Raw genomic sequence first — 144,179 nt, forward strand, 5'->3', positions numbered from 1 at the left:
TATTTGGTGTACTTCTTTCTTTTAACTGTTAGAGTTACAGTATGCAAAAAAGTTAAAATAAGTCAAAATAACATGGGTTATTGGGTGAAGAGAAATCTGTTGGAAATTTTACTTTGATCAAGTCATTCATTTTCATTTTGCCAATTTTTGAAATTAATTCTCAGTTTTTCTTAATCCACCATTATGTATAGAAAATGAATTGAATAAAATATTGTTTGAAACGTATTTGGATAGCTACTGTAACAAATCATTTTTTCAACGAAATAAATTTCATCAATGACGATACATGTACTGTCTGCAAACAAGAAGTCGAGAGCAATGAACACTTATTTTATGCTTGTACAGTTACTGACGATTTTGGAAAATATTTATTTTATGGATTAGAAATTATATTGCAATATGATTTGCATACTGATGTCTTTCCTGGAAATGACAAGCTGGTGATATGATTGCAAAATATAACATTTACTGCAATTCTATTTTTTTTAAACTTTCACAAGATACGAAGTTGTGATTTTATGCTATAAAAAATGGAAAATTATTTAGCAATGTTACATAATAAAACGTTTACCTTTACGAATAAATTAACCATTTTGAACTTGAACAGCTTGTAGAATACTACTGTGAACCATTTATCGATATTGGGTGAGTAATTTTATGTATCACTTCACAGTCCGAGTAACGCCCTACTTCTGTTGATACTTATTAAATCACATGTATATATGTTTTTGTGTGTGTGCGTGTGTGTGTGTGTGAGAGAGAGAAAGTTCATACGAACTATCTAATTGCATTTTTAACTTATATTTGTTAATATAGATTGTGCAAACGAGGAGTCAAATAATTATACATAACTTCCATAACACTTTGTCAGGTGGTGTTAAGAGAAATTCGTGATATCCTGTGAGACAATTTTCAATAAAAAATGAATAACCAAAAAACAGACCCTCACCGTTAATAACGTAAGCTTTGCAAGTCCGTTTTATATTTCGAAGTTAAACGTTGCAATATGTTTTGGGCTTTACTTAGGTACTTATGGGAAGTGAATTACTTTTATTTATTTTTTAAATGGGCTACATTTTGAAACTGTTGTTCCTTTGATTAATCGATCGTCTAAGAAAATTTAATAATACCCTTCTTAAATATTTTGGCTACCTTTTGCAGCATTTTCAGCTAATGGGATCGAACAATCTTTATTTCACAGTAGCTTATTATTGGAAGATAGAAAATAATTTCCTAATATAAGAATCGCGTCAAAAGTACAAAATAATTTTGAAAATTATGTTCCATTCTCAAAAAATTATTTCTACAGTGGGTAATAATTTTATTTTATTTTGTTTTTATTTCTCACAGATTCCTTTTAGCAAGAGAAAGGTATGTAGCCTGAGGTGGACTACGTTTCATAGCTAACTTAGCAGACTTATTGCTGCAATATCACCCGACCTAGTCTTCAAATAATCTTTCTGGTATTGAGCCCTCCTCCCCACCTCCATCAAAGAACAAAAATTTTTGAATATTAATTATAATGCGATTTAATTGCGTTAAATAAGTCTCCATTTTAATCATGTTAATGCTGATACAAGAAACATCGTACATCAATGGAGCAAGAATCTGTATTATGACATAGCAAGGATCCGTATTATGACCTAACAAAGATTCTTATTATGACATAGCAAGGATCTGTATTATGACATAGCAAGGATCCGTATTATGACCTAACAAAGATTCTTATTATGACATAGCAAGGATCTGTATTATGACATAGCAAGGATCCGTATTATGACATAGCAAGGATCTGCATTATGACATAGCAAGGATCCGTATTATGACCTAACAAAGATTCTTATTATGACATAGCAAGGATCTGTATTATGACATAGCAAGGATCTGTATTATGACCTAACAAAGATTCTTATTATGACATAGCAAGGATCTGTATTATGACATAGCAAGGATCCGTATTATGACCTAACAAAGATTCTTATTATGACATAGCAAGGATCTGTATTATGACATAGCAAGGATCCCTATTATGACCTAACAAAGATTCTTGTTATGACATAGCAAGGATCTGTATTATGACATAGCAAGGATCTGTATTATGACATAGCAAGGATCCGTATTATGACCTAACAAAGATTCTTATTATGACATAGCAAGGATCTGTATTATGACATAGCAAGGATCCGTATTACGACATAGCAAGGATCTGTATTATGACATAGCAAGGATCCGTATTATGACCTATCAAAGATTCTTATTATGACATAGCAAGATCTGTATTATGACATAGCAAGGATCCGTATTATGACATAGCAAGGATCTGTATTATGACATAGCAAGGATCCGTATTATGACCTAACAAAGCTTCTTATTATGAGATAGCAAGGATCTGTATTATGACATAACAAGGATCCGTATTATGACCTAACAAAGATTCTTATTATGACATAGCAAGGATCTGTATTATGACATAGCAAGGATCCGTATTATTACCTAACAAAGATTCTTATTATGACATAGCAAGGATCTGTATTATGACATAACAAGGATCCGTATTATGACATAGCAAGGATCTGTATTATGACATAGCAAGGATCCGTATTATGACCTAACAAAGATTCTTATTATGAGATAGCAAGGATCTGTATTATGACATAACAAGGATCCGTATTATGACATAGCAAGGATCTGTATTATGACATAGCAAGGATCCGTATTATGACATAGCAAGGATCCGTATTATGGCATAGCAAGGATCCGTATTATGACATAGCAAGGATCCTTATTATGACATAGCAAAGATCCCTATTATGACATAGCAAATAACCCTGTTATGACATAAACGGGTAGTGTTTGATTAGAAGATAGGTGAATAATTGACATCGATCTCCTGCTGCTATCATTAGGTTGATTTGGATGTAATCAGCGAATACAAAAAGGCATCAGACTATTGAATTAAATTTTCTGGGTGTTTATTTTAACCTTACTCTGAAGATTATTGTGTAACGTCACAAAATGGCTGACTCTACAACTGTAGGTCTGTTTATCATCTGCTTTCCTTTTTCCGTTCACACTAAAGACAATATAACAGGTTTGCTATTTAAATTGATATCACCCATACTTTATTTATACACCCAGGTATTTCTTTCCGTTAACCCGAACCTCATCCTGTATGATGGCTCATTTGTTATTAGGCTCACAAAGACTTGACTGTGTCCACAAAGCGTCCTAATTGTTTAACTTAACTGAAGCTAGGTTGTTAGAATTGTTACAAGCTAAAACCAGAATATTAAAAACAGGTTGTTATAGATCAAAATATATGTGTCAATTAGACTGTGACCATGATAGACTGTGAAAAGATGGCTTGATGACCTTTGCCGTGTTGAACAGATCCCGACACAACTAGTATCGACCATCATACAAGATGTATATGACAATGAATAGCTCCCAAGTGTGCAGGCGTGGCGGAAATGTCATACGGAGGCAAGCTATTTCAGCACTCTCACTTCCGTTCAACGATTCTATTCGTTCTGACTACTAACGCAACGCTAAGGTAATTGATATTGCCTTTATAATGATACATCGCTAAATGTGGTAAAAGACGTGTTGCAATCGCCTTCAAAACTCTCTAATGAGATAAGTTAACGCTGTAGAAAATGCCATCTGTGTATTTAGCAAAAGTTTCCAAATATGCGAAACGTGTACATTTCTGTACGTATATGGCAGGAATGAATATTGATATTTCAAGGATCAAACAACCATTTCAAATTTCTATGATCAGTACTCTCTTGATGGGTAAGGTTTATTGCACCGGGGATTTAAAAGTAGTCTCTGAAACTGGTATGTCCAGGGATTATAACGAATGGAGTATTTCACGAGTTCTTAAGAAATAAAAATCTAGTCAGTGTTGTCCAGTTAACAATATGCACTGGTTCCCGTTACACGTTCGTTATAGCGAAAACGATGATTTTTAATTTTCTACTTTAGAATCCATGCATCAGTAGCTTATGTAGTGTGCATATTGCACGAGATTGCTTTGAGCACGTGTTATAAAACAATATTCCTGTATTTACTTCCCTTTGTATAGTTACATACGTGACAAACTTCAGGCGATATATAACTAAGAAAACAACAACACAACATAGATTAGTATAAATTAGATTCTGTTTCATTGAAAAGAACTATCATACTGAATTTTACCATTGCTTGAAATCATTGAATATAGATTGCATTTTTAACGATTTTGATTGATTGTACGAATCCATTGTTATTGTAGTCAAGTGATATCAAGTTCCTAATATCCAGACAATGTTCACACCAACACCGTTTTCTTCAAATTATCATAAGGAAGCGCATATGCTTTGAAGACATCATGTGTATGTTCGGATGTAGGGAAGACCAAGGGATAGCAGATATAATTCTTAATAAGAACATACAGTTATGAGGGTTCGAGTCACAGGCTTGGTCTATGTAGGTATGTGAGAATTCTTGCAAATAGCTTCCCATGTGTCGGTGGTCTTACCGGCATATCGCGTATTCTTCCTCTACCAGTTATACTTGCCGCCATGTATAGCCGATAGTATCCTGAGAAACCCTAAACGATAATAACAGCAATAAAGTTACGAAGAGAGAGTTTAGAAACCTTCACAAATTACATGGAGGACATATATGAACAGATGGAAAAAACACTCAAATGTGATGATGGACATTTGGAACGTCATCAATAGTAAGAGAGGTTAAATAAAAATATTTGTCAGGACATACTCTTTGAAGAGGTTTGTGTGCTTGGAGTGTCGATTGCAAATGGCTCTGACACATATTGCGAGGACGTTCACACACTAAGTGCTCTATTAACTGATATGTTATACGCTTTAATAAAGCTGGTATTCAGTCTCGATCATCAGGATGGTGTAGGTGATGCCTTTCAGTATCATTCGATCTGGAGTAGAAGTCATTAAAGGTTAACAGAAATAGAAAGTATCCACCCGTGATCAAATCTATAATTTGAATTGTATCCATGGCAGCAATTAGCTCATTAAGTATCTGGCAATATTATTTAATCTAGATTTTTGATAAATCATACGTATCTGGAGATTGCATAGAAAAGGGTTAGTGATACCATTGTACACTGGAGACAGAAACCTTAAAACTGTCTTAAATATTACAGGCCTTTTATTATGTTGTGGGTTTTTTTCTTCAGAAAATAAATATTTATTTATTTTTTCCAGGCAATAAATATTCATTTTCGTTAGGTCACTTGGTTCTCAAATAAGACTCCTAACATTTCTAATTCAGTGGATCATGATTAAATGTAGTGTTTAGGCTGCACGGCAGTGATTTTCTCACTGATGCAATCGGTAAAATATAACGTAAACATGTGTTCGCATGTTTATACACAAAAGGTCTTCGATACCGTGAGGTACAAAAGGGTTATTGATAAAGTTCCTCATGCTGGGGATGACGGATAAATCGCAACCTATATCTGGATAGGTATACATATATACGGAGCAAAATCTTTGTAAATGGGCACTTTTCTGATTGGTTCATAATTGGCCAATATGCAATACAAAGAGTCATTTGTCAGCTTTATGGCATACAAAATATATTAATGACTTTCTATTCCAGTTAGAAAATTGTGTAATTGGAACAAAGATTGGACCCATAGCCGTTGGAAATCCAACCGGAGTTAATGATACTTCACTACGTTCTACTTATCCAGACAATCTGCAAGACCTGATGATATCGCATACGTATACAGCTGTTTTAGTCAGTGTCGTGATAGTATCCGGTTGCTGATTGTATAAATAAAAAACCGAACACGGCAAAGTTTACGTCACATCATCCAATAGTCGAAGGATCAAAACGAAAGAGAAAATTTTATTATCATAATTTGTTAGATATTGGTATAAAACTGAATAGATTGAATGCCAAATCAACGGAAGAAAACTTATGGATTCTTTCGTAACAGATTACAGGGCAAAATCCGGGGGGGGGGGAGGGATGCGGACGCCCCAGCTAAAATAACGTACACACACTCACACACACACACACAAACGTACAGTCACGTGAAGTTTGATCACCGTTTTATTCTTCCGCTCATGTATTGGGTATTACACACACGTTGTTTAAATGGACAGGTAAACTTTACTTTGGTGCCCATTCGAGGAAAATCAGAGCTAATTTGAAATTTTGGACTCTCCCACTACCTGCAACACTTGACCTGATCCGGCCCAGGATTATGTGTGATGCATAATAACGTATATACAGCATGTACGTTTAACGTTGGGCTATTTCACTTCGTTTTGCTCATTTGCTAACGAAACAACGCGTTAATTTCATATATATATATATATATATATATATATATATATATATATATATATATATATATATATATATATATATATATATATATATATATGTGTGTGTGTGTGTGTGTGTGTGTGTGTGTGTGTGTGTGTGTAACTTTCGAGTTGCCGCAGTATTTTGCTAATTATCGACATCATTCTGATTTTCTACATAAACAAGCTTGGAAAAAATTATTAGGCTGAAAATTGCTGGTTTTGAAACAATACTGGAAAGTGTGACTGTCTAATCGACTCCAATGAAACTGATTTTGCCAGGTTCTCTTCGATACATGAACCCTTTAGACCTATCTTGGTTGGGCAACAAGCTAAAACAAGACAGACATTTCCTGCACACTTATCTACCGTCTATACTCGCATACGAGTTCAACTGCAAAATGCACAGACCCAGTTAGGCAGTCGCATGATGCGCCGACAAATCTGGGTCTGTGCAGTTTATTAGGATTAATCAGCAGAACAAACAATACAGACCCTGATCTGGGGGAGCATTTATTCTGCGACAGATTATGATCTATATTGGGTGAGTTAGGCTCCACTTATAGGACAGTCTAGACGGTGTAGACTTTTATTGATCAAACACTTCTCGATATGTGTATTAGATGGGAAATGTTTATATAGTCTAGCTAGGTAATGTGTTTGTTACACGTAAAATTTGATAAACTCTTTTGAGGATTTCTCGACTGAAAGCTAAACCTATCTATTACATCGCCTAATTTAGAAAACGAAATGCAACCATAGTACCTTCTCGTTAAAAAGTCATCAAAGGTGTGAGAAACCTTAACTTTGTTCATGCGATATGCAGCATAGTGTTTTGTACAATTTGTAGCTATTTTCAACAAAACAAAATTATTTGTAACATGTACATCAATAATGGCTAACATATAAGTATCTTGAGACCTATAATTATATATTACAGCATTTAAATATGTCATTATATCCTGTTTCACATTTATTTACATTATTTGTATGATTATTATTATTATTATTATTAATTTGATTTTCGGCTCAGCTTGGCTTTTTTCCAATGAGGGTAGGCTGTATCTTTGCTGAAGGGACGAAACCATTCTTTATTGATAAATAATATTTGTGTATGATTGAATTATCTGTTGATAAAAGCATAAACTAATTTGAAAAATGTGCATATTATAGAGAACACTGATAAAACATATTTAATTAAGTGATTTTCATTCCTAAAATGATTTGCTTACGACAATGACGATACGTAGTACGATAATACAACATTACTTCACACTGGAATAGACCAGGCCGTGAAATGCATAAATGCGTATATACTGCACCTTACAGTACTTATAGTATTTTACTTTAATGTCTCTATGAGCATGTCAAGCACTATAATCCTAGAAGTATATATTGTTGACTTACACTTCCGGCTTGACCATTAAGTATGACACATTCTTTTGCATCTCTTGAATTGTTCATTATTATGGCAAAGCGAAGATAGTTATGTACAACTACATCTTTCGATAATTAATCTTTTTTTATTTATTTTGCCTAAGTCATTCATTTTTTTGTATGTAGAAATGTTTGCTTTTATTTCTTTTACCGTATGACTTTTTCCCGATTGTAATCAGGTTTATTAATTGTACTTAAACTCATAATACGTATTACACCGTGTAATCATCTACGAAAAGACATAAAGATGATAATGATGATGATCATCGTCATGTTCAAATCTATATACGACGTTTGTCCGAGAATATTGAACATGCCATTAATGAAACCTTTTGCTGTGTTCCATTATGGAATTTTACGATAATGAATGGCAATAAAGGAGAGAGTTATGAATTTAAACCAACTTTCGGCTACGATTCTAAAACTTCACTGATTCCGACGAAATAAATGAAACACCGCCACCGGCTAACTACAGCGTTGTTTTACATAGTCTCATACAACCGACTTGTAAGGCGGGTTATCTTTCCCAGTAAAACCATACTTCCGCGTCCGTAGTTGCTCTCTTTGTTGATTTCAATTTCTCATAAACTAATTATACGTGTGTTCTCTTCATTACATTCATATAGTTGTATATCTATTTGAATTAAAACCCATAATATTATAATATATTGCCCATAGTAAATTTCATAAGAGGATCGATCGAACATCTAGTAATAATTTTGTTAAACTAAACAACCATAGTCATACTAATATGTACATAACATGACTGAAGGGCAGCAACTACAGAGAGCCGTTAGTAATTGATGTACACGTATGAAGGCGTACATGATAACTAGTACCAGAGCAATGGTAATATTAATACAAAGTTTACGAATTTATAGTCATATTTGTATTTACAACAAAACTTATATCTCTCTGAATAAACAAAAATGCAAGCAACTAATCAAAAAGATCTGAACCCATAACAAAATTTTGGTTTGTGTAATTTTTAAAGAATACTTTTTACATGGAATAGAACAACTTGTTCTACAAATTACATACATACATACATGCATACATACATACATACATACATACATACATACATACATACAGGCATGTCCTACCTGAGAAAAACGATGACGCCTAACTTTGGGAGGTCGTTGCTGATTATTGACCATGAGTCCTGTACAAGCTGTATTTGTTGCGGATTGAGACAAGCGCTTAGCTGACGCTGTTCTCGTGGAAAATGACACGTGGCGGCAAAGCGATTCCCCATTAACGACTGAATATAGTTGCCAAGACCGATTACGAACGAAAATATCCTTCTTTATCGCTTTTAGAGTAATTTGCTTGTGATTTTAGTAGAATATTATTATTTTATGATAGATGTGTTGGTCCTTGAAACGTGTTTCACAAAACAGTACATAAAACACACAATCTCTTTCAAAATGTCAACGGTTAAATAGCTTTTCTTTCTAATCATATTCCATGTAAATAAATATTTCACGTACATTCAATCACAAAACCCGAAGACATCGCTCTTCGCTAAGACTGACTTTCTAATGTTTCTCACTTAGCTTTTATTTATAGCCCAATTTCTAAGCATCATATATTGGATTTTCCAAGCACAGAATAATCCAACTCACGTGAATACACGATCCAATCGCAACCGTACCCTGCAATGAATGACTTAATATTGGGAGGCAAAACACATGGATCACGTGTTTACATTCACAGTGCGTGGGTTCCAATGCTTTCAATAATGCTGTTGAAGCTAATATAATAGGTGTTATTAGACTGGTATAGGCACATTGCTAGTTCAACGCTGACAAAAGAAATCTACATTAACACGTTATCATATAAAAAGTATTTGTTTTGAAAAATTGCGGAAATAGAGTTACTCGTCGATAAGGTGAGAAGTTTCGGATCAAAGGCCTAATGAATAAAATCACACTATCATATTATAATTGAAGTATTACCCGACATCCAGACATTTCATGTTGTAACTTTCACTAATCAGCTTGCATCTTTATATGCAGTATTAGCAGGCTTCAATATTTCGTTTACCAATGATTCAAGCAAATAGTACTTGTTCTAATTTGGAAGCTCAGAATGTGCCAATAGATTTGTATCTCGATCATAAGTGAGCTTGTCAAAAACTATATACTCTTCAATGCATCTGTCAATCACCTTGTGTAGTTAATGAATATTCATACTTTTTTTCTATACTCATAATAATTTTTCAGTGTTCCAGTTAGGGTCCTCATTATCCATTATGTACTTAACCTGTCTTCGTGATTTTCCCTGTTGCTGGATAATACGTATAGTACTGCTTAGGAGTTTTACAGCTTTAATTGCTTTTATATTAGAAGTATTAAGCTTTGTAAAATTCAACTCATAATTTCCAATTCTGAAGATGCTGATATGCCTGTAGTGGTTCTCTAATCTCTAATGTACTAATTTGCCAATGTCCTGAATTGTAATGATGTGCCAACAGTCTTTTGTTCCATCACAGTAATATAATCCAAGGTTTATTTGTTTGAATTCACTGTCAATCACAGTTATTGTCTCTTTCCCAGAATATAATAGAGCACTTTCAAAGAGAAAATATTAGCTGTTAATTATTTATTTACAGAATAAAACGTCAATGATTCTGATCAGGTAGACAATGTACTAGATTATGGACAATGTCAGCTACAAGATATGATACAATTTTACCTAATCTATAGTGTAAAATAAATTTTAAAAAAAGCTAACAAACTGTGCAAATAAATAGATAAAACACTCAGGAGCACAGTTCAACTATAAGGATTAACCAATAATTACAAAGACAATTTACTTAGCTACTCAGACTATCTGCTGATTATGGGGAGAAATATTAAATGATGTTTGAATCTTTCATCCAGACAAGGCAGTGGAAAGGATTTTTGGGCCCTAGGAAATGTTTTCCAGTAGTTCTCTAATAATTACAAATTGAAACGCGGTGTACCCCCTGACCGTTGTAGGCCCCCGGAATGTTGTCCTAGTTGTCACACCTTGTTTGAGGCCCTGCATCCAACACATAAGAACAGATGTTGATGGCAGAAATATTGTTTAGAAATAATGATTCATGAAAATAGAATAGTTTTGGTAAATATATATCGTCATAATTATAATAACCGTGACCATTTAAGAATCTGAGACAAGGTGTTGTTAGTTCCAACAATTCATCTATTGTCATTTACTATGACTGGAATTACGTTCCGGACATACCAGTTGATAGATATAACATTATTCATGATAGGAATTTCATGACCCGAACAGAAATGAAGGATGTAAAGAATAAAATCGATTTTAAAGATCCATTATGAATAGTAAATCCATATGCTAACTTATTTACTTGAAGTCAAAACAATCATTTGAAACACAGTAAACTTTGCTATTTTCTGATCTTTGAGGACATGTTTTCATGCTGCACATAATCATATATTGTTCCAGGGTACAAAACAGACCATTCTACTATAATCTTAACATAATCTTTATCTACACAGAATTATTAGAAAGGTAATGTAAATGCTGTTACGGCATAAGGAATAAAATGACTCGATTCACAATGTATTTTAAGTATTTTTGAAGAGTGTAACAGAGTGAATTTCATAGAAATTGTTATTGAAACACATTTATAAGTCAAGCTTATCGCGGTCAGCGTGACGCGTAACAAATAACATTGAGGTATGGGCTAGGCTCGCAATAAATCGCTAGACTCCAGTGTTTAACCTTCCTCGTTGGGGGTGTAATTAACTTTTAATTAGATTCCGCTGAGTAACGATCAGACAAATATGTTAACTTGAGTTTAAGTAACAGTAAACGACAAAAGAAATTAAGATTAATTCTCAGTTTTGTTTAATCCACCATCATATATAGAAAATGAATTGAATAAAATATTGTTTGAAATTTATTTGGAGAGGTAAATGTGAAAAAATACAATGAGATTTTTTATAGCCTCATTTACAGATGGTGTCATAGACATTGTTCACGTTCATTCTTTTTTATCCAATACAAGAAGATCACATGATTAAACGAATTATTGCAACTGAAAAAGGACTTTGCTTGGCTACAAAATGTACCAAAGATGGAAATTAAATTGCCTTTCAGTTTAAACTGATGCACTTAGCTATTGTAACAAATCAGTTTTTCAAAGAAAACAATTTCATCAATGACGATACATGTACTGTCTGCAAACAAGAAGTCGAAAGCAATGAACACTTATTTTATGGTTGTACAGTTACTGACGATTTTGGAAAATATTTATTTTATGGATTTGAAATTATATAGTAATATAATTTGCATATTGATGTCTTTCCTGGATATGGCAAGCTGGTGATATGATTGCCTAATACAACATTTACAACATTTTTAACTTGAACAGCTTGTAGAATACTACCGTGTATCTATACTGGGTGCGTAATTTTATACATCACTTCACAGAATGAGTAACGCCCTACTTCTGTTGATACTTATTAAGTGTTATGCATATGTTTCTTGTGTGTTTGTGTGTGTATGAGAGAGAGAGAGAGAGAGAGAGAGAGAGAGAGAGAGAGAGTTTGCACAAAATATCTAATTGCATTTCTTAACATATATTTGTGTGAGCGGGCAAATTTATGTCCATCTATGAAAAACACCTAAATTTGAGACCAGAGAACAATTAATTAGATTTATGGAGATAGGCGCTTGTTAAATCGCTATACTGCAAGAATTTCTAAATGTGTGGTCGGGTACGGTAGTGAGGCTAATTACACTTTTGTTTATATAGCAGCCAGACGGGCTATTAGGGACACGGTTAAACTTCGATTTCATAGTAGAACTGTCAAAAATTGAAAATTCCCATAAACCGTTAGTCGCAACGTAGAAGGTCCAATTTTTCCCATATTTGGAGCCTGTTTCTAAAAGGCTGTAAATACACTTAATCCTGATTGGTTACGCTAAATAAGAGGCGTGTTTCCCACACTAAATTTTCTACTTTTAAATATCGCCACATCGGAAATCTAATTAGTCCAAGCTTTGCTGGAAGAGTAAACGTGAGTGGACTCCGAGAGGAATTTGAAAGATATTCTCTCTCATAAAACACTTGTCCAAGGGACCGAATGTCTGAAAGTTCAACGGTCACAGTTTTTGGCGGCAGTAGAGAAAAACGTTGAAAACACAGGTATGTGCGTCAAAATTTCCTGAAATTCGTTTATGACAATATAATGATTTGCTTGAATTATTCGCAAATATGTACATGACTTTAGTTTGTTTAAATTCGTAAATCAATTATCTTGATATGAGTATAACTGTGTTGAGTTTATATATATATATATATATATATATATATATATATATATATATATATATATATATATATATATATATATATATATATATATATATATATATATATATATATATATATATATATGAATTCGTACAATAATCTTCTTTATATAAGACTGTCGAATTGTTCGAATTTGTCGCCTTGTTTGTATTGGAATTGGGTATTCTAAGAATTCATGCATAACCTTTATTGATATGAGTTACGGGAATCCATTTGAATTCACCGATCTTAAATGATTTCACGTATGATAAAGACTTGAATGTGTGTATTCTCTGAAATAGCGTAATTACGACTTGTAAGGAATTTCATTCGCTCATTTGTGTAATTGAGACGAGAGTGGAACCGTTATAGCCATTAGGAAGTACATTAATTTTATGAAACTGATTGTTTTGGTCTGCCATGCTTGGCCCGACTAGATAGCCTTTGGTATCTGTTTGAATCCATTAGTAAGAACTGATAACGAGATTGGAGGAATGATCTATTCCCAGTAGGATAGCCGACGGAAAATTTAGGTCGCTTTTTGTTTAGTTTAAAAGGGGAAAATAACTCTTCCGACGTATCATCAGATGTACCTACTCGCTGACGCAATCAGTTAACTGTGTATCTACATGTTTACATAACCACCTACCCACACAATGAAAGAGGACCGAAGGGAGGCGAAGCAGTAGAAAGGTTGGAGAGGAGAAATAAAAAGGAAGAAAAGAAGGAGCGAAAAGACAGAGAATAGCTACAGTGAAATTGGAGGGAACCAGAGCTAAGCAGGTTATGCAATTGTACAAGGCAACGACTTCGATTGTTCACTTGATCGTATGATGACTAATTCTATCAGTAAAACAGATCGGCTATTTTTATAAATATATTTGTGGTTTTAAAATTCGGTGAAAGATTTATTCCAAAGAAGTGCATCTTCCTAATGTATTGTATTATCTCCAGTGTTTATGTAATTGATTAAAGTTTTATTCTTTTCGTACGGGGGCACGTGTCATTTCTGTTCATTATATCTGCTCAGATCTCTATTTACTCCACCTATAAGTTTACTTGATCCGGGCATTAACACCGAGGGCGATCATCTCCTAGATAACGAGAACCGAATAACGCGGACACCTTGAAAGAAGGTACAATCCACCAATCAACCCACACCCCTTGCAAGTGAGGGGCGTACCGTTACAATTTGTTAATAGAGATTGTGCAAACGAGGAGTCAGGATTGCTAAATAATTATACATAACTTCCATAACAATTTGTCAGGTGGTGTTAAGAGGAATTCTTAATATCCTGACAGTCAATTTTCAATTAAAAAAATAATAACAAAATAACTGACGTTCACCGTTAATAACGTAATCCTTGCAAGTCCGTTTTATATTTCGAAGTAAAACGTTGCAGTACTTTTTGGGCTTTACTTAGGTACTTATGGGAGTGAATTACTTTTATTTTGAAAAAATGGGCTACATTTTGAAACTGTTGTTCCTTCGATTAATCGATCGTCTAACAAAATTTAATATATTCTTCTTAAATATTTGGACTACCTTTTGCAACGTTTTCAGCGAATGGTGTCGGGCAATCTTTATTTCCCAGTAGCTTATTATTGAAGATAGAAAATAATTATTCCTAATATATAAATCGCGTCAAATACACAAAATAATTTTAAAAATTATGTTCCATTTTCAAAAAATATTTCTTAACTTAGAAACAATTTGAATTTATTTTGTTTTTATTTCTCACAGATTCCTTTTAGCAAGAGAAAGGTATATAACCTGAGGTGGACTATTTTTCATAGCTAACTTAGCAGACATACTGCTGAAATATCACCTGACCTAATCTTAAAATAAACGTTCTGGTATTGAGCCCTCCTCCCCACCCCCATCAAAATACAAGAATTTTGGAATATTAACTATAATGCGATTTAACTGCGTTAAATTGGTCTCCATTTTGACATTGTTAGTGCTGATACAAGAAACATCGTACATCAATGGAGCAAAGATCCTTATGATGACATAGCAAGGATCCGTATTATGACCTAACAAACATCCCTATTATGACCTAACAAAGATCCCTATTATGAACTAGCAAAGATCCTTATTATGACATAGCAAGGATCCGTATTATGACCTAAAAAAGATCCCTATTATGACCTAACAAAGATCCCTATTATGAACTAACAAAGATCGTTATTGTGACATAGCTAAGATCCGTATTATGACCTAACAAAGATCCGTATTATGACCTAACAAAAATCCCTATTATGACATAGCAAGGATCCGTATTATGACCTAACAAAGATCCTTATTATGACATAGCAAGGATCCGTATCATGACCTAACAAAGATCCGTATTATGACCTAACAAAGATCCCTATTATGAACTAACAAAGATCCGTATTATGACATAGCAAGGATCCGTATTATGATCTAACAAAGATCCTTATTATGACCTAACAAAGATCCCTATTATGACCTAACAAAGATCCCTATTATGAACTAGCAAAGATCCCTATTATGAACTAGCAAGGATCCGTATTATGACCTAACAAAGATCCCTATTATGAACTAACCAAGATCCGTATTATGACATAGCAAGGATCCGTATTATGACCTAACAAAGATCCTTATTATGACCTAACAAAGATCCCTATTATGACCTAACAAAGATCCCTATTATGAACTAGCAAAGATCCTTATTATGACATAGCAAGGATCCGTATTGTGACCTAAGAAAGATCCCTATTATGAACTAACAAAGATCGTTATTATCACATAGCAAAGATCCGTATTATGACCTAACAAAGATCCCTATTATGACCTAACAAAGATCCCTATTATGACATAGCAAGGATCCCTATTATGACATAGCAAGGATCCCTATTATGACCTAACAAAGATCCCTATGATGACCTAACAAAGATCCTTATTATGACCTAACAAAGATCCCTATTATGACATAGCAAGGATCCGTATTATGACCTAACAAAGATCCGTAGTATGACCTAACAAAGATCCCTATTATGACCTAAGAAAGATCCCTATTATGACATAGCAATGATCCGTATTATGACATAGCAAGGATCCGTATTATGACCTAACAAAGATCCTTATTATGAACTAACAAAGATCCTTATTATGACATAGCAAAGATCCGTATTATGACCTAACAAAGATCCGTATTATGACCTAACAAAGATCCCTATTATGACCTAACAAAGATCCCTATTATGACATAGCAAGGATCCGTATTATGACCTAACAAAGATCCGTATTACGACCTAACAAAGATCCCTATTATGACCTAACAAAGATCCCTATTATGACATAGCAAGGATCCCTATTATGACATAGCAAGGATCCGTATTATGACCTAACAAAAATCCCTATTATGACCTAACAAAGATCCCTATTATGACCTAACAAAGATCCTTATTATGACCTAACAAAGATTCATATTATGACATAGCAAGGATCCGTAATATGACCTTCAAAGATCCCTATTATGACCTAACAAAGATCCCTATTATGACATAGCAAGGATCCGTATTATGACAGCAAGGATCCGTATTATGACCTAACAAAGATCCCTATTATGAACTAACAAAGATCCTTGTTATGACATAGCAAGGATCCGTATTATGACCTAACAAAGATTCTTATTATGACCTAACAAAGATTCCTAGTATGACATAACAAAGATCCCCATTATAACATAACAAAGATCCCCATTATGACATAGCAAAGAACCCTGTTAAACAAAAAGGGGTAGTGTTTGATTAGAAGATAGGTGAATAATTGACATCGATCTCCTGCTGCTATCATTAGGTCTTTTTTATTTATTTTATGTAATCAGCGAATACAAAAAGGCATCAGACTATTGAATTAAATTGTCTGGGTGTGTATTTTAACCTTACTCTGAAAATTATTGTGTAACGTTATAAAATGGCTGATTCTACAACTGTAGATCTGTTTATCATCTGCTTTCCTTTTTCCGTTCACACTAAAGACAATATAACAGGTTTGCTGTTTAAATTTATATCACCCATACTTTATTTATACACCCAGGTATTTCTTTCCGTTAACCCGAACCTCATCCTGTATGATGGCTCATTTGTTATTAGACTCACAAAGACTTGACTGTGTCCACAAAGTGTCCTAATTGTTTAACTTAACTGAAGCTAGGTTGCTCGAATTGTTACAAGCTAAAACCAGAATATTAAAAACAGGTTTTTATAGGTCAGAATGTATGTGTCAATTAGACTGTGACCATGATAGACTGTAACAAGAATGCCTTGAGGACCTTTGCAATGTTGAACAGATCCCGACACAAATAGTATCGACCATCATACAAGATGTATATGACAAGGAATAGCCCCCAAGTGTGCAGGTGTGTCGGAAATGTCATACGGAGGTTGAAACGCACGCTTTAATACATAACAATACTGTATAGTTTGAACTAATTGGCAAATTTAGATGTTTTAAACAACATCCGAATATTATATTGAAGTTTCGCCATAAAATGAAAATACCTTTAATTACATATTAAGTTTTTGTAACAAAGTTTTAGCAGTCTTTGAAATATTTTTTGAAGAAAAGTCTTTGCTATGTGCAATTATTTGCTTTTTCACTCGCTCTAGAAACGTATTCTTACGAGTCTTAAGAATTATTCCTTTAGCAAAAATATAATTGTTTCATTTAGCACAGTTATTTTAAAAGTATTATAATCAGTCCCACGCTTCACCGCTATCCATCCCAGTCAAATCAATTTCATTGTAATTATGTTGATGTGCGTTATCCATTCAATTACCATAGTTTTTAGTCTAAAGAAGAGCTGTCATCAAACTGGAAGTAAAGTACTGATGCAGGATATTGAGATGCCATTCATGTCCGAAATTCTAATGTTTATTATACACTCTCACTTTTAAAGACGATCGTTATATGACGTTGATGATGTAAACAGAGGTCTGATGAAAGAATTATTGTTTTTCGTTAATCGGACAAAAAGGCATAATTACTGATAGAGATGCATAATTATTGCAAAGATTAACTATTTACTTCGGTAATCGTGTTCTTAAGAATTACAGTTTTAGGTATTGATAACGGTGATTGTTATAATGTTTTCCCTTGTTTAATCTTCAAATTGCCATGTTTTATTTTCAGGACGCTTTTCGAAGATGAAATGGAGATTATGCTATTGTCTGTCCAGACGTGCGTGTGCTTGAGTAACACCGCGCAATCTTTACAACACTGAGATAGAGACTTCAAACTTGAGAACATGTTAAAGCGTTTGGATCCATTTCGTGGAAAGGATAGTGATTATTGTGAAATATATGGGTATAATCTAGATTTAATACGATTTGTAGTTTTTACCAATTTACTTTTCACTCAAAATAATATACGTTTTCCAAAGAATGGGAATGTCAAGCTTTTTGGCGTTTCTCGTTCGTTTACTGGCTTATACTATTTTACAATACATTTTTAAAGAACAAACTGGTTCCAATATGTCTAAATGTATAGGGGCTGTTGTGTTTTTAATTAAACGCTCCTGGTTAAAGAAAATGGGTTCTTTAATATTATTCAAATGCCTAGGGTCACGTTGTTTATTTTGGGCAGCGTTGCTAAACTGGTGGTATATGAGAGGACGTCAATCAGATCATGTTTAATTAACATCAAATCCCAGGATAATAACTAATTTGTACGTTATATTACATTCATTAATTCCACGTGAAAAAGGACCTTTGACGATGATGTCTTCATTACATAGACTACAAATCATAAGTAGGACAGAAAGTTAGTAGCAATATAAAGGCGGGCTAGGAAATCTCTGGGTGAAATATCGAACGTATTTTTCAGCACACATGATAAAGTTACTGCTGTCGGAATCTCAGAAGGTTCGAACTGATAGAATCCTCTAGGTCTCAAATGGTTCGAACAACTGGAATCAACTAGGTCTCAATTGGTACCAACAGATGAAATCAACTAGGTCCCAGTTGGTTTCAACAGATGAAATCAAATAGGTCTCAAATGGTTCCAACAAATGGAATCAACTATGTGTCAATTGGTTTCCAACAGATGGAATCAACTAGGTGTCAATTGGTTTCCAACAGATGGAATCAGCTAGGTGTCAATTAGTTTCCAACATATGGAATCAACTAGGTGTCAATTGGTACCAACAGATGGAATCAACTAGGTCTCAAATGGTTCCAACAGATGGAATCAACTAGGTCTCAGTTGGTTTCCAACAGATGGAATCAACTAGGTGTCAATTGGTTTCCAACAAATGGAATCAACTAGGTTTTTAAGCGTAGAAAGGAAGCGTTTGCTGTATGAATAAATGAATTAGAAGGACCGCCTCAAAGAATTTATTGCGTTTTTTTAAAAAAATCCATCAGTTAAATCTTCTTTCTTTAAACGAGGTGTATGTTAACAAGGTGAAGAAAGCTAGTTTCGTTTCTAAACATCTTTACGTCACTGACTGAGTTTTCCTATTAGAAAACCGAAAGTAATTTCTGTAAAACTCTCTATTTGATATTCCTCGATGGACAGATACAGCGTAAAAAGTGCAAATTTTTATGACAATCAAAGGGAACTCAGTCACTAAGTGAAGTATACTATGCATAATTGAAACATGTCAAAAGCACTATGATATCTATTTGAAAGCATTATGATATCTATTCAAAAGCATTATGATATCTATTCAAAAGCATTATGATATCTACTCGAAAGCATTTGCGTAAGTTCCGTTAAAAAATTTTTTTTTTAACGAGTTCTTGACTTTTAAATGCAACTGAACATGGTTCAGAAGTGGGTTCTTCAGCTTACTAACGAATGATTGTTTTCTGCTATTTCGAACTATATCAATAAATAAAAATCAACTTCAAAGAGAATAAGTGAGTAGACACTAAGCGAGATATAAACGCTAGTGCTAGGTATGACAACATAAAAACATAAGACTAGTAAATGGAACATTGGATGTCGTAACTGGTAAACACTTAACGAATAAGAAGTTTGATAAAATTGATTAAAAACAAATCAAGCAAGCAAAGGATATCTTGACAAATGATAGATTAGCTAAAATATCAATGTCGTTTTCAGATGCAGTAATGCATGGAGAACATCTCTGATGTCATTTTTATTTCCGTTGATAACATAAATAAATTCCAGAAAGAGTTGAAAGATGACTAGATATGTTTGGATCACCAGTTTGAGCACTCAGTGTTTAACAACATTAAATGCAATAATTGTAAAATTAAAACGAGCTAGTTCTGGCCAACCAATACATAATTACCACTGAAATGTCAGTCAGCAAAAGTGCTACTTCAGATATTCGTAAGTTAAAACATAATTGAAACTACTTGAAAATAACCTGAAAGTAACTTAAAAATAAGTTGAGGGTAAGTTGAAAATAACGTGAACATAACTCTAATAATTAAGAAAACTTGAATTTCGTTGGCAAAATCAAACAGGTATATAAAAAAAGACGCGGGAGGCAACGAGAGTAAAACTAAGGAAACTTTAAAGTTTTCAAAAATCACCGAAGAAGATAACTTTACAAAAGAACAAAAATATTGTATGCTGAACTTGGAAAACAATTTGGAAAAGGTTTATTCGATTGTATAAAATGCAAGAGCAGAAACATTTAGCATAATACGGATAATGAGAGGAAGACACCACCAGGCTTAACTTTGATGGTGCTAAAATCGATTAATCAGCAAGAAACCGCCAAGCTCGACTTTGATGGTGATAAAAACCAATAATAAGCAAGAAGCCGCCAAGCTCGACTTTGATGGTGCTAAAATCGACTAATAGCCAAGAAACCGCCAAGCTCGAATGTGATGTTGCTAAAGTCGACTAATAAGCAAGAAGCCGCCAAGCTCGACTTTGATAGTGCTAAAATCGACTAATAAGCAAGAAAACACCAAGCTCGACTTTGATGGTGCTAAACTCGGTGCTACATGTCTGCGGCATCATACCCCAGTGATATACATCACTATAAAAATCCAAAACACATACACACACCATCTGTACTGATTCTAGATATAGAAAGCAACTGCTTGAATCAACTGTCATTGTAGGAGTTACTGATAATCCAAATGCATCAACATCATCTTTCTTGGTCATGTTATCATCTTGCAAAGTGTCACATTCATCTGCCACGGATGTATCTAAAGCATCATGATGTTTTGACAGATCTTCTTGCAAAGAACTTAAAAATTTGTCAATAGACGATGTCCCCGAAACAGAAATAATCGAGATATCATCCTGATCCACAGAATATTGTTCATTAATGATGTTTCTAAAGCATTATTACTCTCAGTTTCATAACTGTTTTCCACGGAATTCCCCAATTCATCAATGTCAAAGTCTGTCTCACTGTCCATTTCCATGGAATTGCCCAATTCATCAATGTCAAAGTCTGTCTCACTGGCCATTTCAGTATAACATGGCAATTCATTTGATGATTTACTTTAAGCAGCTTAAAAGTAATACTTAGATTATTTAATAGTCATTTCTTTACTTTTACTGCTATGTATAAACAATTATAAGACAAAGCATTCTAACTACATGAAGCACTTCTAGTATAGCTAATCTATAATGGGATTTTCTCCAGACATGATATTGTCTACATTAAGTCTAAAACTAGACTAAACTGTAAATGGGATCCCATTCACCTAACAGTTGCTGTCATTTAGTCTGATACTCCCACACATCAACTCTCAGACAGGTTTTATTTTAGTCCAACAAAATACCCCTTGTGTTTTGCCATGTCAGACAAAATCTCTGCTCTGCCACTTCCTGTAAGGGCTATGAACAGCTGTTAACTCTGAGCTTTTCACGCAAGAGATTCTTCCTTCTGTTGGAAGTAATGATGAAATGAAATATGGTTACCAAACCTGAATTTTCTCTTTTATGCAAACATGCTTTTTTCCGGTATGCCTTCCTTCATTCTTGAAACACACTTGCTGTGTATGTTCGTTGTTTATGTAGTCCTTAATTTGCTGTGTATGTTCGTTGTTTATGTAGTCCTTAATTTTCTGTTTACATTAGTAACTGTACGTAGTCTGATTCCAGCTATCTGCTAAGATCGTGGTATAAGATCTTCACCCGTAACTGTCACGTATTTTTGTACCATTTATCTTTTTATTTATTGATAATTTATCTTTTATTTATACTTTTCAGTCTTCTTTACATCTTTAATTTTCATCTTTATCTGATAGGACTAAATGTCTTCTTTTTATATGGAAGTTTGAATATTTACTTATTAGGAAGTTGTACCTTAACAATTATTACTACCAAAAAAAGATTGATTCTCTATGGTGGGTCTACATGCTTTTTAATAAGTATACCATTTTTAAATAATATACATAGACATATTTTTTTAAAAAATTTTAATCAGAAAATATTCTTGATTATACTTCACTGAGGAAGATATAGAAAAATTTCTTCTCTCTCTCTCTCTCTCTCTCTCTCTCTCTCTCTCTCTCTCTCTCTCATATTTAATGATATATTTCAGACGCATTGGATTTTCATACCCTCCTGCTGGCCAGCTAATAACTTGTTATCACTACCAACCAGCCCCCAACTTGGTAGCCTAGCCCGCCTTCCTGTTGGGCAAATTAGCATTCTCCATATCTTTATCTATAAACAAACCAATATACGTACTCCATTCCATGAAATTAATGATCTTAATAGTATCCTTATGCAGTAGGGATAAAACAGAGATTATGAAAGTCGATTAACTATATAAACCGTTTTGTTCTAGTTGTTGATGTTTTGGGGTTTAATGCCATTTCACAGGCAAAGTTAGCCTGTTCATGTCGGCCAGTATAACTGCTGGTACAAGAGCATAGGAAAGCCCCGGTAAGAACCACCAACTCACCGGAAACTACTTGTAGCTTTCTCACATTTCCATAGTGGTCGTGTTCAAGACTAAAACCAATATGGACAGAAGTGAGATTGCAGTGATTTGTAAAGGCGACTGCTTTAGACCGCTCACTGACTGGGTACAGTCACTGGAACACAACATTGTAATAATAACTCATTGTATTACTGGATACAAAATAAACACCTTAGAAGTGTCTACAACTCTACATAATAGAGTCCTTGCACATTATTAGCTCCCTTTAGCACTCTGCAATAATAATGAGTGAAAATAGTCAATAGCTGCTGAGAAGGCAAGCTACTTACGGTTATGCTGTATATGAGTTGACATATGGTAAAGTCATCAAGAAAGTGATAATTATTCTAGTATGTATACTATTATACTTTTACAAGAGAAATACAAAACTGCATACTATAAAAATAATTTTCAGTTAAGTTTTCAACACTAATAAAAAATATCATTTTGGGATAAGATATTTGATTTACGTGTATATGTAATCAAATCTTATGTACATGCGGTAACTCGAAGATACCAAATGTATAAATACATTGTTAATATTTCTTGTTGTCTTATTTATTTACTTATAGTACATGCAGAAAATGTGTTTGAGAACATCTCTCTCTCTCACTATATATATATATATATATATATATATATATATATATATATATATATATATATATATATATATATGAATTATTACCATCAAAATTAAGTTGGCTAAGGGCAAGTAACAGGAGAAATTTCATTTATTTTTACTTTACGGTTTTGTTGTAAATGTATTTTATACAAACAGCTTTTGAAAATGTTATTTATGTTAGGGTCATTAACAGATAACTGTTTTAAGTTCAGTGAGTGAAAGTAATGAGGTTAACAGAATTATTAAATGTTCACATTTACTTATTTTGTACAAAAGATAATGTTTGTGTCATGCAAGGAAACATTAAGATTGCAGACCCGAAACGTATATCAGTTTTGGCCCTTACAATGGTACATATATCAATGCTTTAGAAAGAAGATAACCATGGTCATTTAATAAATTGAACTTGCCAACGTCACTGACTTCTTAGCATAAATAAATACAGAGTAAAAACATGTTTTAGTGATGAAAGTAGCTCTATGTTTTTTTCCGATAAATTGGACTTAAGTTTTAAGTCAGTGAATACCATATTTCCAAGATTATAATATTTTATCAAACTAATGAACTCCATTTATTTTTGGCATTTTAGCTGAACTCCATTTGAGACTTCGTTAATATTGCCAAGCTAAAAAATAACCATGCATTATTAAATTTCATAAATGTTTCTTTTTTTCCTCACAAATAATATTGCCCAATTTCTCATAAAAATGTGCATATTGTAGACAAGAAGTTTTTGACTGCAAATAAAGTTTATAATAATATTACGTATTGGTCCAACAATATTTTTTGCTTGTTTGAGTTTTTCTCTTTTTCCCACAACATAAATGTATCTGGGGTAATTTGACATTTGGCATACAATCTGTACTTTTTTCATTTGTCCTGTTAGATTTTCTATATACAGAATGATAATCACACATTTGCATATAAGAATTGACATATTTCAATATGAGATCATTCCAACCTGAGGCATGAATCCACTATGACTTATGATTTGACTGTTTGGGAAATTTATAAAATCCACAAGTGTTATTAGTTGTATTCTTTTGGTGGTTACACCCGTCACTGCAAAATGATGGTGACCACCCCTTTTATTCAACCCAAAAAAGATATAAATTCCATAGTTTGGAGTTGACCTTTTTACCGATGTGTTTAGTAAGAGCGATTTGACTGTCCCCCCACCCCACCCGCAATTGCTTGTCTCACAAAAGCTGATACAATAACATAGGATCTCGAGGCAATGTGAACGAAGTATATTGTTGTTTAAAAACTCTGTTGCACACAAGTAAATGATATAATATGTCTACTACTAAAATTACTACTACGACTACTACTACTACTACTACTACTACTAATAATAATAATAATAATAATAATAATAATAATGATATTGTTTTTAATCTTTCTTTGCAAAACAGTTAAAGCCAGCAAGGCAACACATTTATTTAAGAATACATTATATGAAAATGATCTTAAAATAATTTTACAAAAATATTCATTTTAACTAATCGTGCTAAAATATTTTCTTCTGTAAAGTAGTATTTCCGAAAGGTAAACAAATGTGTAAATAAAATTGAACAAAATTCTCTAAAAGGCAATAACACTTTTTATGCTGACAATTTTGGTAAGAAATTCAAGACAAGATCATTTCTTATTTTTTACAGCTGAATACTGAAACCATCTCTGATATTCTACAACAATAACAAGATTTTCAATGTAACTGCTGGGGTGGACATATTGAAAGACAGATTAGCATCATTATCATTTCGGACCAACAATACGTCATGAGAAGTATTCTGTTGGAAATCCCACTTTGATATGACTTTCTATCTTCAAGATGACTGCCATGGTGGCCATACTGGGTATCATGTTGGCATCATTTCCAGTTTGAACGAATATGACATAATAAGAGGTCTTGTGGCGAAAGTACAATAGAGATAACAAGATTTTCAGGATGGTCATTCTGCTGACCATATGGGAAGTGAGATTGGCATAATTTTCATTTTACAACGGACTAGACTTCATAGCCTTTCAGTGAAAACCCTATGCTCATGTGACCATTCATTCAGGAGAAGTGATATGATTTTCAAGATTGCCACTGTAGTCAACCCGAATCAACTATACATCATAAGAAGTCTTCTGGTAAAACTCCCTTGGCAATATGTCTTTACATTCAGAAGAAGTAGCAATAACAGGATTTTTAAGATACTACTGTGGCAGCCATATTGGACATCAGATCAGTACCCTTTTTTCGGACCAACTGGACATCATAAGAACACTTTTAGTGGATATTTCGTGCTGATAGGATCATCCATTCAGGAGAAGTGGCAATACCAAGATTTCAAAACGGCCATTCTGGATGCCATATTGGATGTCCATCCAGCACCATTTCTTTTGAGGATAAACTAGAACATGGGGTGATTGTTTGAGGTCGGGGTCGGGATCGGGGTCGAGGTCGGTACCGTACGAGTAAGAGCTAATGTCTGCTTGTTATTATCAGATACCATCTCATACAGTTTCTTTAGTCGAACAAAAAACATTACTTACGTATTAAAGACAATAAATTGAAGGTTAATATTCACTTGTGAATGTTACCAAAAACGTAGGCAAATAATACAATGTACAGATTAATATTGACATGAACAAAATACCTAAAACTTCTGATTGGAAAGGGTTTAAATTCTTAATGACTGAAGATACAATATAAATTAAATTGGTTGCAATAACTTACTCAATTTATAAAGTATTTATTTTAGATCCCGATACGTGCGAACTATTGTGACAACATTTTGTATCATTGTTAAACTCTGATCGTAGCATTTTCAGCATTTGGAATATTTCATCCACTGGCACTGGATTAATTGTTGAACTATTCGATATGGAGACAGAAAATAAAAGCAAGTGATATCTGGAGACACGAGAATGTGAAAAGAAAATGAGAGCCTATGTTGATAAAGTCAGAAAGACCAATGATTTTTATATAACAAACTCTAAGAAAAAGAGTGATACGCAAGACAGGATGAGTTACCTAACATTAGTTTTAATGAAACTGTTCCGTGTCGATCAAACCAGATGAAACAAGTATTTATAACCTTCAGTCAGATTCAAAATGAATGAACATGTTGATCACTGTAACTATAAGAGGGATAAATACATTCATGTTTTGTTTTATTAAATGAATACCAGAAATATATTAATCCAAACAGACAATCGAAACCACCTGTACCATACTGATAACTGTAATGTTCATGTACCAAACACAGGTAAATTTAATAACACCCTATAGGTATACATTTCTAGACTAGTACCTAACATGCCGGATACTGTTGGTATCTCAGTGATGATGAAAGTAAAAGAAGATGCTGGTAATGCTGAGACAAATATAAAAAAATTGCAGAGGCTTACCCAAGGATATTAAAAGGGATTACGGCTGTATCCATCTCTCAGGCTACAATGTATTTGTTCATTTAAGAAACAACGAAAGACTGAACAATCAAGAAACAAAACAAGCATGTAGTGAATGATGTTAGAAAGTTAAGACTAGAATTGCACCTCCTTAAGGTAGTGTTTAGCAAAATGTATAATTCATCAAGATTTTTATATCATCACGGAACATAGTTCACTTTATCCATATGCTGTACTACATAATATCCTGCTTCCAATTAAACTGTTCCAGTATCGGCAGGTATTAAAAGAAGCTAACAAAGATAACAAACTGGAAAGTATTTACATTAAAAAAAATTAATATGTCATATTCACCAGAAAAAACTCAAAGAATTGATAATAAATGACTTTCATTCTTCTGTTATATACAACCATCGTCATGGATTATGGATATTGGATATACGTGTACTGGTACCCGGCTATTGTCTTTGTTTTGTTTTTTTTAATTTTATATTTTTTATTTTGCTGCCCGTTTTTTTTTTTTTCTTCTTTCTAATACGTGTTGCTATATTCTCTGGTACCGTGAATCCGTGTTCGGAAAAAACAACAACTGAAAACTAGATTGTTTGCGGTTAAATAATCGATGACGGTCAATGGCTCAGTATATACAGTACTAATAACATATCTCCTGTCACTGATGCGTATCATGGCTCAGTATATACAGTACTAATAATATATCTCCCTGTCACTGATGCGTATCATGACTCAGTATATACAGTACTAATAACATATCTCCCTGTCACTGATGCGTATCATGGCTCAGTATATACAGTACTAACAGTATATCTCCCTGTCACTGATGCGTATCATGACTCAGAATATACAGTACTAATAACATATCTCCTTGTCACAATACAAGAAGAAGAAAACGCCGAGTGTGCTACGCGACATTTTGACGGACTTCATGTATATCAAACAAATGGATCGGACTTCTTTACCTAAACCGAAGAGAGAAAGTCACACGTGTGTTCAGATTTCTGAATCTTCAACGTCTGCATCCTCACACATCATTCCTGACGTGCCGATACCAGCAGCACTACAAAAACATCAAAAGCGGTAACAGGAGGTGGAATAGAACATGGTCCTGGAAAGGGGTTGAGACAGGTCAATCTGATGGTGTCAAGCATATAAATTATTTTGTGATTGAAAATATTCAGCTGTCTTTTCTGGGCCCACCTATATCTCTTAGAAAAAGGATACTAATCTACGATTGCTGAATCAACTTAAAACTTAAATCTGTTCCCCATGATTCGATAGTGTGTGTGTGTGTGTGTGTGTGTGTGTGTGTTTAAGAATCTTATTCATTTCTAATAAATCACAAATCCTTTCGTTTTAGGTGTATTCTCTTTGAAAAAATGTCATAATAAAAATTTCATCACACAGACAAAAGTCAATATTCTTATTTTTTCTGTATTTTTTCACCCTTTAAAAAATCTTTACTCGTATTAGTTCTTTCTTTCCTGCTTTGGAAGACCTCTTCTTCTCTTCCTCATCGTGATTTTTCTGATTTTTCTTGTACACTCTGAAGACCGGTGTCATGTTTCTTTAGAAAGATAATATGCATATTTACTGTTGTCTATTTTCTTTCTTGTCTTTCATATACTTTGGCGTTGTGGACACTCTGTAGTCCAGTATCCTTCTCGTGACAGATATTGAACGTATTTTGGTATTTATCTCGAGAGTAGTCCGCAGTCTTATCTGAAATATACTTTCGAATAATTCTCTGTAAATCTGTGACGAGATGGGCGATCTGTTTTGCCTCTTCTGTCTTTTTCTTCTCCGCAGTCTTAGTGTAAGAAGTTCTCTCTATGTAGGGAGCGAGTGTGTAAAACTAAGTCAAATCAAATTTTGGAATCCAGATACTTTCCTGAGAAGAAACAAGAAGTCTACAGACCACCACGACGTTCGGTGTCGCCTTATACGCTAATTGAAGTGTTAGCAAAAGCGCGAGCCTAAACCAAAACCTCAACATACGTCACAAAACCAAGTGAGTCCAGATACACCAAGAAAGAAAATCGTTCGGGAGCTCCGTAGCGTTATTTTCACATACGAGAGAAGCAAAAGGTGACTTTCAGAAAATTTAGAAAGACGGCTGACCCCTACATGATCTAATTTAAAGATTTCAAGGTTGAGTGTCACTAGGGAAATCAGCAGGTTTCATCTGAGATTTTTTTAAAAATAATTCCTTTTTAGGGACATTAAAACGATAGCGTCAAGATAAAGAGTACAATTTTTGACACTCTCTCCATCGAAAAAGACAGCTTGAAACACGTGTCTGGATCGAGTTTCGTGCACCTGTAAAAGGAACACCATCCAATGTCATCGACAAACCTCGATATGTCCAACAATCCAATGACGTTTTAAACATAACCAATGGAAAATAGAATTTTCACATGATCGACATGTGAACCGGGCGTTGTACAAAAAGTGGCGAAACAACACCCTCGGGTCGTGGGGTTTATTTTCCGTCAAGTATACGAGATAATAGAAAAACCAAAGAAAACAAAACCTACAACGAAACAGAACAAATACTTCATATACGATACTAAAATAGAACGGAACAAATACATAAATATACAATACTACAAACGATGCAAGTACGCTACACAACCCGCACGCCATTATTTCAATACAGCGATACGATAACATAAATTACAACTTACCAGACACGAAGACCCGAAACATTCGCCACCATTGGCCTAGACAAAATGAATAAGATGTCGTTCGTCTAGAGACGACACGACGAGCGCCTAGGGCTTTTATCAGGTGCAGGCGCTCGACGTTATCGTCTTTTTCATCCATTGATCGATCACCACTCACTCACGCGCTCTCCCATGACAAAGATGTACCTGGGTCACATACTCCCTCTCAAAGTGTATTTATCTCCTGACATTTAACAACTTTATAAATGTACAGGAACAAATAATCAATCAGTGCTATACATCGTGTTTTCAGAAATTAATAAAAACATTAATACATGACAGGTATTCAAATATGATATCTAGATTTACAAGCAAACATTTAAAAAAAGATATTTGAAAGTTCATTCTCTTTCGTTTTAAAATAAAAACTATACAAAAACGGTTTTCTGTCACTGCTTATTCCCTTTATCTTGTTCTTCCGTAGTGCTACTAGCGTGACTGACCTAGTAGGTCAGCTCCAGCAGGATTCAAACCCACCCGATTCTCCCCGGAAGACCATTACCCCTACATTCATCCATCATTCTCAAGTAATATTGACTCATTAAATGGAGGACAAGGAAACAATAAACGGAGCTACAGAGCTTGATAAGCTCACGTGCCTGGCGAAGAATTAAATACATAAAACTACTGAAATTGAAAACTACAGTTACTTATATAATAATGTGAAATTGTCCCTTTATATTTATTTTTTCTGTTAGATTGACAATAAATGGGATATTCAACATTACTAAGGGGGCGCTCACCAATTAATATGTACTTTAGAGAGAGTGACGTATGTAAGGTGAAGTAGTTTGCATTTAAAACATGCACAATGGAGAGAATGTTGGCATACCTATATGCTACAGTAATGTAATGTGGATGATGTTTCTTTGAATATTGTACTTTTGGAAATTTTACATGATTTAAGAGCACTGCTAACTAAAATGACCGCTCCCTTGTGTTAAAAAATCAGCCTGAATTAGTCTAAAGTACACTATACATAGCAGCTGTTAAAATAGGGAAAATGAATTTTGCCAGACAAGACAATACCAGCTTCTGAAAGTGCAATGAATGAAGTACCAAATATGTAAAATGTAAAAAATGTTATCGGCTCTTTTTTATACAATTTACCTCTGAAGTTCAGGAAGTGAAAATGACCAAGTAGAGCTAGCACTTTTTTGAAAGGTTCACATCTGAAGTAAGGCCAAGCTGTATATTCTATAACCCATAGTACACCCATCAATCATACATCAAAATAAAGGGAATTAAAGGTTCTTTTAATTATACCTAAGATATACAAGGTCTTTTTTAAACAGCCAGTATAACCAGTGAGGAAAGCCGGGGAAATTCTTTTTCTTTAAAATTTTAACCTATGGAAAATGCGAAATTGTATAGAGAGACCTTAAATAAAAACAAAGATCCGGATGGATCACAGTAACTCACACGTAGTAGATCGTCTGTGAATACACCCACTGACCCAGCCGGTCGGGTGGTTTTCGGTCACTGGTTGAACGCCCTACCGATTGCTGGCCTGAGTCTTCCTGCGAGACCTATAGCGCTGGTGGGCTCTAGACTAACCTCAGGGAATGACGCTCTGTGTTTCCGAATACGGTCGGGTTTCGAACTGACCTATTGGTAGACACCTGAGGCATGTGAGAGAGTAGAAAAATGGTTTGATTCATTTAACCTCATATTGCCTAGATCCAGTATTTTGAAAGGTTACGCCTTCAAGAGGCTGGCTAATATGAGGGTTGATAATAGATGGAGATCCACTGTCAGGGGCGGTCCGTGTGGAGTGTTCAAGGGGTCAAACAATCTGTGTGGTGTAACATACATGTCAGTATCTGAATCAGAACTCAGAGATTCAGAACTCGACTCTGAAGGGGTAACTTTTTGTACAATCGGATTCTTTCGAACCGGTTTCATGTGGGCAGGATCGCAAGGAAGATAGTAAAAGGGTAAAAGCAGATTACGATGCAATGTGCGTACAGATTTCGGACTGCGACCCTTCTTACCTTGTACACTGGCATATATAAATTGGGGATTGATATCAACTGTTATACGTCATTGGTCCACTTATCGGCTAAATTTTGTTTCCCCTTTAGTCCAACATTGCGCACTAGGACGCGGTGCCCTACTTCAAGTTTGGACTCTGAGTTTCTTATCATACTGGACCTTGTTCTTAGCATGGCTATTGTTAGACCTCCTCGCGAATCGGAGGCGGTCTTTAATTTTTTAGTGCCCAGATACTAAACAATCTGAAACAATGTACGAATTTGAATCATGTTTTTGCTCTTCCTCCAGTGTCCCTAGCATTTTTAAGAGCGTTCCATTGAAACTTTCGCAGGCACCATTTCCCTGTTGTCGAAATGGATAGGAGCGAGACTTCTGTGTGTTCGCTAATTTGCATAGCTCATGTATAACCCTACTCTCGAAACTACGTCCCTGATCACTGTGAAGCCTTTCCGGGAAACCCTAATATCGAAAAATTGCTCCTAAAGGGCTTTAGCGTTAGTCTGGGCCGTTTGATTGAGTCAAGGAGTGGCCTGTGCATACCTGGTGAAATGATCGATTATCACCAAGATACTCTCAAACCCTCCATTAGACCACGCTAGTGACAAAACGTCTATGCAGACGAGCTCCATAAAGGGAGTAGTGTGAATTGAGGTTAATTTAGCCATTGCCCTAACCGGAGTCTTTCTGTATACACACCGTTAGCAAAACTCCACCTTGCGATTAACGTCCTTCTCCAGACCGGGTCAATAAAACCTTTGCCAGTGTGTCTTCTCCTTGCTTTGATGACCTACATCCTTACAGATACCTTTCAGGTCCAGGCTCCGGTTTGTCTCTGGGATCACAAGCTATCTGACTGATTGACCATCAAGAGAAGTGGTTCTGTAGAGAGCGCCGTTTTCAACTACAAGGCGGTTCCATTCACAGAGAAACTTTTGCACCGACAAATTTTCTCTCCGGAGATCCTCCTCAATGGGACGTTAACCCTTACTCTTGAGGTCAAAAACGTTAGCTGTTGTTCTATTGGTTTACTGTTGCCTGTCCTTTAATGTTGTAACAACGTTCAAATGAGAACACCTCATCGGCCGAATGAAGTGCTGAATCATCCGAAACACTCTCAATCAAGGGAACAGAGACGGTGGCTGCAGAGCAAATGCTTTCCACCAGGTCGGGGTACATTTGTGGTAAACACGAGAGGGTGTTGGCGTCAAAGTTATTATTTCCAGCTCTATATCTGATGGAGAAATCTTAGTTTGCTAGAGCTGCAACCCATCTATGCCCTGTAGCGTCAAGCTTTGCCGTCGAAAGGACGTATGTCAACGGGTTGCTGTCCGTGACCACCTCGAAGGAGGAACCTACGAGAAAGTCATGGAATTTATCCGTCACGGCCCATTTTAGCGCCGAAAGCTCGAGTTTATGGGCTGGATATCGTTGTTCTCTGGGTCTCAATCCGTGACTCGCGTAAGCAATGACCATTTATACACCATCTTGCTCTTGATATAGGACTGCGCATAAACCAGAGCTGCTATCATCAGTATGCACAATAAATGGTTTAGCATACACAAACCAAAACTCATGCGGTACGCCTCATTCAAACCTAACGAGAAGGATGTATACTGCTTGTGTTCTTCCTCCATCTCGACTTTCAAATATCTGATCTTAGGTCCACCTTGGAGAAGAACATTGCCCCTCTCAATATATCAACGGTATCATCAAACTACGGAAGTATGCAGTCGTCCTTCCGGATCTTTGCATTGTTGGTCCTATAGTCAATGCAGAAATGTATGCTGTTATCTCGTTTCCAGACCAACACAACATTACATGACTAAGGACTTTCAGATTCCCTGATTGCACCAGCATCTAGCATTCCCTTAATGCGCTGACGCACCTCCTTATACATCCCCAGGGGTATTCTACTGTATGGTTGTTGGAAAGATTTATCATCACTGAGTATTATCTTATGCTTGATAAGGTCAGTTGTTCCCAAGTATGTTGGCCCATTCTAAAACACGCAATCCCATTTGCCCAATACTTGTTTGAATCTATCCAGTTGCTCTGGGGTCAGATATTCAATGTCGATCTTAACCTTCAGATATTCCAGAGTAGATCGTAAACTGTTCTCTGACCTACTGAGGGAAACAAAGCAGAAGCTAAGTGGTCAACCACTTGGACTTCACTTATGAGATATATATCAGACTTGGGTCTTTTTTAGTTTAACCTGAATTTTGGAATTGGAACCCTGTTGATAAACCCTGATCACACTTGGACAAACGGTAAAATGTTCAGAGTTTCCTAAGTTCTCTGTAATCGCTTCTCTTATATGAGCATCAACATTGCGGGCAATGCCGTTGATAGTAATGTTAAATACTGTGCAATGTTGATAGTAATGTTAAATACTGTGCAATGTTGATAGTAATGTTAAATACGGTACAATGTTGATAGTACGCACATTCGTAGATCTGACTGTAATGACTCACACTCAATGCTATCAATAGCAATTTTCCATGCAGCTGGAATTATGTACGTAGGAGGATTATCAAGCATGTAATCCCTCCACAAAGAATGACATTTTTTCCTAGTACTACAGGACAGGTACGGTTGGACTCCGTATACCAGGGGTCTCAAACTCAAACCACCCTGAGGGCCGCATGAGGGGATTTTCAATGGCCCAAGGGCCGCACCACCTTTGCTATCTCTCATGACACCTTGTGACGCCAATCGTTTTGCGGGCCACAGGATACGGCTTGGCGGGCCGCGTGTTTGAGATCCCTACTCTACAGTCTTATAGCGAAACTTACTCTTACTGAATCTTCGTTGCACTGACTAGCATTGGTAAAGAAACTTCTTTGTTTGCATAATGCTGATTTAAGTTGCATAACTTTATCCTCTCTAATTTTGCCCGCGTAAGCGTCATATTTCTCACGGTGCATTGTTTCGTAGTGCCGACGCACGTTATACTCCTTCGGAACAGCTATCGTTTGTTGACAAACGACACATTGAATTTTATCGCTGACCTCAGTGACAAAATATAAATCCTCCCATTTGACTTGAAAAACTCTCTTTTCGTCTGCGAGTTTTCTTTTTTTCGAAACAGAAGACATTTATACGGGCTTTTATGTTTATAAAAATGCAGCAAAATCAACTTTATAATTCAACATCAACTCGATTACTAAAAAACAGGAACCGGAAGTCCGCATTAAGGGCGACAATTAATAGAAAGACTACGAATAAATAAGTCAAAGTTTCTTATGGTTAAAATGGCGCTAACGTTAAAGTTCAAAAGGCGGCGAAAAGTAAAAAAAATAAACGAATAGTCAATTTTTTTGAAAATCCCAAAATGCGTCGCGGGCCGCACAATATGCCCTTGCGGGCCGCGTGTTTGAGATCCCTTCCGTATACGGTACCACTAAAATAAATTTATATGTATATTTGTTTAGTAATTTGAGATAGGAGTAATAATTTATATTGTGTGTTTTTATAGTGTTTTTCACTACACAGTGTGAAGTACTAATATTTAGCCCTGAAAGGCTTACTGATGATTCATATCAATGTGAAACAATAAAAAAGTTTGCAATTAGAGTTTCTTGATCTACGATTGTTAGGTGAACAGAGAAACATATTTGTAGCATTCGCGCGTTGCAGAACCTTTCATTTCACAACGATTGCTGTCCTGAGGTCCAAGGACATAGGGGAAAATAAATAGCATCATGCTAAACTCGTGTAAGTGCCTAATTCGCTTATCAGTGAGAGCGCTTGCATGTAACACTACCATCGCCATAGTAAAACACAGACGGCAATGCGTTACACTCCGTTATCGCCCATGGTTACCTGCGCTGAGGTCGACTCGTTTCTCATGAATGCATAAATCTGCTTAACTGTCAGCGCGAACAGAATTATCTCTCAATCGTGAACCAACATGACATTTCAGGATGTTTAAATGAGCCAATTAGAGTTTCGTTTCCAAACACACGCACTTGTCGATGGATAAAACTGATATTATTATTGATGTGCTGCAGATTCTTCGTTTGTGTTGATAATTTATTTGTGTACTCGTGAAAAATGAAGTTTCTTAGAACAAACTGCCACAAAGGAGCATAGCGGATTGTCGCTTGTGGCTTGCGACGATACAACATTATCAATAACAAAAATGTTGTAATAATAAGTACGTATGATCTTGTAAGATGACAGGGAATACGCCTTTTAATGTCAAGTGTCATCACAACCACACAACGTCAGCACAACAATCAAAGGTCTACATGATATGTTTATTTTATATTTTCTTCTATTTTCTACTGTCAGCAGCATTTAATGTTTCTAATGAAATACGGTCAAGTGATGCATTATGACAACAGACGTGAGATGGAGGTCTACTGGGTCAGAATTACCACAGCTATGAATCTGAGGTCTGCTGGGTCAGAATTACCACAGGTATGAGTTCGAGGTCCACTGCTGGTCAGAATTACCACAGGTATGAGTTTGAGGTCCACTGCTGGTCAGAATTACCACAGCTATGAGTTTGAGGTCTACTGTGTCAGAATTACTACAGCTATGAGTTTGAGGTCCACTGCTGGTCAGAATTACCAAGGCTATGATTTTAGAATATATTGCTAGACAGAATTACCACTGCCAGGAGGGTGAAGTTTACTGTTGTTAGCATGAATTACCACCTCTATGAGTTCGATGTCTACCGATGGTCAGGATTACCATAACTGTCATTTTAGAGTATATTGCTGCTCAGAACTAACCATCCACTGAGCGCACTAAGGAGCAAGATGACACTAATCTTTACCATCCAGATATGCTGAGTTATACACTATAAAGTGTCAGAATTAGTTCATGACGCTATAACAAGCTGTACGTACACTGCCTGGGAAATAATTAATAATTCTTGTTATGCCTGTAATATAATTATTAATTATTGTTAGGCCTGGAATATAATTAACAATTCTTATAAGGCATGAGATATAATTAATAATTCTTGTAAGGCATGGAATATAGTTAATAATTCTTAAAAGGCCTGGGATATAATTAGGAATTATTTTAAGGCCTGGGATATAATTAATAATTCTTATAAGGCCTGGGATATAATTAATAATTCTTGTAAGGCATGGAATACAATTAATGATTCTTATAAGGCCTGTGAGATAATTAATAATTTATGTAAGGCGTGGAAGTGTAATAATGTTTGGACAGCCGGGCATATAATTAATAATTCTTGTAAAGCCTGAGATGAACAATTGACCATCCGTAAGCTTTGATTGACAGCTGCTATTGGCCAGTGTGGCGTGTCAGGGTTTTGTAATGCCATCACTGTGGTAGGTTTGGGGTGGGGTGCTTCCAATATTTTATTTAAATTATTACAGAAGTCCCACCCATGCTTGACTTTGGTTTGAAGTTAAAATAGTGAAAGACAGATGTAAGGCTCCGAGCCCCCAGTCAACAATGCCGACGGTTAAATGACTGAATATAAAAAAGTGAAATTCAACGTATAACAATGTAATGACAATTCAATAGTCAAATGATTAAAATTTCCCAAGTACTCTCCTTCCGCTCGACCCTGTGATAGCCTATTGCAGTATTTGATTTGTAGTGTGAGATAGCTTACCACCTGTCCTTGTATTATACTCATTTGTATGTTCTCTCATATTCCTCCTATTCTTTCTCTTCCTCTCGACTTTCTCCAAATTCCTTCTTCTCTCGACTTCTCTATAATCTTCCTCCTTATCCACTCTATCCTCCTCGACTCCTTTCCTCCTCCACCTCGACAATCTCCCCCGACTAGACTTGTCCACTCCGATTGCTCTGCTAGTCTCACTTACGTCTCCCCGCTTAGAGACTCGGAACTTAACTGAACCAGAAGTTCTGTCCCCAAAAAAGCTTCCTGTGAAAACACAAGGACGGTACAATATTTTCCTTAGCCCTCTCATTTCACACTACACCCAGCCTATCATCAGATAATGGCTATTAAATTTCTTCGGTCACGCATTCATTCACATTGAAATACTCATACGTTCTTGTATGGTAAAACAACGTCATAATAAAAGCACGGTATCAATTACTTCTCATACAATCATCAATAAATTGCGTCACATCAGTACATATTCCAAATCCCATTATACTAAACAATATCACAACAATCAGACGCATTTCTTTACATTACAACTCATACAAAGTACACACACATATTCAACCAATTTCCAAATTCACAATTCAAACATGTATAAAATGAAACATATCACATGAATAAATGCAATAGGTCACTACGAAGTAACTTAATATAATAGCGAATTACAAAATTAATTCTGACCAGAAGCTAGCAATCTACACAATTCTCTACATAATACTCAACCTCATTTATCAAATACGCATGTAAATTAAACACTACAAAGGTAATTCTACGTACAAAACGATCCTAGTAATTAAGTATACATACTACACATGATTACAATTACAATGCCGTAATATTCTGCAAAATTCGAGCAAATAACGTACTGACCTTTATGAACCACTGTCTTTCCTTAGAATCTCCTCTATAAGTTTTGCCGCCAAATTATGAGTGGCTCTCTAAGAGTAACCGTATATTGCTCAGCAATCTTCCTAGGCGAAACTAAATTTTCGCTTGCTAGATAAGTTATAATTCGGATCGAAATTGTTATCACACCTTCTATTTCAATTCCGACTGGATGTCGTTTTGATCCGATCCAATCAAACTTAGCAGACAATGTCCTGCTCGCTGTCTGTCCACGTGGGGGACGGATTTAGAACACGCACAGTTCCTCGAGGTTCCTCTGATCTTAGGACAAAGCTGTAACATTTAAGTGGGAAGTCGTTCGATCTAAGATGTCGGGTCTTATCTCTGGTCACTGTAACCTTGCGTAAGAGATTAACTCTAGTCTGTGGCAATGTTATGACATAAAAACATGGCTTGTAATAATACATTAGTTTATACACGACTAACGAACTGGGGCTGAGCGAACGTGACAGCCAGTCAAATTGGGAAACCCACACATGGTTACACCCTACACCATTACCTTACACTAGCTTCGCTCTATCGGTTGTCTAACTCAACAAACTTATCGACCGTTTTATTTTGTATTGTGCTACTCATCAGTGTAAACGTTTTTTTTATATGACAGTGATATTTAAAAATAGTAAGGAGGTGTAGTTATGGTTTGTGTGACAGCAATGATCGATATCCTGAATGATTAAAACAAAGTGTGAAGTTTGTGCTTTTTTCGAAGCCGAAAACAAATTTACAGAAATGGATTAAACTTTACGAGAGGTACAATTAAACCTAAAGAGAATCAACTCAAATAAATACGTTTGTACTAAGGTAAATACTGTTGACTTGCAGTTTATAAATATCATTTTTAAGCATTATTATTTTGTCAAACACAACCCCTTTGCCGAATAACCGAACAGAACACTGATGGATTAGCTACTGTAAAAGCTATCCATGCATTTATCAGCTTCGCCTGCCTTGTGTAATAATGATGCCCGAACATTTTACAACCTAATCGTGTCCTCATGACTTTAAATGAAAGACAAATATATCAAAAACAAAACAAAGCCGCCGCACAGTTTTATAAATAAATAACAAACAGATATCTATACATCTGTATTTTTAAAACATAAATTATATGTTCGCCGGCTAAAATGATGTATAAATTGAAGATCCGTTTTCTAATTCATAGTGCATTGCTACATGTTACGATAGGATATCCCAGTGTATTGCTATACATCTCATGAAAGATCCTCCAGAATGTTGCTAGTTTAAGTTGTCTAGTTTCAGTTGTCTAGTTTCAGCTGTCAGTGACTTTCAAGGTGTTTCATACCATAAATTAACTTGCAGTACAAATCGTTACTAAGGCAGTCACAGGGTTAGCCTCTTGACATTCTGATATCGATTTACACTTGGGCTCTATATGCTATAAATTAATTATTTCTTTTACGTATGTACACGTAAACTAAACACGTTCTTTCCAAATAAAGTAATGTTTTACATTGTTAGACGGTTCCTTCATGAAAGACCTGTTAGCATGTAGATCAATAGTCTGCACACGTTTTCGTTGTATTGTGATACAATGCACCGTAAGATTTATATATGTCACCGCAAAAAGCGAAGTTCATTCAGTTCTGTGTCGGTGTAAAATTGCTTCCAGTTAATTTGACTTTGCTCTACTGATTGACTGTGATCAAGCTCGGATTCCAATATCTTCAATTTACGACGATATATACGGGTGGCCTTGGTTGGATAATTAACAATTCCCTGATAACTTCTATTAACTTCCTGAAGAAAAATAAACGGAAGATCGATGTATGTCTAAATACACGTAAGAATTAAATGACTTTATGTGGTTTTCGTTTTGTGTCCGAAGTCGGTTAATTAATTGTCTCTCCTAGTCTGTACTGCATCGAATGATGTGGGAAAATGTGGGCATAATGACACACAAAATTAAAGCAGTTTATTAAACAAAAGAAAATCAACATAGCACTATGAGATTTGTCAACGACAAAAAATAAAGGAAGAGAGAAGGGTGGATAGCGAGAGACAACAATCAAAGAAAGACATGCAGACAGACACATAGGATAAGTCTGCTATATACTGTATTTTAGATCTGAACTGTGCTACAATTTACTACACATAATTCAACATCCGGAAAAGGTCACATCGTGGTCATAAACGTCGTTGTAGCCATTGTAATCGTCATCGTCATTATCATCGTCAAGAACTACACAATGAACAATAACTATAGAGTAATAGTCGAAGTAATATTGATTAATTCCACAAATATTATATGTGGCTGATTATTGCACTAAATGCTTGTAAAGGGCTATTCCCCGCAATCTTTGGTCTTCAGGACTTGAATTGTTATCCCGACTGTCAATGTGTTGTATTTTGTAGCAGGTCTGGCTATAGTCCAATGCCCTGATTTTGTCAGTAGTGTAGAAATGGATACAAAGTAACAATGTAACAATTTCAAGTTGCATCGGACTATCCTTATCTGTGCTACTGTTGTTCGATAGTTCGTGGGGTACAACCTCCTGTAAACCAAACTACTAATGGTACGAGAGATCATGATCTGTTTCCAGATCTTATTAAACTGTCCAATCAGGTCGGTAGTTTGACTTTATCAGATCTTTACGACATGCATGAGAGACTGTTTCGGAAACTCTCTCTCTCTCTCTCTCGTACTCAAGTTTCACCTTTTTCTTCGAGGTCTTCAAGCTGCTGTTGTTCTTCTTTAAACGATGACAGCATTTTATCACCACCGGCTCGTGTCCTCTGCCTCAATAAAGCTATCTCAAAAATAGAATGTTTGCTCAATTCAATACACTGTTGTCAAAATACATTTAGTTTCATTCTATATTTCCTTTTTTATAACAAAAAAAAAACAAACCTGATATATACGATAATCCCAATCAATATACCATTTAACAAACTATAACATCCTTCAATCACCGAAGAATTTAAATTATATGAACCGACGCACACATCAATAAATGGAAAGAACTAGTTTTTAATCAATTCAACGTCATCCTCGGTCTTTCTACCATTTTCAAATAATTTTATTTGCTTCGTCATCACTGCATATAAATTTGCCGAAGATTAACTTAATATCTGCAAAATGACACACGCTTAGGAAGAAATTAGTGTGTTGTTTACACGTATGTTTTTGTGTCGTTTAAGAATTATACTTATCGTAGCGGTAGTAGAGCCAGATTTATAGTCGTGCCCAAAACATTTAATGACTAGTACTTCCTTCTGCGATTATTGTTAATAGTTTATGTTCATTTTGTTTCCTTTGCATATCCTAAGAGATGCTCATCAATGGTTATTTCTATCAGCTTTGTCTTGAATACATCTAAAATGAATTTAACGTTCAACTTCCCGCTCATTTCGATGAAGGAGCGAGTACTGTGTTTTTCTTCAAGCCAGACGTGCGTGCGTGAGTAATGTCACGCAACTTTTCTACGCGATTTGACATGGAGACTTAACACCTTGGGATATGATTGACGATCATATTTGCATAACGGTTTGTAATTTTCTTAAACAGCCCATGTAAAGAAGGAGTTAAGGGATGGGTGCGCTATTACATAAATTCAAAGTAACCCCCATGTTACAAAACTAACATTTCTGAGAATCAGAGTGTAATTATGCAGGTGTCAACAGATGTCAGATAATGAGTTTGAACAGAACCCTGTGGATCATTCGATAGTGGCATACAATTCTGACTGCAGGATCACGACTTAGTCGGGCACCAGGGCCAACAAATAACGCAAGCTAATGGAATTTAATGTATTCGTAATGACATGTCCGTTGGAAAGTTGTTGTTGTTATTGTTGTTTTATATAAGGTTTAACGCCATTTTTCAGCACAAGATAGGCTATACATGGTGGCCAGTATAAACAGTGGAGGAAGAACCCGGGAAAACACCCGAAAGAACCACCAACCCACGAGAAGCTGTCCTTCGGTGACTCGGTCAACTTCAACGATTTAAATTTTTCTTGCACACAAGCATACAATGACTTTTCACACTTTTTGTCATATTCTTCGACGAAGTTTTGTTGGGCTGGCTGCAAAGCGATCCCTAAACCGATTATTTTATCAAGATCATTCGGAAACGTCTTTGAAAAATTACGTAATATCTTTGGGGCCTCTTTCACGATTCGATATTTTACATTCAAGCTAAATGACGATTGAGTCTATTCTCCGACGGCACAAACGCACCATTGGTATGGTAGTTTAATCCTCGTGAAATCTTTCATAATACTATATGTGTGGAAATGCGTGGTTTCTAATAGCATTATGCAATAGCTCACTGAAATTCTTTAATAGTAAATCACCTATGTATTGCCTGTGTATAGCAACCTGTCTGGGAGATCACATCCCTGCAGCTACCAACACATGGAAGCTTTCAAAGGGACTTGCGTTGTCCACAATCAAAGACACACATCTGTGCGAAAATCTTTAGTGGGGAAACGGTCATGGGGAATACAGAATGGGTTTTGGCCTAGGAACCAAAAACTAGCGAGATATTCTCAACTTTGCATTATTATACTACTACTTCTAGACTACCGCCATGCTGTTGTTTAAACGGTCTGAACCCTGGAATTGGTATAATTTGACCTTAAACATTATTTACTGACGTCAAACCTGTGATAACTCAGTACCTGCTCTTGCGGAGAAATATTTAAACATGAAATGGCTCAAAACAAAAGGGGACTTTGTGAAGTAAGCACCTCGTTACTGCATACATATGTGTGATCTATTCAAATAAAATATATCCTTTTTTCTCACCTCTGTCCGCGTGGGTTCAAGTCTCGTTTCGGCCAACTTGCGTATGTGAGAAAGTTTGCCAGTGGCTTCCCGTGGGTCGGTCATTCTTCCCGGGGTTTTCCGGGGTTCTTCCTCCCCGGATATAGCGGGCCACCATGGGTAAGCCTATCGTGTGTTGTAAACTGGTGTTAAACCCATAACAACAAAAACTCTCTTTATTTATAAGGAGATAGAGCAACCACTTTTGAATGAAGGTATCCTACAAATCCCTAAGCTGTTGCAGATGAATTGATGACGTAGTATGCAGCTGTGATAACTTAGGAACAATTCTCTGGATTTTAAAACAATTTCCATCCTTCCATTAAATTCACTTTGAAATCGTTCTGTGTTAGTCGTGAAAAATATGTTCCAAGATACTCAATCCATATCAAAGAAAGGAAACACTGAAACTGACTTATTCTGAAAACCGACAGACTTCCACCAATATCTTCTAGCTTCCACATGTCAGCCAAGACATGTAATCAACACCTTGTGTTATGCTTATGTTTTCGCATAAGCTGTGTCCGGTAAAACGAGGAGTCACTTTACGGGCTTAAAAAATAGGAGGACTAAAAGAACAAAAAAAAAGATCAGGCTATATCAAAGCTTATGCCATTGCCCTTAGTATTCACCTATGATACAAAGCAAAGACAGACAACAATCGTAACCCTTTCGTAACAACATACCAACCGCATACCCCCCAAAAATAACACAAATTGTCGTGTGTCTCCAGGTGAATTCAAGCCAAAGTACGAAAGCATGAACATACAGATGTAAGGACAGACAGTGGCGTCACTCGAGTTGGTGTCACCCAGTGCGGTAACTCATTGTGTCACCCCCATGGTCCTCCTTCCGTAACAGACCATACAGAATCCTTAGTAATGTCATTTTGGTGTCACCCCCTCTGATGGTGTCACCAGGTGCAGTCCGTACCCCCCGCATCCCCCTAGCGACGCCACTGCTGTGCCTGTTAGTCATGCATTTAACTATGATCGGTTATCTGCTTATGAAATCCGACTAGACCGAGCAGTGTGTGCTCTGTAAAATTTGCAATTTTTCATTTTGGTGTCACCCCTCTGAGATGGTCTCACCCGGTGCGGTCCGCACCCCCCTAGCGACGCCACTGAGGACAGACATTGTCTAAGCTAATAGTAACTGCCGTGGACTATTACGTTCAAGAGTCTATCAACAGAAGTTACTCTCAGATCAAGAAAAGTCTATGAAGGGTCAGTACAAACGTAATTTACGTCATAACATGCAAGATTTGTGCCATCCGATATGTTACAGAAACAGCTGACTTTAGGAAAAGAATGATCAATCGCAAATGCGATATCAGAAACAAAGTCAACACACAAAACTCGCCAACATTTCAACACAGTCGTACACTATTCAGTTCCTCGAAATGATGCCAGGTGAGTGAAATCAACGATGAATTTTGTTATTTATATTTAATTTGTATCGTTTGTTATTTTCATCATTGTGTGTTATGTATAATTGCAATTTGTAATTGACCTTGCCCAAACTCAAGCTCATTGTGTACCTAACAAGGGTCATTAATTCTGTAAACTAGATATTATTCGCTTATATTTCTATGTGAGCGTAGGTTAAATATTAGGATCTTTATCTTAATCTAAGGCAAAAATATTGGTATTCCCACATGGGTGTACCTGTAGCTGATGTTTACCATATTCTTTATTATAAATTTTGTAACAGATTTTATCTAGTTGACAACTTAAAATTTTCTAGAAACTTTTGACCCTCATCCTGGTTCTACTTTTGTGTCTTAGTTTTTTCATAATATTGATTACTTGGAGTACTCATTCTTGCGATAAAATCTGAAGCAAAAGCATTTGCATTGTTGTGTTCAGTATTTTTTGGTTGGAATTATTTAGTCAAATTATTATGCACTGGAAATAGAAAGTGCTCATCGATGCTAATCTTCTTGGAATGAAACATCAACTTGGAATTATAGTGAATTCAGACAAGAACGTCTTGGATTATATTATTGTGATTCATCAAAAGACTATTGTCACATGTCCATGTCACTGGCCATAACAGGCACATCAGCACGTTTAGGGTTAAGGTATTTTTTGAACAACACTGGAATTTAATTAGAACTTCATTCATAGGCCTTATGATAGAAAATTTTGGACTGTCTGGGGTTTAATTCACAAACCTTTCTACCATTTTCACTTTGTATTCTAGGGAAAGAAATTATTTGTTGAATTTTGTTTTAAATTGTTGGCTTTCGCTCTTTTCTGTTACTTAGTTCAAGACAACAGAGTCGAACCAAATCGATTGAAGGTGGTCTTAAAGAGAAATGAAGGATATTGCAGGTGCGAACAAATTGCAAATTTGGTTTAACAGAAATATAGTGCTAATGTGCGTCGTTTTTCATCTTAATTTGCTTAATCCTACCATCCTTTAGTGACATAAGCTTATTATTATTATTATTATTATTATTATTACGTCTTTCGTCAAACTTCTCTTATAGTGTAAATACATACAAAGTTTTGTTTTGCCGTCGTTCGAATTCTCCTCTTATATCCGGCATGTTAAATCCAGAAGTCTCGTACTAGAGACTTATAAACATGGTACTAACAGCTGCCTCTCTTGGTGCTCAGCATTAAGAGATTAGTGTTGAGACTGGTTGGACTGGTGTCAGGATAATCTGATTGGGTGGGACATGATGCTACATGTCTGTGGTATGATGCCCCATACACTATAAACTGCCAGTAGGACACACGGTACTAATTATATGGAAGAACCGTGAACCAGTCTAGAAATGGGTGAATAAATACTAGAGTAAATACTGGTTTGGTGGTTCATAATTGGTTAATAATGAAAAGTAAAATTTTAGTGAAAATATCTTTTGAGAGCTTATAATATCTGTAATTTAAAAAGAATATCGACAAAAATTCTATTGATACAATTTTAGTATTTTTACAGACTTGAGCGCTCAATAATGAAAGTAGTGCCTGATTCATTTGGTGCAGAATCAAATAACAAGTGTTTCATGCACATGTAGATAAACAAAATGCCGCGGTTTATATGGTGTTCTCCAGACATAAGCTAGCACCAAAGATAGTTGTGCATGGAGAAATATATGTCTGATCATCAGCACCCATCACTTTTAAGTTATTGAATTTTGAATATGATGGTGTTCCCATATGTTTGCAATGGGAGTTGAATTAGTGCCTTGAGTCATGCAGACATCCAGAATCCGAAAAACGCATATCTACAGTCCTCTTTTGAAACCTGAGCTTGCAGATAGGTCAAATCAAGTAAAAAAGCGCCGTAGTCCCCACTTTGTATCAATACTTGTTCTGATTATTCCTTGATAATAGGTCGATTTCTACACTTTCTTCTGTTATTTTGTTATCTTGACTATTCTGGATATTTTATGAGTGTCACTTTGTATATGTTTGTCTTTCTGTGTGTCCGTGTCTCTGTGTATGTTTATTATCTTGTCCCCTGAGAAAAACCTTCGTCTATTACGGAAGACCTGGCCGTGGATGAAATTAGAAAATAATATTCGTTATTTCTCCTACTCTATTTTGCAGCTTTTGATAGCAGCGCAGTTGCAGAACGGTTTCAAAACGTTTCGAGCCAATCAAGCCTTTCGAAGGGAAGAAGGAAGAAACACTTAAAACAAAAAAGCTTAACACAAAAGCCATGCGAAAAACTCACCTGTCCGTATGTTTAAAGCACACAGGAAATCTACAACAATATAGTTACTAATTAAGAAGGATGAACATTTGTATCAAAATGTGCAAACTGTATGACTATTTTGAGTCTGGGTTAGAACAACATGAGATAATAAGAAAACAGTCAAAGGTGGCGTGGTTCTCGCTCTCTCTCTCTCTCTCTCTTAAAAGTATTATTATTTTCGTTTCCTCATTATTCATTTTGTGCTTAAGCACCGCCTTGTTTAGCAGAAAGATCTACCTTGCACGTACCTTTTGTTGACACTCATCGAATAATTATCACGTGTTACACTCGAATTCAAAGCAAAATAACCCTATTTTACCTGCATATTTAGTACAGCACGTCATTGTTCTATTGTAAATCATTCAAGCGCTATATTTCTACAAATAACACATCCTAGTTGTTACGTCAGCTTTACCCGTAGCAAACATGTACGACTTGTCGATACCATCAGTCTTATTCTATTATTGAAAAGGTAGATAAAAACGGGTGGATGAGGTAACCAGCTCATCTAATGTTCAGGACGATAACTCAAACCAAAATCTTGATTGCAGGTAAGTCAAATAATATTGATTCTCAGACGCATTTGTGAGCGTGAAACAGGTCATATTTTATACAGTTTACGTACAGTATATATGCTTTGCATATATCTACTTTACTTAAACGAAGCGGAGCTAAATGAGGGAGAAATCAAGTGTCAACATTACATACAATTTCTATTTAGCTATCTATCAATTTGTTTGGATGGAGTCGCCTATTCTTTACGGAATATACTTTACATTCCACAGAGCTGCTTATGTTTCTACCACTGCAGAGGGCGTGACCGATTCTATTATGAAGTCATGGCGGTATGTATATATAATGTAATCCATTTCAAAATATGCCTATTATAGCAGTTTCAGTATTGATCGATACAATTGTTATATATTGGAAATATTGAATATCACCTTCCTACTAAGACACGTATAATGCCCACATATCACTGCTAATAATGAAGCTATATCAGATGCAGGGCATTGAAATTATGATACCTTGGTATAGCATTTCTAAGCTTGTTTTGTGGTGGGGGTGGGGTGGGGTGGAATATTCTACAAGAACATAATCATCTTAACAAGAATGGCAGATGCTGCAGTAACCTATATCTTCTAGTTGATCTTACGGTAAAGAAAAGGCACAAGTATTTTACTAAAGTCAGCTGCAAATGCCGGTTCAAGGAGCCAAACTATAACACACGTTGTTCGGAGAAAGGGCACATTATTTTGCTGCATTAACACCCATGTATGAATGAGAATAAAGTGTGGCCAGAGTTAGCTGTGATACAAACAACTTTTGGGAGAATACAGTGTATATTTGCCTATTAAGAAATCAAAATTAGATGCACTGCAATGACTCATTAAATATGCTGATTTACAGCTGAAAAAATTGAGATACGCAGTATGAAACATAACAGAAATATGATCGGTATGAACAGAGATTACATTTCATGCTGAGACTTCCCTTTCTGTAGGTATTATACTTCATGGTGTGATTCATAAGGTTTATTTGGTATTTTGAAGTTTTAATAAATTATTAAATATTGAGCCATTTATACATTCAGTTTTACACAGTTTTGTGTGCGAATAGGCTTCACCGGATACTACAATAATCAGGTTGATTAATTAACGTTATTTCTTGCCAACACTTAGCGTACATGTAAAGAGTTTAATCAAAGAAAGAGGCCAAAACCCCTTCCTCGCATATACAGGCAAACAAGCTTAATTACACAAAAGTAATTTGTATATCAATTGTCTACCCTTCTGTGTGTCTGTTAAGTGATAATGACATCATAACTTGCTGTTCGCTCTCAGACACTTCGTCTTGAAACGCAAATCCTCGTGTGCCTCTGTTTCTAAGTAGTTCTCTCTCACAAATGTGACATGCAATTGTTGATTAAAAATGTTTCTAATCTTCGTCTGTAAATTCCAAAGGCTTTGCATATTTCAGTTCGGTGTAAACTAGTCAGATATACAAGTCTTTTCGTGATGTTTGTGTTTACATTTGTGTTGTTTTGGGGTTTTTTTCTCTTCTTTATGAGTACCAAATCATTTGAAAAGAGACAAAATGCTTTTTAAGACGTTTCGGAATAGGCTGATAAACTATAGAAGTCTTTATCAAAGATTTATTTACCCAGCAAAATTTTAATTGCTAAATCTCACAAGCGCGAGACATGGTAACCTTGACAGTACTTTTGATAAAAACAGACGGGGGTTAACTGAACTCTTTCTCCTGCGTGATATTTATTTGTCCTGAATTTGGACCTTTTTTCTTGCTAGTTTAATGCGCACTTTATTCAAAGTCATACATGGGACCTGTTCCTCTCGAGAGCCTTTCTGGTGTTATATAAGACTTGTTGACGACTTTGTGCTAATTTTTCATTGACTTTTGGATTTGGACGGTTCTAGAATAATAAAGTAGTTTCCCATCGGGATGGGCTACTTCACATGAGACCGTATTTCGAAATATGTATGGAGTAGTACGATCTGTGGCGTTTCGGAATGTTGTAAAATATAGTCTTAATGGAAGCTGTGAAATAGGAGAGAACGAGCAATCCGATTCATTCCTATTTTAGAGTCTATCTTATTTCTTGTGTTCCTGTTATAACATCAAGTTTGCAGACGTGTTTTATGTTGTACTTATATAGTATCTGAGGGGAAAACATTTATATGGACTGTTCAGTGGAAATTTAAGGTGTTCATTTTTGGGACTATAATATTATTCTGGAACTATTGTGAATTATTCAAAGGAGTTCTGGACAACGCCATATTGAGAACGTCACGATTCTTTGTGTTCTGAGTCGTCTTTACCTTGAGTATCTATGCGTTCCTTCTTTACTGGTGATTTTGAAAGAAGTACCGCAACTGTAGCATTTTGTTAGCTCAATTTAAAGTAGTAAAAGGTTTTGAAAGTATTTGTATGTTTCAGTGGTAAATTATATGAGGGTTCTGTTGTGCAACCTCAATGAAACTCGAATACAAATGCAAGTGTGGCAGCTATGAAAATGTCTGTTTGTTTACTTTTTTCGTTGTTGTTATTTGTTTTCTGTTGTTGGTTTTGTTGTGGGTGTTATGTAGTAGTAAAGAAAGTGCGCCAGCTATGAGTGTGTATATTTGTTTTTATGCAGTAATTGATAGTTTTGCGCCAGTAAGGGTTTAGTAGCACGATAGTGGGTATAATAACGTTGTGGGGAAAATAACAGGTATGGCATTGGATTCAGTAAGTCAAATCATGTAAAAATGTCTATTTTTTTTAATAAAAAAAATTAACTAGTGTGGCGGTTCTCTCATTATTTTATCTGCTAAACAAACTTCAAAATTGCGCTGCTTTTTAAAACTCTAATTGCCCCCGACATAGTTACGAGGCAAACTAAATAGCTATTGAATAGTGGGAAAGCCACATGTAACAATCAAGAACAAAAGAGGTATGCATACGTGGACTACTGAAAAAAGAACTATCCATTGGGTGTGATAATTAAAACTGTCGAACTGTTTGGTAACACATGAATTGTATAAACTTAAAGAGAGCCCCATAAAGTAACTGGTTCCTTACAATATGTAAATACGCTTGGAAAAAGGTTGAAAGTAGGTACAAATAAGTTAGATGTATTTGCTGATCTATTTCTCCTATAAATCGTCTAGGTACTAATGTAATATTTATATTATATAGATCGGTTGTTTCAAATGATAACAATGTCGGTTTTAAATTTCAACATCATAATTTGCGCATGATCAGAAATTTTATAAGCAATCTTGTTTTCCTTCGGATGTTGAAGTGTGATGAAATATACATTTCCTAGAAATGGTATTCATAATCCATCTTTAACATAAATATGTTAGTATTTAATCATGATCAATATTGGTCATGATGTATTTCATATACTAAGAGTAATAATAGTACAATGTTACATATATGTTTATACATTTGCATCATTTCATTGTCCTCAACAACAGAAGATTGGTAAACAATGTTTTCCATATTAAGAGAGCTTTCAATGGAGGCATTTAGTTATAGCATAACCTGAATCACGAGTCCGTTTCGGCTTTCAATGAAAGCATTTAGTCATAGCATAGCCTGAGTCACGAGTCCGTTTCGGCTTTCAATGGAGGCACTTGGACTCAAATCAACAATGAATTTTCCTATATAGTCTCTACATTTATTTATTAGTACTGAACTTTCCACTGTGTCCAAATCATACGCTAATCTAAACCACCGTCACAGATGACTTGACGGTGAAGATCTTGTCATAGGTTCACTGGCATTTCTTTGAGGCTGGACTGTAAACAAAGCAGTGGGCAACGGAACACAGATTTCACTTCCGGATCATTACTAAGGCCTAATTACTCACTGTGCACTGTCTCCGAAACACACAAACAACCACACCATAAGCCATTAATCTAAAGAATAATAATAACCTTTAAATCCATACCAAGACGGCCTAAATCTAACACTTGTATCATGACCAAAGGGAGACTAGAAAAAAAAAATGATCAAAAAATAAACTGGGACTACAATCGTGGGTAATGAATAGGAACTAATAATTTTGATTATATTCCATTTGGTAATATTATAGTCTGGGTCACCCGTCAGTTTTGGCTATAAATGGAGGCATTTAGTCATATAACAGTCTGGGTCACCTGTCCATCTCGGCTTTCAATGGCGACATTTAGTCATATTATAGCCTTGGTCGCCGTCCGTTTTGTTTTTTTTGGGTTTTTTTTTTTTTTTTTTTTTTTTTTTTTTTCCTTCATTGTTAGGCTATTGAAAGGTCAAACAGTAGGCCCGGCCCCAGGATGTGTGGGTCCCAATGCAGCAAGCGATGAGCGCGGGTCTCCAAGCAAAAACAAATTGCGTTGCGGAGTAGATTTCCCGAGGCGGTTTCCTCGATCGTCTTGCCCTAGGGGCGGGCCTGCCAAACAGGGACCGGTGAAAACACGAGCAAATGAGACGTCTTAAAGTTTCGGCATCAGACGTTGAAGAAAGCATTTGCAAACACAATTAAATTTAAAAATGAAAATAAAGCACGTCAATTCACACCCTCAAGGTAGCTAAAAAAAAATTAAAGAAAAAACTATGTCAATCAGGTAGAATGCTTTAAGATCAATTAAGTTGTTTATTAGGCTAGCGTCATTTTTTACGTTATGCACATTATGACGTTATAATCTCGACGAGGTCCATATTTCCTCGTAGTATGAATCAAAACGTACCCACATAACAAAGGCAATCCACAAGGGGGCACAGTTTTTTACCGAACTTTCTCCGGACTGATGTCTTAAACTTTCTATGCAGATAAACTGATAATCTGGGAAGGCCAAGAGTGGTTTTATCCGTATCTATTGTGGTCTCAGGGACGAGAATTTTCACATTTTTTTTTGGCAAGTATGAGATTTCATGGTTCACAATCATAGTTTAACTTCTAATCATCGATCTAATCTGTTCAATCAATGCAAACATGGAGGAGGGGCTTCAAAAATGTTTGTGTTTGTAAAAGGTCATTCTAATCCCTAAGTATGTTTCAAATATGGCCATAGATATGAAGAAACAAAGCATTTTAAACCCAAGTGTCATGAAATATGAAAAATAATGTATACCAATATGATTTCAACTGAGTACTTTGTTGTTTTTGTTGTCGTTGTTGTTGTTGTTTTATTCGCAATGCAGTCAGGTTAACAAAGACGAACAGTTCTAAAAACACTCTCCTGAGACTTTCAGGCATAAATTGTTCCATTCAACTATTGTAACACTTCACTAAATCTCTAGGCATAGCATACCGTTACATATAAATACTGCTGATAAGCAACTCTCTCTCTCTCTCTCTCTCTCTCTTAATATAATTTACCACAGTATAGGCTGCAAAGTAATTGCAGATGAGTTATTTCAATGCAATTATGTACCTAAAAAGTCATTTCTGAAAAAATAGCAAACCTTCAAAGTGAAACAGAATTTCATTCATGCAGTTTATGAATGAAACTTATATTGAAAAAATCATGATCGCACAGTGTTTTGAAAATGTATGACAAACTCACGTACTGAATTGAATACACATCCGCTTAGACTATATTGCACAACGGCCATAGATTGTACACAGGTAAGATTCACTATAAGCAATCCCTTCACCGCTATTGGTTAATATAGACACTTCATATTTTGTGAAAGAACATTCTTCAGTATCGTTCAGTTCACCCAACACACACGTCAGCAAATACGGGGGAAAATGGCCTTGCAAAAAAGTGTACCCTTTCTTAATCAAGCCTGGGCCTCATGTGACCGAGTTGTCTATGGCACTCGCCTTTTCAAACATCACGCCTTTATCCACCTGAGCCTGTGTCTCAGCTGGAACGTGGATATGTGAGAAAGCTTGCCAGTAGCATCCGATGCGCTGATGATTCTTAAACCAATGATATATTGGCCGCAAAGTATAGCCTATCATGCGCTAAACCCCAGAAACAAGCTTTACCAAGCTAATTGCACGCTTGATGTGTATTCTTACACACTGTTTCTTCCTAGATATTTCAATTGTCCGTGCAGTGATTTGCTTTCTCCCATTAAGAAAATTGGTCATTATTAATTCATTTCCACAACAAGCAGTAAAGTCATGATGTAATGGCTATATCTGGTCACCTTGCATATGTTAAGGAAGTTATGGTAAACCAGACTGTGAAACTAATTCTTCATTATCGACTCTTCTTCTCAAACAGTTTGACAGGAAGTTCATGAAACCAATAGGACTGAATACTGTTCAGGCCATTATGGTGATACCTCTTACATAATTAGAATACTATTCACGCCATTATGGTGATATCTCTTACAGAATTAGAATACTATTCAGGCCATTATGGTGATACCTCTTACAGAATTAGAATACTATTCACGCCATTATGGTGATATCTCTTACAGAGTTAGAATACTATTCAGGCCATTATGGTGATACCTCTTACAGAATTAGAATACTATTCACGCCATTATGGTGATATCTCTTACAGAGTTAGAATACTATTCAGGCCATTATGGTGATATCTCTTACAGAATTAGAATACTATTCAGGCCATTATGGTGATACCTCTTACAGAATTAGAATACTATTCACGCCATTATGGTGATATCTCTTACAGAGTTAGAATACTATTCTGGCCATTATACTAATAATAATAATGAGGACTTTGTATAGCGCTTAATCTTTAGAAGCTCTAAGCGCTTTACAACATCAGACAACACCTATACGATAAAAAACATATAATAATATTATTACAAAAACAAACACCATGAAATTAGAAAAACATTAAAAAAACAATAAAAAACATGCTGAGAATATTTCAGGTAGGAAACATTATTAGGTCTTTACGTTTGTTCTTGCAGTCGAAATAAGTGAGTTTTGAGAGCCCTCTTGAATGTGATCACTGTGTCTTTGTGTCTATGTTCAGTGGGCAATTCATTCCACGTTGCTGGGCCCTGGTATGCAAAAGAACGCTGTCCATATAACTTTGTTTTCATAGTGGGAATAATGAGTATACGATTGTCAGAAGAGGAGCGTAAGTATCTTGCTGGTGTGTACACATGGGTGAGATCGGATAGGTATATTGGACTAGAGTCCGACAGTGAAACGTAGCACAGAGAACAAATTTTGTGTTTGATTCTGGATCGAATGGATAGCCAGTGTAAGGTACAGAGCAGCGGCGATGTGTGCTCTGATCTTGGTACTCTAAGTATGATCCGAGCAGCTGTGTTTGAAGTTTTCAAGTTTCTGGAGTAGATATTGAGATGAACCAGACAGAATTGAGTTACAATAGTCCAGTCTTGAAATTACTAATGAACACACAAGTGTTTTAGTGGCATCAACTGAAAGATAAGTGGCATCAACTGATGATATCTCTTGCATAATTAGAATACTATTCAGGCCATTATGGTGATATCTGTTACAGAGTTAGAATACAGCTTACCTTTGGCTAATAATCCAGTTGGTCTATCAGTAAATGCCTAGAAACGTTCCATAGTTCGAGTAGGTCGGGAACAGTTTTTGTACCAACTTTCTGTCTAAATAGTTATAATGAATGCCAGGTTTGAAACCATTAAACTGGCCAGCGGTAAAATATCATGCTCACTGACATTGTACATGAAATGTCATTCTGCATGGTTAAGAATTCAAATGGGGGCAATGAACTGAGACTTCAATAGAGTTAGTAAAACTAACTATTCAGTTATATTTATTTCTCTTTCTTCCAGGGAATAGTGCACGAAATGTACAAAAACCATGATAGTCTTGTAAAAAGTACCTTCTTTAATTACCTTTTTCGCATTTTGTCTTGGTGGGTCGGTGGTTCTTCCCGGGGTTTTCCCGGGTTCTTCCTCCACCATTAATACTGGCCGCCATGCATAGCCTAAGTGTGCTGAAAAATGGCGTTAAACCCCACAACAACAACAACAACAACAACATTTGGTCTTGCTTCAAAATGAGTAGCAAAATATTAATAACAACTTTTTCTTCCAGTTACTTTTTTCGTTCCTAAGATTATCAATTTCTTCCCGAAGAACAATTTTCTTGAGTTTCGTTTCATGGCTATGTTCATTTATGCCACTGATGTATCCATGTTTAATTCGTCAGTGTCTTCTTCTAAATTGTCATCGTAAATCTTGGTGACCCTCGGATGTACACGATCATCTCATGGTTGGGGTAGTGCTGATGAAAAGTCATACTTGTGGTACAGAATCTCCCTTACGACCGAAATAATTCGGGTTTGACTCTTGATTCATGATCAAGTTCAGCTTCCGTGATATACCTTTGGGAAAGGCATGTTACTCCAGTTCCCATCTGCGCTACTTAACATACCTGTGTGGCTGTGCCGCAAAACACCTAAATAAACCAAATTACCTTGTCTAGTTCCTAATGCTTGTTCTCAGTACTGCATAGCACTTGTTTTTATTACACCATGAGTTTCTAATCTATCTTTTGCATGTTGCATAATAACTGGGGTTTTAAACCTCTTTCGTCATTAACTTTGATCATCTCGCTAGGCACTGTCCTTTATTTATATATTTATGTGTGTGTGTGTGTGTGTGTGTGTGTGTGCGCGCGCGAGCGCTCACTCTATGCAAACATAACCAATGACGAAGGCATAAAATATGGTAAGGAATCGTGGAGCAGCTGTCCCAACGTTTCACTTTAGACAGACTGGAAATCTTCCCAACCGTGTTTTGAAGATGAAAAATGTGTTTAATAACCAGCATTATCTTCAAATCAATTTTATCGAAATCATTTCTAATCAGCTGACATTGTTCTTCTTTAATTTGTAAATATGATTTTTTATAAGAATTGATTAGTTTTGGATCAAGATTTTGTGTAAATTATGGGGTTTCAAATCCTTATCTTGGTAAATTTGTATCTAGAGTAAATCTCTACGGCTGCATTTATTTTCGATTTAGAAAAAATGGACGAAACCTAATTGGTATATACTTAATGCAGTGTTTGCAATAACCTCAAGTCCCAAGGACTTTCCAATTTGGCATTTTGAGCATGAAATTGGTTCTTTTATTTGTGGTACTTATATTTTCAGTGAACTTTGTACCACTCAAATTATACTACTGTCATCTTCAAACAATTCAAGATTATGTTAATTTGAACTGGTATTGAGTAAGTTGCATCCACCTTTAAAACGATATTTTGTTTTCTTTTGTTTGTCCTAAATAATGTTGCAAAATTTATGGAAAGTGGTGAAAGAAAACATTAAAGCGATTTCTAAGGTTGACAAATCACCATAGAAGGTGATTTGATAAAAGAAAAAAGATCCTTCGCTGAGTTGAATCTGAAACCCAAGTTGTAAAGAGTGCACATGAATTGATCAAATCCAATCATGAAGGCTGATGCAGGAACAAGTAAAATCTGGGATGTCTAAATGTTATGTCTAAAGTCAAGCGAAAACAGATTCAATTAAGTCAAACAGTATTGATGATACTGTGAGTAAGGTAATAAGCGATAACGAATCGATAACAACGAATTTAATTTGTCAGTTAAGGAGTATAACAAGTGCAAAAACAAAAAATTGTCGGGAAAAAGTTAACAATATAGAAGTCAAGGTATTACAGACATAAACAACGTTTTCTAGAGGAGAGAAAGAGAATAACAGCATAAGAAATTCTATAGAAACCTAAAGCAAACAGAAAATATATTATAATAACGGAAGTAGAAAGAATGCTACGGGTTATGATACAACTCGTAAAATTGACCCTTAAACAGCTCTTGAAAACTTTCTTGCTTCTATAAATAGAAAAATCAAAAACACAAACAAAATAATATATTCATCTGGAACTTCTTCATAATATTGGTTTGGTAGATGGAACTAATGACAAACTATACGAAAAGGCGAAACAGTAAATTTTTAACGATACTGGATCATTATTAATAGCTGAAGGAGACGCATTTAAAACTCGAGTAGCTTCAAAGACCCCTATCTTAAGTATAAAAATTCAGCTGAAATAGACGTTTAAGATAAAAAACAGAAATTCTAAACTCAGTTGAAGACTAAAATAGTTATTAAGGGTCCTGTATCTGTTGGATTAAATTAAAAACAGGTTAGATGATTTCAAAAAAGGAACCTAATTATAAACCTGTCAGTAGAGTGTTTTAAAATTATTTTTTTTTTTTTGCATTGCACCAACTCCCTTAGATGTACCGAATTTTGATTTGTTGCTTGGTTGCCTATTTGAAGTTTCTAACAAACATCTAATTTTGTTTTGGTTATTTTTAAAAAATTTCAAAGATATAGCGTTATAAACTCACAATCCTGAATTTAACCAAATATAGCACACATGCCTTTCTTTACGCAACAGTTGTGTAACTCTTCTGGGATTTTAATTCACATTAACTCGTAATAAATGTTGCATACTGTTAATCCGTTTTTCTAATTTCTGCTCCTCTTGGCATGGAATATTATTTCTCATCAGCGGCAAGTAACTTTGTTGAACCTTTCAAAGTAATCCATATATACGTAAGGGTAAATGTCTTTCCTTAAATATTTGTATTCCATGCTCTTCAAATATTCTGTAGTTTCTACGAACTTATCAATATATAGATTATTTGCTAAGAGTTCATAAGATTTTTCCATAAATCTAATAGTTATACTTCCAAATACTACTTACAGGCCTCTATATAAACCTCTCAACTATGAACTCCTTACTGAACGATGTTTACTTTTCTTCATGGTTTGCTATGATTGTTGATTCTTGATCATGAATATGACAATGATCTCAAACTATTACATCACTGATTTTAAATGATCTTTGTATTCTTAGTAGTATGATAATGGCCTGATGTTACTGATCTACGTTAAAGCTACTAATCCCATGACTTTGTCCTTCTAACACGTGCACATGCGCACTCTTGAATGTTACCCACAGGCTCTCCTCCAAGAAGATAGTCATGTGAGGTAGAAGACTTCGACCCAGATCAGTAACCAACAAAATCGCTATACTCACGTCAATCACTCGATTACTAAATCATACCAGTGATGACCTGAAATCTCCCATAAGTGCAAACAATTACTAGATTGTCATTGCCTTTGAATCAGAGTAATTAATGTTCCGGTTCCGTATTTCTGCTCGGAGTTGCCGATGATTTTCCATTTCCGCCAAAAATGGTATGAACGTCACCCATGCTAATCGTTTTATCTTTAGCTACTATCGAGTACAGCTTGGTAATTGTACTGAGACTGTTTTGAGCTACCGCGATAAGTTCTGAATGGACACGTATTTACAAAAGCAACCGTGACGAGGTTATTTTGCCAGAGCCGCTAGTCACACGTGTTACTATCGATTTGGCTCAAACAACATTGAACAAAACCAGTATGTGTGCCTATAGTAGTTCACGCAGTTATGATTCCTGCCACACCCGAACCAACGGCTTTCGACCACACAAATGCGTTTTTATTTCACTAGTGGCGCGGTTCTCTTGTTGATTCCATATCGCAATTGTTACTCAGCTTTGATTATTTTTTCGTGTTTGCAACTATGAGGGTCTATCATAGTTCTTTTATTAATAATGTGATAACAAAGTATGATTGCTTGACAATCTTGCCTTTGTCAGACGCGAAATTACAGGTTACAGTTTTTTATTTCTTTGGTTTTCTTTCGTGTGCGACTGCTTTACAATCATAGAAAATTTCTTCATTATGGAATATTCAAATCTCTGCCAGTTGTGCTTCTTGGGACACCATGTTCAATGAGAACCATATTAATTGCGATCTTGGTTTGTGGTTCCTTGTTGAATAATAGTAGATTTGTTTCTCACAACTTTTACACCTCTGATACTATTATTCTATATTTCGTTTCATCTTCTGATTTCAATTTACTAAATTTCTAACATTTGCGGACATTCAATATTTTTGTTTTATTTACTACTTACATTTTTACATATGAATTTGAAAAATTCATTTTCATCTATAATCATTGCACTGTATACGCTTTTTATATATTTCAGCTCTTCAATTAATGTCATATTTTCTTCTTTCAGACTTAAAGCATAAGCTGGCACGATATTAAACCAATTTTCCTTGACAATATTTATTACATTTTTTACTAAACGAATGATCTGAGCAGAAAAACATACACTGCTAACTATAAATGTAACATGCACTGTTAATGATAAGTGTAATTTTGTTGTCACAAATTATGCTACAGTAAAAAAGTCAAAATAGGCTTTATTCTTTAAGAATGGTTGGCTTTGTTTTGGAGGGTTCCGGGTTCCGTCAAACACAAGAGTTACTAGTGAAGACATGATCACTCGTTTAGCGCCTCCCCTTCCCCCACCTCTCTCTCTCTGTCTCTCCATAGCAATTCAGGAAGGAGATTGAGGACTGGTGGCATAAATTAAAAATAATTTTTTTAATGTCTATCAAAATGGCTAATATGCACATGAATTCTCTGATACTAATTTTATTTCCTTTTGAAGGGGAAGTAAATTTTAGTTTTCGGTTTTATGTAGTCATGCAATTATCGGAAACGGGTGGGATTTAATTTCCAGTTTAGAAGGTATCAAGTTATCGGAATTGGCAATTTTTTTTCTCCTTTTATTTTGGTTTAAATAATTGAGAGAAGCTCGCAGAGACTGAATTTTGCATATTTACTATAAAAATGAATTCTTCCTAGTTTTAAAAAGACAGAAGAGTTAAAGATAATTTTGAATGACCACACTGTGGATTTTAATGGTGCAAGTACAGCAAGCACTATATCAAAACCTGTAAAATATGAACAAGTTATTGATTTTACATTTGAAATAAACAGTTATCAAACATTATTAGTTAGCTTCTTTAATTTAATTTGAGTGAACTCTAAGTCACTCGATTTAACCCCAACCCACCCACCCCAAAAACCGAACTTACCAAATGTAAGTTCTTGCTTAAAGGAGGTACTTACTGATGGCTATGATATATCACTACATAGATTATAAATAATGTTTTTAATATCAACGTTATGCCGAATCCCAATGGGGTCTTTGAAACCCGAGCCGGAAGGATGGGGGTCTTAACACACCCGATGGATTCGGTGAAACGTTGGTACGGATATTGATACATATATACAGACACACTCATACAACCAATAATGCTGCGCACGCATGTTTATGCATATGTAATTCATTCAAAGTTATGACAGACAATATTTTATTTTGATATGAAAACTTTTGTACGTTTTAAATGCTTTAGATATTTATGCAAAACTTTAAATGATGAGATTCTAATTGTCTAGCACACATCAGAACTTTTAGATTTACATCAATGTAAATTATCATCCATTTATGTAAATATTTATTTATTTGAAAATAATTTCAGCTGAAAATGATATCAGAAAAGATAGACGAGCAAATATTCAAAACAAGAAAAGCAAACCATATTTATATAATCCCAACACATTCTTCCTCGCTTTTCAAAAAATATCCATTGCACAGTTTCTCATAGACTTTTTCCTGAAAAATTCATTACCCATGTAAATCTTTTCACTAGTGAGTCCATAGGGTATTAACGTAGACGGTCAACTAAGTTAGTTCAAACTCAAAAAAGCGAATGTCCACGTTGCTATGCTGTGGTTGCTGCAACGAAGTCCATTGTTATAAGAAAGGGTCACACATAAAGGATCCATTTCTTCAAAAGCATATTTATACGAAGACATTTTTGTCATGCCGGTTAGGGAATTTTTACTTCGTAATCTACTAATATTCGAACCCAGGTCCACGGATAGCAGCACCCATCATGTTGAACACGTCACCAAATATTATTCTACGAAGTAACTGTTAAATACATTTGTAAGTAGTGTGTGTGTGTGTGTGTGTGTGTGTGTGTGTGTGTGTGTGTAAAGAAGAAATACTCAAAACGTTTTGTTTTTCTTTTTGCAGTCATATTTTACCTGTCAGAAATGATAAATGTGAACCAAACAACATTATTATAGATTTCCAGTTATCACATGAGTTCTCTTTTAATTTACTTTGATATACCATATCACATTTTTTATATACGCATCAAATGTAATGACACCTCGTCACATCACAAATAGTGAGAGTTTTACATCTAGACTTCAAAAATGGGTTTGATATTGTTCATCGCAATATCCTCCTGCAGACGCCTTCATCACACAAATGTTTTCATCTTATTTTATCTTGGTTTTGATCATACCCATTTGAGATCCAGGCTCTGACTGACTTGGAAAGGGAGGGGGGGGGGCACCTAAATGATGCAAGCTGAAGCTATCTTAGAAGAAGTACAGATGCACGAAGAAACGGACATTTCGGTTATTATTGCCCTGTTTTTTTTGAGAGAAAATCTGTTAAAGTTACTTTTTTGGCAATAATCTGAAAACGAAATGCGAATTACGCCATTAGCAGACGCAGAGTATTTTTTTTTAAACACGCATCTAATTGTCTACATTGAACCGCTTATCGAATAGGAATGCATTTTCTGAAGTTCTAGTTCCTATTTAAATATACAGAGGACCACAGTGGTAGCCCTGTTATTATTCAACGCTCACAATACAATTGTTCATTTGATATGTACTGAAAGTCTGTCTATTCAAGAGAGAATACAATATCCCAAAATATATTACCCTTGTACATATCTAAAGTTTCAAAGCCCTATTTCTAAAACACACATCGAATCTTTTTACGTTCGTCTTTTCGCCGAATTATATTCAAGTAATTGTTTGCAACAGACCTACTATTCTTTTTGTGAAAAGGCCGGACTCTAGCTAATTTGGCCTCATCAGGTACAATACCACGTGCCATAAAGGTAAGAATACAAGTCATAGGAATCGTGACAACACTGGCAATATCTTTTATATACTTGCTTGGATATCGCCAATGTCTGTACGTTTACATGGGCTAAATTACTCATTTTGCTGTAAATGTAAATAAATTCCTCTCTTACATAGTGAACTTGGAGTTAATTATTATGAACATTTCTTTTTATATATTTGTTCATGTTGATTCTTTTGCAAATATATTTGAAGACTGTGGTGCTTTCTCCACGAGAGTAAATACCACCTTAGAGAAGAAGTTATAAAGATAAGTTGTAACACCACCGGGACTATAGCGGCTGTTACCATCAGTACAATGCAGCATTTGCATACGTTTTATTTAGAATTGTAACCGAGCAACTCCAACTGTTGTTACACTTTAAGCGAGTTGTTTTCTTCTCTTCACATCTGTTTTTTTTATTATTATAAAAGTAATTATATTTTCCTTCCTAACATATCTGTGCGCATGATCTCTAACGTTGCAAAACTTTGTGGGCACAGAGCAATTATATTCCTCTTTCCATAAGCTTTCAATAACTGATACCTATATTTAGTGTTTTCCAAAATTGAAGTCGTTCTGCATCGTTTTGTACTTTGTTGTATTCTGACCTTTTAATTGGAGCCATCTTATCGAGATCGTGCCACATGCTATGAATTTTTTATATAGTAAACCCGTCTTTGCTGTAGTGCTTAATAGTTCTGGTTTGAACCGTGTTGTTTCCTCATTTGCTGTTTAGCTATTTTCCTTGTACAGAAGGCATCCATAATGTATATAGTGATTGTCCCTGATGAACGATTTGTTTACAGGGTCACTGCATAAAATATGATCCAGGAAGGTTGTTGTTGTTGTTTGTTGTGGGGTTTAACGCCATTTTTCAGCACACGATAGGCTATACATGGCGGCCAATATTAATAACGAAGAAAGAACACAAGAAAAGCCCGGAAAGAACCACCGCCCCATGAGAATCTACTGGCAAGCTTTCTCCCATATCAACATTGGCCGAATCCAAAGACTCGGACCCACGCAGAGGTGCGATGGCAGTGATCCGTAACGGAGAGCGCTAACGGGGCCTTTCCAGTAAGGTTGAAACGTCAGTAGAGTAAGTAGTAGTAGTGGCAAGCATCAGAGGTGTTTATTCTTGCCAGTTGAATATTATAAATAAACTATGTTTAGATCATATTCACACTCATAATGCTTTTTGACTATTTCAATTTGCAAAGCGTAACCAATATCACACAAATAAAATGATTACCAGATGCGGAAAATTAAAGAAAACACCCAATGTTGTAAATTAAATAAAATAAGCACCAGATGCGGAAGATTAACCAAAATACCCAATGTTGTCAATTAAATAAAACGAATACTTAATGTGTTGTTTTACGTCCTCTAATTCGGTGAGATTAGTGACCTGTAAGGTTTTGTCTAGTCTTTTTTTCCTGCGTCTAATGAAGAAATCCTATTCAAAGTAACATCCGTCATTATTGTAATTCACACCCAATGGCTGTATTTTACTTCCTTTCTTTTGAAGAGCCATGTATGTTTCCGAAATATTTGTACAAGATGTCATGTAACAACTTTCGTATTCAAACAACCCTCAGCTGAATGCATTCTGGGCTTAATGTTATAAACTCTGACCTCGATTCAGATCACACATTTGTATAGGAGCTGTACGAGCTATTAATGTAATATATTAACATGATATCAGTTGCTAAAAACACTTTAAATAAACGATTTTATTTATAAAGAAAGGCTGGAGGATGAAGAGGATTTCACACCTGACCTTCATCGGAATGATACTTGTCTGGTTCGTGACAATATTATACTTGCTCTCAACGATGAATGAATATAAAACTCCAGAGAACCAGTCAGACCAGGATCGTCTCATCTTTCATGCCATCAGTTCCATACAAGACATAAAACATCAAAAAGAAGAAATCCGAAACGTGTCTGAGCTTTTGAGGTATTATTTTGTATTGTAGTGTCCCATAATTTAAAATTGCATAACTGCATCAATCCATGAACTAGGTTCAATAAAACCCGAAAACTTGGAGGTAAAGAGTATATACAAACGTTTAACCATTATATAAGGTTTGAAAATATATTTATATTGTATTAAATCAGTCACCGTAATTACAAATAAACCTATTCCAAGACAGACTTTCCCTGTCTGTGTATTGTGCAAATTGACTATTTTATTGTATGCGTTGAGCTGTAACTAAAGTAACACTGAATATAGTGGACAATATAGGCAGCTAGTCCCGCAAGGTCAATAAACAGTATAGATGTCGGGAAAAAAAACAACAACAATGTTGCGCTTCTTGTGTATTTTTGTCCCTTGTTATCATGCACAGAATATTTCATATATTACACTCGGTTAACACTGCAATAAGAATCAGGTAATGATAAATGTCAGCGTGTTGCCACTTCCTTCAACATATTCAAACAAGTACGAGCAGTTAATAAAAGCCTTTTGTAACCGATGAATTAATAATGACCGCATTGAAAGTTCTTGTACTCTAAATGTATAACCAGTTCCTTTGAAAATCTACGCTTAATATCCAAATTGTAGAATTTAAAGGACGATTGTTCAATATGATTGTATTTATTTTGATGAGGAAATGGTCACCGTTTGCATGGTTGTTAAATGTCTAACATTTGGGATTAATGTATTTGATTATGTTAACATAATAGTATTTGTCGATCTCAGCTCAGAAACATAGAAAATGGTTATACTACCATAGATCACAAAGAAACAGTTATACCTTGCTAATTTACAAGTGTTATTTAGGCACACAAGCAAACGTCTCTACCTTGCTAATATACAAGCACACAAGAACATTAAAGCAAATTCATGCAATAATTCACCATGTTAGCAATTCCTTACATATTCATAATTATGCAAACCACTGATTAGCAAAGTGTTCACCAATCACTTGAATGTTACGTGCGTTCTCAGCAGTAGCATTGGGGGTTTGACTATACTCCATGGGTGGCATTTTGTAGAAGAAGCGCGGTAAAGGCCATTTCCATTGGCAAAATATATTATATTTTCCAACAACAGTTCATCGCAGAGTTATTTTACAGCACCGTTCTGGCAAAACTTTGTCACTGTAGTATGTGTGTGAGAGAAAAAGCGTGCATTCAAAGCGATATTGCATATATCTATTTCTTTTAAAAAAAGCATAAAGTGTAATTGGAAGAGCCTAGAGTTTGGTTTTATAGTTCGTACTATACGGAGATTGCGAGCAAAGTCTCGTACATACAATGTGATGTGTTACAAATTGTGCTCTAATTTTTGAAAAGTTTTATTGATAGTGTTCTTAGCATGTAACTGTTAAATGGAAATTAAATCGAGGTCCAATGTTTCCTTTGTTTTTCAGAGAGATCAATAAATTGCAAGAGAAACTACTACGAGGTATGTGAAATTGCATTCATTAATTTAGGGTAGCATTACGGTAACAATCGTCATTAAGCCGCCATTCAACATCAGGGGTCGGTTTTGGGGTTTATGGGTTAGGGCACCAACGAAGATATCCCATCACGCCCAGTTTGGACGTGCAAACACATCACGCCTAGAGAGCATGCACACACACATTTTTTAAAACGTTCGTGCATGAGCACTGAAATTTCGGAAATAAAGCTGAAAATATGGCAAAACTGTCTGCGCATGTGAACATAAAATAAAAAAATAAACAAATACAAAAAGTTATATAAAAATAATACAAACGAACAACTGTTTTAAAAAGGAATAAAATTAAACAAATGAAACGAAAACAAAATATTTTAGACGAAACTATGCAACGCACACAAACAACAAAAATATAAATTTTGGGGTTGGCAATACTGAGTAGTACTTATATTTCTGAGCAATGATGGAAAGGGCCGTTTTTCACGAGTTAAGTAAGAAACATAGCAGTGTCACGGGAGGTGACACTAAAAAATGATGTGTGACAATACAAAATATTTCTACTTCTTGAAATATTGTTACACATAAGAGGTCTCACACCGAGCGAATCAAACACCTGTGTGAGCGTGGCTCGATCGTCCATATTTTTCCCTATTTCCAAGGACCTCAAGACATTGGTCGTTGTCAACAGAATGGCTCTTAAATGCTCAAATACTACAGAAGGTTCATCTAACCACTTAATGGAATATACCACGAAAATCAAATTACACTAGCATGGTTTCCTTTCTTTCACATTTTTATAATTCTTTAGTAAGTCTTTCCGAGATAAAAATTTAATACTTCACGCTATGCAATATAAAACACGACCCAGAAACGCCTAATACAAAAGAATTATTCCTGTACCATTTAACTAATCACGTATACCTATAAGCAACCACACAATTCCCTACGTTAAGAACTTACGTTGTGTCCAGTTTACCAAACTAATGCTATCACAAAATCTTGTGAATACTGTACATTGTGACGTCTGCACCTACAGTTGGCTTATTACTCGGGTTCAGAAATAGCTTCCATACACCGTTTCCCCCTAACCAACAAATAATCACTAAATCAAACAAAGCTAAAAATGGAGACGTAGGGTAGGCGTGGGATTGTAACTGCACGTATTAGTAGTGTTACGTATATTTGATTTAATTTATATTTGATTTAATTTGTTTGTAAGTTATAAAATATTTTAATTTTAATTTCATTACATGTCAAAATAGTGTAGTTTTGTTTACTAGGAACATGATAGTTTTAGACAATGGTTTGACCTTGACTCTTCAGTTGTAAACACCTAATGCTGACCTAGTTCCCGACCTTGATTTAGAAATCAGTGAGAGAATTAAGCAAATTTTTAAAATTTTGTTCTCGGAGTAAAATGATTGGTTGTTATCAAGGTCATACTGGGGTTACGAGATTTTTGTATATGTAAACAGCCTCCATTTCGCAGTTCTGGGCTTTCCGAAATTCCGCATTAGTTAGTTTTAATAGTGATGCTTAGAGAGAGATCTCAGTTGGGCTTCTAAACACTAGGACGTAAAGGTATTTCTTTTGTTGTGTCATTTTGGTGTTATTTTTAATTTTTATTCAGATTATTTGGATTCGAAAAGGATAATTCCTTTTCCTGGAAATATTTTAGTGTTCATACAGAATTCTTGGACAAAGACATTTATTTAAATTTTATTCTGAAATTCAAACGCTGAATATTATTGACTGTGGAATAAAAAAGAACTGTGGACGATGCAGCCATTTACTGACTACAGTTACACGTCATCGCCTTCCATTTTGGAGTCTTAGTCGGGACTAGAACTTGAATTCATTAGAACATTTCATTAATAGGACTTCTAAAGTTGAATTCGTAGATTATTCTTGGATTATTTTTGGATTTGTTTCTTAAAACCGTAAGTTCTTATTTTTTTTTAATTTTTACAGTGTTTTTCCCGGGAAATAAATGCTATTAAAATTTTTCAAAGCTTGTTGTTTTTACTCTTTCTTTTGTTACTGTTTATTCGAGCCTAAACAAGTAACATAAGAGTCGGCATCACATAACTCTCCTTTCCCGCTTGCTTATTGTTCGTAAAGTGCTTGGTTTTATTTCTATTTTTATAATGGAATATCTCTATTTCGTCACCATGTTTAATTCCCATTAAAACAGTTATCCACCCACAATGTTACAACTGTAGACAGTTTTAGTATTTAAATTCTCTTGTGCCCAAGAATGCCATCTTTTCAATATGGTGGATTAATGTTAAATTCTCTTATGTCCATGATGCTATTTTTGTACCAAGAGTCATACTCAGTAATAGTAAATCGCTAGGAATTGTATACCAAACCAGAGAAGAAAATAATACAAGGTCGAGACTCCACAAACGAAGGCAGCTGATTTGATCCAGGATCCTATCAGAACATAATTACCTTCCAGGAAAATTGCTCCTTTCTTGGGATCTGAAAACCTGGTTAACGTTGGTCATTAATTTGCACGGTGATTGACACCTGATTGATAACCTTTCAATATCAACTGGATGTTGAGAGAAACTTAATTAACTCCGGGAGCAACAAGATCAATAAATAGGTGTTGGATGTTTCACACCTTGTTTGATATGGGTTGCTAACCAAGCTCCACTTATTTATCAATGACAGCTTATATTTAGCATGCTCTGTTTATCGTAAACAGCTGGTTAACAGTAGCTATAAAACAGCTTCTTAATAACATGTCTGACAGACAGAAATCACCTTTTTCTTCCCCCAAGAACACATTGGTGTACAAATCTCAGATCGAGAAAAAGTGAGAACTATCAATCTGTTACTTTTTGTATGATGGTAATCAAGTAATAGACTGTAAAAGCAATTGACGAAGTGAAGGCGATGATGATGATGATGATGGTGATATTATTATTATCATCATTATTATTATTATCATCTAGGTTCATCGTTTTATCGCCAGGAGGCCAGATCTCACGTTGAGACAGCTGTCAAAGGCCCATCACTCCGTCATGAGGAAGTCAGACGTCATGTTGAGACGGATGTCGATGAATTTTGGCGGTATATGAGATCCAAGTTGTACAAGCTGAGAGATTCGGTTAGAGAGAAAGACACTGTATTGAGTGTTAATGCTATGTTGGAAGATGGCCAGGCTTTGCATAGGTACCAGCTCCCCCCATCCTCTCTCTCTCTCTCTCTCTCTCTCACACACACACACACACACACAAAACACATATGCACGCACGCATTAGCAAATGATGGGGTTTGAAGAGTACCATAGCAGCAGGGAAGGGCTACAGACCAGGTGGCTCAGACCAAAATAACCCTCCCACGCAAACTTTCTCCGTAGAAGCCTCAGATTGCAGAAATAAACCTTACTGCGCAAATTAATCAGCGAAATTTCGCCCCAGGATGCATTTTCAGGCATAAAAAAAAACAACAAAATTTAGGGGGGGGGGTCGGAAAGATTTGTTTGTGATTGCAAAATTGGGCTGCGAATTTATGAGTAAATCTGATCAAGACCGACTCGATACCTACTACGCGGATCATGAAGATTAATCGTGACAAATCCGTGCGGTGTTGCCTGAGCGTGACTGAAGAAATTTTTAAACTTATTTATGTCCATGTCGCCGTTACACCAAGTTTGATGAATGTTTCTCAACGTGTGAGTATCAACGCCATTAAATACCGATAAGATATTACAATTATCTCTAATCACCTTTGGAATTTGCGTATATCGCTGCGTTACGTAAATCACATCGGTGTTCTTATGTCGGCCACGCGAGAATATCCTAGCTGGGTTAGTTTGCTTATCCAGCATTACATCATCGAATACGACAAGATTATTAACATCGCCATTTAAACTTTCCACTGATGGAGCTTCATTGATATCCGTTATAAATTCTATCGTGCCATCCTTAGTATTATCACTAAATTCCTTTAATACTTGATAACATCGCTGATCATCAACGGATGGCGCAACCAAATACAACTTATCCCATTTTAACCATCTCATTATCAAATTCAACAACAACTGCGTCTTTCCAGATCCCGACGGTCCAATGATTATCATTCTTATTGAATTTGGTAATGACGCGGTATGTTTCATTTTCTCGCGTTTCTTCGTGGCTGAAAAATCAATTACATTCATGTTATTAGAATATTATGGATTCATATTGTGTTAAGTGTCGCACTCGAACTGCTACGATAAATCCAATCGAAGTCGTTACGCGCAATAACAGGAATGCTATCAGAGGTGAATGCGCAGTTTGTGGAACAATCAAGTTTAGATTTATAAAAAAAAAGATAGAAGAACCGGAGGAGACATTGCCGCCTCCATGAAAAATCTGCCAGGATTGCCTTGGGCGAAATATCCTGGAGAGAAACATTTACCAGGATACAACTACTGCGGACCTGGTACAAGACTAGATATAAGACTTAATAGTAATAATCAACCAAACCCTGGCGAGGATCCAGTAAATGCTATTGATAACGCATGTTATCATCATGATCTTGCATATCGTAGCGGAGATTTAGAACAACGACATCTTGCTGATGTGAAGTTAATTCACGCAATAGACGCAGTTCCTAATAAAAACTTCAAAGAGAAATTAGCAACTTGGTTAGTAAAAGGAGCAATGAAGGGCAAATTAGTTCTAGGTGCTAGTAATTTATAATGGAGCAAATATATTATTCTCCGCGAGGATTCTGGCGAGGAAAATCAGCAATAGCCAAACTTGCTAAGGCGGCAAAAGTAAAACATTCCACCGCTGCATCATGGTTATCGAAACAAGCGGCTTGGCAAATTTATCTTCCTCCACCTAAGAAAATACCATATGCAAGTTTCTCCGTCAGTGTTCCTAATGAAGTTCATCAAGCTGATTTAATGTTTCTCCCTCACGATACCGTTGATGGAGTTACATACAAATACGTACTAACTATTGTTGATATTGCTAGCAGATACAAAGAAGCAGAACCATTATCAAATAAAACAGCAACGGAAATAGCAAAAGCATTTGAGAGAATTTATTCACGATCTCCACTGACATGGCCGAAGCTTCTTCAAATTGATCCAGGACGAGAATTCCTTGGTGCGGTTACTTCATTGATGAAAAAGAATAACGTTAAAATCCGGCGTGGTGTAGTTGGTGTTCATCGCAATCAGGCTATCGTTGAAAGATTCAATAAAACACTAGCGGAACGATTATTCGGATATCAGTACGCAAGAGAATTTATCCAAGATAATCGATCTCACGATTGGGCAACAAGATTACCTCACGTGATTAACACATTAAATAATGAAGTAACACGAACAATATCAATGAAGCCTGCAATTGCAATGACAAAAGTAAAAATACCAATAAAGCGAAGTTCCATAATTCCGTCTGTGCTAGGTAGTGTCACGGTTCGATATTTATATAAGGAAGGAGAAGCCGAAGGTGGAAGAAAAAGAGCAACCGATCCAACTTGGAGCGTTACTACGCATAAAATATTGGCTGTAACAAGATCATCAGGAAGACCAGCAATTTATTTTCTAGATTCACCAGCACCACAACGCGGATTTACCAAAGAAGAATTACAAATAATACCGAAGGATACTCAATTACCACCATCGTCACTTATGTGAAATTTAATTCTACCTAACTGAGATAATTTTCTTACTCGAGACACGGCCAGATAAACTAAATTCGACCAGGAAATTCTATCATCGACTATCCAGACTTGGCCATCTACTGTTAATCCTTGCGATGAATGTATCGTTGCTGCGTATCCGAGTTTCCATGGCGATCTTTCTGCGTTTATCGCATCATTGACAAGATTAATATCAACGAAAATAATATCATTCAAAACCATTATTTTTTCTTCTCCGCATGGCAAAGTAACATTAATATTTTGTTTCCTGGTATCAGCGGGCCTGTAGCATAATGGTACCTGCAGCGTTGGAAATTTCTCACAATGAAGTTTGAATAGTATTTCCTGAATGGCATCGCGAATAATTTTTCTGCTAGCAACAATCAAATGATCAGGACGCCACAAGGTTAGAAAATTATCCATCGGAGTCTCGTCGATTATTTTTCTCATTACATCACATTGAAACTTATTAGGTTGTAACCGAATCATTTTTTTAAATTTGGTCAGTAAATTATCATTGGATCTATAATCAGCATCAATCTCTTCATAATAATCTACAAAGTTTCTAAGCCACTCATGAGGAGATTCACCATCAATAGGATCAGGTTGGCCATGATCGCCGCACATTATTACTGCGGTATTTTTTTCCTCTAGCCAACTTAGGAATGATTTTAGTATAACTAAATTTACTGTGCAAATTTCATCAAATATTATAATCTTGTTGATATATTTATTTCCCATGCGAGCTGAGTCCCATAATCCACCGCTATATTTGAAATAACTATGATACGTGCAAGAACTAACACCACGCTGTTTTATTTCTCGCGCTAGTCTGTGAGTTGGAGTTAACACGATCATATCAGAGTTTGAAAATAAGTTTATTGCTCGTGTTGTTTTACCACTACCACCAGGACCATTTAGGTAAACGAATTTATTTCGTGAAATCGGATCAAACGCAGATGCAGCCGTTGATACTTCATCATATTGGTCTTTATGAAACTTATCGCAATCTTCCACATCAGCGTCTTCACAATAATCTAGAATATCTTCGTTTTTTATTCTCCAGGTTCCCCAATCCCCATTGGCGATTAAATTCTCCAATCTGCATTGATATTTTTTATCGATATAAAATGAATCCGTTGCAACCCTTACCGCGATATCGGCAAATTTATTTATCATCGACAGCAAATTAATACTGACATAAGCAAGCATCGATGATCTTAAATGAGTATACTGCGCCGACTCTCCATCGAGATAAGTGATCACTGTACCTAACTTCGTTCCATCAATAATAATATTTTCTCTGTTGCAAAATATTCCACGCGATACTGTATCGGCAATAATAAAATCCACCTCGGCATCATTGATAAATAATCTAGCGTGGCGATGTTTATGATCAACTGATCCTCCTTGAGTAAATTTACCAATTATTTTTCTTCCAATATCTTTTGCGTTTTCACAATCCGTGGGTAACCACACCTCGGTCTGCTTTCTATACGATATAATCGCTTCACTTACCGTCAGCGATATTAACATCGACGAATCCAGCATATATCTCAGCAACACCGTAGGAACCCATCTTCGCTGAGATAAATGCCGACCAAACCAAATATAACAAATCTTATGTAAATTCTCAGCAAGTTCGAATGAAGTAACATGAGCGAATCCGGTCATAACAAAATCAGGTAACGGTCCATTAATTGCAACTCTAGTCATCTCGTTGGTAGGATGACCAAATTTAGCAAAGTAATCCGCACAATCACCATACCCAAGGAAACTTCCAGGATAACACGCGCTCATATCAACGGAGATCATATCCTCAAAATAATATTTGGTATTCCATAATCCTCCATGGCCATATTCGATACAGCTAAGTTGAATATCATTGAGAAATTCGTTTCTTGTAGGTTTCCACGAATTTCTTTCTCTTGCGGCGTGAGCAGCAACAGACGGAACAGTAAAGCAGTTCGTTAGTAACTGATCAGGATTTGACGAATACTTCTCCGCGATATTTTTCATTGATTCGTGTAATATTTCATCACGGTAAATATCTCCACGTGGCAATATAAATTGATCGTATCTTTCTTCACTAGAAAATAACCAAACCGATATTGGATCGGACTTGGCTAATAGTTTGATATACCTGAACATTGCATCGGAATTGTCTTTTCCGGATTCCACAGGATAAAATTTAACAACACGATCTCGTGGAAATATCATCACTGACTGACTCCACGCATGTGAATTATGATCAACAATTTCGATTGGTGTTCCTCGAGAACCATATGGTGATGAATATAATATTTCACCCGATAACGTTTTAACCGTAATAGGAAATTTAAGTTTCTTACTTAACGCAGCAACATCGTCAATCGATGCACCGTCAGTAACTGTCTTTGCCCATGAATTAATTTTATCCAATCTCAATTGGGTCAGACCAGATCCACGACGAGCGTTTTTCATGTGCTCGATAACTCGCTCAGCTACACAATTTATTATCGGTGATTCTTTCATCGTAGGTAGGTTTTTCACATCAGGATTATTATTCAGCCGATAAATTCCATAAACAACAGCACTAGATGGATACGCCCTAGCATAATAAGGACCATCAATCCCCAATAACAATCCTGGTTTCGAATTCTTATCAAGAACAACATTTTTCTTACCGCCGCGCACTGGATCTCGTTTATCACGAATGATCCAAGTGTCATCAGGCATTTGTGCAATAAATTTTATTCCAAAGATAAATCGTTCTTCTTTGTGTTCAGATTTTATATGTTCGATTATTTTTTTCGCTCGCTCTAGATTCATCGTAGCATCAACGAAGTTAGTTTTCCACGTTGACCAAACATGAATCGCTCCATCATCGAAAAATTCTTTCTTAGCACGATCAACTTCAGGAATGATAAATTCTGCCTCATCAAGATCAAATAAATCCATTATTATATTTTAGACAAATATCTAATTATAATATGCAATGCAAATGGATAATAGTTGGATCAACAAAGTCATGTGACAAATCCTGCAGAGGTGAATATTGTGGCGCTCACATATACGAAATTCGACGAGGTAACAAAGGACCACAGCGATGTTTAGTTTGTCAAGTTGGCATTCGAGGAAAGACTCGATTATGTTTTTCTTGTGGTGGAAAGAAATATCGTGAGTTACGAAGATATTATGAAAAAAAATCTTCCTCAGTAATAAAATGTGAAGAAGATTATATTAATCGTTTCAAAGCAAATTATGATTTAGACATATAAAATATTATATATGGAAATGAAATCAACGATTCCCATGAGCGAATATAAATCACATCCCATCATCGATGATTATGAAGCATCCAAGGATGGAAATGTCAGACATATCAAAACAAAGAATCTTGTTGGTCATATTATGAATGGATATCTCAAATTCACAATCAACAAAAATAATAAACGAAGAAGAACAGATTACTTCGTTCATCGATTTGTGTTTGAATGTTTTCATGGTCTCATCAGAGATAATTTGGTTATAGATCACATTGATGGAAATAAACTTAATAATGAATTAACTAACCTTCGAGCTGTGACTCAAAGTGAAAATTGTTCCTTTGGTAGAACTGGCATGCATCCGAAGTATGCCAAGTCAGTTGAGTCGATAAATCAAGAAACAAATGAAAAAATTATATTTGAGTCGATAAATGCTGCTGCGAAATATTATGAAATTAATTCAATGTCGATATGGCGAGTGGCAGAGGGAATAAATTATAGGACATTTTCCTACAATCTCGGCGAGTGGATTAGATTCTCCTATATACCAATAATATTCGACGAAGATAACGAAGAAGAAGAATAATTAAATACTACAAAATTAATATAATGGACGAAGAAACAATAAACGATATTATTGGAGAGATTAATAGTCTGAAAAGAAAGATAGATCTCCCATCAGATCTTGATATGAATAAAATCAGATCAGAATTCGAAACAATTATCCTGGGGAGACTCGAATATAAATATACTCTGCCGTCAGAATATAAATTAATAAAGAAAATTCAAATTGCGATGTACCAATCACTTGCAACGGTCAGTGACGATCACATCGAGGATTTTGTTAAATTATCAACGTTAGTAGAAAAAGCTAAATTGATTTTATCCGACGCATACGAATCAAGAAAGGTTATAAGTTCGCGTGTTAGATATTTGAAAAGACTTGTTGATGAAAACAAAGTTAAGGAATCCTTGATTCCTGAATCCTCAGGCAATGTGGTATAAATTACACGTCTGCGCCATTTCACAAAAACAAAAAAAAAGATTAATTCTCCTGGGTTTTATTTATTTTTTTCGTTTGTTTTTTCTGGGATTATTCCCGGGGGATACAGATTCAAGATTTGAAAATCTTACGATTTCACCAACAAACTAATACTTAACGTTTCTCCACGAATATCAAGTAAATTTCCATCTTGATTTGTTAGTTTGAAATTTATTCTTGATAATAATCGATTATGACATCGCAGATAGAACGGATTAACCGGCTCCTTTATTATTAGATAACCAGGAGAGACGTTAGGAGAGAAAGTATATAATATAAATCCCTGCTCCGCTCTTGATATTTCAGGATCAACATTATAACTTCCTTCCACAACATCAGCATGAAGATAAACAGCAATCACGTCGGTTATATTAACAATGCCAGGAGAAATATGTCTCCCTTGTCCAATTCCATCATTATCATGCATCAAGAATGATTCTGCTTGTGATTTCTTCTTAACCCATGCGTCGTGTAATTTAGGAAATAACCTATCAGTTATATCAGTGACAAATTTTCTCATCTCATTAACGTTATAGCCGGGGAATTTATAATTCGGCAGCGTCCTCTCGGTTAGATTATGTCGTTGCATAAAAGCGTTAATAATAAAGCCCATACCAAAGACAGCACTGTCCTGTACGTAACCCGTTGCTAGGTTGTTAATAAGTTCCATATCAGCAGCTATTTTATTTATCCGTTCTGTTGTTATTATAATTTCGTTACATGAAGCTTGTACGTTAAATACGCACTCCTGGAAATAATGTTCCATAAGACTCTTTTGTTTCTCGTATTCATTTATAATTTTAACAAATAATATTATGATGCTTTCCTCGAACAAATCTAGCATATAAACTGAACCTGATGAAAAATCAAAATTCGCCTTGGCTTTCTCATACTGATCAATAAAGTCCAAATCGATTCCGTGGTAGTTTTTTTCATTGCTGATAAAGTCCGTCTTCTTCGGTTCTGGTGTTGTTATTCTACCAGGCTGAATATCAGGCCAGCCCAACACTGTCCTGATCGATGAACGGTAAATATCTACCATGTATGGCGATTTTACTTCAATGACTGATGATAGCGTTGGTTCGTGTGCTGATATCTTTATTCCTGGATTAGCATCGCCAGTAATATTCGATATTCTATTATTGAACTCGTTATTTATCTGTTCAATCTCATAGCTGCCCGTTGGTATGCTAACGACAAACCAATTAGGAGTTCCATCGGGATGTTTCTTATCAGCAACAACAAGTGAGTTATTTGATAATAATTTACCGAATGATTTCGATCTGATATTAGGCCAGCTATTATAAACACGCAATTGTATCAATGCCATTTCCTTGGCACCAATTGGAGTTGGAAATTCTACGTTAAATTCCGGATTAGTTGAGCTTAGCGATATTAACGTTATTGCCGGCGGAGTTGTGTTTTTCACGATCTGGACTAGCTCGGACATTATTAATATTCATTTGTTCAATCTCAGAATAGATACCGATCATCGAATAAAATTCTGTATCGGATATAACGCCGTCATTAAGACTTTCAGAAATCATCGATGATAATTTCGAATATGCATCATTGATCTTAGTAAGTTTATTTTGGTATGATAACAGTTTCTCACTTGTGCACGAAGATATTTTTCTCGCAATGATATTGAGAACACCAGCTATCGTTGTTGTTGACGAAATTATTATCGTTGCTACGATTGGCGCGATTGTTGTTACTACGGATAAAACAATTCCAGCACCTGCGATTATAGCGGATGCAGCATAAACAACAATATCAATAGTAACTAATCTGCGCTGGTACTTCTTTATTTTTATTTGATGTGTGTCAAGTAGTTTTCGTAACGAATCCTGCCATGATCGCGCCTGATTATATCGGTAATCCGATGCGGTCATTTATTAGTTATTTATCTAACCAATTGGGCTGGGTTAATCATTTTAAAACCATCCCAAGTTGAAAATCAGTTAGTTAAATATTCGAAAATTATTTCATAACCATATGGTTTCGTGGTGGTTCTATCCGGTGGTGTTAATATGAAAGTTTTAGCGACATTTGCTTGCATGTAGATAATGTAAAATCCAGGATAATGTGTACGAACTTCACTATCTTTTATTTGTATTATAAAAGTTATCTGTGATGATATAACGTATATTCGATATGTGCCACTAATTTGCGGAGTGAATGTAAATTCATCATCATTGAGTGTCCAGATATTGCGATAATCGTGAACCACAAACGGCACACGACATGGTAAATTATTTGTTACTAATTCATCAGGTATCGTGATACGTGCCAGTGCAGGAATATTCAACGATGATAGTTTTGTGTTGATGCCTTGAATTTCTCTGTCGTACAATAATGTATCAACCTTTTGGTTAATTTTTCCAGCAAGATCATTTAATTCCGTTGTGATTCTTAGAATGGACGGTATATCGACTTTTTCTCCCATTGCTGTATTTATCTTGGCAATTTCCTCGTTGATAGATTTTACTTTCTCATTAATATCATCGATGGTTTTTTTATCAACTTTTTCTCCTATTGCGGTATTTATCTTAGTAACATCTGCGAGAATATCATCGTTGGTTTTCTTTTGTTTCTTTTGGATATTGTCGTGTAATGTTTTATCAACTTTCTTAATTGCGATTTGGCGTACGGTGTTAATATCTTCAATGATCTTAGTATTATCATCATTGATTTTCTTGTGAAGGTCATCGTGCGATGATTTATCAACTTTCTGCTCACGTACTAAGTTAATATCATCATTGATTTTCTTGTGGAGGTCATCGTGTGATGATTTATCAACTTTCTGCTCACGAACTGCGTTAATATCATCAATGATGGATTTTGTTTTCTCGTCATGAAATGATTTATCAACTTTTTCATCCATTGCAGTATTTATCTTTGTAACATCAGCAAGAATGTTAGTAACATCCCTGGTGGTTCTTGTTAGTTTTTCGCCAAGATCATCGTGTGCTGATTTATCAACTTTCTGATTTGCTAATCCACGAACTACTTCAACGTCTTTGCTAATCTTAGTAATATCATCACTGATAGATTTTGTTTTCTCGTCGTGTGATGATTTATCAACTTTCTGATTTGCTAATTCACGTACTGCTTCAATATCATCGCTGATGGAGTTTATTTTTTCGTCGTGCAATGATTTATCAATCTTTTGAATCGCTAATCCACGAACTGCGTTAATATCAGCAAGAATGTTAGTAACATCCCTAGTGGTTCTTGTTAGTTTTTCACCAAGATCATTGTGTGATGATTTATCGACTTTCTGTTGTATTAATCCACGAACTGCGTTAATATCATCACTAATGGATTTTGTTTTCTCATCATATAATGATTTATCAACTTTCTGTTGTGTTAATCCACGAACTGTTTCAATGTCCTTACTAACTTTAGTAATATCATCACTGATGGATTTTATTTTCTCATCATATAATGATTTATCAACTTTCTGTTGTGTTAATCCACGAACTACTTCAATGTCCTTACTAACTTTAGTAATATCATCACTGATGGATTTTGTTTTCTCATCATATAATGATTTATCAACTTTCTGTTGTGTTAATCCACGAACTACTTCAATATCATCACTGATGGATTTTGTTTTCTCGTCGTGTGATGATTTATCAACTTTCTGCTGCGTTAATCCACGAACTACTTCAATATCATCACTGATGGATTTTGTTTTCTCATCATATAATGATTTATCAACTTTCTGCTGCGTTAATCCACGAACTGCGTTAATATCATCACTGATGGATTTTGTTTTCTCGTCGTGTGATGATTTATCAACTTTCTGATGAGTTAATCCACGAACCGTTTCAATGTCCTTGTTGATTTGATCGATATTATCATTAATGGATTTTGTTTTCTCGTCGTGTGATGATTTATCAACTTTTTCACTTACTGCAGTATTTATCTTTGTGACATCAGCAAGAATGTTAGTAACGTCCCTGGTGGTTCTTGTTAGTTTTTCACCAAGATCATCGTGTGATGATTTATCAACTTTCTGATGCACTAATCCGCGAACTGTTTCAATGTCTTTGCTGATTTGATCAATATCATCATTGATGGATTTTGTTTTCTCATCATTCTGATTCACTAACACACGCATCGCATCAACATCAGCACCAATTTTATTTGTTTTATCGCTAAGATCGTCGTGTGATGTTTTATCGGCCTTTTGGAATGTTAGTGCCCGCACCGCTTCGATATCTTTGTTTATCTTGGCAATATCATCGTTGATGGATTTTGTTTTTTCAGCAAGATCATCATAATCACTTCCACGTAACGATTCGATGTGCTTATTGATTTTTGCAATATCATCGCTGATTTTCTTTGTTGTCTTGCTAAGATCATCATATAACACTCTATCGCCTTTCTTATCCATTGTGGTTTTTATTTCAGAAACGTCAGCGATAATATTAGTAATATCGTCGTTGATCTTACTCACCTTATCGATAAGATCATCATGCAATTCCTGATCAACTTTTTTCTTTGTTAGTTGATCTGCGACGAATGAAGTATCAGTTGTTTTCTTTATATTATCATCGACTTTCTTGCTAAGTTGTTTTAAGGTTTCATCGAGTTTTTTAAGATCGTTAGTTAGTTTGGTTAGTTGCTTTGTAAGTTTTTCCTGATCTCCATCGTAGATTGCCTTATCCAACTTTAGCAACAATGTCGCTGATAGTTCTTTATCAGAATTTTCCACATCTGCGATGTTTGCCTTCGATGGTAAGTTTGTGATAAGATTATTAACGTTATTGATAGATTTTGTTACTGAATCTGATAACTGAGTAAATTGCTTGATGCGTTCGTTATATTCATCTCGGCTAATCATATCAGTTATTTTGACATTGCTAGTTTGCAATCGCCCTTCGGTATTTTGAAAAACAGCAATTTCACCAGGATTTATCTCTGCCAACGATAGAAGATTGTTAATGTCTCTCTTAGTTGCAAACTTTGATGTGTCGATGTCTTCTTCATCTGTTTCTTTTTTCTTTCTAAAGAGAGATCTACCGTAAATGTCAACCATGATATTTATCTACGGTATATTCAAATAAAATTTTATTATAAGGACGTGATGATTTTGAAATTGCCTCTAGAACGTTAATTGATTCTGGACCGCATATTGGTGGGTCAGTTATTGTTTGTGTTGGAAGTGTTGAATACCAAACTGGAAGTTTCAGCGATGAGATGTATTTGAAAAATTCGTTTGGTGGCGCTAGTCCATATGAATCAAAGTAAACTATCTCGCGAGGATTAATCGCGTAGGCAACCCAGTGAGTGCCAGGACCAGAATTTTCATCAAGGTTAATTATTCCTGTCTCGGTAGAGTTTGGTTTGTCCGGTAGTTGATCTCGCATGAAAACTCCTCTGAAAAACTTTATTTTCTTTTTCTTTGCTTCATTGATTAAATCTAAATTCGATGATGGCGTGATGATCTTAGGCCGGATCCGTATGTTGGAGGTCGTCCTAGTCTTAGGCCAGATCCGCGATGGTATTTTTTTTTACCGTATCTTCCTCCGGTAACTTTTTCTATTATTTTTTTGCCTGCGAATCCAGCAGCTGCTGATGCTAGACCGCCTAATATTGGAGCTAATAAAGGCAATAGGAAAGGAAGGAAACCACCTACTTTGACCATGTCTTTTAATGCGCCAACGGAGAGAGTTACATGAACATTAGCATTCATTAACCTAGCTTTGCTAAAACGCTCATGTTGACCTCGTGTCAGTGATAGTTTGTTAGGACCACCGTGAATCTGATGATTTTTCAAGGTTAATTTCAAACCTCTTCGTGCTGCTTGGAGTTTTTTTATCTGACCTGGAGTCAGAGTTACGCTGACGTGTTCGTATGGCATATTAATAATCACTTTATCTAAATTTAGAATTTATCACATATTTTCCACTGGTGCATCGATGACTCTCATTCTGCCACTAATGCCTTCTAGGATCATAGTTCTATCACTGAGGATCACCGCGATTGCTCTTACGTTTCCTCCTTGTGTGTCAATTCTTGCTTTGAAATGAATATCGACGACCGACTGCTTCACCAAATCGAGATGTTCCAGGGAAAAGTAATAGATAGGATATAGAGTATTAAAATCCAATTGTGATATTTGCAATCCAGTATCAATATTTTGATCGCGACCCATGAAACTTAGTAATCGATGATACGCGCGTGCAGTGGAAAAATTAGTAAAATTAATAGCTATTTCCTCTGATGGTTCTTGTTGACCGTTTATTCTTAACGAAACATTTGTTGCATTTAATCGATCAAATATCATGTGACTATGCATTTGATCGTATCTATTTGCATTTTGAAGAACAATGAAGATATGCCTGGGCGCTGAAACACCTTGCTGTGACGCAATTCGCCAAGTATATATTCCATTAAGAATAAAATCAGCGGAGCAGTCGGTTGTTGTTGTTAGCCAGGACATGATGGATTTTCCTCCTTGATTCATGAATGACAATAATTTTTCTTCCTCGTGAATTGATGGTGTTACTGCTGGCATCCACAAAGTAATTTTAGTTAATGTTACTTTACCAGCATCGCCTGCACCTGCACCCGCCTCTCGCCAGATGGCTCTGTCATTACCCGCGGCATCTCGAATAAAGGAAATTGTATGCTTCGCTCCATAAATAACTTTCCTGAAATGCCGGCAAAATCCAAAAATGTGAGACAATGGAATTGCACAAGAGAAATTATTTTGATCTCCAACTAACATTTTCTTTCGCGTAGCAAATCCGAGATTGTAATTTTCAGTGGAGTTAATTATCATATTTTCGATAGCAGCAGGGGCAGGATTAGGAGCGGCGCGATCAAGAGGTTGTCTGACAAGAAACGGTTTGAATATAGGTGCATCAGAATTATCCTTGGCAAACATCATGCTAGGACCAGCCGATCTGGTAAAATCATCCGAGTATCTTGCTAGGCCTATGATCGTTGTTGCTACATCAACATTGTCAGTGATTGATTCAATCTCTCTTCCATCAATCATGTAAGTGGCACTCTTGAATAATGCCATGATACCGTTATTGACAAATCCAACGTTAAAATCCGCATTGTAGTTGGTATTATCGGTTTTATTAAGTATCCCAACAACCTCGATATATGCCTCAGATGGAAGAAAATATCTTGTTGTATCGTGAACTTGAATTTCCTTGCGATTAGGTGTATTTGGTTCAACTACATCGTACGAGAAATACTGAAAATCTCGCACTGATGTGTCTCTGCCTACAGGTTCATCCATGTCAAATACTTCATTTGACACTTGTGAAAACATTATTATTAATGATATCGTCTAAAACGAAGACCATCTCCTGAAATGAAACTTGTGTTTCCAAGATTTGTGTTTGCAATTTCATGCGCTAGATTTGTATTTGCAATTTCATGCGCTAGATTTGTGTTTGCTAGATTTGTGTTTGCAATTTCATGAGCTATATTTGTCTTAGCAACTTCCTGTGCCAGATCGTTTATTTTCTTATTTGCTGCTTCGTTTATGGTTTTGCTAATTTCGGGTGGCATTTCGCTGGTGATAGGTAATTTGACTGGTCTTTTTTTTACGTATTAAATTTAATATTTTACTTTTGACAGCATTGAAGCCTTTACTAGCTAAATTGCCAATACCAGAAATAGCGGTCTCGCCAATCTTTCCTATTGCTTTTAATCCTAATTGTTTGATCGCGGGACCAATTTTAGGTGCTACTCGAGTGACAAGACTTCCAATGATATCACCGAATCCATTACCGTGGACATATTTGTATACTGGCAATCTAGAGTTAACTACGCGGACCTGATTAGATCTGCGTTGATGTTTGTGAATAATCATATTATTTCAATTATGTTGTTTTAATCAATGAGTTCATCAACGAGTTTTTTGTAAATGTGAGAATCAATCACACCACCACGAAATAATCTCTGACAAATATCTGATGCTTCGTTGATTATTTCGCGAGAGTTATTTCCGGCTCGTTTTCCTCCGATTAATACTTCGAGGCGAGATACGTCATTGACAACACTATCAGGGCAAACCGAATATCCGCTTCCGGTTTTTGGTTTCTCGTGTAATGTTTTTTCTTTCCGATCTAATCGATTTATCTTTTCTATAAAATTTATGTAATCAGGATCTTTTATATTCGTAGGTCTACCCACAGATGCAAAATACACAGTAGGAATCCACTGATTTCTTGTCAGTCTTAAATGCTGATGTTGTGAATTCAAATATTTTTCTGGTTCCATAAAACCAAATCTAGCAATTTTAATTAATTTATCTTCGTCACTAAATTGTTCAAGAGTATCATCAGTGAATAATTGTGATGGCATAAATGTTTTTTGTCCAATTTTTGGAAATTCCTCTGGTTCAAATTTAACAGATGAAGATGATAATGCCTGCGACCGATCAGCATATTTTCTGTGTTCATATTCGCGTATTGCAGCGAAAAAACTAACATAATCTGGATCATTAAATTTAACTTTTGTGACACCCCTATGCACATAATATACCCACTTCATCCATTGCACAAATGTCACATTTTCAGCCTCGCCGGGTTTCATAAATTTTTTCCGTTCTGGTTTATCAAAATTTTCTGAGGTAAATTTTACAACTTCATCCGGACTCATTGATTTTATCATTGCGACTGCATCATCGGTAAATTTATCGGCACCTGAATACCTTCCTCTTCTTTCTTGAGGTTGATCTCGTTCTTCTTCTTCTCTTTTTGGTTGTGCTTGTGCTTGCAATGCTTGTGCTTGCTGCAATTGATCTTGCAATGCTTGTGTTTGTGCTTGTGTTTGTGCTAGCACTTGCGCTTGTGCTTGTGCTTGTGCTTGTGCTTGTGCTTGATCTTGATGTGCTTGTATTTGTCCGCGATGAATTTGCACAAGCCGACCAGGAACCTCCCGAGTATATTGCTCAATATCTCTTGTCATAGGAATAAGCCCAAGATCTCTAAGTTCCTTATCTTTCTTTTGTTTGCCATATGCAACTTGTTCGATAACTCCAGTAACTGGACTCAACCACTTTGACGATACCTCACCAATATGATGTTGCTCATCATCGTACTCACGAACTTTTTTCTTAAATAATTTTTTTGTCGGAATGAGTTTCTTTATTGCCGCTAATTCTTCTCGCGCTAATCTGGCAGAATGAGGTTCTCCAACTGTGTTAGTTTTCCGACTCATCTTATTTTCAATGATATTGTTTTATTGCAAAATAAAATTAGTATCCGCAGCCCAATTTTGCAATCACAAACAAATCTTTCCGACCCCCCCCCTAAATTTTGTTGTTTTTTTTTATGCCTGAAAATGCATCCTGGGGCGAAATTTCGCTGATTAATTTGCGCAGTAAGGTTTATTTCTGCAATCTGAGGCTTCTACGGAGAAAGTTTGCGTGGGAGGGTTATTTTGGTCTGAGCCACCTGGTCTGTAGCCCTTCCCTGCTGCTGTACCATCTAAGGAACCATCCAAGGAATTTAAGAATGCAAAGGTAGGTAGCCATCCAGTTCAGGTTCAATTCTCCAGTTTACTTTGTCATTATGTGAAGGTTTCAAGTTGTTAACAATGTAAATTGTCTCTCCTTACTATATAGTACCTTTCAAATCTGGCTTAAATCGATACGTAATTAATCCCAGTAACTATGTGCTTCGGTTTCTCCACTATTTTTAAATAAAATATCCCTGTGACTTTCTTGGGAGAGTAAAACCATGACTGTTATTTTTAGAGAAAAAGTGAATGTTGGTTTACATAAGGTACCTTAGAAATAGACGTAGCTCTTCGTTATGTTAGGTTTTAATATGGAAGGGGTGGGTGTGTTATGGTTTAATTTAGAGAACGACTCATTAGCTTTGCTTATACGGCACAAGTTTTGTTAAAAGAAACTTTAGACGAAGCATTTTGGTACATGAAACTATACTCTACGAATTTATGGACAGTGTACACACAAAATAAAGTTTTAAAAGTCTGGTCTTATCCCCATGTTTAAACTACTCAGTTGTGTCTGTCTGTCTGTCTGTCTGTGTGTGTGTTATCTTGGTTCCGCACAATTCTAAACTTAAATATTTTTTCTTCATAATAACTAAGGTTACCAATAAACGCAAATTACTTGTTGAAGCAGAACCAATTTTGCTGGTCACATCACGGAAACATACACTTTTAGTCATTTATGTAACAGGTACTCATCTTCCTTGTTCGTTACCAGAGCAATCCTACAGTCAGTCGTCTTACGTGATATTTTTCACCTCACACCCTAAAAAGCGGCATATCCAGACATGTGGAATAGTATTACAGTTTATTCGATGCTGTTTTCATCACGCATAAAATTAGTATGGCAGGGAGCTCGCATTTCTAAGGTGGTTCAGTAGTGCCACTAAATTTTGTCCACATCATGTTTAAGAAACATAATATTGTATCTAAGCATGATGAATTTTTAAACGAAATAATATCTTCTTAAACAATACAATATCTTGTTTAAATGAACTATTACAAACAGCATCATAGTTTTTCTTAAATAAGATTATATACTGTTTAAGCAAAGTCTTATCTTGTTAAAACAATACCTGTTTAACAACACCTTTATGGCACTATCCAGCAACTACTGGATCCAACTGCAATAATCGGTAATGAATGACACCTTTATCATTTTGTTATTTACATTTAAACGTATGTCAACCGCTAACCTGAAAGAAGCAGGAAATAGTATCTCTTAAAAACAGACTGTATTACACAGATCTACGTGATACCTGTCGTTTGATTGAGTTCTTGTATGTACGAAGTGCGTAACTATAGCCCATATACCCAGCTGTTTGAAAAGTCGAGGTTCCAAATAAAGATTACGAACAAGTAAAGTTATGACTTAAGAAAGCAAAAGATTTTATCCTATATTCTTTCACTAACATAGACACAAATATGCTTTTATAAGAAAACATTATTTAGTAAGACATGTAAACGCATTTAAAGGTTTGTTGTTCTTATTTCAATAAAGCATTATTAAGAAGGGGAAATATTTTTCACGGCTATACGCAAAAAAAGAAAGCGAAATTATAATATGTTGACTTACAAATGAAAAAGGTACACGCTTCCGTATCATTTTTGTTCTGTGCTCTGTGAGCGTGAGCGCGCGCGTGTGTGTGTGTGTGTATAGATAGATCGAGAGAGAGAGAGATACAGAGAGAGAGAGAGAGAGAGAGAGAGAGAGAGATACAGAGAGAGACAGACAGACAGACAGACAGAGACAGAGAGCAGTAGTGGTAGTAGTTGTAGATTTAGATTTTTAATGCCTGATTCGCCTCGTTACGATCATGACCTTGCCTCTGCGGAATCTACTCATAAATCATGGGTTCTGAATGCCCCACAACGGGGATTTCAGATTTCGGTTTGAGGCCACTTTTTCTCCATATCGCCCATGATTTTACCCATTATTCAAGCGCCCATGAATTCAGGATGAGTAACCCGCGACCGTTTACTCGATTTTTGTCGGTCGAGTTATTGCTGTTGGTTTGATATATTGACGGAAAATGTTATTGCCTTGGATTTGTCAGTGAATATTACTTCATTTTTGTTGTACAAACAATCATTGTTGTACAAACAATCTCTGGTGACGTAGTTAACGATTGTGGGATTTTCGTGTGCTAATTCGATAACTCCAAGATGGCATAGATTTTGATATTGACACACATGGATGATCCCAACGGGTGATTTCTATTTCTCTCTTCGCAAGATTTTATTTTAGTGTATGACAGTTTATTCACTCCACTCTGACGTAGATATTCGTCGACAAGCGGCACAAAATTGCCATCAATGCTGGCTTCCCTTACCAGCTGATCCAACACCCAGTAAATTCTACAACATTGTCATCGATTTCCAGAATTCATCACGTATATGTAATTATAAATCTTAAACACAAACGCCAAATATTAACCTTTAGTTCCCGTTGGGATAGATAGTAATTCTACCTGAATTTCATCTCCGGTGACTAATGATAATAAAATCGTACTGAGCACTGAAGACTTTAATGATACGCGTCAAAAATAGCCCTTCAAGAAGGTGATCAGTTATCACTATTGCCATTGTACCCTACCTACCTCTAGTTAGTGGTTAAGATAAACAAGTACGATTTTGACGTGCGCTTATTTAAGATGCATGATTCGAACTGTTCAAGACCATCACCGACAGTAGTAAGAACAAGTCGATCGTCTGCTCTGTCGTCATTTGTTTCTTTCTCTCTTTCGCTGGTTAATTTGACACTTAATACATAGCATGAATTTACTACGTGTATTGGCGAGGGTAGGCCCGATAGCACATGGTCGGCTTTTACATCCACGTATAATTTCATTGCAGCATTGCTATCGTCGACGTTGTTTTCGACAAATTCAACGGACACGCCAAAGTTTCTGATTCCCTCTATCTTTCGACCAGGGTTGTCGCAACGGTTCCTAACCGGTTCAATGCAACATCGTTACTGTCAAGGTTGAACGTTTCCATCTTTAAAAATCTGAAACTCGTTTGGATCGATGCCACCAACAACACGATGAGTCAGCTCTTTCAAATCGGCATTGGAGGCAAACATAGTGAGATCCAATTGGCGCCTCCCCGTCAGTTTGCTGCGCTCAAGACTCCGTGTCATCCTGTTCGGTACTTGTTTTCCATGAGAATTCTCCTCGAACAGTGTTTTGCAAGGAGTCGGTGGTCATCGTGAATAATGAAATTATAGATATTCCGCCAAACTGTATAAAGGAGGTAAAACATACATCAGTGGTCAGTGATGGACTGGCTGAAGGCATGAACAGTAAGTTTGGCAAGGGCATCATATACCTTGCATTGTTGTTGTTGGCCTTTCGGGTTCACATGATTCTGTGTTTGGCCCCAATAATGACCTTACCAACGTCTCTGCAAGATCACTAAATATTTCTGAGTGGAGTCGTAATGGAAACCTCCCCGCATGCTTTAATCTGGCTCGTCTCTTTGCAAAGCCATGATTAAATTGGGGTTGTCTCCAGTTACGGCACCAGACGAGTTTAAGTGTAATCAGCACACTCGCCTTTATCATTGACAAAAGTCATAGACGGGTCAGCAGACATCGCGTAATCATCGCTGTAACGAGCTAGTCCCTGTATTATTGTGGCAACTCCATGATATCCAAACTTGCTTCGATTTAATTTCCATCGATGAAATAGCGTGCTCTGTTTAACAACGCCAAAATGCAGTTGTTGAAAAATCCTACTTTATTGTTAATGCGTACAAGCCCTTGGACTTCCAAAAATGTTTCGCACGGAAACAATATCGAGATGTGTCCTAAGCCTGAAATTCTATTCACCCACGCTCGTTTGGTATCCTAGTCTCGTACGCGTAATACTCGTAATAGTGGACGCTTTCATCTCGCAACACAGGCGAGTCTGTATCCACTCGAGATGGGATGCATCTTTAAATTTTTTCCTATCGTATTCCAGCCCATACATTATCGGTTTCGCCTAATACTTTATACGTAACAGTAGTCTGATTCCAATTAGCAGGTTTACGATCGTCGAATCGTTATTGGCTTGCGCCAGTCATCGTTGAACATCTTCAGTAAAGATTATACTAACCGGCTGAGGCATTGTTGAGTTGGACGGGAGCGCAACTTGATCCTTTGGTTACCACGCTAATCGTCGTAGTCAATTTCGATTTGATTGAACCGCCTGCGGTCCCAGGTTTTTCAACTGGTTCACTTCATTGCTTTCTATACTATCAGCGACTCGCAATTCGATTTGTTTAGCTACTGGTGCAACGCTCAAAGCCTATAACGCAAGAATCTGTAACGGTTCTCCGGATGATCTCGTAAAGGCCATTTCTGTATTATGTCTTGCTAACACGCTTTCTCGCACCGCTAACACAAATGGGCGTCACACGTACGAGTACGACCGTCATTGTTTACATTAAATGTCAGGCCAATCTCTTTTGTACAGTTGTACCATCAGAGTCTCCCTGCATAGGCCCAACCGGAAATACGAACAAGTGTCAGTCGGGGATTGTTGCAGGGAAGATACTTAGAAGTGGGAGTACTCGACAGCATATCACCCGTAGGGAGGGGGCGATGTGCGTTCAGGGAGCACTTAAACAATATATAAACCCTGGGCGGCTTTTCGCATCGGAACGGAATCAGCTGATGACAAGTTATATTACCCTGAATTGTGGTGGTAATCCTGACTGTGTCTAGCGCAATAGTGTAACTGGTACCGCCTGGTTCTGCACGCATAATTCGTTTCTGCTATGGAATTTTAGAACACATTCGAGCCAACCCAGAACTGTTTTCAATGACTGTAGTCTCAAGATCCATGATGGAACTGTTCGGGAGGGCATGGTCGTACACGTCTATGCAAGCGTGACTGTGACTTTTCGTTTAAAACCTTCCGAGGATACCATGTTCGATGAACAAATATTGGTCAACATCAGTGAGCAGTTTGAACTTGACACGAATTTTCGAGAGCAGCACATCTCATGCCATTCTTGGCGACGAAAAGTAGTGTGCGTGGTTAAGCATGTACAAGCACATTAATGTGTCACGAAAGGCCTCAAAGCCATCCACGAGCAGAACACATTATACGCAAGTACATGTCGTGGTACTCACCGATCGCGAAACAAACGTTGTTCGCGCGCGTCGTTGACGCAAATGTGTTCACGGGATTGTGATAAGTAAAAGGCCTCGTTGTAGTATATTCGGGTGAGTAACTTTAGAGTATCCAACTCTACTCCAGTGCCTACCTCAAAGTTGCTGACAATTTTGTCCAGGCTTGAATTGAAAAAAACTGTACTGAACCCATCATGATCTTTCTCGGGTGTAATCGTCCCTCCATAAAAATGTTGCCGATTTTATTATTGGTGGCCTAACCATCTTCAAGGTACAGGATTACACTGAAATCACTGTGAAAACACCTGGATAAACTTTTAACCCTGTTGTTGGAATCTTTAGCTTTCGCGACGTGAAACGACCATGTAAAGTTCACCAGATGACAATGTTCATCTTGAACCTGGATGTGAGTAATGTTGCGCTTGCGTGCTGTGTCGTTCATATGATTCCCTGCTGCATGTTCGAGAGGAGCTTCACAGTGTCTCTGCATAGTTTGTATGCGTTTAGAATGTATGTTCATTAATCTTCGAAATCACCGACGCACATGTGCAACTTAAAGTCTGGCTGGATTCCTTGGCGACCATACGCGACAGGCTAAGCGGCAATAGTAGCTGTGATACGGAGACGGTTTTTCCTCGTTGTCAACCGCATGTGCAATTTCGGCCCGAGTTGTCCGAGAAGGAATTTGGATACGTAACTGCACCGCCATTGGACAAAGGTGTATCACAGTCGGACGCGGATCAGTATATCAGATTTTATTGAACCTCTCCGAAACGTATTGCTTAAGCTAATTCACAGTAGCATACTCTCATAATTAAAAGTATCTTCTAATTGTTTCTTTGAAATAATATGTTTGCCTTACCAGGATCAGAAACTGCAGTTGCTTTAATTCTGGATAGTATTTCACAGACTTCACTTTTCTTTTTCCTTGGCTTTATCCGTGACGACATCTTCGGCTTTTTCTTCGACGACATCGACAACATCCTCCATATTCGCGATGAGAAGTCTTAGGCAGCGCGCGATAATGCTCAGCCAAGGATCCGCACAGTCAGCAGATCTGATTAAGCGACTTGAATCTGATACGTACATTTTGCTATGGTTGTGTAAAGGTTTCGTCACGTAAGGCGGGAAGTGATATTTACAACATTCGTAATGGTATGTTCTGCCACAAACACCTTTGCATCGATTGCGTCCAAATGCCGTTGAACTTTCTTTATTCATGTGAATTGATTCAATTTAATATCTGGTTGCTTCTTCTTGCTGTTTTTTTTTCAGTCACCGTTATTTGGTCTCATCCTCTGCTTAAGGTGGTACATGGATGATGAGGCGAAGCGGATTATCCATATGACTGCCTAGAATTTTACGAAATCCATCAAAAGTCCTACAATATTTTTCTAATATGGTAATTCGAAATTGTAACCCAGGATATTGCAAATAACAGGCTTGTTCTTCCCGGAATCTTTGTTAAATTCCTTTAAAAACTGAATATTGCTCCAAGTCAAACACGGCCAGACTTTGCACGTTTGTATCCTACAACATCAAACGTCTTGGAGTGATCTCATATCTCAGCTATCGCTTTGTGCTTTATTGGGCTTGGAAATCACTTTGGAGAATATTGCCCATTGCATCGGTGCTCCGCTTCTACGTATCCCTCATGAAAGCCGGGTGTGGATGCCATTGCTATATTATATTGCCAAAGGCTTTATCTAATTGATCTGTCCTTGGTAATCGTCGCTGTCTTCGCTGTCCTGACTGAACAAATCAGTCAATGTGAAAGACTTGAATTTTTTTTGCAAAACTTCATACAATGACTTTTCTCGCTTTTTGTTATAATCTTCAGTGGGGTTTTTGTCGCGTTTGACCCAACGCGGCGATCATTAACTTGATTAATTTATATCAAGATGTTGCAGATTTCATTCATTCATATATTTTTCAAATGTCGGTATAAAACAATTTTGTGACATACCAATAATGTTTGTATAGCATATTATGATTCGTCCATGACCTATGTAAGCAGTGGTGTAGTGCAAAATAAAGTGATAGAACACAATAAAGAAGGGAGGGAATGCATGTTACTCAGATGCGGGGGACGATGGCGAGCGTAAAGAAAGGAAGGGAACTCGCAAAATAGCAAAGGAACGCCGTTCCTGCAGCATTACACCCCTGTAAATACGCATATAATTATGGTTACAATATGCATATAATTATAATTTCGAAAGTAGACCAAGGCTTCCAAGCTTTCCATATTCTCTAGATTAGTAATGGCTTTCACTTCCTAATTATTAATAAAATAAGACAATAAAATGAATAGAAAAAAACAAAAATTCACGTTATGTACTGAATTAAACATGTTACAAAATTCCATTGAAATCCACTTTGCTTCTCTCTCTCTCCCTCTCTCTCTCTCTCTCTCTCTCTCTCTCTGAATCTATAACGGTAAAACTGAAAGACTAACTGGCAAACAAGGAAACGAGTGATGAACGATATAAACAATCGTATAATCAATCACTCCAAACCCAACCCAACCCACAGACTATGTTTTTTGCTCAACCAGCATCTCAGTTTTACCCCCTATAGATCCCGTATTGAAAGTACCGTTAAAACCAACATTATGACTCATTGGTCTTAAATCAATAGAAAAGAATGAGAAGCAACAAGCTGTGTAAAATTCAACAAATAATTTATTTCCATAGATTACAAAGTTAAAAGAAAAAAAAAGAACTTACGGTATTGCGACTTAAATTCCAGGTAACCCTGGAGTTACAGACTTAGGTCCTAACTATTAAAGTTCTGAATAAACTTTAGTGGAAATCCAAATTTAAATCCATCGCTGAAGGCGTTGATGTACCTGTGGTGGCACGTATCGTTTTGATATACAAACAGTAATTTTGTTGGAACACAATAATAGCTTCCAATAATTAAATCCTTATTTGAAATTTAGGTTTTAATTAAAGTCTCTATTTGCAAAAATGTTATTTTTGAAAAGCACTTTATATTTCCAGAGAAGAATCACTTGAAAATAATAATTTGAAAAGAAAAATTCCAGCCCAAACGAAATTTGGAAACAAGAATAATACAATGGACTCAGTTAAGATCGTACAGCACGAATGAATAATCTTTCCAGTAACAAGATCATGTAGTTCTCTACTTGACCTCTAGTCATAATTAGCATTTTCTAAAATATAAAAAAGTCAAACTATTACCTAACGGAAAAAAAACTTCTAGAATGATCCTAACATTTACTAGATAAAAACTAGTATAAATTAGGAGGTCTGTTACTACGATGAATATACAGAATACAGAATATGTCAGGTAGGCCAGGTATATTTATAGTGGAATTACAATAACCTAGACTAAGACCCAAACAAATAAGTTAACTTCTATTAATAATGATCCTAATATTAAACCCATATACATAGATAATATTTTAGCTGTGTATATTAGTTGTTTACAAAACAATAAAAAAAATCAATACCTCAGGTCAAGTAGAAAATGATTTTGGACAAGATTAAATCCAATATACAGTGTTACATTACGAAAGCATATCATGAAATAAAATTATATATATATATATATATATATATATATATATATATATATATATATATATATATATATATATATATATATATATATATATCCCTTTTTTTAGGTCAGCTGTAAACGATCTATATGCCCTAAAGAATGTGGACGATATCGATAAATGGCGATTAAAGGAATCTATGGAATTGGGAGAGATTATCCAAAAACGTCTACATAGTCTGCAGGTAATGGGTCTGGAATATAACGGTAAACTACGATTCTTCTGGTCTCAGATGCGTGCAATGTAGCAGGACTTACTGATCACTTTTGTTTTCCATCGGCGACTTTGGAGTGAACCATTATAAAATATTACATAGTTTTAAAATTATAATTAGCGTAGGCTTGCGTGTAACTGACAGCTACACAAAGTGTAGTCCCAGATCAACATACACACAACGGTCCTTTAGGACCTACGCTGTTGATCCAAATTTCCCTTGTACATTGCATACGAAACATCTCAAGACCCATTTAACTCGGTTGGGTAAAGATTTCAACGGGGAAGATCTAAGGTGAATGAATGAAAATCTTTAATGATCTTTTCCCTAAAAGACCATGTTATCTGCGAAAGGCGTTACGCGTACCTTTCGATAATAAAAGCAAGAATCACGCAAAAATGGAAGTATCAGTTCTGCAATACAGAAATATCATTTCAACCGAAGCAAACCGTATGGTGTACCGCTTTAGACTGTCTCCACAGAAGCAGGTCTGCTAATCGAAAAAGATGGTTATCACCGGTTAATATAACATTCTCAGTCCGTGAATAAACCTGTCAGGGTTAATATAACATTCTCAGTCCGTGAATAAACCTGTCAGTTGTTCGTAAACATCATTTTCAGGAAATGTAAAAGTCAGATCACTAATATATGTTTGTCTTAGTCTGATGCAATTAAGAAATCAGATTACTCCAATTAACCATCTTGCAATTTGGTCACACACTGGACAGTCTCATTATATATGCTCCTTGTGAAAAAATTTGTACATAAATTCAATATTATATGGAATGTGTCATTAAAGATTCTAATATTTCTTACGTGTATTATTATGAATGTTGCAAACTCAGTCAGTGACCAGAAAGAGAATTTAAAGCTTCTATTTTCGTGAAAGATGAATCCAAGAGATGTACTTTTGACGATTTTTGGAGTGAAAAAACTTAAATGACCTATTTTACTGCTAAAATAGAAATGATTACAAAATGTATCAAAAGAAATGTGTCTCAAAGAATAAAAAATATATATGTGAGGAATAATTTTTATTGAGCAAGAAATCAACTTAATTATGGAAAATCCATGTAACGCCCATGAAATTATATTGGTCGGTAATAAAGAAAAAGCCTTAGGTCAGCATTTCACACTTGATCCTAAATGTACTAAATGTACCGTGTGCTAATGTGTGTGTGTGTGTGTGTGTGTGTGTGTGTGTGTGTGAGGGGGGGGGGAGTCAAAGAAATAGCGTGAGAGCGAAAGCGAGGAAACTATATGATACGTGATTCGTGGTTTTGTAAAACGACGTAAAGAATGAGTAAACGTTATTCACATATTCTGTCTAGTTTATAAAGCCTGTAGTTATTAAAATAAAAGTCTGTCACATGCTGTTAATGATGCATGACGAGAAGGAAACCATGTCAAACGACATATTTTATCATTAGTTAAGGTGTTCGCCGAGCTTGTGAATTCCACGTCAATAACAGAGATAGTAAGCCTACCGACACTAACATATAAAAACAAATCAATTGTATTTGTATGTTTTAATGCATACAGTAATTTTTCGATTTCGGTTGAGAAATTGATGTTCTATGTTATATGGATTTATTTATAAATAGTAATAGGCAGAAGAATTGATAAACAATATGCAGCGCAGAATGTAAGCATCATCCAGTAGTTCACTCACCTATGCATAGCATGATAGGAACGTTTTGCCAGCCCATGCATATATTGGTTGTGACGAAGAAGTAAATGAAATTTCTAGCCTCCTCAAGCCCGATCTTGCATAAGGAGACACTAGATAACCTGTTGGTTTACACTGACAATTTTGATGCCCAATATTATACCAATTAGCTACAATTTGCACCGCCTGCTCTCTTATTGATGTCTTTGTTCCTTTTGGCATCTTTGGCTGTATGATCCTTGATTGTGTACGCATCAAAACCGGCCCGTCAGAACAAAGAGGTCAACAAAAGAAAAGCTTGTTTACTAAGTCATTTAGATTAACTTGGGAGTTTGTCTTGCAAATGATTTAACAGAGGATAAAACAGTATGGCAGATGAATTTGAGAATGACACGGAGACAATTATAAAATCATTAGAGAACCTTGACACTCTGCAGTCAAAGCTTAAGGGAGTTACAGAGAGACTTGCATGACCAATCAAGCTTAACACTCAAGAGATTAGAACAATACAGCCTGATCTGATAGACAATTTACTAACCATATCAAACTTCTAGCAGACAGTCTAAGTTCATTAACCACAAGACTCCGCTAGGACTGGCAATGGTCTTTTCCTGCGCTTAAGGTGTCGTAGCAGTCCAATAAGCTAAAATGTGTACCAGCTGTTTTTTTTAATGATATTTGTTTTTTTACTTGGAAAACTTTATCAACACAGCCTTAATTGTGGTAGAGTTGGGTACGAATTCGCCAAATTGGAACTAAAACATTAACAGTACCACAAGTACTTCATGACCTTTCACCGCGAACATGCAAACCATACCGAGCAGCACGAGAACACGCGAGGCAGCAATAGCTCTTTCAAACGCGCCAAGAAGCAGGCACAAAAATAGACCGCATGCCCGCAATAGTTTTGCTCAGGTAAGAAACAGCATCGTATGACGGAGGAAAGCAAGATATCTGTCGTTTCGGCTGCTTGTTGTCGTGTCCGCTGTTTCAGTGACTTCGATAGACACCACACAGATTATAAAATGCTTAAAAGCAATAGGCTCAAGAGCAAACCATGGGGAAACAAGCATACATACCCAGTGAAAACAAATCTTTCGTACCACCTGACGATCTCGCGCTAGTGGACGATGATATAGGATTGGTGCAGCTCGCAAAAGAAGTCGACATCGACTGGATGTGTAAAGCCCTGATTGAAGAGATTCTGTGCCAGCTGAGATCACCAAGAGCACTCTAAACCAACGCGCGGTCAGCTACGAGTAATATAACCTTCACTGACGGAATAAAACCCCAAAGGACTGGCCTCGAGAGGTCATGAACACGACTGCTACTACAATGACGGGTATTTAGTATCAGATGCCACCTATCACTCGGTTCACTAAATTAACAAAAAAGTGTAATCTTACAAAAATGTATGTTCTGTCACATTTTAGTAATCGGTCAGAAAACAAACTATCACGAAATCTGAGAACAGAGACACGCTGTAATAACCCTCGTCAAGCGCGTTGGAGGGAGTCATTACTGGGACTAAATATGTTAAGGAAACTGACATTTTTCACATTTTTGCTGCCATGCCAGTACATCAAGGCGACAGGCTAGAAGTTCGTGCCCACAGAGGCATCAAACCATTCAACTGCCATATCACGTGGTCCATCCAAACTGTTCTCTTAACTCCCATATGTGCATCGTGATTCAGCCAATACTGTGTTGAAAATGCCTCTTTAACCTAATCAGCTAACCAACAATCATAGCACACGCTGCATCCGGTTCTGAATTTATAGAGAACTACTGGAGATATCGGGCAACTCAGGGGCGGTGTAAAATCATATAACGCTTAGAATCCAAAATGAAATCTTTTGTTAGTTATTTACAATTATTTTAATCCCCGTACGATCATGGCTAGTGAACTAAGCAAGTTCCAAATTTGTGTCACTCAATAGATAAATTAAATCTTTTATGTCGGTTTCTTTGCATGCGTAAAGTAGATCCAAAACATTTACACTGTAAAGGTCTCGTAGACTACCTTAGGTTGGGGTGGGGTGCTCCCAGTATTATCTTTAATTGTTACAGAAGACCCACCCTGGCTTATGTTTGTTAGAAATTGAAGTAGTGATAGAGATGCAAAGCTCCTAGCCCCCAGTCAGCGATGCCAACAGTTAAATTACTGAATACACAAAAGGTGAAATTCTAATAAACAACAAATGTAATGCCATTCAATAACAGATAGCCCTTCCTCAAATGAAATTCAATATTCAAAACCCTATCACTCGTCTTTCACTCGACCAAGTGACGGCCTATTTCATCATCTGACTTAGTGTGATAGATTTTCCTCCTGTCCTGTGTTTCTACTCATCTGTACTATTTCTTGATCGGTACCCAGTATCCCTTCAGTCCAACAACCACGTCCTTCACCCTTCCACTTCCTCCACTTCCGTCCTCTCCTTTTCTTGTCTCCCAGAGACTCGGGACCAACTGTACCAGGGTATTTCCCTTCTCTGTCTCCTACAGCTTCTCCGGTCCCTAAAATCTTCCTGTCCAAACACACACAAAGACATTAGTATATTCCTCTAGCTATCTAGTCTCACACTAAACAACAATCTATCATCAGATAAGCCATTACCTTCTTTGGTCACGCATTCGTGTACATCGAAATACCCATACTTTCTGGTATGATATACACGGTATCAACTGCTTATCATGCATATATCAATAGATTTCATCACATCGGTATATATAGATTCTCAATCTTATTATACAGAACAATATCACATAATCAGACGCATTTCTGTACATTACACTTCTACAACGTGTACACAGATATCTACATATCCATGTGCTGATATATCCTTACATATTATACTCTACAAAGTATACACAAATATTCAAATACCCTTATTAACTAATGCTGCACACTGCAACCATTATACAAAGTTATAATTCATCATTTGCACATTTAGAATATCACATTAATAAATGCACGAAGTTACTACGAATTAACCAAATAGCGAATTACAGTATTAATTCTTTACATAAACATTGCTCATATCTCAAAATATGCATGTAGATCAAACAATACAGATGAATCAAACCCTACAAATGGTAATTCTACGTACTAACGATTCTAGTAATGAAGTATATTAATGAAGCACATATTAAAGTACAATTACCTTGCCTTAATAGATTGCGACAATCGAGCAAATAAGTAACTGACCTGTCCGAAGCTCCTTTGTGATTCCCAGAATAACAATGTTTCCCGCCAATTTTGAATGACGTCAGAGTAGCTTATAACTTCCTTATGTAATTCCGGCAAGATAGTTTAGCGACTAATGACGTTTAGTTTCAAGACACTATATTTAAACTTGCGATTCCAATGGTGGCCACGCCTTGCTCAACTCCGAGTGGATGTCGATTCACCTATGGTCTTCATAATTAGCAGGCATTGCCCCCTCCCCGGCAGTCTGTCAAGAAGGATTTACGACCTCCACTTGATGTTCCTTTGAGCCCAACACCGGCAATTCATGCCACTTACCTGTGAATCGCACGCAGCCAAATAAGGCGCCAGTAAAAAGTTCCTATGGCCATGTTATATACAACTGGCTTCCCACCCGCCCTTTTGATGTCGGCTTACACTATCGTAACATAAGCCGGCCGGCCAGCTGTGTACACATCGCTTTGACACTCATTGTTCGCAAGGCTGACACTCGCAACATTTAAGAAGCGAATAATTAGTCTCAGGGTCAAGCATATACATGTTGCAATGTGGCTATTGTTCCTTACTTATAACGTGACATACACTATAGATACATTATCTGAATGCATTTATTTTAATGTTGGAAATAAATCTAGAGCAATTAATTTGATTTAAAGTGGATATGTCCCAGTTCCAAATCGTTTCTGACTCCCCGGGGATTCGGTGATGTGGAATATGTCCAGTGGGTTCTCAGTTCCTAATAAACCAGAAGGCACAGTTTAAATGGATTTCGCGTTCTTTCTTTTATGTATATCAACATATAAATTATCACTGAAAAAACATACCAACTAATCTGTCTTCATAATTTTGTCTTACTTTTAGCATCCCAAAAATTGTCAAAAGACGAAACTGTTTGTGTGCGAGATAAAGAATAATTGTGGATTTGGGTGCCAACTTCATCACGTAGTCTACTGCATGATCACAGGTTACGCAAACAATCGAACTGTCGTCTTGCCGGCTACGCACTGGCAGTACGCCCCCTCGGGATGGGAGTCCGTGTTTCAGCCAATCGGTGCCCCCTGCCTTCAAGCTAATGGCATATTCTCAGAACGAGGTATAATATAAAAGGGATAATTAACAATATATTTTCATGTATAAAAGTCATTTAAATGTTTGGCGTCTTTGACCCAAGGAAGAAATTTTAAGGAGACTAAAGGTATATAGAAACATTGGCTATCATAAGGGTAAATTAGTGACGCAGTATTAGGCAGCGTTGTCTGAAATTTAGGACAGGCTTTAGCTAAGATTTACAAAGATCTGAAAGTTTAGATATGACTTCTTGGAATTTAACGTTCGCCAAATCATTAGTTGTATGGTCCTTGGAGTTATATAAGCTTCAAAAGATAAAGAAGCTTGCTAGAGACATCGTAATAAATATATACACTTTTTTCTTTTTCTCGACTTACACGAACACCATCATCATTAATATATGATAATAATAATAATAATAATAATAATAATAATAATAATAATAATAATAATAATGTTGTTGTTCTTGTTGTTGTAGGGTTTAACGCCATTTTTAAGCACACGATATGCTATAAATGGCGTCCAGTATTAATGGTGGAATAATAATGTGATGTGATGTGATATTGATTTTTAACGTAGCTTTAACAATTTTTCAGTCATATCGCTACGATGTCTGCAATGTGGCAGTTTATAGTGATGTCTAGCACTGGGGCATCATGCCGCAGACATGTAGCATGATGTCCCACCCAGTCACATTATCCTGACACCAGGCCGACCAGTCCTAACACTAACCTCTTAATGCTGAACGCAAGCGAGGCAGCTGTTAGTACCATTTTTTAAGTCTCTGGTATGACTCGGCCGGGGATTGAACCCACGACCTCCCGCGTCCGAGGCGGACGCTCTAACCACTAGGCCACAGGAGCGGTCAGGAATAATAATAACAACAACAACAACAACAACAACAACAACAACAACAACAATAATAATAATAAGAATAATAATAATAATAATAATAATAAAAGGAAGAAGAAGAAGAATGTGAATATGATGGTGGTTGTGAAATAAAAGAGCACCATCGTTGCCGGCTAGGTTATTATCATTATTATTATTATTATTATTATTATTGATGTTGCTGTGGTAGTGGTATTTTCAGCTGGTTTTCTTTCTAAGATTGGACTTCAAAAGGACCTTCTGAAACCTTTTTTTGTTTTAGGGGTCCTGCTTCCTGTTCTTGGTCTGGATTAGCTTTATCCTGCCTTGTTGTATTTTTTCTTGTTCTGGATTTTAAGCTTTATCATGCCTTATTTATTCTGTTCTTGGCCTGTATTTAGTTTTATCCTGCCTTATTTAGTCTGTTCTTGGCCTGTATTTAGTTTTATCCTGTCTTGTTTAGTCTGTTTATGGTCTGTATTTAGTTTTATCCTGTCTTGTTTAGTCTGTTCTTGGTCTGTATTTAGTTTATCCTGTCTTATTTAGTCTGTTCTTGGTCTGTATTTAGTTTTATCCTGCCTTATTTAGTCTGTTCTTGGTCTGTATTTAGATTATCCTGTCTTATTTAGTCTGTTCTTGGTCTGTATTAATTTTATCCTGCCTTATTTAGTCTGTTCTTGGTCTGTATTTAGTTTTTTTCCTGTCTTATTTAGTCTGTTCTTGGTCTGTATTTAGTTTTATCCTGCCTTATTTAGTCTGTTCTTGATCTGTATTTAGTTTTATCCTGCCTTATTTAGTCTGTTCTTGGTCTGTATTTAGTTTTATCCTGTCTTATTTAGTCTGTTTTTGGTCTGTATTTAGCTTTATCCTGCCTTATTTAGTCTGTTCTTGGTCTGTATTTAGTTTTATCCTGTCTTATTTAGTCTGTTCTTGGTCTGTATTTAATTTTATCCTGTCTTATTTAGTCTGTTCTTGGTCTGTATTTAGTTTTATCCTGTCTTATTTAGTCTGTTCTTGGTCTGTATTTAGTTTTATTCTGTCTATCCTGCCTTATTTAGTCTGTTCTTGGTCTGTATTTAGTTTTATCCTGCCTTATTTAGTCTGTTCTTGGTCTGTATTTAGTTTTATCCTGTCTTATTTAGTCTGTTCTTGGTCTGTATTTAGCTTTATCCTGCCTTATTTAGTCTGTTCTTGGTCTGTATTTAGTTTTATCCTGCCTTATTTAGTCTGTTCTTGGTCTGTATTTAATTTTATCCTGTCTTATTTAGTCTGTTCATGGTCTTGATTTTTAGTTTTTTTCCTGTCTTATTTAGTCTGTTCTTGGTCTGTATTTAGTTTTATCCTGTCTTATTTAGTCTGTTCTTGGTCTGTATTTAGCTTTATCCTGCCTTATTTAGTCTGTTCTTGGTCTGTATTTAGTTTTATCCTGTCTTATTTAGTCTGTTCTTGATCTGTATTTAATTTTATCCTGCCTTATTTAGTCTGTTCTTGGTCTGTATTTAGTTTTATCCTGTCTTATTTAGTCTGTTCTTGGTCTGTATTTAATTTTATCCTGCCTTATTTAGTCTGTTCTTGGTCTATATTTAGTTTTATCCTGCCTTATTTAGTCTGTTCTTATCTGTATTTAGTTTTATCCTGTCTTATTTAGTCTGTTCTTGGTCTTGATTTTTAGTTTTAGTCTGTTCTTGGTCTTGATTTTTAGTTTTAGTCTGTTCTTGGTCTTGAATTTTAGTTTTATCTTATTTTGTTTGTTCTTAAGCTCACGGTGTATTAATAGTGTACAGCTTAGAGCTTCTATCCCAGCCGATCCTATGTAATTTTTATTCAAGTTTAGAAAAACATCTATGAAATAAACATGAGAAAGTTTAAAACGTTAAAGAACTAAAATCAATCAGTAATTAATGCACGAAAATATTTAAAATTAATAGATCAAAATAAAGCCTTTACTACTCGATATGCAAATAATTTGCCAGCACATAAATGATCTTGATGGACCGGCTGCACAAAGCAATGTGCATAAGCTACAAAATTTAGGATTTAAAAAAATCTGCAGTCATCTCTGTTGGCATTATAGCAACATCCCACACATTTAAAACTGTATAGGAAATATCTTCCTACATGTGTAAATTACAAATGAACATACAATATATTACAGACTTTCTACATGACATGAAACTTTGCATAGATGATGGAAAAAGTGAGGGACAAACCGGAAGTAAAATACCACTAGGTTATATGTAGGTAGCTTGCAGAACTCTTATATTGCAGCAATTCGTGCATAATTAAATAGTCTTTGATGACGTCTGACATAGTAACAGTTAAAACAACTCGTTGCATTTAGACGACGGAATATCCTATAGTAACTGCTACAGCTGTCAAATATTGTATATTGCATACAAGACTTTTTCAAACTCCTTTTTTCAAAAGTGTTGCAGTTAAGTACTTTAACGAAGGATGTCAACTTTTAAAACTTTACTCATTTTCTTCGATGTTGGAAACAATCCAGGTAAAAAATAAGCTGAGAAATGGTCAGTAATATCTGTCAGCAGCATTACTCCGAGTTCTCCCATCAGGATTAATATGGTCTCAGAGTTTTCCCGTCATGATTAATATAATCTCTGAGTTTTCCAGACATAATTAATATGATTTCAGAGATTTCCCCAAAAAAGTCAAATTTTCTTGTTGGTTTCAAGTAACGGTACTTTGTTACAGCCCTTGTTTTTGTGTGACAATACTTTGTTGCCTTCCATGCTTTTGTCCGACGGGAGAGTTCCAAGAAATGTTATGTTAGTGTACAGCATTTTCATCTTGTTAAACCATTCTTATTTTGAACTTTCTGTGCCCTGTCTTGCGGTCGCTGATGAAACTGAAAGCCAGTCATCGTGCATGATACAAAATACTGTCCCATTTATCAAATGTACCATAAGAAAAAAAACTTGCATTCTTTCTTTCACTATAAATTTGAACATACATTGTTTTTCATGACATCTGACTTGAGTATAATACATTAATCCTTTCACTGCGACTTCTGCTTTTCTTCAAGATGTTCACGATATACTGCGTCCCAATGTTTCATCACTGGTCGGAGTTGAAAATGACATGCCAATAAATCGCGATTACCTTCCCCTCGCCGTTCCCGATGACATCGCAGATCGACTTGTTCGTTTCCATGGCAACCCACCAGCATGGTGGATTGGACAGTTTGTGAAATATTTATTAAAATTTCAACCATCTACACAAAATGCCATAGAAGAAGGAATAAAGAGATTGAATTGGACGACTCCTATAGCCGGGTGAGTGTATTTTAAGCTTGCTTTAGTCCAGGGTGGCCGCAGAAATTTGTCGGGGGTGGGGTGGCAAACATGCAGTGGTCAGCTATGCAGATTTGCATGAACATTTGCCCCTTTCTCAATGATCAGACTGGGCAATTGCTTATTGGAATGTTTGTTGTCTAAAACTTGATTGACAAATACCGCGCCCAACCGAGATGCCAGTTTATACAAGTAAATTTTTCTTTGCCATCAGGCAAACATAAAACATGAAGTCAATTAATTATACATTATAAGAACGAAATTGAACACAATGAAGTTGATATATTTCCATCCAGTAAGCCAGAAATGGTACTCTTTGTAATACAGATCGCGAAAAAAAAAAATTAAACTTACATCTATATCCTGTTACATTTTGCTCAATCCTTAATTAGAATCCATGTAAGAAGGACAGACAAGGTCAATCATGAGGCAGGAAAACACGAGGTAGAAGAATATATGGCATATGTAGACGAATGGTATGACCAACTCAAAGGGAGACAACCAGTCCTCAAGAAAAGAGTTTTTTTGGCATCGGATGATCCAGATGTTCTAAAGGAAGTCCAACAAAAGTAATAACTCTCTCTCTCTCTCTCTCTCTCTCTCTCTCTCTCTCTCTCACACACACACACACACACACACACACACACAAATAGTAAACATAAGTGAGACAAATTCCAGAGGTCCCCCCTCCCTTTGCTTCTTTTCTCGCTGACAATAAATATTTCATTTTTCTTTGTTTCCTGGAAACAAATGTATATGTTTGATCGTTCACATAACCACTTGGAAGGTTTTAAGCTTAATCGAATTTCCCAACAGCAATAAAGCTCGCCTTTAATAATAATAATAATAATAATAGTAATAATAATAATAATAATAATAATAATAATAATAATTAATAATAATAATAATAATAATAATAATAATAATAATAATAATTAATAACAATAATAATAATAATAATAATAAGAAGAAGAAGAAGAAGAAGAAGAAGAAGAGGAATGTTTGAATTTTTTTATAGTAGTAGTAACACTAAGCACCAAATTTGGCAAGTAATATTAGTGTAGTTTCATGGTAAGCAACAACAGCAGTGGTAGATGCAGTTATTGATGCGTTTTCCTTTACTTATTGCCCTTGTTTTGTTGTTTTCGTTATTGTCATTGCCCTTGGTGTTACGATTAAAAACATTTCATGGACACCGCATCAACTTCTTTTGTCCAACTTAAAATCTACAACGGTAGGCAGTAGTGGTAATAAGCGGGGCTTTCTAAACCAAAACTATATTGTGTATTAGGACGATAGCATAATTCTTACCCCGCCAGACCCGCCCCCCCCCCCCATGTTAGTCCAAACAAAATACGAAAACAACTTTGTTGAGGCAACAGCGTCGATTTTATTATCGATTTACCAAGTGAGGACCTATCATTTAATCATCATCTTCGTCAGACAAAACCGAGTTTGGCTCAGAAACGATCACTTATCACTACTACTGCGGTTTTTATTATATAGTTTTTTAACACAAAATTTTACTATACCTAACATTCACGTAAAATTCAATGTAACAAATCTAAAAAATCCACCATGCTAAAATCAGTACCATCAGATATTTTATATCCTAACGCAAATGTACTGATCCCATCAGAGCAGTATCGCTTATAATCAAAATTGCAAAGACCAGATTTTATAATAACATCAGTCTCAATTTTATGACAATTTGAACTTATTACCATCATCTCTGCATGACTAGAAAACCCGTCCAACGTAGCTTTATACTTATCGAATCCTATCACCTTAACAATCACATTTATTTTGATTCCCTTAGCTCGTCTCTTAACTTCATTATCACCTAGTTTTAGACAGTACAATTCACTACGCAATCCGATAAACTCAACAATAGGAACAAAATTTGTCTCATCCTTAAACTTTCTTTTTTCCTTTTTATTATCATCACAGTGAAATCCGCTGTTTTTGTGGATAATCTACAAGATCAACATTTCTCGGTTATCATAAAATTCTTGATAAATTCATATTGTACATCAACGAGTCAGTATCTGTAAATAACAGCTCTGCATCAGGCCACTCAACCGTAAAATAAATTGTAATGAAACTGGTATAATAACTGCTTTGATATCTCAAGTACTGCCATACCGACGTGAACTGGCTTGTTCAACTTCAAGTTTGTCTTTCATCGTTGAATGGCTACCAAGTTTTTATTAAATATTTTCATACTGACAAAATCATCAGATGCTACAAGTTTATTACGACGTTCCACGTTATTGACGATATCAATATTGACTTGCTTTCCGGTTTTTTTCCATGGTCTTGCCAAAGACGCTGTTGTTCATAAGCTTCAAAAAGGATTTTTTCTTCTTCAAATTCTGTGTTGGCAGCTGCTCGTCGTGATGATTTTGAATCAATATAACCCTTCATTCACGGTGATTGACTAAATTTTAGCACACGATGAACTTTTCTTAGAAAACTCCGTGATCAAATGCTTGACTAAGATTTTTGTAATGCAAAACGTGTCTCCGTTTGTCAAGCAGATTAGGAACTAATTTGTAAACAACAGATTTATCTTGGGGATAATTTGTCTGTACATCAGATAATTAACTGTAATCAATCAGCATTGATTCTGGACAAAATGGATAATCATTATACTTATCATGAAGCTTAACAGAATAGTCAAGATCAAAACGTCAACAAAATAACTAACATCAGGATTCTTGCTTCCCGCTGTTACTATTCTATTAGTTTCTCTGACAAACAGTTTTTCACTGATCTAGCTGAAACCACCACATGACATAGACTCTGACATAGCATAGCCATACAGGTTATTGTTGTGGAGATAGACTATACAACTTGATGGTAACATGTTATTATAGTCGGGTAGATATTTATTATTATCCTTTGCATATTTATGTATTTTTAATTCCACCGCGAATTCCCCGCTCGATGAAACAGAACATATATGGGGCTGTTGACAGTTCTAGTTTTATTTTGCTATGTTTCAGTAAAGCGTCCTAGCTTAATCCGGGTACCGAATAATACCAAGATGGGTCGAGTCCGTAGTTATCAGCACCGACATCTCTGAAATTTTAAAATATATCTGAGGAACAGTACATCTGTGAAACGATATAAATCATGATAATATCTCAAGTTTTTGCAGCCGAACGAGTCCCACGTTGATTTAGCATAGGCATAATCATCATCGCTAACACTCTCAAGATTTAACAGAGAATAAAACTTTTCGTTGTCAGATAGACACGTTTCATTATATCTGCTCCAGTCATTAAGATATTCGTAGGGAAAGATACCTTTTCGTGTCAAATAAACTTGATTCATCACCAAAATGTTCAATCAAATTATCAAACTTACCACAGCCTTTGACTAGTTCGTCTGATGACGCAGACATAAACTGGAGACTATCAATAAAACTTATTTTTCAGTAGTATTTGGAATGCATTTTATTTTAATCGCTGTTATTCATTTTTAGGCGGTTTATTATATCTTTATTACCGAACGCTTAAACGATGATAAGATAATCATATCCTCTGAAATTGTGAAAGACAACAGGAACGAAATCTGGTGCGGTAGGTATATTGTAAATTATATTTCTCATGTGTTGGACCGCGATACTCTCCAGTAATATGACAGTGATCTTTTACACGGTCAAAACCAAGCTTACGTTCACAAATATGACATATTTCTTCTGCTGTATTAAATTCAGCTTCTTGTTTTATTGTTAGCGGTTTCATTTTTAGTCTTTGTTGTTGTTGTTGTTGTTGTTGTGGGATTTAACGCCATTTTTCAGCACACGATAGGCTATACATGGTTGCCGGTATTAATGGTGGAGGAAGAACCCGGGAAGACCAGGAAAGAACCACCGACCCACGAGAAGCTACTGGCAAGCTTTCTCACATACCCACATTGGCTGAATCCGAGACTTAAACCGGCGCAGACAGATGTGAGATGGCAGTGATCCGTAACGGAGAGCGCTTTAGACCACTTGGCCACTCGTGGCCCCTTTGTCTTTGTAACATCAGGATAAAATCAACTTCGTCGATAAAGTTCTTCAGAAGCCAAACAACAGGATTTACGCCATGAAAAATCTTTATTGATTTTGATAAACTGTATTCAGCAGCAGAGATAACTTTATGCGCTACTCCGCAAGGAATATACTCCTGTATTTTTCTTGTCGAAGATTTATCAGGGTTATTTCTACTCCTAGCACTGGAAGTCCAATAGATTCGGAATATGCATATATTATAAAAGGAACTTTCATCTTGTGTATGTAATTTGTAAATTGTAATAATTTTTTTTCATCTTCGCCAGGCATAGATATCCGTTGTACGTTAGAGCAATACTTGACATATCGATCAAGTACCTGCTGAGACTTACAGCCATGCAAGCATTTGAAACAGAAATTTTTTTTTCCTTATGCGTGTTATATTGCCCTCCAACTAGACTGTTAAAGTTCCTGATCCACGCGTAATGATATTCATAAAACAATAAATGTACTATTGTTTGTGATGCTCGATCGCTGATATATCTGGGATATATCTTTCTTCATCATCGACACTAAATGCATTAATACCTGCTGATAAAAGGATATTTTTTCTTCTTCAAATTTTTGAATATTATATTCAGAAACAGGAAAAACAATCCCGCTAAAGTTTAGATTGTTAACATGACTTTGCTACTAGATAAGGGTGATCTCGAGCGGGAAATAACGCCGATAATATAGCCCATTGAAAACATTTGTCTTCGCCATAGTTTTGATATTACTACAACATTTTGAGTTAGTTTTTAGTTGGCAGCTCGACATACGAGTTACCTCGCAATGGATTATATTTCATAGTGTGAAATAGTATTCCTGTTATTTTATCAAATCTTCAGCCGGATCCTAATGGTTTGTATTCATCAGGATTTTTCCATATTTCCTGAAATATTTTTTCTGACAACGACATTAAATCTGTACCGGTTAAAATTCGACGAGAGTTTGATGCGAAATAAGGATTAGCAAGTTCCTCACGTTGATCAGCAACAAGTTGTTCTGACGTAGGTGTCTGACTGGCAAGTCTATCCGCAGCTTGCTGATGTTATCCCGAAGATATATTTAGTTGAATTGATTTATATATCGACGTAATAACACGTGGCATCCACAATGCCAATCGTGAAATTACAGACTGAAAATTATTAGCAGCATCAAGAGGAGCAGCATTAGCAGTTCTCATCAGACTATCACTTTGATCAGCTCGGTCAAGTATAAGTGTATGTTTTATACCACGAAATACCTTATTTTATTCTATGCAAAATTTGAATATTGTGTTAAGCGGAAGCATCGTAGTTATTTGATTTGAGTGTTTGGTAAATTTTCTTCGTTTAATGTAGCCTTCGTCGTAAGATCGAGTCCTTTTTATTATTCCGTTTACGATTACTAACATTGCGATTCCATCGTCCGCGGCTCCAGGTAGGGTAATTCCAAGAATAATACACACGGCAGTCAACGAGGTTCTTACAGCAGCTTCTTTTGCATCAGCAGCGTTATCAATATAAAAACCTCTAATAAATACTAAATTATCATTAGCATTAACTGTATCTAGAATTTTACCGTAAAAAATAAACTCGTTTGAAATAGCATCTTCATCTCCAGTATATTTTAACCACATCATAGTTGTTGCAACAGATCGTGTGTAGTCGTCGCTGAACGAAGCTACGTTAAGAATAGTAGTTGTAATTGGTAAGTGCATATAAATATCTTATACGGTTTGATTAGCTAGCTGATATCTAGCGCTTCTAAATAAACTCCAACCGTTATTTACAAATGTCACTTATGTACCAGCAGCTCAATCTCCACCAGCTACTGTTTTTATACTTCCTCGTACTTCAAGTACGGCTTTATGTCGTAGCAGAAACACATCTCCGTCTCTTGTGTTAAAATTTCGTATACCCGTTTTGTTGGGTTCGTTTGAGTTTTCATTCAGATGCTCAACCTATTCATATTCTGTTGTTGGGTTATATCTTGGTCAAGTCTAGGTCATTTTATATAGACATTTTTATTAGTAATTGTTTGATAAAGCTGTGAATTGCTTTGTGGTTTGCGGTTGCAAAACACTCACTAGAACGCTGCAATATATGGTCGAGTGCTAGCACTACAAGGTCGTGTTTTAGTTACCAATTTTTTGATAATCTCTTCGGCTTGGGGAGATAGCAGTATTTTTGTAGTGTATATAAACATCCGCAGTGATTTCTGATGTTGGCGATATTTTAGAAATTACCTGTTTTATATCCCTATCGCATGCGATGGGTGCATCGGTGGTCCACCCCTAATTTTATCAATAATCTTCTGTCCGACAGCTGTACCCGCTGCAGATGTGGCTCCCATGGTAAATGCTTTAGATGCGTCTAACGCAATAGGTGCTATTTTATTTGCAATTCCATGGATATTTTCAAATATTTTAGAGAATATATTTCCAAAGAAACCTCCTACTATATTTCTGTGATAAATTTTTCGTTGTTTCATTTTGCTATACAAAATTGCCAGATAAAAGTTATCCCACCGACATCAAGTGCAGATAATATGTTACAATGTCGTTTTTGAGATCTAGCAATTGACCTGATTGACCAGTCAGGGTTATTGTTATAGACGATATTTGATTTTCGACACTAACAGGATAGTAGATTATCTAACTTGGATTTACTTGCATTAGCGATCCTGATGGTACTTCAGGAGAAACAACTATAAATAGTTTTCCTTGGCTACCTAGTGCTGAATATGATCCAGTTGCAATAGAGCAGTTTATCAAAATTGTATTTACATCTGTGACGTTGACAGTTGATTCACTATCATATGATACTGTTGCAACTGTTGCAGATCCATGCTGTTGTTTGTTAAATCCGAGTGATGATCCGATTGTGTCTTGGCTACTGAGATCGATGAACAAGTTATTTTTAAGTGTTATTCTTGACTGTAATGTGTTATACTTTGCAATGAACTCAAACTAATCTGATGAAATTCCGCTGCTACCAGCATTTATAAGATATGTAATTGTTTTCTTGAGATCTGTAACGTTGTAGGCGCCTTGTTTTATCTTAAAAGAGTTCCAATTGATAACATCTCCTATTCTTACTCCGAACGTAAAAACATTGTTAACATTAGTTTTCACATTTGCTATTGAGTGCGAAGCAGGAGCTTATACTAGTCCTGTTTCGTACTGATTTGGGAACGCTTGTGTTCCTGTGTCAAGTTCGATTGGTGGATTATAAATTACAAAGAAGTTTGCACTGTCCGACATAGTCTGTGATTAATCCAGCAGTAACGTTGCTGACAACATTCCTATTGTATCTGATAGATAAAACTGAACTGCTGGCAGTTCGTGCTTTGCTTTTAGCGAACTAATTGCTGCGAATCAAATTACTTTGTAAAATGTATTATTTATGGGATGTTAGATAACCGTTTGTCACAAATTATCTAACATTTCAACAATTTTGTTGTCGATTTCTTTGCTCGTCTTTCGGGCTTCCTTTGATGATATTAATAGCATCAACCAGTCAACTATTTCAGCTTGGAAGTTAAATATTTTAATTCCACGATCTCTTAAGCCTGATCTGAGTGAATCGTTGGATTCAGATGATTCATCTTATTGCTTGATATCGAAGTAGATCTTTCTGAGATTTGTTTTTTCTTTTCTTAAACGTTCATTTCTTTTTTCAATCAGAATACTTTTAAAAAAAGTTATTTTCAATGGTCTACCTTATGTTTTTCTGTACCTGTGTATCGTTTCTAAGATATCACTTGCTAGATAACCATTTATATAGATGATCCCAAGAACAGTACTATTTTTGTTAAAATTCTCATAATCAGTAAACTTAACAAATGTTTTGCTATCATTAATCGGGTCGTCATATTTTTGTCATTTCCTGATGTGAACATCAAGTTCTGATCTAACATCACCGTACTCAGTATCGCTCCACTCTTTCACCTTTGACAAATCGTTTTTGATAATACTACTTCCGGAAAGCTCAAGTAGTATCTGGTATCTATAATTTCATACGTTTTGATATTTCTTTTATTTTCTAACTCGTACAATAAACCTGTCAGGATCTTTAAATAACACCTCATGTAACTTCATAATTTTTTAGGTAAGTTTAGCTTGTTTTGATGTGACAAACTCAGTTTGTTTCAGGCAATCGTCAGATAATTTTTTTGCTGTTTTTTTATAAGTTTATATTCAGAGGAAGATTTTGCAATTATATTTACCGCAACTTTCTTTTGTCCCTCTTCGAGGAAGCCGTTTAAACCTTTCTCTGATAACTTTTTACGTTCTTCTGGTGATGCAGCTGAAATATCAAGTTGTTTTCCAAGTACAGCTTCAGTCACTGGTCTAGAAAGTCTAGCAGTTTCTTCTGTAGTTTGCTTTTGTCCTTTTCGTTCCTGTTCGACTTTTTTCTTGTACGAGCATCTTGTTGCAACAAATTTCTTTAGAACTTCTATTCGTTTCGCATCCATTTTTATAAGTGTCTGTTAGATTAATTTTCACAGTCCAAAACCTGTCTATTCCACACCTGAAGATACGATCTCGATCTCGTGCTAGCTTATCAAACAAATAAAGTTGTTTCTGCTATTACCAGTAGCGTTATGATAAAGCTAAGCAAATTTATATTTTAATACACACCCGCACTGCTCTCGGGCTATGTTTTGTACATCAACGTTGTCCACACCAGTGAATAGTATGAAACAACCTGTATTTCGCCTGATAAATCAATCCACATCATAAAATCCTTGTGCCAGATAGACTGCATTACATTTTCTGTTGGGCGACAATGAAAAATACGATTTAATCTTATCCATCTCGCTGTTACTCAGCGGAATGTTATCGAAGACAATTATTTTATGTTCGTCTGAATCTAGCTCGGCAAATGTAATTAAATCTTAGGTTGTTTGATGATAAATATATCATCACCAGCGCCTAGTTCCATTTTTTAGCTTTTCATTGTATTTGCTAATCAGCTTGTATTGATACTGCCGTGGATTGATCGTGTACATTTAAACTCAATCGACGTTGAAGAGGTCGTGAAGTAATAGATTCATTAATATTTAATACTCAACTCGATAACACAACGTTGACCAATAACGATTTTGTAACAAATGTCAAGTTTATCAAGGACATCTTTGTGATAAAATCCGTCGACACTATGGTGGGAAATCTAGACATGGGATCGAACAAAATAACAAATATGGCTATTCCATCAGCAACATCAGATTTAACAAATAAAAATTATGTCGATGATATGATAGCAGAGAATATTGCATCACGAGTAGCAAGTCCGGTGATATGATGATAGGTACATTAAGCAAGGGCTCGAATAAAATAACAACGACTTAAAATCCAGTCGCCCCATTTGATCTTCCAAGTAAACAATACGTGAACGCTAAAATAAGTGCAGCATCAGTAAGTACAATTACTACCGCAGATGCCAATTATCTTAAAAAGTCCGAAAGCACAGTTACAGGTGCGATCTATGTGGCTGCCAACAAGATAACTTCTACTTATGTGCCTGTTTCTGCATTTGATATTGTCAATAAACAGTACGTGGATAGTGTTACCCACTGGATTTTAAACGTAGACATATCTAGATTTGGGATCAAAATACAGTGTCTAGTAGCTGTTGCAATTTGTAAATTTCAACTACGAAGTCGAGCAAATGCTGGTGTCGCACAAATTTATAACTGGCATTTAGAAACATCGAGTGATGATTCGGAATGGATTGCGCTGTATAAGGTATTAAATGTTTATGTTTATGCTTCTCACCAGGAATGAGAGGCCCTCAGCTGAGATACGCGATCAGAGACTTTGATATAATTAGCAAATACTGTCCTGTAAGTGACTGTGAGGAACGACGATAGAAAATTGAAAAGTTGTTGATAAATACGCTGCTTGAGCTAAATAAAGAAAATGTTTTGACGATCGACAGACCTAACCTTGTACAAACAAAATGTCATGGTGATAATAAAGATTCACGTTGAACTTGACAAAGAAACTGAAACAAGAAAACGTAAGTTTTAAAAAAAATCGTGAGCTCAGACATTTGCTAAACGTCGAGTATTTCGTGTGTTAGATATGGACTATTATAATGAAAAACGCTGTTAGAAATAGTAGATAATAGCGTTGATACTAACCTGCCAACAACAGCATATCTAGTTCTAATAGACTCTCTCAGAGGCGATAAAGAAAAATATAACGTATATCACATTAATGTTGCACTAAATGCAATGTCAGAAACTGAGTCCGGAATTGAATCATATGATAATGTCGAACGAGACATATTTTATCAGGAGAATGACCATATTACAACTGTAAATCCTAGCATTGATGAAGATTATGAAATATATAATAGTTCTGAACAATTTGCTTTGAACAACTATTTAAAAAAAAGAATCTGGAAAGTTACTGACAGAAGCAAAATTCCGAAATATCAGAAAACTGATTGCTAAATACCTGAACCTACCTGGGAACGACATAAATATAGAGCAATCAGATAATCGCGGTCTTTTGAGTTTTGCAACAACATATACAATTCTCAGGCAGCATCTAGTACGTAAACATTTTATGCTGGGGCAGTTATGTCATGTCGTTAGTTATATCGACGAAACATGATATATTATCGTGATATAGTCAATGGTATTACTGAAATAACAACAAATTTTGACACTCCTTTTTTGATCCTCGGATCGTAAAGTCTTAACAGATAGCAGATATAACGAGATCTCCTCTTAAGTGTATGATAAGTACACATATTTTCTTGCTGACCCTGTCAATAACAAATTGAGTGCTCTGGACGATAAAACTTCCGCTGAAAATACTTTTACTACTTTTTATTGAAATAATACTGAAATAGTTTCATAATGACAAAAAAAGAAACAATCGACTTCAATCTTATCTCATCAGGTCTGTCAGACAATGATAGGGATGAACTCATCAAATACTATAAATCTTATCATTTAAAAAACTTTGCTGTGTCAGAAGACCCAGAAAATATTACAGTAAAATAATAAGCGTGCCGATTTACATTCCTATGATACTAACAACATCATGAACTATATCAGCAGGCGAAACCGCAGATCCATTACTCCTGGTGGTGTCAGGGCAGGTATTATATAATCAGCAATACATAAAAAGATCGAGCCAAAATACGAGAATAAAAATACTTCGTGTAAAATACCAACAGCTACCTACAACAAAATTCTTAATCAAACTCGAGCTTATCTGCTTGGTGAGAAGCTTATAATGATAGATCAGATACAGGAGCTATGTGTCGAAGATTGTTTGCTTGTAGATATGATACCTAACAGAGTTGTGAAATATGAAAAACAGTACTCGCTAAATTTTGTGTGGAATATGTAATATGGAAGATATTACAAAGGAAGATGCTATGTTAAAGATGAAAACAATTCTTTTCGGAAGTAAGCATATGACGATTATGCTTGACAATGAAATGTACAGCACATATTTCAAGAACAGAAACAAGATAAAGTTGTCTCTGTTTAGCAAGGAAGATTCAACTTATTTTAGTAAGTTAGCTTGTATCACAGACTCACTTTCTGATGCTATTGACAATCTTGACAATCCAATATCTCAGAAAAAATGCACAAAGATCCCAGTTGATGATGAGCTAAAGAAATGTTATGCGGAAATGTTATGTCCATAGATCAATAGTTTCATATGGGAATGCTATCATCCTGCTAGAACCTGGCTCTCACATTAGGCGTAAGCTTAATCTATACTTGTTCTGTCATGATGATGAAAGTTATATAATAGCAAAAGATGAGACTTTAAAAATATCTCGACAAGATATAATACGCTCGCGACTGACTGAGCTATAAAAAAATAGCAAAAGGTAGTACACGCTGAATGACGTTTGATCTCTTAAATCTTGAGTATTGTTATATTTTTTTCATTGTGCGTGAACCCACCCACCCCACTCCCCCCGTGAATCGCTAAATGCGAAACGAAATTTTATAGATTCAAAGGGCTGTCCAGGCTAATTTTCAATTTTGTAAATGTTATGTATATTTGATTTAATTTATATTTGATTTAATTTAATTGTTCGTTTGTTAGGTTTTTTAAATTCCATTACATGCTGTTGTAATATAGCTTTATTTACTGAAATAGAGTTCAGTTCTGACTGATTTTTTGTATTTATGACGTAAACAACTTTATAGAGACATTGTATCTAATGCTGACCTAGTTCCTGTCATTGATTCAGAAATCAATAAGAGCTGAAGTAAACAACTTTTTTATATATTTTTTTAATTCGTCCTCAGAGTAAAAATTATTGGTTTTAGTCAAGGCCATACTGGGATTACGTGATGTTAGGCATGAAAAAGGCTTCTATGTTGTTCTAGAAAAATGATCATGTGCCTCTCATACGGAATATGTTTTGCGTCTTAAATTAGTGTATAACTATTTTCCATAGAGAATTTAGTCAGTCCGACTTTAAACGATTGACACTTAAAGGTGTTTTGTTGTGACCAGTTTGAGTTGAATTTTTAATTTTTCTTCAAATCATTTGAATTCCACGAGATTATATTTCCTTGGAAATACTTGTGCTCTAAATTAATTCTTGGACATAGACACTAATAGAAATTTGCACAGAATTCAAACACTGGAATATTATTTTCGGTGATTCAACAAAGAACTGTTGACACATCAGTACGGCCCTGACCACAGCATTCGTCATCGCCTTCCATTTTGGATTTCATCTGATTCGAACTCAGTTTCAATAGGACTTTTAACTACTAGGTCTTCTGTTTTGTATTCTTGGATTATTTTTGGATTTGAACCGTATGTGTTTTCATTTTTACCTTGTTTTTCTAGGGAAATATTTTATGTCTAATTTTACAAAGCTTGTTGTCTTTACTCTTTTTGTTGCGTTTTGAAAGAGCCTAAATGTAATATAATAAAAATAAGCCCCCACCCAAAGTGAGCCCCGAGCGCTTAAATATTAACGCCCTTTTTGAGGTTCAGAGGGGCCAGGCGAGTTGCACCCGGATTCGTTTTTTTTACAAGCTTATAATTACCATTTAAGTACATTTCATCTTTTTTCAATGAATCACAGGTTCCCCCCATTATAAAAGCGTCTGTTGCCGAACGCAGACAATAAGTAAATCGCGTTTTGTTTAGGATTCGAGTCGTTTTCATTTGTCGATCGAACGTTCGTCACTCTGTCTGCTACCGAATACTTACAGATATACAGATGGAATTAAAATATATAACTATATGAAACAGGTGTGTTGTGAAATATACCATTATCGCTCCTTTTTATTACCTGTCCATCTCAGCGAGTAATTAATAGCGCATATTATTTTAACAGTCAGACGTGATATGAAACATTCCTGCGTGTTAGGAATAGTAAAAAAATTGAGATTGTTAGGCATAGACAAATTCTGTATAAAATATAAATATAAACCGCGAGCGGTTTCAAGTAAAAATGGCAGTAGTAGTGATAAGTGGGCGTTTCTAAGCCAAACTCTTTTTTGTCTGACAACGATGTTGATTCAATGATAGGTCCTCACGTGGTAAATCGATAATGAAATCGACGCTGTTGCCTCAACAAAGTTGTTTTTGTATTTTGTTAAGACTAACATGGGTGGGGGGGTTCTGGCGGGGTAAGAATTATGCTGTCGTTCTAATACACAATAGAGTTTTGGTTTAGAAACCCCACCTAATACTACTACTTCGGCGACCCTAGCCTCGCACCTGTTCGGTATATCTTCAGAGAGAAGATTTCCAAAGCTTTCCATTTACCATAAGTGACACGTGCCTATGGTTAAAATACGTGAAAATGCTGCATCATTGTATATTGAACTTTACTGACAAACAATGACCACGAGCAAGTTTGACAGATACGAGTAGAAATAGTGCATAGGCAACTCTCAATACATTGTATTGACTATTTATTTAGGCTCGTTTCGAAAACAGACTTTAGTGTTTTAGCCCACGTTTGCTGTAGTTGCATCAAAGAGGCAGAGGCAGACAGTATTTGTGTGTAAAGACGACCCACACAATATTTCGTTAATTTTGTTTTTTTAACCTTTATATTCCCTAGGTATCCGGGCTATGATTTTATCAGTGACCAGGAAGTGTCTAAATCTGCAGACCCAAAAAACCGATATCAACTGACATCACTTTACGGCGTTTTACAAGATATCATTCTTTTGTCCAAATGCAACTATCTTGTATGCACGTTTTCTTCTCAGGTACGTCCTTGCATATATCAATTTTACAATAAATATCAAATGTGAAGTGTACCAGCAAATTGAACCAGTTATATATGCACATGCTTAAGTCCCACTAGCATTACATTTGTGTGCATTTTTCAAAAGATTTCTTTTGTACATTGATCCTTATAAACTTTTCTTTAATTAAATGTTAATGTAATTACTTTGTCGTGTTCATCGACTTAATTCTGAAGAATAATTCTTTCTTTTTTCTTTCTTTTCAATAGGTGTCATCGTTTGATTCTTATTGTATGACCGCTGTTTTTGCGTCAGATCATTTCAGTGTTGTAGATAGACCAATTGCGCAATATGCGTGTCGGACAAGTTACCATTCCTAATATCGATCACTACAATCATATCGAGGCTATCGATGCTGGGTGAATGTTGTTTATATTGATTTGGAAGTGTTGATAGGTGTTGGAAGTCTGACTAATATAAAAGAGAGTTTATCAAATAAAATCAGAAAGTAAAACCATATTCATACATTATATCAGTTAGACAATATTCTTTCGCGTGATAATATTTGTATTGTTCTGTGGGTTACGCAAATTGTATTTACAAAGAAAACTCGTGCACTGAAGCGCGCTCGATTTCTCTATCAGTAACCTTTTCGTCACCCCCACCATGCAATCAATATATCTGGTATCAGATTCGTTCATATCGTCTCACAAATACTTAGAGCACTCTATCAATCAGTCAAAGTTTTCATATAAAACGTTTAGAAAGCAATACAATGGAGGAAACATGACGTTTCGAATTACCCATTGTAATTTTAAATATATGGAGTCAACTTCTATTGCAACACTAGGGGCGCTCACTACTGAATACACCATTAAGGCTTGACTGGAAGGAGAGAGTGTTTTATTTTGAGAACTAAAATAAAGATCCAGCAAATAAGTTGCATTGACATTAGAGAACATATTTGTATCTGAGCAGGGGAACGGTCTAGGAGGTCTTTATATTAGATAGTGTAAAATTGGGTCGTTTGCCCAACAATTATGGTAAACATTCTTCGTTTTGATTTTACGGAAGCATAAAACAGCAATCTCAACTGATACAATTTCACCTGCATTCCACTTTTAAGCATAGCCCAAAAGGAAAAGAAAAGAAAACAAACTCCAAAAACGACCTGTCACACCAGTTTGTCTTCCAATTTTCGTTTGTCAAACTCGGATCAAGAAATCCATGTTTGGTTTGAATGGTCGTTTCATGCATTCAATTCTGTTATGTGAACGTTTTCTTTCGATAAACAAAATCGTACTTCATGAAGAGTTTAAACTACACCAGGAAGCTTATTGTGGGCATGTTCGCCGTTAGAAAACATACGTCAGTACTCATTACGTTTTTAGTTATCAAGAGTTAAAAAAGAAAGTTTCCCCAGTTGATTAAATTCATAGTCCGTTATACTAATTTACATTTCACCTCTAATTTTAATCCAGATATGTCGTTTGGCCTATGAACTAATGCAGACACATAACGGGGACGCATCCTCCAACGTCCAGTCACTTGACGACATGTTTTACTTTGGCGGGCAGACTGAACACATTATGGACGTAAGAGAGCCACATGTTCCGAGAGAACAGGGTGAAATTCGGCTTGACTGGAACGACTCGGTCGGAATTGCGGGAAATCACTGGGATGGATACTCAAAAGGAAGGAACAGAAGGACGGGTGAAACAGGACTGTTTCTTGCCTATAAAGTGAAAGATAAACTGAAGAGGGCGAAAATGCCATTATATAATATAAATGATTCCGTTGTTTGACATAAATAAACATATACATATTTTGCATGATTAAACATACCGGTGAACTCAAATACTCGAAAATGGTGATGAGATAAATAGTGCGGATATAATTGTACATGACTTTTATATTTTCACATTAAAAAGTACACTGAAAATGGTTATTAACTTGGCTTAATTAATTCAACTAGTAAAAAAATATTGCAATCATGACATTTTTATACATCAGCTCCTGTACGTATTTACGAGATTGTCATGCAGACCATGCTTTTAGCACTATTCCAGGTTTATAGTGTGTATGTACCAATGAAGACAAGATACAATACCCTATATACGTCCTAACTCCTAATTCATCCCTGTACCATTGATATGAAATGCATGCTTATTATTTTTTTAAAAGATCAGAAATATATTGTTACTGATTTAAACTATACTGTTTCTCGTTCAAAAATTCACTAAAATGAAATTATGATTGTGTAAATAAAGACAATCGTCTTTAGGGTTATTACTTGCCGTGATACAGTAATTAGTATACTGTGGCCGTCTTTGGTGTTATTACTAGCCGTGACACTGTCATTAGTATAATGTGGCCGTCTTTAGTATTATTACTAGCCGTGATACTGTCATTAGTAAACTGTGGCCGTCTTTAGGGTTATTACTAGCCATGATACTGTCATTAGTATACTGTGGCCGTCTTTAGTGTTATTACTAGCCATGATACTGTCATTAGTAAACTGTGGCCGTCTTTAGGGTTATTACTAGCCATGATACTGACATTAGTATACTGTGGCTGTCTTTAGTGTTATTACTAGCCATGATACTGTCATTAGTATAATGTGGCCGTCTTTAGGGTTATTACTAGCCGTGATACTGTCATTAGTATACTGTGGCCGTCTTTAGGGTTATTACTAACCGTGATACTGTCATTAGTATACTGTGGCCGTCTTTAGTGTTATTACTAGCCGTGATACTGTCATTAGTATACTGTGGCCGTCTTTAGTGTTATTACTAGCCGTGATACTGTCATTAGCATACTGTAGCCATCTTTAGTATTATTACTAGCCATGATACTGTCATTAGTAAACTGTGGACGTCTTTAGGGTTATTACTAGCCATGATACTGACATCAGTATACTGTGGCCGTCTTTAGTGTTATTACTAGCCGTGATACTGTCATTAGTATACTGTGGCTGTCTTTAGGGTTATTACTAGCCGTGATACTGTCATTAGTATACTGTGGCCGTCTTTAGTGTTATTACTAGCCATGATACTGACATTAGCATACTGTGGCCGTCTTTAGTATTATTACTAGCCATGATATTGTCATTAGTATACTGTGGCCGTCTTTAGGGTTATTACTAGCCATGATACTGTCATTAGTATACTGTGGCCGTCTTTAGTGTTATTACTAGCCATGATACTGACATTAGTATACTGTGGCCGTCTTTAGGGTTATTACTAGCCATGATACTGACATTAGTATACTGTGGCCGTCTTTAGGGTTATTACTAGCCATGATACTGTCATTAGTATACTGTGGCCGTCTTTAGGGTTATTACTAGCCGTGATACTGTCATTAGTATACTGTGGCCGTCTTTAGTGTTATTACTAGCCATGATACTGTCATTAGTATAATGTGGCTAGTTCAGATTTAATAATTATCGTAACTTGACTTAGTTGTGAAACATTTACTGAGCGCTGTTTAACTGACTATAAAAAATAATAATTTCAAAATTTTCGTTTCACTTCGCTGCTACGTATTCATAGATCTGAAGTGAATGAACCCAATATTTACCAAGTCGGAGTCAAATATGTTAATTTATATTTTAAAAAAAGACATGTACGTGCCTTCACAACCTTTTTTGGAATTAGTTTTGGGGGTTTGTTACACGTCGTCATAAAGGGTGTTCACGACTGATTGTTTTTACAAAATTTGTATTGGTATAAAAATATATTCGTCATTCTCACATGTCACTTCTTATATTGATTTAACAAAGTTATATTATTAGCCGTTCAACGTTTCCTTAAAATGTAAATATATTTTTCCGGCTTATGAAAAAAAATAAGGATGTAAGGCCAGAACCGTTGCCATCATTGAGTTATAATCATTTGTGTAGTACATACAATATTGCATCGACATACGTATACCATTTATCATAAATTTGTTACATCACCATTATTGAAAATGATTACACACGTTCCAATAAAAAAAATACGTACAATAAAACGGAAAAAGGATGTATGGATATATGGGTGGATGGACAGACGAAAACGGATGTATGGTTATATGGGTGGATGGACAGACGCAAACGGATGTATGGATATATGGGTGGATGGACAGACGAAAAAGGATGTATGGATATATGGGTGGATGGACAGACGAAAAAAGATGTATGGATATATGGGTGGATGGACAGACGAAAAAGGATGTATGGATATATGGGTGGATGGACAGACGAAAAAGCATGTATGGATATATGGGTGGATGGACAGACGCAAAAGGATGTATGGATATGTGGGTGGATGGACAGACGAAAAAGGATATATGGATATGTGGGTGGATGGACAGACGGAAAATGATGTATGGTTATATGGGTGGATGGACAGACGAAAAAGGATGTATGGATACGTGGGTGGATGGACAGACGAAAAAGGATATATGGATATATGGGTAGATGGACAGACGAAAAAGGATGTATGGATATATGGGTGGATGGACAGACGAAAAAGGATGTATGGATATATGGGTGGATGGACAGACGAAAAAGGATGTATGGATATATGGGTGGATGGACAGACGCAAACGGATGTATGGATATATGGGTGGATGGACAGACGAAAAAGGATGTATGGATATATGGGTGGATGGACAGACGAAAAAGGATGTATGGATATATGGGTGGATGGACAAACGAAAAATGATGTATGGTTATATGGGTGGATGGACAGACGAAAAAGGATGTATGGATATATGGGTGGATGGACAGACGAAAAAGGATGTATGGATATATGGGTGGATGGACAGACGAAAAAGGATGTATGGATATGTGGGTGGATGGACAGACGAGAAAGGATATATGGATATATGGGTAGATGGACAGACGAAAAAGGATGTATGGATATATGGGTGGATGGACAGACGAAAAAGGATGTATGGATATATGGGTGGATGGACAGACGAAAAAGGATGTATGGATATATGGGTGGATGGACAGACGAAAAAGGATGTATGGATATATGGGTGGATGGACAGACGAAAAAGGATGTATGGATATATGGGTGGATGGACAAACGAAAAATGATGTATGGTTATATGGGTGGATGGACAGACGAAAAAGGATGTATGGATATATGGGTGGATGGACAGACGCAAACGGATGTATGGATATATGGGTGGATGGACAGACGAAAAAGGATGTATGGATATATGGGTGGATGGACAAACGAAAAATGATGTATGGTTATATGGGTGGATGGACAGACGAGAAAGGATGTATGGATATATGGGTGGATGGACAGACAAAAAAGGATGTATGGATATATGGGTGGATGGACAGACGCAAACGGATGTATGGATATATGGGTGGATGGACAGACGAAAAAGGATATATGGATATATGGGTAGATGGACAGACGAAAAAGGATGTATGGATATATGGGTGGATAGACAGACAAAAAAGTACGTATGGATATATGGGTGGATGGACAGGCGGCAAATGGTCTGATAGATAGGTAGATGTAAAAAACAAGTAGAGATAGGTACATAATTCCCGCAGTAAATGTACTTTGTGATTTCCAAAGCTAACATGCATCTCAGAATAGAGAATTTGCATGTAGTTATTTTAAACTTTCTGCTAAAAGACTAAGACAATTCTTCAGTCCGAGATTTATTCCTATATAATCAGTGAAACGGGATATTGCATTCAAATTAATATAAAAAGGTACTATTGCCATTTTACACGATAACAGTGTGATTTGTTAATTTAATACGTGTTACGAAAGTCCTTAGATCTAAAATAATTTTTTTCATTACTAGAATTAATTTACAAATCAATGCACCAGAATAAAGAAGCTCAAGAAAATTCACAATTTCTTCTACGAATCGAAAATAATTTAAACAATCCATCAGATATAATACATGCTAGTTGAAATACATTTCAAAATAAAATCAAAAGTTACCTATGTTGTGGCCTTAGTTTATCATGTAACTGGATTAAAATCAAAGAAAGCTGCCATAAACGTCATCTACAAATATCTATCTATGCAAAGATCAGCTTAAATCGAGTTCGTTTACATCATAGCCGTAGTCCGTGGAATAATATAATCTCCCGTCACTCAACTTTATTCCCTTTTCTGCATCTAACAGAGACGTACCGAAGCAGGGGTGCGTTCGATTCAGAGGCACGCCTTCCACATAGGCAGCCATCGCCGTCATCCGTTGAAATATGGATTTCCATGGAACTCCTTTAGAAGTCGACACACTATCCATCACCTTGGTGTCGCCTGGTGGCTGCGAAAAGAAAATGCATTTTCATTATTCTGCATCTATTGCTTAATGCTTATATAGGTATTTGTGTTTACTGTACCTACCACATAATTCGGTTATGGCACAGCATTTGAACGTCATGCAAAAATAAATGGTAGAGAAGTGAACTGCGGTGTGGATTCGGTCTCGGAATCCGCATGTTTAAAGGTTTGTAGTCACCATTATTTCACTCCATTTTAATAAACCATAAGGAATCGCTTCACCATTATAAATCTGGTTCCCGGTTTGGCTTTATCGGCATAAGTCATTTACGATCTCTCTCTCTCACTCTCTCAATCTCTCCATTTTCTTTTTTGGGGTTATGCTGGTTTATTGATATTCATGAAAAACGAGGAAATCTTATTACAGACATGCACTGGTGAAAAGAGAACGCAGTAGGTCTTTGTTTTCGCCCGTGGCTTGTCACGATGGGCTGGTCTTTCGCTTTCGTTCGAAACGGTATCTAAAATAGATTCTTCAGAATAGTTGTATTTGATAGGATCTTTTCTGAAGTTGGAAATTGTCAGTGGCTGTACATTTGAAAAGTACCAATATTGATCACCTTATGGTGGTTCATTAGTTGTGTCGGTTGGCAATAAGCGGAGGTAAATTATTTTCGAAGGGAGTGTTTGGGCTCGTTGTACAGTCAACCTTATGGATTATTAATAGAAGCTGGGTAACATTTTCAGACAATAGGTACCAAAAGTTTCTGAATAACAGTAACCCCTATGTTTTGTTGCCATGTAAATGGTGTCCAAATATAGTACTTGCAAGGCCATCCATAGAAATAGTCTAATTTTATTTTTTTTATATAAGACAAATTCTAAAAAGAAAATATGACAATATACGGTAAAAACAAATTGCTCTTATCACTGTCCGTGTCACTGAGATGACTTAGGCTTTGTTCAACGCCGAGTTTGTTAATATGGAAGTAAAATAAATCGAACTTCATTTGACAGAAATTGACAACGTAATGATATTAGATATTAAATCAGTTGTTTTATAAACGATGAAAGTTAGACGTTATGTTACCCGAGCATGTTTTCAAAACTCAAAACATTTTATGTTGTAATACATATCATAAATGAATCTTCTTGAACTATAATGTGTGCACTAAAACAAAATAATCTTCCACGCTTCAGATTTTACACTTTAGTCTTAACCCATATCCGAAGTCCTGTACGACATATTTTTGCCGCCAACCGTTTTAAACGTTTTAACGGAAAATTAACTCTGCTACAAGAGCGACTAGAGGAAAAGCTAAAGAACTGCAATAAATATCCATAAATTACAAAGTTTAATGTTTTCTGCGCACAAGTATAACGTATATTTAATTTGCATTGTTTGTTTTTTTACCTTTGTCTATAACTGAGGGTCGGAGTTGAGACCTACCTGAATGTCATTTCTTCTAAACATGTTTACTTGGGCTTGAGTTCAATGTATAGCCTTGATTCCTACCTTGGAAGAATCTAGAAACGGAGTTTGTTTACAGTTTGTGGTATATTTCCATTAAGATGCTGGTGTTTTATCAGAAAGGGTTTCTGTGACATTGGTCGAATGGGGATGTATATAATGTTGTTTACATCAAAATTATTTATTCCTATTTTAACAGCTGTCTTGTGGATTAAGTTTTTTTTATAGCTGTATTAAGGTATTTGAGAGAATTTATTTATTTAAATTGTTAATTGGAATTACAAAGTGCTCATCATACTTTGGGTCTAAATCGACTATTTTGGGATTATTGCGAATTCATTTAAAGACATTATGGATCATATCATTGTAATGCATAAGGACTATTAGCACTTCGGCACGTTCTAGGTTATCGGCAAATCAGCATTTTCAAGGCTGGAACTCATTTGGAAAAGTATATACTTTTGGACTTGTGATAGAACTTGTAAGACTATTCTGGATTTAATTCACAATACTGAAAACTTTTACTTTGTAGTCTAGGGAAATAAATTTTTTTATTGACACTGACTAAAGTTGTTGGTTCGCGCTCTTTCTATTACTTATGACCATAGAGTAGTAACACAAGATCGTAACATGCAGGACCGCCAACTACATTTTTCTTCGATCTGCCATATTCATCTGTGCATGATCCTTAATATTAGATACATGTGATATGACGTATTGATCTGTGCCAGATTTATAATATCATATTCATGTGAATTATCAGTAGTATAAAATCAATCAAATTGAATGGTTTCATGATTTTTAATTTTGTAGATATGAATAGAAAGTTCAGATATAATTTAAATAAAGTCTCGCAATGATGGGAAAAGCCGCAAAATTACTTATTCCATCGCCTACCTTCTAGCTTCTCAAAACAAAAAAACACACACACACACACACACACAACCCCGTGGTTTACATGAAAAGTCCACAGCGGTTGTCATCATGCATCTAGGAACGGCGACAAACGGGGAAAGAAAACAAACAAACAAGATGTATGGTGTACGGATATGGTCGAGTTTGGGATCATCGTAATATCTGACTTCCGATTCCAACAGTAAACCGCCAGATTACTTGCTAATTATAACAACGTCTTTTCAGTCAATCAAAATACAAATTACATGTTTCTCGTTTACTATGACCCTAGCTTAGGATTTAGGATGACCCTAAATTGGAATGCACTGCGTTCCACACAAAAAATACGTTGACCTTGCATTCGAGTTTTGAATGACTATAAATTCAAACGCAGTGTTCCACAAAAATATTCTTTGACCTTACATTTTATTTTAGGATGACCGTAAACTAATAATATTGGACTCGAATTCAGTGTGACCTTTAATTAATGTTATTAAGTTCTATTTTAGAGTGACCCTTAATTAATAACATTGGGCTTAAATTTAGCACGACCCATAATTAATGCTTTTGGGCACGAATTTATGGTGACCTTTTAATAATATTAGGTTCTAATTTCGGGTGACCCTAAAATAATAATATTGGGTTCCAATTTAGGGTGACTCTAAAATAATAATATTAAAATAATAATATTAGCATCAAATTAGGGATTATCCTGAAAGTGGTCTAAAATTTATTATACATTTGTCCTTCATGCTATATATCCAGTACATAGAACACGTCGCATCGATGAGGCGGTATTGTGCCGATCGCGTACATGACATACATGCATGACTCGTGCATACTTCCTGAAGGGTGAATGAACCTCGACTAGAGTGTATACCCTGCCATTGTCCACTGATCGTGGAACAGTGAATGAACCTCGACTAGAGTGTATACCCTGCCAGTGTCCACTGATCGTGGAACAGTAAATGAACCTCGACTAGAGTGTATACCCCGTCAGTGTCCACTGATCGTGGAACAGTGAATGAACCTCGACTAGAGTGTATACCCTGCCAGTGTCCACTGATCGTGGAACAGTGAATGAACCTCGACTAGAGTGTATACCCTGCCAGTGTCCTCTGATCGTGGAACAGTGAATGAACCTCGACTAGAGTGTATACCCCGTCAGTGTCCACTGATCGTGGAACAGTGAATGAACCTCGACTAGAGTGTATACCCTGCCAGTGTCTACTGATCGTGGAACAGTGAATGCACCTCGACTCGAGTATATACACTGTCAGTGTCCACTGATCGTGGAACAGTGACTGAACATCGACTAGAGTGTATACCTTGCCAGTGTCCACTGATCGTGGAACACATTCTTATCGAGTGTGTCGACCTTCATCCTATGAGACAGAAGTATTTTCATGTGAACTTGATGAATAAACTTTATAGTTAATGAGACATCTAAGAAAATTAGACTTTATTGAGGGAATGTGGTTTAATATATCCAATGTTTAAAAAAACAATTAGGAATTTTACATGACACCTTTATCTTTCATGTCGAATACCTTTTACAACATTTTACCATTTTTAACTTTTATATTGTATCTTGTATTTAGTGTTTATATTTATTTTTAAGGGTTTATACTCCAAAAGCCAATGATATGATAAACGTACCGATAGAGTTTTTCTATGATATCATAAACATACTGATAGAGTCTTCCATGACATCATAAACGTACCTATAGAGTCTTCCATGATATCATAAACATACTGATAAATCTTTCTATGACATCATGAACATATCAATAGAGTTTTCCATGACATCACAAACGTACAAATAGAGTCTTCCATGACATCTTAAGCATACCAATAGAGTCTTCCATGACATCACAAACATACCTACTGAGTCTTCCATGATATCATAAACATACCTACAGAGTCTTCCATGACATCATAAACATACCGACAGAGTTTTCCTTGATATCATAAACATACCATCAGTCTTCCATGACATCATAACATACCTATACAGTTTTCCATGATATCATAAACATACCGATAGAGTCTTCTTTGACATCATAAACATACTAACATAGTTTTCCATGACATCGTAAACATGCCTATAGAGTCTTCCATGATATCATAAACATACTAACAGAGTTTTCCATGACATCATAAACATATCTACAGAGTCTCCCATGATATCATAAACATACTACCAGAGTTTTCCATGACATCATAAACATACCAATAGTCTTCCATGACATCATAAACATACTGATAAATCTTTCTATGACATCATAAACATATCATTAGTTTTCCATGACATCACAAACGTACCAATAGAGTCTTCCATGACATCATAAGCATACCAATAGTCTTCCATGACATCACAAACATACCTACTGAGTCTTCCATGATATTATAAACATACCTATAGAGTCTTCCATGACATCATAAACATACCGATAGAGTTTTCCTTGATATCATAGACATACCATCAGTCTTCCATGACATCATAACATACCTATACAGTTTTCCATGATATCATAAACATACCGATAGAGTCTTCCTTGCCATCATAAACATACTAACAGAGTTTTCCATGATATCATAAACATACCAATAGTCTTCCATGACATCATAAACATACCGATAGAGTCTACCATGATATCATAAACATACCAATAGTCTTCCATGATATCAAAAACATACTAACAGAGTTTTCCATGATATCATAAACATACCAATAGAGTCTTCCATGACATCATAAACATACCGATAGAGTCTTCCATATCATAAACATACCAATAGTCTTCCATGACATCAAAAACATACTAAAAGAGTTTTCCATGATATCATAAACATACCGATAGAGTCTTCCATGACATCATAAACATACTAACAGAGTTTTCCATGATATCATAAACATACCAATAGTCTTCCATGACATCATAAACATACCGATAGAGTCTACCATGATATCATAAACATACCAACAGGGTCTTCCATGACATCATAAACGTACCTATATAGTTTTCCATGTTATCATAAACATACCAATAGTCTTCCATGACATCATAAACATACCGATAGAGTCTGCCATGATATCATAAACATACCAACAGGGTCTTCCATGACATCATAAACGTACCTATATAGTTTTCCATGATATCATAAACATACTAACAGAGTTTTCCATGATATCATAAACATACCGATAGAGTCTTCCATGACATCATAAACATACTAAGAGAGTTTTCTACTATATCATAAACATACCAATAAAGCCTTCCATGACATCACAAACATACCGATAGAGTCTTCCATGACATCATAAACTTACCTATGTAGTCTTCCATGACATCATAAACATGCCTATAGAGTCTTCCATGACATCATAAACATACTAACAGAGTTTTCCATGATATCATAAACATACCAATAGTCTTCCATGATATCATAAACATACTGATAGAGTCTATCATGATATCATAAACATACCTATAGTTTTCCATGATATCATAAACATACCAACAGTCTTCCATGACATCATAAACATACCGATAGAGTCTACCATGATATCATAAACATACCAACAGTCTTCCATGACGTCATAAACGTACCTATATAGTCTTCCATGATATCATAAACATACTGATAGAGTCTTCCATGATAACATAAACATACCGATAGTCTTCCATGACATCATAAACATACTGATAGAGATTTCCATGACATCATAAACATATCAATAGAGCTTTCCATGACATCATAAACATACCGATACAGTCTTCCATGACATCATAAACATACCGATAGTCTCCCATGATATCATAAACATACCGATTGAGTCTTCCATGACATCATAAACATACCGATAGTCTTCCATGACATCATAAACATACCGACAGAGTCTTCCATGACATCATAAACGTACCGATAGAGTCTTCCATGACATCATAAACATACCGATAGAGTCTTCCATGACATCATAAACGTACCGATAGAGTCTTCCATGACATCATAAACATACCGATAGAGTCTTCCATGACATCATAAACATACCGATAGAGTCTTCCATGACATCATAAACATACCGATAGGGTCTTCCATGACATCATAAACATACTGCTTATCTTCATTACATGTTTCAGTTGAATATTGATGATTACACAATTTCTTTCCAAGGAATAGATGCTTCGTCAATCTTTTCAAAGCTATCCATATATTCACATGGGCACATGTCTATTCTCAAACATTTAGGTTGCATACGTTGAAACATTATAACCGTAATTTTTAACTTACAATTTTTTAATTCTTTGTCAGATATTCTACAAATGGACCCCATGATCCTAAGATAACAACAAATATGGATTGTTTTTTTTTAACATATTTTCTTTTTCTAAAGATAGCGAACATGCAGACTGTAAAATCCTTGATGAATAAAATGCGTTTCTCGTCATTGCCGTGTATGATTTTTACCTCTTAATGAATAAAATGCGTTTCTCGTCATTGCCAGGTATGATTTTTACCTCTTGATCGAGATCATTTCTAACAAATTCCAGGGGAAAGAATACTCCATAAATTGACAAGATATGAATGAAGAGTCGCATGAAAATCTGAATAGTAGGGGAAAAAATCGCAATCGTTATGAGCTGGACCTCCACATTTGCCCCTTAGATGACCTTGCTAGTGAACCTTACTATACACTATCACTTTCTCTAAAATATAACACACGTTATTTGATCTAAAATGTTTTTCATCGTCAACCCTAAATACCATAGTATTTGCATTTTTTTATTGCTTAAATTCACAATAATGAAGCTTTGCGATTTTACACAAAGCATCACGATACATGTGAATGCAATTGGAACTTCTGTAAACAACTGGTTTATAATTCCTGCGTACATATGTTTAGACACCAATGCAAAATGGAACATACTTTACTTTTTCAGTATGTTCAAGTATATTCTCTGTATATATAAGGTCAACACTTTTACTAAGTCGCAACAAACAACACACGAAACCTTTGGTCACAGCAAACGGTGCATCAACTTTTTGTCACAGTAAATGACGAATGCAGCAGTTAGGTGAAGTTTTAAGTTTTTTCTTTCTTCTTAATTTGACGACAAAATACTTTTCAGGCATGACGTATGTCGTATTATTTATAATGTAATACAGAGGTCGGCAACCTACGGCACGCGTGACACAAGGTTGCACGTCAGGAGGTTTTGTGCGGTACGAAAATGGCAGAACAAAATCTCGATTTTAACAGTGTTACTCTCTTGTTTGTGGCACGCGCTCGTTCATTTTGTAATTAATCCGGAAAAAGTGACACTCTATGTAAAATAGGTTGCCGATCCCTGGTGTAATAAAATCTGGTATGCTCCGCTGATTAGTATACATTGTATAAAACGAAAACGATCTCGATATGTCATTAATTACAACATTAAATGTGCTTTCTTTCCTCTTGACCAAAAACTATCAACATTTCTAAGTACGTATGATGCGCTAACATATCTATTATATTTATCTTACACTTTCTTGAACACATTGGTCTTCCAACACATCAGTATTGTCAATGTTTACACGACATCTATCCTGCATATAACTGTATTTGTTTAAATTGTATTTTATTGATCTTGAATGATTTGTATCGACATTTTTTAAAATCGACTCGACAGCATAAAAAAGCATTCTTGTCTTCGTTTCTGACATTGGCACAGGTTTTAAATTTGTTTACCTAATCAGCTAAAATCTGTTTGTCAACTTCCCTTAAGTGAGTCATGTTTGCCTGTACTGAAAATTAAATATTCGATCCAATCAAATATCCAGTTTATTCTATCAGCTGAACGAGTTGTAAAGCAATTCTTTGTTTCAGTACAGTTCTTCGTGTGTGGCTCAACATGGACAAAGTATATGTTTAGGTCCAGACAATTGCCACACGAAAATTTATATGACATTGATTATCCTCCAGAACCATACTTTCAATTCAAGCGTAATCAGATTATGTCGTACTTTCTGTCGTATACGTCATTATTTGCATAGTTGCCTACTAAATATTTGTTCGTATGCTCTTTCATGTGTTTGATACTTTATCCTTCGCGGTTGGAATGTCTCTTGCCTAATTTGTCTTTCTGTTAATATTATGCTTTTTCACCTAAGAAGTTTTTCTTTGGACATTCTTTTTGATGATCCCTTCTGATATGTATTTGATTTTAAACCATTCTTCGCTGCTGTATTCTGAATCGTTGTGGTTCACAGATCCTGCTAAGACAACTCATTAAATAATTGAAAACTTGAAGGAACGAATCACTTGAACTGAGCGCATGAGATACATCAACTGATGTTTCTTGGATAAGTTTATCAACTATCAATATGTTATATCTACGTAGACATTAAAGACAAATGTAGACGAGTTCAATCCGGTTTTTATCCATGGCTGTTATATCATTTATTTATACAGTTGACATTTCATTCATATTGCCACTGTTATTTATATTTCATTTATATTGTTTGTTGGCTTTGGTATCGATCATAGATTTAAGGGTCATTTTGTAAACAACACATTACATAGCTAATATTTGTATATGAATATAGATTTATTTTAAGATAATTATTACATATAGGTAAATATTTTTGCTTGAATTTATCTTCAGAGCGTTGGTTTTCCCTCGGGAATTATTGATCTACCTGACGTCTGCCATCTTCTTTACTAAAATTTAAGTGAAAGACCTGATCTTGTTTATAACTTTGAATGTTCTGGAAATTAACTTTTGGCTCTCATCCGAAACCTCTTATTGTGTCTTAGTTTTTTTTTTAAATAGTAAAGTTGTTTACATTAAAATTATTTATTCCTGTCTTTAATTTCAGTCAACTTAATTTGATAGGAATCTTATTTATTGCAATTACAAGCTGTTCATTAATGCTTTCGGACTAAATCACTATTTTGGGATTATTGTAAAATCACCTAGAGACATTTTTTATATCATTGTGATTTATCAAGACTGTGAGCACATCAACACTATTTCAGGCTGTTGGTACATCATCAAATTCAAGAATGAAATTCATTCGGAACACCACTGGCATTCATTCAGAGTAATCTTTACTTTTTCCTTGTGATAGAACTTCTAGGACTATTTTGGGATTTAATTCACTATACTGTAAGTTCTATTAAAATTTTTACTTTGTATTCGAAGGAATAAATATTTTGTTGACTTGTACCAAACTGGTTTTTGCTCATTTCGTTTACTTAGTATAAGACCTTAGAGTCGTAACAACACGAAAAACGACCTCTGAACTTCCAACCGTATTATCCATAGCCGTTATATCACTTGATTTAAATAGATGAAATTTTTCAATACTGACAGAAACGAAACAATATTCTTCAAACTTTTAGCCTTATCCATAGCTCTTATATCAGCTGATTCACATAAACGAAATTTCTTCAAAGCTGCCGCTCAATATTATTCGTGGAACTTCTAACGGTATCCATAGTTGTTACATCACTTCATTTTAATATTAAATATTTCTTCAGCATTGATATGAAATAATTCACGAGCATGAAGTCTAGCCCAATCAACATGAAAATAAAATATTTTCATTTAAATCGTTCATTTTCTCAGAGGCTAGTTTACTGTGTATTTTCCATTTTAATTCTCACTGCGTGAATGTTTAACTTTTCCCTTGTCTACAATGAAAGATCATCCTTTATCTTTGCATTGTTACCCCTTTTACATTCCACTTTAAGTTTATAAGAACAAGTTTGACATTTTGGCCATCGATCTTTCCTTTCATCTCGACGTTTATATTTGTAATACTTTCTACAAGCTATTTTTATGGGTTCTCAAAGGTAGGCATAAACATCATATATGCCACATTTATACTGAGTCAACAATCATGGTTACTTGTGTACTTGCCATTAATTTCTTCCATAGTTAAGAAACAAATGACTTAAATAACTACTAGAATTACTGAAATAACTAGATGGCGATACATGTTCGTGAGTACGAACTGCTGACCTCCGATGAATTTAGTGAGCGCATATCATTGACGTTTATCACTTTTAGTAAACTGTTAATAACAAGCAATTAACTAATAGTACTTTTACTTCACTCAAATAGGAATGAATATCCAGGGTCCTCATTGATCTCACTCATCAAGAAGCACGTGAAATTTTTTAGTTTAAAAATAAACATCAAAACGACACAGATAAATTTCAACTTACTGATATAAAATAATTCAGCAGAGAAAAGAGAGAAAATTGCAGAAGGGAAAGGATTTGCTAAAGCCAGATAAAGGACGAAAAATTTAAGAGGCATGTAATTTACTGTCTAAAGAATTAAAAATTCAATTGAAAGAGAAAAAAACGCATTTACCAAGCAAGATAAAAGAAAATTTAAACCTATTGATTACGTTTGAGCGTGTGTCACAACGGCGGATACAAGCTGTAAAGGTTCTATCCCCGAAATCTTATAGTCTACCGAAACTAATGGCATTTTAAACCAGTGTATCCCTTAGGTGTGCAAGATTGAGCGTCGAAAATCTCCTTGGTGTCCAAACTGAGTCAGACTGAGTAACAAAAAACAACTTTGGTATCAAAACTGGGGGGCAAATGAAAAGTTTGGGGGTCTCTGAAGTATGATTGAGGGTAAAGGTAAACACTGTTTTAAACCATAAACCATCACTATACTGTCCTCATGTTTGCCAATTTAAAGCGAAAGCAAAATATCAGATATAAACTACGATCAAAATTATTTACCGGGAAACATTAGATACGGAGTTAATTGTTCGCTTTAGTACGTCATTTGAAGAAAACTTTAATTACAAGACAGAACAGCCATCTAAAACGTTTTTTGAGGAGATTCTAAAATTGCTTATGACAGTATCTCTATCAGACACAACCAAGGTTCTCGCTAGCTCAGAAACCAGTTAGCCCAGATTATGTGCTTATGTTCACATTTCTATACAATCAATGAAACATTTTTAAAATGGTCCATTTAACAAATGAAGATGCTACAAACATCGACAGACCTATGGTCTCCTAATATTGCTCTTGAAGCTAAACAAATGCCATATTGTAATGGGGGGGGGGGGGCATTCAAAAGTTAATTTAGTTTAACTGCATACTGTATTTATTTCTTCTTCTTGTAAACTGATTCAGACCCATCCCAGGGAGATTATAAAATTATTTTATCCTCCATATAATGTCTACAATGTTTGATGCACTGATCCATGATGCACTGCATTTCAGTAAGCAATCGGTCTATGAGTGAATTTCATTCAAATTTTGGATGGCGTACGATGTTTCTATCATACCTCCTGGGTCAACTGCAATATAGTCACATTACTGCAAACAACGTCATAATCAGCGTATTCAGTAGAGATAGCTATTAATAGCACTGATTATAGCTATAATTTTTTTCGATTTGGAACTATTGTGTTAACAATTATTTTTAAAAATATTTAGGTTTAAGAAAGGATTAAATACATTGAAAAGACAATTCAATACACTAGCAATCCGGCTAACATCAGAAGGCATAATAACTGATTGGATACGTGAACGACTACATCGACCAAAACAGACCGTATTAATATAGATGAAACATTTTTGTATCTAACGATCATTTTGTCTTTTTCTACATAAATCTTAGATGGATCACGTGTGTCCTGATCGTTTAATTCAGGAACTATTGTCATTTATGTATTTAAGATGGTCAGACATTTCGGCACACTTACGTTGTAGTGTGAGATTGAACTTTAAACCAGTTGGAGCAGCTCAGGTAATGGCTAATAAGGATAATCTTCTAAACATTTGAAATACAAAATATCCAGGTGTGTCCGAAGTCTCACATTCATATTTACTAATGGTAATTTATTTAAAAAGTCGCGTCCCTTGTCTACGCAAAAAAAATGCAGTTATCTACGTCACGTGATTTAAAATTATGACATATACTTATTAATATGACAATTTCCTTTTGCGTACTCTGTTAATCAATAAACAAAATTTTAAATATAGTACAGTTACTAATGATAAAGTCTAGTCACCCTTGGTGACTAATAAGAAGTCAGTTGGAGTAAGAATAAAAAAATAAAAAACAATAATCATCATGCCAGGATCATGGCCTTAGCACACATATATCTGGGACATGAGATTACTCTAGCTTTGCTGCAAAATTATATTTGGTGCATTTCTTTTAAGTTAAAATTAAGTAATATGTTAGGTTTAATTAGGTTTTATTCTACAACTTATCCGTTTAAAGAAAACGTTCGTTCAAAACTACCCTTTAGTATGAGGGAAAATCTATGCAGCGATCCAAATATATTCACAACAATGTACCCCCATCCTTGACCTCTTTCTTGCACTTCCTGTGAGTTGCCCGGTGAGAGTTCTAATTGCTATCTAGATTTGACTATTATAACGAATTCTGGTTTGAATCCTTTTCATTGCAAATGTAAATTTTTAATATCAAGATGTATTTTTCACAATGACAAAGTACGGGACTAAAATCAGAGTTAGGGTCACCGTAAAATCAAAATTCAGGGTCATCCTAAAATCTAATTAAAAATCCCCCTAATTCAAATTTTCGGTCACCGTCTATTACTTTAGGGTCACCCTAAATTTGAACTAACAGTCACACTAAATTCTTGACTGAGAAAGATATAATGGTTGTTTTGTTTATTTTAACTGGCCGAAAAGACATTGCTGTTATTAGCATCTGATCAGGCGATTAATATTATTCTGTTGGCGTAAGATTACTAAGTCCGACTTTTTGGGTGACCCTAACTTCGACTGTATAACCGGATAGATAAATTAATTAATAAAAGCATGCAGAAAGGATGACTGTATGTATGCATGCATGTGTGTGCGTACCTACGTACGTGCGTTATGTATGTATGTTTGTATGTATGTATGTATGTATGTATGTATGCATGCATGTATGCATGAATGTGTGCGTACGTACGTACGTGCGTATGTATGCATGTATGTATGTATTCACTTCTTTTGATTGGGTTTTGTTAGCTTGCCATATATTGCATTTTAAAATTACCATGGGATGTAAACTGTACTTTCAGACAGTTAGACACGGACGAACGAACAGATATTGACTTTATAAAGTAGGGCAATGACGGTCAAACTGTATAGCATTAATGACGTTGAACTGATTACCGGTACTACCTCGTACTGTTTGTCTCCGATTCTGCTATCCACCCTCTGCCTGTCTAGATTTCTGCACTTTTCCCGGTTACAGTTTAATTTCGACGATTCTTGGTCCAAACTGGATTTTGAATCAGGAATCTCCAATTTAGTGTTTGTGCAAGACCCTTCACTGTCATTTTTGTTCTCAGAATCTCTTTCCTCCTGCAGTGATTTTCTCCTTTCTTTCGCTCTTCTGTTCTGAAACCATATATTCACAAAATTTTCTGTTTTTCCCAACTCGTTAGCCAGTTCAATTTTCTTGTCGCGGTGGGGTTTTGCGTCCTCCAAAAATAAACATTCCAATTTCTCGATTTCCTCTGGAGTGATGAAAGTTCGTTTCCTCTTACGTTTTTTCTTGGTATCCCGGGTATAATCCCCAAAATATCGAGCCTCAAAATCTTCCATCTTCAGTATGAATTTTCTTGAATTTTATTTATACATCGGCAAATGGAGTTGAATAAAAAATGGCGCGTGTAAATTTCATCATCAGCATTTCTGAGTCAAATGCGAATTGGCTGATACCGATTCGGAGGCGCCAATGGGTACAATTTTGCATAGACCAACATTCCCAGTCCGACAAAATCATCTTTATCGATAGTGGGCAGAAACTGTCCCGAGCAAAATTATAAATTTAATACAGTAACATGTCCCATTAAGACCACTGATCGAACTGCCAAAGGTGGTCAGAATAGAGAGGTTAGCTGACTTAAGACGACTAATTTACTGCTGCATTAAATATTAATACATACAAATATGGTTCCTGTCATATGTTGGGGTTGTAATTATTCGACTGGTACTGCTTTGCGAATTCACTTAAGATTCAGTTTACAAACTATCACTGAGTGTATGTCTGCACTCACATCGACAGAAACAACAGCAACTATAAATATTCTACTATTACTATAAACTGTACTGCTACTGCTACTACTACTACTACTACTACTACTAATAATAATAATAATAATAATTAATAATAATCATAACAACAACGACGACGACGAAGGAAACGAGGAAGACCTGACGATGTTGTCACTCTGTGATGGCAATGTCTATGTGAAGTTACTCGTTCTTTAAAGCAAGGGGAAAAACAGTTTAGAAGAACATAATTTTGTTTGAACTTCATAAAAAGGTGTTCAAATAAGTATTTTTATTTTAATATTCCCATTTAAAGCCCCTTGTAAAATCATAGGTTTCGTTGCCGGTGACTGACATAATTGTTATGAATTGATACAATGTTCAGTTCTAATCAGTTTATACGGAAACCCTGATGGGACACGCTTCACATTTTTTTCTAATTTTAACAAAACGTGATCTGGGTGTACTAAGCTGGGATACCGGTTTACTAATCCTTAACCTTGATTTAAGAATCGGAGATTTCGGCTTACCCATTAGAGATCTAGATTTACTAATCTGATACCTCGATTTAGTAATCTGATATCTCGTTTATTCGCATCTCCTGAAGGTACACACTGCACATTCTTTTACTCAGAAATGTCGGTTTACTGATCAGAGATCTCGAGTTAATTATCCAAGATCTCGAGTTAGAAAACGAGATATCGGATTAGAAAAGAAAATGTGAAGCTTATCCCTTCTAGGAGTCTGTCGTATTCAAAGGGCAAGTTGAAAATAAAAACAAAAGTAAAAAATAAAAATAAAAATATCTGATGCTTAGACTCAGTTTAGTTATTATTTTCTTGATTTGCAGACGTTTTGATAATGTAAATACTAACCCCAGTTGGCAATAGCCTTTGTCAATTCCAATTCCTGAAATTCAAATCAATTCTCTTCATTCTCTGTTAAAATGCAACCCCTTTTCGATTACAAACGTTATCATAGCCACTGTTTCTTTTAGCATGAAAATCCCGTCCTCCTCATCCTTCCCCACAATAAATTTTCAGAGACTTCTCTCGATAGATCGATCGATCGAGATTTTAGATTGTATCTATTGAATTAAACAGTAGTGGTTGAAAGTTATATATTTTCTATGTCGAGGTTTTAGATTGTGTCGTTTGAATTATAATTTGAAATTGTGGTTGAAGTTTCAATGTCATACGTCGAGACCTCCTAAACAGTTTATGTTGAAAGTTACATTTCATATGCTGAATATTTAGATTTCATCTGTTGAATTACACAGCGCTGGTTGAAAGTTCGATGTCCAATGTCGAGTTTTTAGATTTTAATTTCTGAATTACACGGCGGTTGTTGAAATTTTAATGTCATATGTCGAGAGTTTAAATTTAACATCTTTAAATTGTATCTGTTGAATTACACAGCGGTGATTGGGCATTTTATTGTGCTTGTCAGAATTTTTATTTAATATGGTGTTAAAAGTAACATTATACGAGGCGCTGTAGTGGACAAAAGCTGGTCCAAACAGAACGTTGCCGTTTAAATTTTAACGTCATATGTCCAGAATTCCAATTTCACGTGTTGTTTCAAAAGAGCTTGTCCTTAAAGTTCCATTTTCAAGTTCGAGATTTTAGATTGTATCTGTTAAATTAAACAGTCGTGGTTGAAAGTTATATTTTCTTTGTCGAGATTAAATATTGTGTCGTTTGAATTGCACGGCGGTGGTTGAAATTTCAATGTCATACGTCGAGAATTCCAAATTCACGTATTGGTTCAAAGAGTTTTTTGAAAGTTCCATTGCATATGTTGAGTTACATTGCGCTGGTTGAAAATTCAAAGTCCAATGTCGAGATTTTAGATTTTATCTTCTGAATTACACGACGGTTGTTGAAATTTTAATGTATTAGGTCTCGAGTTTCAATTTAACATGTTGAATCACATTGATTGTGCTGAAAGTTCCATCTCGTATGCTGAGTTTTTAAATTGTATCTGTTGAATTACACAGCGGTGGTTGAACATTATATTGTGCTTGTCAGAATTGTTATTTATAAATGGTGAAATGATATATTGGTGTCAAAAGTAACATTCCACAATGTCACTTTCACAATTCAAAATAATATCGAGTATTACGATACATCATTCGTGTAATCAATTAAGAGGCGCAATTACATTTCATACATTTACAATTTGAAAGTTCCCATTCACATGTCAAGAATTACAATGAATTTCTTAGCTAGAGGTCGCTCTCGTGAACGGACCGCGTTATTTTAAACAAGGAGCCTGCTTCTCGTTGCTTTGAAATTCAACAGATGAAATCTAAATACTCCCCATATGAAATGGAACTTTCATCACAAACAGTTGCATACAACGTTTGAATTAGGGATTCTCGACATATGATATTGAAATTTCAACCACCGCTGTGTAATTCAAAATATACACTTTAAAACGTCGATATAGGAAATTGAACTTTAAACCACAACTGTATAATGCAACATATAATATCTAAAATCTCGATCTAGAAAATGGAACTATAAGGACATGCACTTAGATCCAACACGTGATATTGGAGTTCTCGACATACGACATCGAAGTTTCAACTGCACTTTCTCATTGGACCAGCTTTTGTACGTTTAATTTCTTCCGTATCTGCTCCTAACATGTCAGCAAAGATGAAAAGATGTGTTTGACTAAAGTCAGACACAATCTCATCATCTTCACGGAAGATACCCTCTACCAACGAAATGAGTATCATTTACTTTCTTGTAGCAATGTGTAAGCCGATTGCCACTCTTTGTAACACCAGACGATACATTGCAGTTCACGATCCAACAAGTGTAACTTATGTCCGATAAAACGTTTGACAAATCTGGTCTTGCCCGAATCACTCAGTCCAGCAATCACTATGTTAAAGGGGTGGCGAAGATACAAGGCCTTACAACTTTCAACGATCGAATTTTTCGTCAATCACTCTGATAATTGAGAAGGAGAATGAAGAAATAACAGTTGTTATGAGAATTTTTATATTACCATCAACAACACAAGACGGGGTCCCGAATGGCCGAGTGGTCTAAAGCGCTCTTCGTTACGGATCACTGCCATCTCACCTCTGTCTGCGTGGGTTCGAGTCTCGGATTCGGCTAATGTGGGTATGTGAGAAAGCTTGCCAGTAGCTTCTCGTGGGTCGGTAGTTCTTCCCGGGGTTTCCCCGAGTTCTTCCTCCACCATTAATACTGGCCGCCATATATAGCCTATCGTGTCCTGAAAAATGACGTTAAACCCTACAACAACAACAACACAAGACATTGTAAACATTCGATACACGTTTAATGTTTTTCACAAATTGTAACCACAAAATATATTTACATTTCTACAATTAAACAAGAAAATACGTAAGGCATTAATAACTAAAGACATGAATAAGACACAAATTAAAATCAGCAAAGCTAGATACAAACAAATAAGTGTACATATTCTCGATCTGTGTGTATTCCATGGAATCTATGCTCTCTTTGGAGTTCATCTATTCTCTGTGAAATTCATTATTTCTAATTTCTCTGGGAGTGTCAGTTGTCTTCCTCGTTCTTTTCTATTTGTGTAATGGTACCACTGCTGCTCTCCTGGACTTGTAATATTTCTTTCTCTTTTTTTCAGGTTCTTCTTTCGCTATTTCTAAACTTGTTTCTAATTGATTTTCACTCTAGCACTGGTGATAAGTTAACCTCTTTTCTTGGATTAGCGGCACACATTGTCTTTGGCATAACCAACCACTTCTAGTATCCAGGCATCGAACCCAATACCTTTCCAGTCCCGTACATCTTTCCAGTCATAAATTTGTTGTTGTAAGAACCTAGCTATATAAAGCTTGGATATAGATCGACAAATGAATTCTTCACACAGAGCTACACAACTTGTTTTCATCACAATAGTCACTACTTTTAACACAATTTGTATTTCGTGCACAAATAAAGTTTCGGTGATCGTATCTATTGTCCACAACGAATTTGATAGTAAACAAATTCCGACAAAGGTAGTCACTAAAATGTATATAATATAGTCCAAAATTTAGTGGAATCGACGGTGGAAACCCATGTTGTGAAAAGGATTGGTATTTCTTAATGTCGTGAACACTGTTTTTGACGTCCTTCCAAGGAGTTTGTTACAACGCTGAGGACAAAAGTCAATGAAGCATGGTAAGCTTTATATTCACGTAGCCTTGTGTCTTTCCCAATAATTGGTCTTTTTATACTGAAAAATAACCATTAGCTGAAAAGCAGAAAATCATTATGATGATTTTTGTATCTTAATAAACTCTGTAAATCCGTTATCACAGTTCCAAAGTCGGAATTTGAATGAGTTTTTCTTAACTAGTCATTCCCAGGAATGTCTTTTTTTCTCAAGAAATAGTCATTCCTTTTAAACAGGTGTCGACTGGTAAACAATGGGACAATCTCGTCTTAAAGTGACGCTTCTTGTAAATGTTTCTTAAGTTTTGTAGGTCTTCGTCTTGTGGAAGAATTTCTTGTAGTTTTCCAACATTGTTGAAAGAAGTCGAACCATCGATACTCTTCTGAGTTGTGGATAGTTGATCAATGTCTGGCCACTTGAACACTTTCTATGTAATCAACCCTTTTATGTCATTCAGATACTGATTCAAAATTCTCAGGATTAAGTTGTTCTTTGCGTTATTGATTGACGTTGTTTTAGCCTAGGAGGCAAACTACAAATGTTTTCTACTAAAGTATCCATGCGAGTGCATGGATGAGACCTACTGGTCGGTCCATACGTGGAACTACTTTTACCAGTAAAGCAGAAAGGTAGGGCTGCATCGCTTTCACTGGTAGAGCGGAAGACACACGAATGGTGGTATAGGAGCTGCATGATTGTGCTGCATCGATGATGTCGCAAATTACGGCATCACTCTGGGTGCAAGGCAAAGCATCACACTCGAGTTCATTATTGAACATGGAGTCTTTAGTGGGTCCCTCACTGAGTTGCTGTGTTGAATTATTTACCATCTTTCTATGTTGGCATTTGTATTCACAATGATGCGATGGCCTTGGAACTTTTCCCTTGTTCAGCGTGTCTGCACGGTAAAATGGTGTGCTCTGGAACCCACATTCGTTCCTGGTAGACAATTTTATAGACATTTTCTAAAGGTTGACTGACCATTTGCATGCGTACAATTTTGTGCAGATCCAATGTTTTCAAGAGAAAGCCTTGATCTTCTTTCAAAACATCAATTTTGATTACTTGACCTAATCGGGAGTTCAGTGTCAGCTCTTTGACATTGCGCCTAAATGGTTCTGTTAGATA

At 35.8% G+C, this 144,179-nt stretch overlaps 2 protein-coding genes across 4 annotated transcripts; one reads left to right on the forward strand and one right to left on the reverse strand.

Moving 5' to 3' along the window:
• The first annotated feature begins 47,177 nt into the window (after window positions 1–47,177).
• LOC149808237 (alpha-(1,6)-fucosyltransferase-like) lies at window positions 47,178–120,159 on the forward strand. Of its 3 annotated transcripts, none has more exons than XM_089975299.1 (11): window positions 47,178–47,333; window positions 47,568–47,627; window positions 63,826–64,040; window positions 65,461–65,495; window positions 68,453–68,672; window positions 93,704–93,818; window positions 99,590–99,821; window positions 103,710–103,959; window positions 104,370–104,546; window positions 118,084–118,234; window positions 119,695–120,159. In XM_089975299.1, the coding sequence occupies exons 2-11, from the start codon at window positions 47,622–47,624 to the stop codon at window positions 120,016–120,018; spliced, it is 1,725 nt and encodes a 574-aa protein (XP_089831425.1). In that variant the 5' UTR covers window positions 47,178–47,333; window positions 47,568–47,621; the 3' UTR covers window positions 120,019–120,159. The 3 variants fall into 3 exon arrangements, with proteins under 3 accessions (XP_089831425.1, XP_089831434.1, XP_089831444.1); XM_089975308.1 differs by having other exon boundaries at window positions 63,830–64,040; XM_089975318.1 differs by lacking the exon at window positions 47,568–47,627.
• Window positions 120,160–123,948: 3,789 nt separating this feature from the next.
• On the reverse strand, window positions 123,949–138,456 carry LOC149808238 (uncharacterized). Its single transcript, XM_089950198.1, has 2 exons — window positions 137,997–138,456; window positions 123,949–124,507 (listed from the first exon to the last, which is right to left on the reverse strand). The coding sequence occupies exons 1-2, from the start codon at window positions 138,420–138,422 to the stop codon at window positions 124,268–124,270; spliced, it is 666 nt and encodes a 221-aa protein (XP_089806324.1). The 5' UTR covers window positions 138,423–138,456; the 3' UTR covers window positions 123,949–124,267.
• Between the last annotated feature and the right edge of the window lie 5,723 nt (window positions 138,457–144,179).

Source organism: Sinohyriopsis cumingii, chromosome 1 (genome assembly GCF_028554795.1).
Source record: "Sinohyriopsis cumingii isolate HCF-2022 chromosome 1, ASM2855479v2, whole genome shotgun sequence".
Lineage (NCBI taxonomy): Eukaryota > Metazoa > Mollusca > Bivalvia > Unionida > Unionidae > Sinohyriopsis > Sinohyriopsis cumingii.

Coding starts and splice junctions, on each gene's coding strand:
- LOC149808238 (XM_089950198.1), bottom strand. CDS start 138,422: ATGGAAGATTTTGAGGCTCGATATTTTGGGGATTATACCCGGGATACC. Junction 124,508..137,996: donor TCGGAGACAAACAGTACGAG/GTAGTACCGGTA, acceptor TTCTTTTCGCAG/CCACCAGGCGACACCAAGGT.
- LOC149808237 (XM_089975299.1), top strand. Junction 64,041..65,460: donor AACGTGTCTGAGCTTTTGAG/GTATTATTTTGT, acceptor TTTGTTTTTCAG/AGAGATCAATAAATTGCAAG. Junction 104,547..118,083: donor CTAAAGGAAGTCCAACAAAA/GTAATAACTCTC, acceptor TATATTCCCTAG/GTATCCGGGCTATGATTTTA.